The sequence below is a fragment of the Perognathus longimembris genome, chromosome 28 (genome assembly GCF_023159225.1).
Source record: "Perognathus longimembris pacificus isolate PPM17 chromosome 28, ASM2315922v1, whole genome shotgun sequence".
Taxonomy (NCBI): domain Eukaryota; kingdom Metazoa; phylum Chordata; class Mammalia; order Rodentia; family Heteromyidae; genus Perognathus; species Perognathus longimembris.
The window spans coordinates 12,969,327-13,113,505 of NC_063188.1; the positions used below are offsets into that span (position 1 = coordinate 12,969,327).

The 144,179-nt window shown below is 40.5% G+C and overlaps 2 protein-coding genes, 1 long non-coding RNA gene and 1 pseudogene across 4 annotated transcripts in view; 2 read left to right on the plus strand and 2 right to left on the minus strand.

The window, feature by feature from the left end:
- The window catches only part of LOC125343572, a 1,119-nt gene extending 24 nt beyond the window's left edge, over positions 1-1,095 (minus strand). The window contains exons 1-3 of the long non-coding RNA XR_007209349.1: positions 956-1,095; positions 694-771; positions 1-104 (exon numbers count right to left, since the gene is read on the minus strand). The exon at positions 1-104 is cut by the window's left edge and continues 24 nt beyond it. This is a non-coding gene — a long non-coding RNA (uncharacterized LOC125343572). The remainder of the gene's footprint in view (positions 105-693; positions 772-955) is intronic.
- Positions 1,096-13,628: 12,533 nt separating this feature from the next.
- On the plus strand, positions 13,629-22,776 carry LOC125344028 (annotated as a pseudogene).
- Positions 22,777-35,942: 13,166 nt separating this feature from the next.
- Positions 35,943-99,322, minus strand: LOC125343570 (integrator complex subunit 6-like). Of its 2 annotated transcripts, XM_048336065.1 has the most exons (23): positions 98,943-99,322; positions 98,733-98,810; positions 79,112-79,261; positions 78,241-78,330; positions 77,624-77,807; positions 77,250-77,378; positions 74,886-75,049; positions 71,561-71,713; positions 68,419-68,551; positions 62,826-62,920; positions 61,275-61,385; positions 58,868-59,086; positions 57,586-57,709; positions 54,768-54,910; positions 52,918-53,134; positions 49,833-50,198; positions 49,480-49,573; positions 49,064-49,100; positions 39,626-39,803; positions 37,804-37,848; positions 37,004-37,069; positions 36,567-36,660; positions 35,943-36,182 (listed from the first exon to the last, which is right to left on the minus strand). In XM_048336065.1, exons 1-23 carry the CDS (start codon positions 99,051-99,053, stop codon positions 36,089-36,091), a joined length of 3,075 nt encoding a protein of 1,024 aa, XP_048192022.1. In that variant the 5' UTR covers positions 99,054-99,322; the 3' UTR covers positions 35,943-36,088. The 2 variants fall into 2 exon arrangements, 1 of the variants encoding a protein (XP_048192022.1); XR_007209348.1 differs by lacking the exons at positions 35,943-36,182; positions 36,567-36,660; positions 37,004-37,069; ... (7 more) ...; positions 57,586-57,709; positions 58,868-59,086 and adding exons at positions 49,320-49,330; positions 59,862-60,433 and having other exon boundaries at positions 60,467-61,385.
- Positions 99,323-144,156: 44,834 nt separating this feature from the next.
- LOC125344135 (cancer/testis antigen 55-like) overlaps positions 144,157-144,179 on the plus strand; it is a 5,912-nt gene continuing 5,889 nt past the window's right edge. The window contains exon 1 of the mRNA XM_048336743.1: positions 144,157-144,179. This exon is cut by the window's right edge and continues 99 nt beyond it. The gene's annotated coding sequence lies outside the window, so the exon portion shown is untranslated.

Genomic DNA, 144,179 nt, shown 5'->3' on the forward strand with positions numbered 1-144,179 from the left:
TTGATTTTTTTCAGTCTTCTCAAGGTGACAAATTATTCCCTGGTGGTCTAGTGGGTAAGGCTGGATGCTCTCTCAAGGTGCCAAATCAAATTGCAATTTTCATTCTGAAAAAGAAAACAATGATTAACCAGATAACCAAGGAAACAATGACGAGCTACTGTGGGAGATGGAGAAAGGATACCATCATTTTCATAGATGTAGTAAGGTTAGCTACATAGTAAAATTCATTCAAGCAAGGGCAAAGTCTATCAACTGAGAATCAGTGCCGGGCTTGGTTCAAAGGACAGTGAGCGGGCTGGGAATGTGGCTTAGCAGTAGATTGCTCGCCTAGCATGCACAAATCCCTAGGTTCCATTCCTCAGCACCACATAAACAGAAGGGCTGGAAGTGATGTTGTGGCTTAAGTGGTAGAGTGCTAGCCTTGAGCAAAAGAAGCCAGGGACAGTGCTCAGACCCTGAGTCCAAGCCCCAGGACTGGCCAAAAAAATCAAAGGACTGTGAGGTAAAAGGGTTGCATATGCCTGAAAAGCTGAGTCAGGCTCAGAAGACAGTAACATAAACATCAGTGGAATCAGAACTTAACTGTGAGGATCAGGAATTGAGAAGCTTGTGGTAGGGACTGTTTACCTCTCAATCCCAGACTTTCATGAGCCTGATGGATAAAGAACACTGATAAATTCTTACACCACACACCTTTAGTGTTTCCTTATTCTCTTTTGGTTTCCAGAATCTCTTCCAATTTGTCAAGTGACTGGAAGATCCTTTCATATCCTGCAAAAGCAAAAATCCTTCAAAGGTTAAGACCAGTAAAGAGAAACCTTTGTAAATTATGCACTATAATAAAATTCTGCAAAAAAAACCCCACTCCCTCTCGTGATGCACTTGTGAGTATTCAATGTGCTAAAATGACAGTCACCCATTGCTTTTTATCATTAGCCATTTTCCCTCTACTTACTCTGTTTCAACAACTTAATTTCCTCCCAGAGCTCACATTCTATGTCAGCATAGACATCCTCAGACATTGCTGGCAATAAACCAGCTACCTCGGGAGGTGCAAGCACTGCTTCAACTTTGAAATCATTGTTAGGGAGGCAGTCGTTCACATCTTCACGCTCAACGGTGTTCCCATCAGGTGTGAGAAGCAGCTCAGCTCCACAGCTAGCAGTCCCATCTTCGTACACAGAATCCAGTGGGCTTGGAGAAGTACTGCCTCCTGCCACCTGCATAACCTTTGAGGGAGCACATTTTGACAAGGAGCCGTCATGTGAACCCTGACCTTTCTCCACAATGTGTGCTTCAGAGTCTTGGCTCACAGCAGCATCTGCAAACCAAATTGAGACGATAAGCTATGAGGTGGGAGAGTTTCCTCATTTCCTCATGCTGCATGGACATATGGGGGCTTCATACATGTTAAAGTAATTTATTTCAGAACAGGAAGGTTCGCCAGAGACAAATCAAGCTTGATAAGCTGACCACAGGACATGGCAAAATAACACCCCCCCACACACACACACATAAAAATCAAACAAGGTTATAGATGATTCTTCTCATGTTTCCCTTCTATGTCATAGTAGGGTACTTTTTTTGTGAATCATGGGGCTTGAACTCAGGACCTGGACACTGTCCCTAAGCTCTTTTACTCAAGACTATTGCTCTACCACTTTGAGCTACAGCTCTACTACTGGTTTTTGAATGGTTAATTGGAGATAAGCGTCTCATGGGTACTTTCCTATCCAGGATGGCTTCAAAAGGTGATCCTCAGATCTCAACCTTCTGAGTAGCTGGGAATTCAGGCATAAGCAACTGGCGCCAGCCTAGGAGGGTGCTTTTTGCTTACATATGACACCACTGTGTCATTTAGACCTAGTCTGTTGGTCCATGCACAGGATCAGAACCTGGGGATTAGCAATGAGCAAGAAAGGAAGACATCACTGCCTGCCCTCATTCAGTTTACACAGTCATGGGAGGTGATCCCACAGTAAATGCACACTGGCACACATAACTGGATTCACGCTCGTGAAACGTAAGCTGGGATGTGAAAGAGAGCAGTAGAAGGCATGTACAAAGTGGCCATGTAGTCCTGAGCCATACAGGAAGGTGTCCTCAAAGAAAACGAGGAGACAGATCAGGTTTGAACACAATCAGATGAAGAGTGGTTGTATGCGATGAGGATAGGAGCAGCAGTGAGAGTGGGCAGAATCAGGGATTACAGAGTACAGATCAGAATCAAGGAGAGGGATAAAGAATATTCAAGCACTTAGTGTGGACAGCACGGTACATACAGCAGATACCCAGCCTGTAGACCACAGTGAAAATAGGGATTCAGTTGATGTTGATGTCATCATTCTGGCAGCAAAGTGAGAGAGTAGAGTTGGGGGAGGGGCAGGAATTGAAATCAAATTTATTAGAGAACAACTGTTCCAGCTTTCTGGTGATATGTCATGCCTGAGTGGACAGAAAATAAGAGAACAGTATGTCATCCAGGAATTATTAAAATCATGTCCGAGGAGAAGAGGAAGGGAAAGTAGAAAAAGTCTGATACCTACATTTCTCAATAAGAAGAAACAGGAGAATGGAAATCTTAGAGAGCTACCACCGAGTAAGAAGTGGACAACTGACCCAAACACTGCTGAGAAATGAATGGCCATGTCAGGTCAAACTGTGGGCCTTGTCTCTAACAGAGGATGTGGAAAGGAAGAGACAGGATAAAGGATCCCCTGTGTTATACCAAGAAGGAAAGGTAAGGATGGGAGATGGTGAAACATGAGGAATGAGATTGTACTAGCATTTAGTGTGAAAGCTTCTCCGGGTCCATCTGAAGGAAGCTCTTGAGGCTTGCAGTAACTCACAACACTTTCATCACTTCCCAGAGTGTTCCTTTCCTCACCAAACACTTGATTATCTTCTTCCTTTTTCTCAGATGAAGTGTCAACACCGAATTCTCCTCCTTCTGTTTTCTTCTTGGATGACAGGACCTCATACTGCCTCTTCTTAGCTGGTGGTGAATGATCCATGACTTTTTCATCTGAGTTCACTTTTCTTTTCAGCTTGTCAGAATTCTTACCCGCCTCATCAGCCATCATTTTCTGGAAAACAGCGATGAACATTTTCCAATCATGACTAAATTCAACCAGCATAGAAATGCAAGTGAACTGAATTTTTCCATAGCAAGCCAGTGAATGAAGTTTCCTCTGTGTGGCTGCGTTATTGAGCAGTCAGGAATCTATAGAACCACACAATATGTTGCAGAGCAAGGAAAAGTCAATTGTTTGAAAGTCTGTAATTTCTATTAAGAGAATGCAGATAGATGGTCTAGAAAACATAGTGAATACACAAAGGAGTTTTACTTAGCCATAAAAAAGAAAACATTATGTCATTGGCAAGAAAATACACAGAGCTGGAGATCATCAGCTTAAGTGAAAAAAGCCAGTTTTACCAAGAAAATTCTGAATATTTGCTCACGTATTCAGGAAATGAGTGAAGAAAAAAACATGAAACTAAAATGGGAATTATCTGACTTGTAGAAAGAAAAAAGGAACAGGAGCATGGTGATATGCCTATGTGGAAATGACATCATTTAGCCTATTGTAATGTAAAATTAATGTACACGGATTAATAAGAGTATATATTATGTGTTCGCTAGTAATAGGAAAATAGTCTGAACAATTTAATATGCTCTGTAGCCTTAAGAATGCTGAATAAGAACCCAGCAAATCAAAATCCAAAGGAAATACAAGGATAGAAATTCAATTTATTTTTGTAGTGCCTGGGATCAGAGTCACAGATTGCAGCTTGTAGGTTGGTGTTTTATCCCTGGTCTATAATTTCATTCGAGTTTCTAATGTGATGTTAAACTAATGAGGTGATAGGAGCGATAAGGACAAAGTTGGTAAGTGTGTGTGTGTGTGTGTGTGTGTGTGTGTATCTGTGTGTGTGTGTGTGTATCTGTGTGTGTGCTGGTCCTGGGGCTTGAACTCAAGGTCCAGGTGCTGTCCCTGAGGTTTTTGCTCAAGGCTCGAACTCTATCACTCAAGCCACAGCTCAACTTCTGGCTTTTTGAGGATTAATTGGATTAGAGTTTCATGTACTTTCCTGCCTAGTCTGGCTTTGAACCACAATCCCGAGAGCTCAGCCTCTTGAGTAGCTCGGATTATATGTGTGAGCCACCAGTGCCTGACAAAAGCTGGTCTTTTGAAATCTGAATTACTGTGCTCAAAATTTTGGCAGAATAATCAAGGAAATTATGATCTGAAAATTAATAATATTAAGAAGGAAAAAGGGGGGCTGGGAATATGGCCTAGTGGCAAGAGTGCTTGCCTCATATACATGAGGCCCTGGGTTCGATTCCTCAGCACCACATATACAGAAAATGGCCAGAAGTGGCACTGTGGCTCAAGTGGCAGAGTGCTAGCCTTGAGCAAAAAAGAAGCCAGGGACGGTGCTCAGGCCCTGAGTTCACGGCCTAGGACTGGCCAAAAAAAAAAAAAAAAAAAAGGAAAAAGGGAGACATGTAAGGAATCAGAGATGCATAAATAAGGAAAAAAAGGTCTTAGGAAAAAGGATTTTTTTCTTTTTTTTGGCTAGTCCTAGGCCTTGGACTCAGGGCCTGAGCACTGTCCCTGGCTCCTTTTTTTGCTCAATCTAGCACTTGAGCCACAGGACTACTTCCAGCCTTTTCTGTGTATGTGGTAGTAAGGAATGGAACCCAGGTCTTCATGCATGCTAGGCAAGCACTCTACCACTAAGCCACATTCCCAGTCCCGGGGGTGGGGTAGGGGTTCTCACAGTTAAAAGTGTCCTAAGATATGGAGCAACAGTGATTCATGGGTATAATCCCAGATACTCAGAGGGCTGATAAATGAGAATGGAAGTTCAAAGTCATACCATGGAGCAAATCTGAGAGATTTTTTTTTCTTTTTTTGCCAGTCCTGGGCCTTGTACTCAGGGCTTTAGCACAGTCCCTGGCTTCTTTTGCTCAAGGCTAGCACTCTGCCACTTGAGCCACAGCACCACTTCTGGCCTTTTCTGTTTATATGGTGCTGAGGAATCAAACCCAGGGCTTCATGTATACGAGGCAAGCACTCTTGCCACTAGGCCATATTCCCAGTCCTGAGAGATTTTTTTTAAATCACTATTTAACCAAATAAAACCCAGAAATGGAGGCATGGCTCAAGTAGTAGAGCATAAGCAGGAAGTATAAAAAGCTCAGATAGAGGCCAAGGCCCAAAGTTCAATATCTATGACTAGCACAAAATAAAAGAAAAATAGCATAAATTAAAATATGTGTAGAGAATTAAAATATGAAATTTGTGGAAATGAAACAGAAAATCTGAATGTTCTTGCATCTGATCAAATATTTTAAACCCAAATTAACCATGAAATTTTCTGAATCTCAAAGAAACTTGTTGATGAACAGCAGGTTGGAAGGCAGGAAAAAAAGATAGGTATACTTTTTTTTGTTGGCCATGGGGCTTGAGCTCTGAGTCTGAATGTTGTCCCTGAGCTCTTCAGATCAAGGCTAGCACTCTTCCATGTAAGTCACAACACCACTTCTGGTTTTCTGCTGGTTTATTAGAGATAAGAGTCTCATGGACTTTCCTGCCCAGGCTGGCTTTTGAACTGTGATCCTCAGATCTCAGCTCCCTCAGTAGCTAGGATTACAGGCTTGAGCCACCAATGCCCAGAATCAGTATACTTTATAAAGATAAAATATATGCATGTGTGAAAGACTAAGTGGAAATAGAAATGATCCTTTCTTGAATACTTCCACTGAGGAGCTCTGGAAATATTCAAGTCTTGCATAAATTCCACCAGAGGCTATATATGTACTGAAAATAGAGACAAACACAATGCAAAAAAAACCCAAAACTATCAAGCAGAAATCAAAGGGGAAACCTGAGGGGAAAAAGTTGGCTGAGGTATAGCTCAGGTCTATAATTCTCAGGAGGCTGAGTTTGGGAAGATAGAATTTTGATGCAGATTTATGCAAAAAGTTTCCAACCCAACCAATAAAATCTGGGCATAGTGTGCCATAGTTAAGCTCCCAGGTAAAGTGGAATGACTAAATATGAGGGCTGAAATCCAGCCTAGGGAATACAGGTAACCCCAAGGCTGAAAGTGGTAGGAAACCTGCCTAGGCTTTGAGTCCAAACCACAGTATGACATAAAACAAATGAATAAATAAAAACATAAGTAAACTATACACATGACCTTATGGTGGAGTTCAATGTAGGAGGGCAAGGTTAGTTTAACATTTGCAAGTCAGTCAGTCCTAGTTAATCATATCCATAACAAAAGAAAGGAAAAAAACATCATTCTTTAGAAAACAGTGGCATTAGCATACACATTAGTTATACAGGAAGGTGGTTTACTTGAGAAATTTCCACTTGGTGTCTAGTATTCCAATCACTTTTATCATCTCTCTGCCTCTTACAACATCCTTTTTGAAGATGGATCATAGTTTAACACCTATTCATGCTTTAAATAGTACTGCAGCTTGAATAACTGCAAACTGCCTCAACTGCGTAGAAATAAATTTGGGAGGCATTTTTTTTTTTGGTTTTCCAGTATTGGGATTTGCACTCAGTACCTCATAGTTGCTGGTCTCCTGGCTCATACCTGGCAATCTACCACTTGAGCCAAAGCTTGTACTGCTTATTTCAGTGATAGAGTCTCCCAGACCTTTCCTGCTTCTCAACAAAATCGTCCCAATGTCAGTCTTCAGAGTAACTATGACTATAGGCATAAAGCAGGATGGTCTGGACAAAAGGGGGAGGGGGGAGTTGAAAAAAAAACTATGAGAAATGTAAAACACGTAAAAAAATACTGAGCAAGCCTTTCCCCAAATTTATGTAGTAAATGACATAGCAATAATATTTTCCCTTTGCTGATCCAGAAAGGCATTAGCCACTAGCAACTGGCTGAATTTTCATAACAACATGGCAAAAACGTGTGCACAATATCTGGCAAAATAGGCCTTGCAGTATGTCACATCTGTGATCCCAGCTAGTACAGAGGGACAGTTTGAAAGAATCACTGCTGAGACAGATAAGACAAAAATTGAGCCAGACTTCATCACAACAAAGAATCCTGTTGACACTCACATTGCTTATCTGAGAGAAATGGTTATGAGAGCCTTGACCTCAAATTGGCTCCAGGAAAAAAGCCAAAACCTCTCTGACAAAGCAACCATAAAGTGGGCTGGGAATATGGCCTTGTGGTAAAGTGTTTACCTTGCATACATGAAGCCGTGGGTTTGATTTCTCAGCACCACATATAGAAAAAAAGCCAGAAGTGGTGCTGTGGCTCAAGTGGCAGAGTGCTAGTCTTGACCAAAAAGAAGCCAGGGACAGTGCTCAGGCCCTGAGTCCAAGGCCCAGGACTGGCAAAAAAAGCTCAACAACTATGAAGTAAAGAAGAAATAAGGGGGGAAGAGGATGGGTAAAGTGTTAAGAGCACCTGCACTGCAATATGCAGGCCCTGAGATGAAGCACTCCACCCACATAATCAGAAAAGCATTCAATAATTTACAGTCTTAAAGTGAAGAGAAAAATGGAGGCTCTTGTGTAGTGACAGTGACCCCTATCCAACAGTCCCTTGTGAGTCAGGTAAGAATCTAGGAGTTTCCAGTGTGGCTGCTCCCATTCAAACATTGGTCCCAGTATCCTCGCAGAAGTGTTGGATATACCCTCAAGGAAGTGCTCTAGGGATGAGGCCAAGCGAACCAAGAAATGTCTACACCCATGGCTGAGGTAGACCTCACCCCCAAGTGAGCCAATGTATCCCCAGGCTGCAGGACTACACTCACCTAAAACTTCCCTCTAAGATGAACAATGTATTTTTTTTTAAGATGTACACCCTAGGGGTTGGGGATATAGCCTAGTGGCAAGAGTGCCTGCCTCGGATACACGAGGCCCTAGGTTCGATTCCCCAGCACCACATATACAGAAAACGGCCAGAAGCGGCGCTGTGGCTCAAGTGGCAGAGTGCTAGCCTTGAGCGAGAAGAAGCCAGGGACAGTGCTCAGGCCCTGAGTCCAAGCCCCAGGACTGGCCAAAAAAAAAAAAAAAAAGATGTACACCCTAAAAACCTAATCTTTAACCGGTGTGGCTGTGGTAGAAGACACATGTGAGTCTTCTCCAACGTAGCTGCCCCTTGAGAGAACGCTCCTTTCTTCCTCCATCTCCAAGGAGGCATGGCCAGGCGATTTCCTTGACATGATCAGAGAAAGGGGGCTCAATCCCAAAGGACCCCTTCAGTGCCGAATAGCTCTAATAGAATAACAGCCCACAAGACCAGGAGACAGCAGCTTCCCCCAAACTGCCTGAAAGCTGGTCAGGTGAGGGGTGAAGAACAAGCAAATAGGAGCCGTGACAATGCCACACCAGGACACTGGGTGCCCTCCAGAATGTGCTAAACCCCCACAGAACGTGCCCTCCAAGCAACCAAGGCATAACTGGGGAAAGATGCGCCGATCGGCGCACAACCCCCTTCCTTGCAACCACAGCCCCACAGCACAAACAATAGTCATGGCGGACGGAAAGTGTTCCTCTCAGCTGAGTGCGGCCATCACAACATCTCCAGGGGGTGGGGACCCTTACACTGACTATGAATACCTGAGATAGACATACCTAACAGCAGGAACCAGGTTGTACCCCCACCTCTCTAGGTCTCAAATACCTACCTGGAATATGGAGCCCATGATCACTTCCAAAATGGCTGTACAACTGTGTGAGTCATCTACACGGAGATTTCTAGAACCGCCCCAGGGTGGAAGCTGAGGGCGCACATGTGCGACCTCTTGTGGTACAGAGTGGAAGTGCAGGTCTAGTGTCTCCAGAGCTCTTTGAATCATTTATTGCCCGAGGATGGAGGGGTCATGAAATCTAGGCACTGACCAATAGCACCTGAATGGCCCCAGCTAACCAGGAAAAGGTTCATGTTGAGTGTACTGAGATCCTGATGTTCAAGAGGCTAATGACCACCAACAGCTGTACCATGGCATTGTATACATCTATTAATATAGTCCTTATATTAATACTAAAGGGTTTATGCCAGGTTGTGGCCTTTTCCGCTTGTGCAGCAATGTGACTACTCTGCTCTTCCAGATCTGGAGTTGGTGAGGGGAGTTGTTTTCCTTTTGTGTGTCTAAGCTGTAGATCTTCATGATTAAGAAATCTAGAAGTAATGTCTCATGCATTTTTTTCACAGTTCCTTTGATCAGAGTTGGTTGTTTAACATGGGGAAGTCATAAAATTCTGTGTTGAGACAGTTCTAAAAGCCTGGAAAAATGGCTTCCTTTCTATACCTTTTTGACAGAGGTTGGTTGTTTAACCAGTACTATTAGGTCAGACCAAAGCTCCTATGAACAGTGTTCAGTTTTTTACAAGTAAGTTTAACATAAGCACAATTTTAGGTTTTTGATCTCTCGCACACATATCCAGCACATCTTAATGCATTGAATGCTGTAGATAAGAATTGTTCTATTCTCAAGTTCTGCTTGATGGATAGTTGAATCATGAATTCATCGTGTCAACACGAAGAAAAATGGTTTATTTTGGTTCTTGCAGCCTGTTAGGATACTTTCCAGACACATGTAGGAACTGCCACCTTACATGATAAAAAGTTTGTTTCCTCTTTCCTTTATGCTATTAACTTGAGTAATTATATTGAAAATTTGCAACTACTGGTGGTACTGTACTCAAAGGAAACTTCCTATGATGCAATGACAAGGAAAATAAGACAGACATGCATTATAGCTGGGTAAGCAAAATAGACATCACTTGTATTTCTTGTATTGCTGAATAATAATTACAACAAATGTAGTGACTTAAAATAACTAAAAAGCCAGAGAATGCAACTGATCTCTGCTGGGTGTGTTACAAAGCCAAAGTGTCACGCAGATACGGGGTTGATCTAGAGTGTGTAGGATAATCTACTTTAAAGCTCATCTTCAAACTAGAATTTTAATCAGACAGGGGCTATTCTAAACTCCCACAGCCATGCCTGTGGCTGCTCAGAAACACTGCTTTACCCTCAGAAAGACCTGCTGTGTATCTCCCTTCTTGCAATCTGACTCTTCTGTCTGCTTGAGGGAAAGCAGTCTGCTTTGTAGGGATTCTACTGAGAAGGGCCAATCTTATCCACACCATCTCCATGGTTTTGAGCTCACTGATTTATTTAGTAGCCACAATCCTGGGTACTCTGAGGTTGACATGTGAGGATCATAGTTTTCCAAGAGCTGGGCAGGAAAGTCCATGAGACTCCTATCTCCAACTAGCCAGCAAAAAGTTGGAAGTAGAGCTGTGACTGAAGTGATAGAGCACCAGCTTTGAGCAAAGAACTAAGGGATGGCACCCAAGACCTGGGTTCAAGCCCCCATACTGACACACACACACACACACACACACACACACACACACACACACACACACAAAATAAATGAACTGAAAAATTCATTAAAGGATTTAAACATCAGACTTGATTTACCAGGAAAAAGAATGAGTAAACATGAAAGAAAGACTTGAAATTATCAGGCTGAAGAATAAAGAAAAGAAAGTAGTAGTAACAGAGCCTATGGTTTTTATTATAAGGGATACTGCCAAGGAGAACCAGATATCTAGTATGTATGTTTCAGATTATGGGAGAAAAAGAGCGAGTGAAATGGGCAGGAATTATTTATGGATTAAAGAGCCAAAAAAGTTCATTGTGAGGGTTGGGAATATGGCCTAGTGGTAGAGTGCTTGCCCCATATACATGAAGCCCTGGGTTCAGCACCGTACACATAGAAAAAGCCAAAGTGGCCTTGTGGCGCAAGTGGTAGGGTGCTAGCCTTGAGCACTGAGAGGCTCAGGGACAGAGCCCAGGCCCTGAGTTCAAGCCCCAGGACTGGAACAAAATAACATAAATTTTTAAAAAGTTAATTGTGAGGTGAAAAATGCATACACAATTTAAAGTGCAAACAAGTCCAGCAATGGTGGCTCATGCCTGTCATCCTAGCTATTCAGGAGGCTGAAATCTGAGGATCACAGTTGGAAGTCAGCCAGAGCAGGAAATAAGGTGAGATTCTTATCTCCAATTAACCACTGAAAAGCCAGAAGCGAGGCTGTGGGTCAAGTGGTAGATTGCTCAGGGACAGCGTTCAGACCTTGAGTTTAAGACCAAGTATTGGTACACACACACACACACACACACACACAAGTTAAATCACAAAGAATTCAAGCCAAATAAATCTAAAGATATAACGTAAAGTTTCAAAAGTCGCACACACAAAGAAAGGCAAGAGAATAACAGCTTAACTGGGTGCCTGTGGCTCAGGCCTGTGATCCTAGCTACTCAGGAGCTGAGATCTGGAGCAACCAGATTCAAAGGCACCTAGAGTAGAAAATTCCAAGACTCCATGCAAAATAACCAGAAAGTAAGATGGGGTAGAGGCATTGCTCAAGTGATAGAGGGTCAGCAAACTAGTGAGGTAACCCATGACCTTGGGCCCTTGATATATGACTGAGTCATATGGATATGCCTGACTCTGAGACCTCAGGCATGAGCTGAGACATGCTGCTGGGGTTCGTAGGTCTGAAGCTTGTATATGGCCTCCTGTGGGACTCTTCACCCCCAGAATCATGAGTGGATTCCTTTAATAAATGTCTATTTATATCTCTGCAGATTAGTCTATGTGATTGTGTCTCTAGAGAACCCTGAATAAAACAGAATGAATCTTTTTTTTCTTTTTTAGTTAGGACTAATTGCCTATGCCAATATTTCTATGATTCACAGACACAGGAGACTGAGAGTTCAAGGATACCTGGATCATGAACACAAAAGAAGGGAGAAGGGAAGAGGAGGGGACAAGAGGGGAGACAAGGGCTTAAAACTAGAAAAGAAAAAATGCAAAGGAAAAGAAGGGAGGGACTAGGAATGTGGCTTAGTGGTTGAGTGCTTGCCTAGCATGTGTGAAGCCCAGGGTTCAATTCCTCAGTACCACATACACAGAAAAGGCCAGAAGTGGCACTGTGGCTCAAGTGGTAAAGCAAACAAAAAAGCCAAGGACAGTGCCCAGGCCCTGACTTTAAGCCCCAAGAATGGCATAAAAAAAAAGGAAATGAAAAAGAAAGGAAAGGCAAAGGGGAACAAGAAGAAGAGGAGTAAAAGCTAGCACTTTCCATAAAAACACACTGCTTGGCAGGTCTAGTTCCTTAAGGTCATAGGCTTAACTTTCTGTTTCATCATAGACTAAGCTCCTAGGAACCTTACACATCCCTAGATACACCACTTCTAAGAAGTAATGGCAAGCTGGGAATATGTCCTAGTGGTAGAGTGCTTGCCTGGCATACATGAAGCCCTGGGTTCGATTCCCCAGCACCACATATATAGAAAATGGCCAGAAGTGGCGCTGTGACTCAAGTGATAGAGTGCTAGCCTTGAGCAAAAAGAAGCCAGGGACAGTGCTCAGGCCCTGAGTCCAAGCCCCAGGACTGGCAAAAAAGAAAAAAAAATCAGTCAAGAGAGACAAAAAGGCTGCTTCATATTAATAAAGTGACTCATTCATGAAGAGTGAAAGCATGAGGCCCTGATTCAAGCCCAAATATCAGCACAAACTACATACACACACAAATATAAAACAATGAGAATATATTTAATTGATTAATGGCACAAAGATTATCATCCATGGGACAGATGCATACAGAATTTAAAACACAGATCAGAGAAGAAACACCTGTAAACACATTATAGTTACTCTTGGGGATTCACGCTGCCTTTCCCCCAGCCCTGGGTCAGTGTGGGAGGGAGCCCCTCCCACCTTCTGGCCTCAACCGAAGAGAAGCAAGCGGTGCCCGCCTCTCTGCTCGGCTGCGTGTCTAATGGCGGAGGCCTGGCTCTTGGGGGATTGTAATCTCCGCCCATAGAGGAAGTTCGTGACATCACAGTGACGGACACGGTCTTTAGCCTTTGACTGACCCTTTGGCCAGTCCCCCTCCTTTCCCGCCATTACCATTATATAACACCCCCCCCCACCATTTAAATCATGTGAGACTCATGGACCATCGAATACGTCTCCTGGATGCCTCTCTCTCCGCTGTCGTTCCTGACACGTGAGGGGACGGGGGGGGGGGGGGGAGGAAAGGGGGTCTCGGCAACCTTTCCTCAGCTTAGCATAATCCATAAGAACACACTTTGTTCCTTCTGCCGGCAGGAGGAATAAAAGCCGAGTGTTCTTTCATAGTTTGGAATTTGGGCATCTCCTCTGGAGAAGTTGGGAGTGGGGTAGCGAACCCCAACATATGGCGCCCAATGTGGGGCGGGAATGCATGGATGGGAATTTCGGGGTCCAGTGACCCCACAGATTACTCTGAGTAAGTGGGTTTTCAGAGGAGGGTCGTGCCCATCTGGATGGGGCAGAAGCATAGAGAGAGAAGCGGATTTTCTGCCGCCCTCGGGGGAATGGGCTCGTGCAGCTTTGCTCGTCCTGCGGAGACGCGGCAGGGGAGCGCTGGGGATGGTGGCGGAAGCCCTTGCCCATCTGGCGTTTCCAGGTCCCAATCTGTAAACGGGTCGCGGGGCTTGCGCTGAGAGCGATTGGGCTCCGTGTGGCCTGGGCTGGCACCCCTCTTGGGTTTGCAAGCAACGGCATGCGCTGGGTGCCCAAGGTGGCGGCTACATGCTTGGGGGCCCGGGGCAGATGGCTCAGGTTCCACAGTGGTGCTTGGGAAATGGCGGGCGGAGATTACAATCCCCCAAGGGCCAGGCCTCCACCATGGAAAATGAGGATGGAGAATGCTAAAATCCTATCTTAAAGGTTTTGTCTTAAAATTTGCATGTTGCAGGAGTAAGATTGGCAAAAATATCTCTTGCCACTGTAAAATGTACGGCCCATGCTTATTCTGCACACTTTAAGATCTTTTAAATATGTATGTGTGTGTGCATGTGTGAGTGTGAACATGTTCAAGACTGTCAGTATGATGTAAAATTGAGTGAGTTTAGGTTTAAATTCAAATGGTCATCAAGTTTGGGCATTAACAAATGCTTTAAAGGATTATTGCATTGTTTTAAAAAGGAACTATAGTTAAAAAAATGCTTAATCGGACCTAAGTGTCAGAAATTTGGATTTAAAAGGATATATATTAAACTAATGGGGATAGAAGTAAACTCTCATTAACTCCATGTATGTAGGAAGAAATGGCAAAATGGGCCAATATTTCTCACTAATATATTGGAAAGCTGAATGGATAAGTATTTCTAATTGTAATTCTTGCATTAGGAAAAATTGTCATTTGAGTTCAAAGGTCTTCATGCCATGCAGTAACTGGGACTGAAGAAAAAAAAGAGGCTCTTGAAACAAGCAGCCCGTAGGCAAAGGGCAGCACCTGGTTTCAAAATGCCTGTGAGCTTCAGTTTTTCCAATGCAGATAAAAGCTAAAGTGTTGGGTTAGTAAAAAGGCTTTGGAAATCAAGAATACATTTCTAGAAAAGAAATTTGGAAGTAAAATTGTCCTAAATAATTATTGCAAAGTGAGAAAAGGAGAATTATGGCTACCAAAATGTTTAATTGCGGCTGGGGATATGGCCTAGTGGCAAGAGCGCTTGCCTCGTATACATGAGGCCCTGGGTTCAATTCCCCAGCACCACATATACAGAAAATGGCCAGAAGTGGCGCTGTGGCTCAAGCGGCAGAGTGCTAGCCTTGAGCAAAACGAAGCCTGGGACAGTGTTCAGGCCCTGAGTCCAAGCCCCAGGACTGGCCAAAAAAAAAAAAAAAGTTTAATTGCCATTCCAGCCTCTTTGTAGGTTTTTTGTAACAGTTTCTAGCAGGCCCACAGAAAAGCACAGGTGATACCTACAAGTTTGTCAAGATCTAATACTGGCCCTTAATAAATTCCAGGTAAGAGCATGCTTAGAAACTACTTCTGTGTGGACCACCTTGTTGCTTTAATTGGAGTAAAGTGGCCTCTTGTAAGACTCACTGATCTGAAATCTGCAGTTCGAAGCCAGCCCAGGCAGAGAAAGGTCCCTGTGAGAGACTTGTCTCTAATCAGCCAGCAGAGTGCTGGGAACAGAGTTGTGTAGAGCTCAAAGTGGTAGGGTGCTAGTCTTGAGCTGGAGAGCTGGGGGACAGTGCTCAGGCCCTGAGTCCAAGTCCAGTGGAAAGTCACTCCTCCTGGGACAAAAGTGATAGAGCATCCAGAGGCAGTAAGCCACTGCTTGGATGGCAGAGATGGTGTCAGATCCTAGAGTCACTACTGTTTGGCCTTTCAAAAGTTAATCAAAGCCAGGAAGTCCTAGAAGAATAGTTCATAAGCATGCCTTACTAATGCCCATGTCTGTCTACAGAAATTAAACCTGGAAAAATTTGGATACAAATATTTGCTAGTTTTTGTAGACACCTTTTCAGGATGGGTTGAAGCCTATTCAACAAAGCATAAGACCACGAATGTAGTGGCTAAGAAGATCCTAGAAGAAATCCTACCCAGGTATGGCTTCCCATCCACCACTGGGTCAGACAATGGACTGGCCTTCATCTCAAAAGTAAGTCAGGGAATAGCCGCTGCACTGGGGACGGATTAGAAATTGCATTGTGTGTTTATAGACCCCAGAGTTCAGGACAGGTAGAGAGAATGAATCGGACTCTAAAAGAGACCCTAACTAAATTGGCCTTAGAGACTGGCGCAGACTGGGTGTCACTCCTTCCTTTTGCTCTGCTTAGAGTAAGAAATTCTCCCTATCAGCTTGGCTTTACTCCTTTTGAAATAATGTACGGGTACCCCCCGCCCATTATCCCTAGCCTTCAGACTGAATTGCTTGCTGATTTGGATGATGCTGAATTTTTGTGTAAACTCGATTATTTGCAGCTCGTGCACAAGAATATGTGACCCCAACTTAAGGCATTATATAATTCTGCTTCTGTCCCTGCCCCCCATTTATTCAGACCAGGGGACTGGGTGTTCGTCTGGAGGCATAACCCCAAATCCTTACAACCACGGTGGAAGGGACTCTACATAGTGCTACTGACTAAGGTAGATGGCATCGCCACGGGTCCATTGCTCCCACGCCAGGCCAGCTGACCCCTTTGCCCTGGATGACAACTACCGTGGTGGAACATGGGAGGTCTCCAAGCACCCGACTCAACCGCTTCGCCTTCTCCTCAAGAAAAGAAAGTTAGACTGAATATTGTTATAATTTTCTTTTTGCCTTCTTTCCTTGCTACCCTGGCTAGTGTTGACGTTAACCCTCACCAGCCTTTCCAATTATTTTGGCAGCTCACTCCAAAGTGGAGTGACCCCCTTATTTTAGCAACTAAGGAAGCCCCCTTAGGAACCTGGTGGCCAGACTTAGTAGTAGACTTATGTGATCTGGCCACAGGCAACTAGGATGTGCCAGATCACTTGGACCCAAACCTGACTAAGCAACTTCCCGAGTGTGATGAGAGGAGTCCTGTCAGTTTGACGTGTGCAGTCCCTTGGTAAAGTAGAGTAAGGTTATAGGTTCCTGGCTAGGTAAGGTCAACACCCCTGAGTCAGCCTGAAGAAGTTACAGAAGATGGATGATCTTCACCCATCAGCCCCCCTTTAAAACCGAGGGACCAGAGTTGTTTTAGGTTACTACTTTGGGCCCTATTGGCCCATGCCTTATCTCTATGTCATCCCCTAGACATGCAAGCCATTGAAATGGACAGAATGGAGCCATGATTGGCTCCCAAGGTACCAAAGAGAAAAGGGGGAAATGAAGTGCCAGACTTTGAAGTCAGGCCCCACTTTACCACGTGAACCCCACTTTACCACGTGAACCTGAGATAAGCAGGCCCTGTGAGCAGACCCAGGACAAGCTTATTAGGGCCCAGTCGGTCAAGAACTCTAACGACTGGGAATGCTTAACTCTAACTGCCCCTAGAATGCCTCGAGCCCTGAGCCAATCAGATTTGTACCTGTGTCCTAATCTTGCTTGCTTGAACACCTGATTGTTGTAACTTTGTTTTTTGCCTTTATAAGCCCTGTGTAATCACAGCTCAGGGCTCCCTCCTAACCTCCGCTGTGTCGGTGGGTAGGACAAGGCCTGAGTTGCAGCTCGCTTGAATAAAGCCTTGTCTTGCTTTTGCATTTCGGAACATCTGAGTCTCGGTGGCCTTCTTGGTGGTGGTCTCACGACTTGGCACAACATGATAACTGTGCCCATTGAAGTTATATGGAGAAATAAAAGCCTTCTATAATAAAGAAAAGCTAAGGAATTAATGACTAAAGGCTAGCACTGCAGAAAATACTACTGTGAGAATCCTACCCACGGAAAAGGGTAAAAACAGAAAGACACAGGAAAGACTAGATCCTTCTAGAGAGTAGATTAAAGCAGGAAAATGAAAGAACTAAGAATTACAAAAACAACAAAATGACAGCAAATAGACACCTCTCAATATTAATGTTAAAATTTTAAAAGGCTGAATTATTCAATCAAAAATCATAGAATAGCAAATAGGATCCAATAATTTGCTGCCTGCAAAAAACAGATCTCACTGACTGCTACACTTCAAATATACAAGAATAGAGTGAAAGAATGGAAAAAAATCTTCTAAGAAATGGACTCCCAAGCCAGGGAGAGTAGCCATGCTTATATCTGATAAACAACTTAAAGCTAAAAATCAGTCAAGAGGGGCTGGGAATATGGCCTAGTGGCAAGAGTGCTTGCCTCATATACATGAAGCCCTGGGTTCGAATCCCCAGCACCACATATATAGAAAATGGCCAGAAGTGGCGCTGTGGCTCAAGTGGCAGAGTGCTAGCCTTGAGCAAAAAGAAGCCAGGGACAGTGCTCAGGCCCTGAGTCCAAGCCCCAGGACTGGCAAAAAAGAAAAAAAAATCAATCAAGAGAGACAAAAAGGCTGCTTCATATTAATAAAGTGACTCATTCATGAAGAGTAAATTATACTTGTAACCATATACACACCTAATAACAGCATATTCATTAAACAGATATTGGATTTATAAACACTGATAGACTTCTAATATCATAACAGGACCCTCACACATCAATGAGACAGGTCATCTGAAACAAAAAATTTCAAGAAGCTAGAATTAAATCACACCATAGATCAAATGGACATCTGCAGAGTATTTCACCCAGTAACTACATACTATACATTATTATGACCAGGCTATGAACGTCCTCCAAAACAAAACATATCCTAGAACATATGGCAAGTCTCAGTAAATACAAAAGAATTCTACCAACTCCTTGTATTGTATCAAGCCATAATGTAATCAGACAAGAGCTCAATGGCAAAAGATACTAGAAAATATTTAAGTACATGGAAACTGAACAACACACTGTTGAATGACATATAGGTCACTGAAAAAGAGGTCAGCAAGTTCCTGGAAACTGACATGAAGAGCCATCCAATAGAATGTCTGGGATACAGTAAAGGCAATGTTGAGAAGAAAAATCATATCCCCGAGTGCCTTCATCAAAAGAAAGAACTAATTAGAATGTTATTCAATAATAATGGTATGTATTGCAACTCAAATCTGTAGAGAAACAGAAATAATCAAACCCCAAACTAGGATTATGGAAAGTTTTTTTTTTTTAATAAGGCAGATACTAATGAAATACAGAGGAAATAGGTTACAAAAACAAGCAATGAAATACAAAGATGGATTTTTGAAAATATAAAGAAGTTTGATAAACCCCTAGGCTAATTCAATAAAAAGAAGAGACTCAAAAATTAGAGATGAAAAGTGGAAGATTGCAATGAATACCAAGGAAATACAAAGATCATAAGGGGATGCTTTGAATGACAATACACAAATAAGGTGGAGAATTTAAAAAAGAAATAGATACAATTGACCCACTAGAATGAAAGAAAAGGATCTAAACCACTTAGAATGAGAACAATCAATGAGACTGAAATAATAATAGTCTTCTACAGAGTCAGATGGATTTACAGTCAAGCTCTACAAGGCTTTCAAAGAACTAATATCAATACTTCGCAAACTCTCCCATGAAATAAAAAAAGAACACTACTGAACTCTTTCTATGAAGCAAGTATTACACACATTCCAAAAGAAGACAGAGAAACAACAAAGAAACATAATCATAGACCTATCATTAATGCGCATTGATGCAAAAATTCTTAATAAAATCCTTGGAAATAGGATTCAGCAATACATTTTTTAAGTACAAGCACTTTCAAGCATCAGTGGCCCACATCTATAATCCAAGCCATTCAGTAGGCCGATATCTAAGTATCACAGTTTGAAGCCAGCCTGGGAAAAAAGTTGATGAGACTTTTATTTCCAATTAATCACTAAAAACGAAGCCAGAAGTGGAGCTTTGGATCCAGTGATAGAGTATTAGCTTTGAGCACAAAAGCTCAGGAAAAAAATAGCACAGGCCCTAAATTTAAGTCCTAGGACCAGTGCGCGCATGTTCATGCGTGCGCGCGTGCACACACACACACACACACACACACATAACAACAACAAAAAGTACCACAATCAGGTCTGTGTTATCCTGCAAGGATAATGCAAGGATGGTTCACGATAGACAAATCAATAAATAAACAAATGAACAAAATGCACATGAGCATCTCAGTTGATGCAGAAATATCCTTTGACAAAATTCAACATCTCAGACACCGCTTTAGCAGGGCCTACCTCACTATCATCATCTCTGGGAAGTTGGAGTGACACTGTGTCAATATTAGTTACATAGCCAAAGAAGATTCAAAGAAATTGAATTTGGAGGTGATTATAAAGAAGACTCAGTGAAACTAAGAACAAGAACATCCTCTAGTGAAATTGAAGAGGAACAAAAAAACCAGAAAAGATGCCTTTAATCATACAGCTACAAGGATCCAAAACACAGTGTGGAAATGATGAAAAAAGACACTGAAGCTAAAGAGTATTGTAGAACATTATTTGCTTATGAAGGTACTAATGAAGATGAGCTTTAAGAGGGGAAGATAATCCATTTGATGATAAAGAGATTGGTGAACCTGGATGGTGGAAGGGAGAACATATGAGAAAGAAGGGGTATTTCCAGACAAGATAACTGAGCTGGATAAAGACTTTCCAAAATGAAAGAAACCACCACCTCCTAAGGGTCCAGCTCAAAAGCCTGACCTGTTAGCTGAAGAGAAGTCTTTTCCACTTACGCCTGAAGAAAATGATGAAAAATCACTACTGGATCAGAAGCTTTCCAAATCAACTGCTACATAAGTCCCACCCCCAAAGCTGTCTCCACCAATAATTTATTGAAATCTCCTGCAGCAGTGCATCCAAAGTAACCAGAAAAACCGGTTCCTCCACAACCACCCACAGCCAAAATTAATGGAGAAGTTAATATTTCATCAAAATTTGAAATGGAGACAGTGTTAAAACCAAAGCTAGATTCTGTACAGTTATTATTTAGACCCAACTCAGTAGACTGATTCATTTATAGAAAGGAGCTCTAGAGAAACAGATGTTGTAAATTTTGATAACATAGCTTCAGAAAATTTGCCACGTCGCACTGCAAATCCATGGCAGAAGCTGGGGAGAAGGTTGCTGGCCATTTACCAACTCAGAGCCCAGAAAAATCCTTGAAGTTGCCCAAAGGGGAGGCAACTTAAAACCATCTGAGTTTAAAAAGGATACACGCTATTCCACAAAGCCATCTCTCCCAACACTTTCAATTGCATCTAAGGCAAATAAACTGCTTTCCTAACTCCATTAGAAATCAAAGCAAAAATAGAAACAGATGATAGGAATTAAAATTCCTTGGATGAACTTAGAGCCCAGATTACTGAATTGCTCTCTTCTGGAAACTCTGAAAAAAGGATCTAGTGGAAACATTGGGAAAGAACTGGAAAAACTAGAAGAGTTAGAAGAAGAGAAGACAATGAGGAGTAATGTAGAGGTGGAAATAGAGAAGCTGAGAAAGGATGAATACAGTGTTCTTAGTACTCCAAGGAGTCAGAAACAACACTTGCCTGACTCCTTCCTTGAGTGTATGAACTCTAATATCTATTGAAAAATTAGGGAGATGATTAAAATACACACACACACACACACACACACACACACACTCAAACACACACACACGACAATATTAAAAAGAGGCCTTATTTCCTACTGTGCTGGAACTGCAAACATTTTGTTTTCCTGAAAATACTACTAAATCTGTATAAAAGGAAAGTTTACAGTTGTTTTTGTGTTTGTTTTTGTTTTGCCAGTCCTGGGGCTTGAACTAAAGGCTTGAGCACTGTCCCTGGCTTCTTTTTGCTCAAGGCTAGCACTCTACCACTTGAGCCACAGTGCCACTTCTGGCTTTTTCTATATATGTGGTGCTGGGGAATCTAAACCAGGGCTCAAGTATATGAGGCAAGCATTCTACCACTAGGCTATATTTCCAGCCCTACGGTTGTTTTTTAAACTGAAATTATAGTAGTATTTTTTGAGATCTCCTATAAATATAGTAGCATCTTTATAAGCAATCTTTGAGAGGGACAAATTAGCTTTGTAGTAAGCATACTCACTACATTCCCCCTAATACACAAGGGATATAAGCTTTGTGTATCATATATATATATATAAAGTTTGAGCTTCTTATCCAGGATTACTTGTTTGTCTGCAGTGCTGTTTATATTTAAGGTGATAAAGTAAAAGCTTCCCAGATAGAAAACAGAGTACTCACCCATGCATTTAGTAATAATGGAATAATAAAAATCCTTCAACTTCTATAATGTTTTATATTGCTTGCAATAAAGGGTTCATAAGAGGAATTTACTTTAAATGCATTGGATTATTAAGCATTTGGGAAAATATAAGCTTTCTTTTAAATTCATGAGATCTAAAGAAATTGTCAGTTCTTTACTTGTGCCTAGAAACTACAGCACATAGGAACTATGCAAATATCAGCCATATCACTGTGCCTTTTGGGTTCACAACCTGAAATATTACTTATTTTATTATTTAGTGGTTTTATTTTCCATGGTCCTTCCTCTATTTTTATGATATTAGGAAAAGAAAATCCAAATCTTTTCACAAATTCAATATGAGGTTTCATACTCAAATTACTGTAAAAACTCAGATTTTTCAGTGAATAAATTAGACTTACAAAGATAATTTGTACTGTTATTTTGGTAAAAAAAAAAAAAAGTAAGAGTCTTACTATCTCATAAAATATACTATTACAGCTTTATTGGAACCAAATCTAGTTGACCGTACTATAGTACATTTTCACAGAATGGATATGTTAGTCGATTTTTCAGTCAAGCTAAACAATTGCACATGTTGAGATATACGTAATTTGTCTCAAAGGGCATGTGAGTTTTTGATATGTTAAAAAAAAGTTATGTTTTTATTTGTAAAATTAGGCTTTAAGCTTTACTCTAGCAAATGAGTTAAAGATATTGAGTACCAGTTATCATGTTCCTTCATTTGTCTTAAATGACCAAACTAGTATTTTTCCTTTATTTTTTTTTTTTTTAAGAAATCCTGACCAGGCGCTTGTAGTTCCCACCTGTAATTTAACTACTCAGAAGGCTGAGATCCAATTAACTACCACAAAAAGCTGGAAATGGGGCTGTAGCTGAAGTGGTAGAGTGATAACCTTGAGCAAATAAGCTCAGGTACAGTACCCAGGCCATGAGTCCAAGCCCCAGGACCAGTACCACAAAACACATACACACAAGAAAGCTTGTGAAAAATGAAATTTTGTCGTGTATTTTCAGTTAAAGGAGAACTCGAGTACAAATGCCAGTATAAAGATGTTGCTTCATTCATAACTTTTGGTGTGTACATGGTGGTCATTTGAGGTCTTTGGGGTCTTGTATTAAGGTCATTATTGAACAAAATTGTTTTCTCCTGTTTTGTCTTTAAAAAGCCTGTCAAATTATTTTTCTCACTAAATTAGATCTTTGAATGACAGTCTTTCGATAAAACTATGAACATTTCATCTAGAAACCATCTTCCAGTTTTTCCTAAGAATTGGGATGAAAAGGTTTCAACAGATTCCAAGCTATTCTCAAAAGTTCTTTTGAGCTGTGAGTGGTGGAAGTCATGGTGCTGCGATTCCAGCACTTGCCAGGCTGGAGTATGGGTTGTGAGTTTCAGGTCAGACTGAACTACATGATGACATCCATAACATCAAGATTATAGTGAATACTGACATAAATGTTTTTTGGCCTCATTCAGAATAGAAAAATTATTGATGTTCTATGTGTCCATTCTTCTGACCTCAAAAAAAAAAAACCAGTAAAGAATACAAGTATTTTTGAATACTTGAATAATGGAAAATAATTCTTTAAATATGATTATTTGTCTGCATTTGCTCTTGGTATGGGAACTTTTCTGTTAACTACTATTCCTGAAGTTCATATCAGAAAATGATGTAATTCTAGTTTTTATTTACATGTGAACACAAGTAACAAAATAAAGCTGAACAGCAGGGAATCTGTCTTGCTAAATTTTTCATGAATTTATATTTCAAGTTTTCTCTTCTCTGAATTAACAATTAACAATTCTCTTCTCTGAATTATCAATTTCCTAAATGTAGTTCTATGTTGTATGTGTGTTTGTGACCACTGAGGTCTGTCATATTATCAAGCTGATGTTATCTCTAGAAGACTTCACAGAAAAAGTCTGAAATGCAGAGATGTGTGAAATGCAGAGAAAATGGGCATTATGTAATAGAAGACTCTCTTATGCTTCTTACGGTGATTACAGAAAAAAATACAAGTGCTTTGCTTTTTCTTGACATTTTATGCTTGCATTTAAGCTTGAAATGTCTGAGCAGAATGAGATGTTAAAATTAGAAATGAGAAGTTATAATTTAAAGGCTTTTTTTTGCCAGTTGTGGGGCTTGGACTTGGGGCGTGGGCCCTGGCACTAAGCTCTTTTGCTCAAGGCTAGCATTAACATTGAGCTATAGCACCACTTCCAGATTTCTAGTGGTTAATTGGAGATATATACAGAGAATGAGGTTCGTCTATAGCACCAGACCAAGCAACATGACCTGCTGAAGTCTGTCTTGGGACAATAGAGTTAAGGTATGTATAGTGAAGCCAGGCTGAGACAAGAGGGTCACATGTTGCATACAAGCCTCGTTTATCTAGTAGGTTTGATGTCACTTGGGATACACAGCGTTGGGTGAACATTTCTCAAATAAAAACAACAAGAAAAATAAATAAAATGCTATGAACAATACTGGGAAAAATACTACCTATGACTTCTACCTGCTCCAAATGTTATAAGGATTAATCTAATGATGTAATAATTCCCTCAACACAAGCAAGAAAAGAAATGAACACACTAACAAAAAAATTAGCAAGAGTCCAATTTTTATTAACAAAAATTCAAAACATTCAAAGGTTCCATTGTTTTTCCTAAACCTCTGGAAGGCTATTCACTTAACTAATACATGCTATAAGGCTTCTAAATTAGCCTGCCATACTCTCAAATATAACAGCTCTTGCTTCTTACTGATCAATGTCAAAAACAGAATTACATGTCTGGAGAGTCATTATCTTTGTTGAGACCACGGTTGAGTTTTGTCAGTGCACTCTCAAGGTGTACAGTTAAATCATGACAATTGAATCTGTAAAATTCAAAGAATGGTAATTAAGTAAATGACAAACAACAAATTACTTGGGACATGGGGAAGGGAGATCACCACCTATATGTAAGTAATGAGTATGTCCAAGCAGTGAAAATCACCCAAGCAAGGGCAAAGATCAACTGAAAATTAATGCTCAATTCATCTCAGACTGCAATAAGGCCAGAGAGCTTAATGGGTCTGGAAAGCTAAGTCTAGAAGACACCAACGTAAATAGCATTCAAGTCAGCCTCAACTCTGAGTGAGGGCCAGGGATTGAGAAGCTCAGAGTAAGAACTGATCTTATACTCCTCATGCCCAATACCGCATTACTCTACATGGGTAGCTGGACACCAATTGCTGAAGATCACAGTTCAAAGCTAACCTGGAAAGACAAACCCATGAATCTTTTATCTTTAGTTAAGCACCAAAAAGCCAGAAGTACAGCTATGGCTCAAGTGGTAGAGTACTTGCCTTGAGGAAAAAAAAAGCTTAGGGACAGTGCCCAGGTCCTGGACAGGTACAGAAAAACAACAAGAGAGGTATACAGCTCCTACGACCACCCACCTTGCTGCTTCTCTGATGGCATGTAGCACAATTTCTCTTTTCATTTCCAGAGGTCCCTGCACACCATCAAGCAACTGGAAGATATACTGATATCCTGCAGAAACATTAAGTCAATCTTGTTAAATAAAAGCCTGTCTCAAGAGCTATGAATCATTATGAGGAATATTACACTGTGAGTACACCCATGTGAATGTGTTTGTATGTATGTTTTGAATGCTTATATTAAGGAACTGACCCATAGCTAATCAACTAGTCTTATAAACAATAACCAAGTAAGCTCAGGCTGGAAAGAGTTACTGTCCATTGAAATATTTTAGTGATAATAAAGGAGAACATAATATTATATGAAAAATGTTAATTCTGGCAGACTCTCTCCTGAGGCAGTGGCAAACTATCCTACACAATAAAATGATGGAGTTTCCCTAAGTTTTTAATCATGAGCCCTTCTCCCCGCTACTTACCATATCCCAAGTTCTGAATTTCCTTCTTGAGCTCACGTTTTATACCAGCATTGATTTCCTCATGTTCTGCTGACAATGGATCAAGTACCACATCCAGTTCAGGCATTTCTCCAATTCGGAAGTCACCTGTGGAGAGGTCTACAGTCAAATATCCTCCCCCATATGTGTGTAACCTGGTGATACCAGGCTATAGAAGCAACACATTCCCACTGCTACTAGGGGAGTATCCACATAAAGAACCAGTGGACTGGGGGAGCAGTGCCTCCTGCCACCTGCTTAAGCTTTGATAGAATACTTAGTCACAAAGAGCCTTCATGTGGGCCCTCACCTCTCTCCATGGGCTGCTCAGGGGTGTCTAGGCTGCCAGCAGCACCTGCAAACCAAATGGAGAAGATGAGCTTTGAGGTGGGAGGGTTTCATGGCAAAGGGCACCCCAGGGTGTTCCTCATGGGATATACTAATTGCTTTCAGATGACAAGGGTTTGACTTCAGCACAGAGACTAAAAGAAATCCTCCTGATGCCCTTTGGCTCCATGAATACATGCAAAAATCTAGGTGGACAGGACAAGTAAGAAATTAACCCCTCAAAGATCTCTGGAATCCATAACTAACTGTTGTCTTGACACAATTTGCACGCAATAAAGCTTAGATCTCACATGATATCCAAGTATCAGATATTTGCACCCTATTACCCCAAATTCTATGGTATAGATTATTCTGCTCAGGCTTCTCTTCTGTGCTAAAGTAGGGACTTTTTTTTTCAGTCCAAGTATGACATCTCTATGTCCTTTACATATGTCCTGCTGTTCCTGGGATCATGACAGAAGCTGGGTTCAACAGTGAGCAACAGAGGTAGGAAGGTACTCTGACCCCTACCTTAATGGTACATCTACTGGCATAGTACAGAAGTCATAAAGGAAGTGCACAGCAGCCAGCAGCACACTTGCAGCTGGACTCATGCTGGTGAAGAAGTGAGAATGGATGTGAATAGGGGAAGAGGGCCTGATGGGAGATATCCTCAAAGCAGAGTCACAGGATGAGACAGAGGTGGCTGGAGCACATACAAAGGAAGGAGGCCAGGAGGTGGTGCTGGCCAGGGCAGCAGCCATAGAGGAAAGAACCAGGGACCACAAAGTGTAAGTGAGAGGCAAACAAAAGAAGGAAGTTCCCTGGGCTGGGAATATGGCCTATTGGTAGAGTGCTTGCCATGCAACACATGAAACCCTAGGTTTGATTTGTCAGCATCACGTATATAGAAAAAGCCAGAAGTGGCGCTGTGGCTCAAGTGGTAGAGTGCCAGCCTTAAGCAAAAAGAAGCCAGGGACAGTGCTCAGGCCCTGAGTTCAAGCCCCAGGACTGGTAAAAAAATGAAGGAAATTTCCAGTATTCAGGAAAGAGCAGATGATAGGCCCATGAGTTTCATAAGTCTGTAGACCATAGTGAGGATTCAGCTCATGTTGTAAATGCTTAGAATCATAGAGGATGAATATTGGATATAATAGGATCTGGTATGGTCTCATCACATCCTTATTTCATCATTCTAGCAGAAGGATAAGAGAATACAAATGGGAACAAACTGGTCAGAAAACAACTGTTACAGCTAACTAGGGGAAAGTCATACTAGAGGGGAAGAAAATAGAGAAAAAAATGTGTCATTCATAAATCATTACCATTAAATTAGGGGTGAAGAAAAAGTGGAAAGCAGAAAAAGAATAAGACATATACAAATAACTTAAAGCAACATGGAGAAAGGAAGTCTTAGAAAGTTGTCACAGAGTGGGAGTGGACAATTGGGCCAAATACTGCAGATAAAAGAATAACAATGTCAGTTCAGACTGTGAGTCTTGTGCCCAATAGATGTTCCCTGTGAAGGAGGTGGATTCCCTATATTACATCAGGCAGGAGAGATGATGTTGCAGGGAGGTGAAGTATGAACAGAAGATGATCATAGGCTAAAGAGAATTCCACCGATTTCTTGTGTGAAAATAGACATGCAAGAGGGTGTTTGTCTTCCCACCCACCAAAGATATGATTACCTTCTCCTGTTTCCTCAGCTGAAGTCTTGGGCTGGCATTCTTCTCCTACTTCCTGTGTATTCTTGGATGCCAGCTCTTTGGTTTCCATCTCTTTAACAGGTGATAGAAGAGCCAAGACTTCTTCACTCAATGGGCCCAGTTCATTTTCAAATATGATAGAATTGTCACTTTCTTGATCATCCATCATTTCCTGGAAGACAGCAATGGACATATTCCATTCATGTTAACAGTAAACTACTACAATATTGGAAAGAAGTCAAATAGTCTACTTGGTAAGATGGTGAATCAGTTTTCTCCATGTAGATGCATCTGTAAACAATCAGGAAACCATAGAAACATGCGAACACATAATACATAATACACTCAAATGCATAAGCCATTACACAGAGAAACAAGCCGTGGTGGTAAAATGAGCAATATTCTTTCCGTGGGAGGAAAGAATCCTTACTAAACTCACTCTGGTCAGCTGTCCACCCTGCCCTAGAATGACTTTAGCAATCTTGTTTATAATCTCATCAAGTTGAATTTGTTTGAACATCAGCAACCTGAGAATCAAGACGACAGAAGTCCAAAGAGCTTAGGAAACAAATGATCTTAAAAAGAAAACATCAGTTAGAACATACATCATCATCTATGGGATTGAGTACAAAAGACCAAGTAATGTGATTTATATTACATGGCTTATGGCGCTGGAGCCTGGAGAAGTGAATATACAGGTACAATAGAACACAGACTCTGGAAACATATAGAAATACAAAACAGGTAGATTTGTGATCTATAGACCAGAAAAGTCATTGCAGGAAGGATGGTTCTTTGCCTCACCAATAGCATACACATCTTGACCCTTACTTTGTGTAAAACTAGATTATTAAAGATATTGCCTTCATATATTTAAGGAAAACAAAAAAATTAAAGAAAAGCTGTAATCACCAAGTATGTGTTCTTTAGTTAAACTACAGAACTTTAAGAGACTATTAAAGCAAAATATGTAATTGCAGGTCATGTGCAAAATCTGTTGCTTTTGTAGGTTTAAATGAATTATGGGAATCCAGAATACATGAACAACTACCAACCATTTTTATTTTACAGCACTGGAGTTTGTATTCAGAGCCTCGCAGTTGCTAGGCAGGTACTCTATAACTTAAGGGAAATCATCAGTAGTTTTTTAGATTTGCTTTTCAGATACAATCTTGGGGTTTCGCTTAGGGCTTCTGATTGCCATGAGTCTATCTAGGTCTTCCTCTTAAATACTTATACTCTGTCATATCCAATTTATGTGTTACCATAAAGTCTCCATCATATTATGCCTAGCAGGTCTGGAACTATAACCCTTCAAATCTCTGCCTCTGAAGTAGGTAGGATTATAGTCCTGTGCCACCCCACCCCTCCCAATACAAATACAATACAAAGTACAATGCAGCTCTCGGAACCTTAACCTCACTAAAGACACATTGCTAAGGGTGCGCCACCTTGTGGGCAGAACAGGAAGGGCAGAACCCGTTCGCGCCAAAATGTAATGGCGGAGGAGCCACGCCCACCGCGTGAGAGGAACCAGATGCCAGAAACCACATGACCGGAACTTGGGGCTTGAAGAGCCGCCAAGATGGAGGGAAGTCTCCTTGGCGGGAAACATTTACGAAATGGAAACCGTGTATTGCATCCTCCCCTTCCCCCTCCGCCCGCCGCTCCCAAGGCGCTGAAACCCCACAGAAGGTGTCCCCCACGCACACCAAGACATGACTCCTGATAAACCCTCAGGGAAGCGAGCACAGCGTCCTAGCACAGCCGCCGACTCCGGCCTCGGCCGCCACAGCACACACTAAGGGCTAGGGGAAAGACTTCCCCTCCACCAGGTCCACATTGCTTTATTAGTATGGCGGACACACTAAGCCGCCAGGAACCCCCGAAGACGTAAGGAACTCCCCTCCACCCACCCCAGCCCCACCCCACCCCACCCCCGCCCCACTCCAGCCCCGCCCAGCCTCACCCCATCCCAGCCCAGCCTCACCCCATCCCAGCCCCAGACCTACCCCAGCACAGCCCTACCCCACCCCAGCCTTACCCCACCGCACCCCAGCCCCACACCACCCCACCCCACCAACACCCCACTCCGCACATTGTCTATCAATAACTGAGGTAGACACACCATAGAACTGGACCAGAAACTCAAGGAACAGCTTCGAAGTCCTGCAACTCCCCAGCAATGAAATACTAACCGAAAGTTCGGAGCCGGCGAGCACCTCAAAAGTAGTCCGGCCGCTAAGCACTTCACCTCCAAAATGGCTGGAGAGCTGTGCGCGCCGCTTCCAGGTGGACTTTCTAGGACTCACCTGCAAGGTGCAGACGAGGCTGTGCATTCACACCCTCTAGGGGTGTGGGGTGGAAGTGCAGCGCCCTCTCCCAGAACTTATAAAAAGATTATATTGTAAAGATGTTGCACAAAGGGGCTGCGAATATGGCCTAGTGGTAGAGTATTCGCCTCGTATACATGAGGCCCCGAGTTCGATCCCTCAGTACCACGTATATAGAAGAACCCGGAAGTGGCACCGTGGCTCAAGCGGCAGAACAAAAAGAAGCCACGGACAGTGCTGCTCAGGCCCGGAGTTCAAGGTGCAGGACTGGCAAAAAAATAAATAAATAAACATGATGCACAGAGCAGTTATAAGTTACAAAAGCCAGGTAATAACTACATTTCTTTTCAATGTCACCCCTTCCCTCACTTTCTCCCAGTTTTTACCTTCCTGCCCCGCCCCCAAGCAAGTGGTATAGTTCATTTAGCCCATACTGTCTAGTGAGTTTCACTGGTGCATGTATTCACACTTTGTCCCACCATTTCTGTGCTCCCTCTGACATTCCCTCAAACAGACAAACTTACAAATAACACAAAAGGCACAGAAAAACAAAACAGCAACAAACGAGAAAAAAGTTTAACAAATAGTGATGACAGCATGGGATAGAGTTTTGATGGAAATTCCAACCAGGGCACCCACTCCCACTGACTGATAGGATGCTATGGTTAAGCCACCTTAGGGTGATGGCTTTGATTTCAAGATTAATTCAGAACAGAACACAAGGGTGAGAATAATGTAATTTGTAAGACTTTCATACGTGCAGATTTTCCTGTGACTCTCCTAATGTTATCGAGTAAACACTCTAGAATCTTTTCTACCATTATGTCTGTTTATGGACAGTTTCCTTCTTTTATTTTCTATCACATGACACTAGGATTGTCTACAAAGGAAAGAATAGCACAAACCAAGGGGAAAGATGATTATACCATTTTAGCCAAAGCCACAAGAGCTGCTTTCAACTCTAGGAAAACCCCCACCAAAAAATATCTCCAGAAGCAATTTCAATCTATTGTGAATGATAGAATGAAGATGTCTATTGCCAAGCAATATGATCATCTTTTTTTTTCTTTGCCAGTCCTGAGGCTTGGACTCAGGGCCTGAGCACTGTCCCTGGCTTCTTTTTGCTCAAGGCTAGCACTCTGCTACTTGAGCCACAGCACCACTTCTGGCCGTTTTCTGTATATGTGGTGCTGGGGAATTGAACCCAGGGCTTCATGTATATGAGGCAAGCACTCTTGCCACTAGGCCATATTCCCAGCCCCAATATGATTATCTTGTAGATACAGAGATAAACCTTGGTGCTGTGGGGGGGAGCAGAAGGTGTGAGGAGAGAACTGTGAAGAAGGGGAGGGACAGGCAAAGGGGGAAAAGAGGCAGAAAGATGGGGACAGGGGACTTGTATTTTTAAAGTTTTGATTAGATTATCTTCAGATTTCTCAAAGATTTCTTAACTAGAGGGAAGTAGCATGACAGGAAGAAAATAAAATCTGCCTATCCATCAACAGTGTTGTATTGAGGTAGCACTATTCCTCAGAATCAATGGAACAACTAAAAATGACTCAGCTAAACACAAACTGCAAGAGTTCTGTCACAATCTGCTATGACTGGGGACTATGCAGTAACATATGCTGGACCATGGAATTGAGTTTTGGAGTACCAGAGGCTTGAAGTCTTTCTCCAGCTTCAGGTTCCCAAGGTCCACCACAAGGTATTTATTGAGTAGGTTACAGGGGTATATCTGCAGAAAGTGAGGTATCAATGTTCTTGATGTCAGAAGCACAGATCATGTGATACAATCTTATTCAAGTGATAAATGACTTCCTTATCTTAGGAAGTACAGGTAAGCAGTAAATGACTTACAATTTGCATAGGCTTTTGTCTATCCCCAAGCTCCCAGAAAGTTTGGGGCGAAATTAGCCTACACCCAGGAGAGAAATGTGAATTCCTGTCAAGCCAGGACTGATGGACCTTTCCAGGAAACTCTCAACCTTCTGAGAGTTTATGCTGGGAGGAGGCATTCCAAACTCTCAATCCTTTTGGGTGTCAGCTCAGCTTTGCGGAGCTCTCACAGAGATCCTCTCCACTGGAACATGTTTATAAAACATTCTGAAAAGCTCTTCAAGTGGAGCAGCGTTCCTGGAGTATACCTAACACTCATCCAGTGAGATCCAGACTGTGATGACCTCCCCCCACCCCCCACCCCCGCCCCACAACAAGCCCCATTGGGGATGGGGAAATTCCAGAAATAGAGACTTAAAGTAAATTAGGGAGTTAAACACTGGATTACTGGAATTCAGTAAATAGCAAAAAAACTCAGGAGCCCGAAAATCTGGAATGTGGCCTGGTCAATATTGCCTTGTTTACTGGAATTATAATAACCTGTAATCACTAACTGTCACATATACCATTGCCTGCATACAGCAGTTGCCTTTAAAAACTCACCCCTACTGAAGCTCAGGGCTGATCTCCAGTATGGTGGGGGACAGATGCTGAACAGCTAATTAAAGACTCCTAGCCTGATAGTGTGCTGGTGAGTTTGTTGCTGTGGATTAGAGTCCCATTTGGGTAGTCAATATACTACAATCTATGCCTTTGTGTCCATGACCCTGGAGTGAGAGTTACATCATTGACTTCCCTGTCTCTGAAGTGTCAGATATGGTCCAAACTACTTTTCTTCATGAGTCTGCATCAAGCATAGGTCCTCTTAGGAGTGATTTCACATTTGAGTCAAGTGCATTACTTTCCTAAATAAATCCCTTTTTGTGACTCTGTTGCTATATATCCCATGTAGGACATGCCTGTGGAGACACGTGGCTAAAATAGAATTAGCTTTCAAACTGGGTCTCATTGCCATTGCTATAATTCCAGCAGTGAAGTGACTGGCTCCAGTACAACTTTGAACAGAAAGATAAAAACGAGAATGGAGGGGCTGGGGATATAGCCTAGTGGCAAGAGTGCCTGCCTCGGATACACGAGGCCCTAGGTTCGATTCCCCAGCACCACATATACAGAAAACGGCCAGAAGCGGCGCTGTGGCTCAAGTGGCGGAGTGCTAGCCTTGAGCGGGAAGAAGCCAGGGACAGTGCTCAGGCCCTGAGTCCAAGGCCCAGGACTGGCCAAAAAAAAAAAAAAAATTGGGGGCTGGGGATATAGCCTAGTGGCAAGAGTGCCTGCCTCGGATACACGAGGCCCTAGGTTCGATTCCCCAGCACCACATATACAGAAAACGGCCAGAAGCGGCGCTGTGGCTCAAGTGGCAGAGTGCTAGCCTTGAGCGGGAAGAAGCCAGGGACAGTGCTCAGGCCCTGAGTCCAAGGCCCAGGACTGGCCAAAAAAAAAAAAAACAAAACAAAAAAAAAACGAGAATGGAAGAAAATGAAATGTGTAACAAGTTGAACAAGAAATGTGCTCACTACCTTACGTATGAAACTGTAACCCCTCTGTACTTCACTTTGACAAAAAATAAAAAAAATAAAAATAAATGAAAACGAAATGAAAAGAGAGAGGAGAATGGAAGGAGGGGGAGAAAGGGGAGAAAGGATAAAGGGAGAAGAGGAAATCATGAAGGAGAAAGGCAAGGGAAGAAGAAAGGAATGAAAGAAGGGAAAAGGTCAGAAAAGAACAGGTAAAAGAAATGAAAACAGAAAGGTGATAAAAGAAGCCTTGAGAGGAGAAAAGAATAGGGAAGAGAAGAGAAGAAAGGAAAAGGTTGAAAAGGCAATTAAAGAAAGTGAAGAGGGGCTGGGAATATGGCCTAGTGGCAAGAGTGCTTGCCTCATATACATGAAGCCCTGAGTTTGATTCCCCAGCACCACATATATAGAAAATGGCCAGAAGTGGCGCTGTGGCTCAAGTGGCAGAGTGCTAGCCTTGAGCAAAAAGAAGCCAGGGACAGTGCTCAGACCCTGAGTCCAAGGCCCAGGACTGGCAAAAAAAAAAAAAAAAAGAAGAAGAAGAAGAAAGTGAAGAAGCCAGGTGCAGTGGTTCACATTTATAATCCTAGCTACTCAGGAGGCTGAGATCTGAGGACCATGGTTCAAAGCTAGTTTAATACCCAATTAACAACCAGGAAGAAAACCAGAAGTGGCACTTTGGCTCAAGTGGTAGCTGAAGAGCTCAGGGACCGCACCCAGGCTGGGAGTTCAAGCCCCACAAGTACCAAAAAAAATGTTAAGAAAATGATAAGAAAACAACTTTGCCTGTGTTAGTTTGGTACCATATCCTTAGAGTGTTTAACCAACTTCCAAGTAGCAGATTGGTTGTTTTGGTCTGCTTCTATCAGAGATAAGGCACTTTGGTATATTCTTGAATATTTATCGTGTATTTAAATTTTCATTGCCATTCATTATGCTTTGGGAGAATCATTTGTCATCTTAGGAAGGGCTATGCATGGCATTTGCTTCCAAGAAATGTACAGTGACTGACTCATGGAACTCTCTTACCAGCTTGTCACCCTCCCCACCATCCTGAAATGGCTGCCTCAAACACTAGCATGATTGTTTGAAGCCGCACTAATAGTCTTAGCTTTGTTAGTAATGGGGTTTGACTTTGGGGGCCATTTTCCTAGGCAGGTGCTCTACCTCTTAAGCTGCAACTCCAGAGAGTTCTAGCTTGTGGCATCAGCTCTCTGGACTTCCTGAAAGAGGGTAAAATCTCTTTTTCTTATTACGAGCCATGTGGAACTGCTTCTTCCATAGATAAGTTCACAGCTTCAGCATAGAAGGGATAATGTGGGGGATTCCTTTCCATATCCACTCACAAAACCATCATTCTCAGCAACTTTTGGCTGTGGGCTCACAGGTTTTTCTTTTGATGTAGGGAAGGATCTGTCCTAAAATTACTGAGTTATCAACAATTAGTGGCCAATAGGGGCAAAAAAATAAGCTCTGAATACCCCATCTCAATCAATGACTGGGCATGGTGGCATTCTTGTTTTCCCATTCAGTGGAAGGATAATGACTGAGCTAAAGTAGTATGTATTTGTAATGACAATTTCCACAGAAAAGCACAGTAGAAGGATCTCATCCCAGTAACACATGAAACCAGACCAAATGTTGAAAGTAACCAAAGCACAACTGGACTACAGGCATGGCTCAGGTAGTATAGCACCTTCCTAGCAAGAAAAAAGTCCTTAGTAAAATCTCCAGTATGGTCAAAAACAAACTACTGTTTGATGTGGCGTGTCTATGTATGCCCACATGTAGCATTCAGAGGCTGAGGTGGAAAGACGGTGAGTTCAGGGCTAGCACGGGTTCTATGATAGCTTTTATGTCAGCCTGACCTCCCTAGCAGAATGAAGTCACATACACAGAAGGAGAATTACTGCATCTATGTAGAAATTAAACTTCTTACCTGGGTACTTTGAGTCACTCACAGATAATCATGAACCAAATGGTTTACAATAGAGTCTGCATTAAAAATTCCTGGCTCAAAGGAAACTGACTCTGAACAAGGGCTGAGTAGCAACATGCCTGCAATGTTTAAAGTTCTGAGTTTTGTGACAGACTGAAGGGACATTTTTATCCAGGCAATTCAAATTTAATGGCCCAGACCCTTCAGTAAATCTGGTGTGAATGCCAGACACCATGACGTGTTGAGGTCTCTTAGGACAAAATGAATATGAAGTGGATAGCGAAGCCAGCCATGGTTACCCACACCTCTAATTCCAGTACTTTCAAGCCTCAGGAATTGGGGATTCACACTTGCTGGGACTACGTAGTGAGGTGAGTTTTAGGTCACTGGGGATACATAGGGAGAACTTGTCTCAAGACATACTAGCAAAACATTATCAAAACCAGAGGGACCGTTCTACAGAAGACTGTTATACATACTAGCCATGCCTTGAAAACCTGCTGCAGAGAGCAGGAGGCTAATAAGATTTCTTCAAGGAGGTAGTAACATGCCCAACACAGGCGAGAGAACAAAAGAACACAGCACAAGTTGTGTTTGCAAACCACTTTTATTAAAAGAAATTCACAACAGTTACAGGTTCTACTTCTTTTTCTTAGGCTCTGTAATACAATTCTCTTAGCATATGCGTAAGAGGCTTTAGTATTGGCCTGATACTTTCTCTAACACAGTTGCTTCTGACTTTTTATTGATCAGTTTCATAACAGAGTTATATATTTGAGTTGTCATTATCACCTTTGTACAGGTTGTTGATTATTTCCATAGCCTTTGCAAAGTTGCCAATCAAGTGTTGGCTTACGACTCTGAAAATGAAGAGAGAGGTCATCAGCCAAAAGACATGCAAAGAAAAATAGTCTGTAAACACTGTGGGACATGGGGTAGAAAAACCACCACAGACATGAAAGTAAGGAGTTTGTCGACACAATGAATGTCACAAAAGCAAATGACAAAGACTGTTATGTAAGGGTCAATGCCAAGCTCAGGTCAGCTCTGGCCCCCAGGGAAACTAGAGCGCTGAGTGGGCCTGGAAAGCTAAGGCAGACTAAGAAGACACTAACATAAATCGACTCCGTCTTAATTATTTGTGAGTGTCACAGACACAGCAGCTCAGTGAAAGGGCTATTCTATATCCTTCATACCTGGCCCAGTTGCAAAAAAGAATATGGACATTTCCTATTGCCACCCACCTCATTGCTTCATAAATGGCATATTCAACAACTTTCTCCCTGGCTCTCAGAGGTCCTTCCACTTCCTGAAGTAACTGGAAGATTCTTCTATAACCTGAAGAGAAAAAACAAACAAACAAAAAACTTCAGTGTTTTTCAAGTGAAGAACACAAGACAATCTTGATGGATGCCTGTCTAAATAGCATTTCATCATGGTGTACAATGTTAGTAAGGGGGATATGTCGGTGTTTTACAAACTTCACTTCATACTAGCCCATACTTAATCAGGGAAGCTGAATGTGATTCAGTAAGACTAAAATGAGAAAAGCAAGAAAGATCTCCTGGGATGCATTAGTCACAGTACAGAGGAACCAATGTAAATTATCTAAATATGCAAATCTGGCCTCCCTCTATATAGCCACATGACCATCTCCCAGTTTATCATTAGCCATTCTTACTTTTGCCCAGCTGCTCAATTGCCTTTGTGAGTTCAATTTTTATAGCAGCACTGATTTCTTCAAGTCCTGCTGGTAAGAAATTGAGAAATATAAGGGAAGGGGTAGGTAGAAGAGCAGTAAAGATGTTGAAGTGATGACCCAAATCAAGATGCACTGTACAGATTAAACTTCTTTTTTAAATGTCAAAAATTCAAAACATAACCTAAATTTAAGATAAGTAAGGGAAGGAGTGGGTTGGGAGGGGTGGGTAGGAATGCTGAAAGGGGCAGCATTGATCAAGATGCACTGTATTCATAACTGCTTTGGTGAGTGGAAACTCATTTGTACAACTACTTAAAGATAATCAAGGGGCTGGGAATCTGGCCTAGTGGTAGAGTGCTTGCCTCGTATACATGAGGCCCTGGGTTCTATTCCTCAGCACCACATATATAGAAAAGGCCAGAAGTGGCGCTGTGGCTCAAATGGCAGAGTGCTAGCCTTGAGCAAAAAGATGCCAGGGACAGTGCTCGGGCCCTGACTTCAGGCCTAGGACAAGCAAAAGAAAGATAAGATGTTTAAAACAATCAGACATCACAGCTGATGTGAACATTGCTTCAACTTCTGAGTCATCTGTGGTGAGGTTGCTATTCATTTCCCCTCCCCTAAATGTTACCACCATCTCTGAGAAGCAAACTTTCTCGGGCTGCCATGGGAGTATTCACACACAGGATCCAGTGGACTTGGAGGAACGCTGCCTCCTGCCACCTGCATAAGCTTTGATGGAAGACTATTCCACAAGGAGCCTTCACGTGGACTCTTACCTTTCTCCATGCACTGCTCATGGGTGTCCGGGCTGCCAGCAGCACCTGCAAACCAAATGGAGAAGATGAGCTGGGAAGTCTGAGGGTTTTGTGGCACATGAACCTCAAGGTGTTCCTCGTAGGAAAAACTAATTGCTTTCAGAAGATGCGTGTTTCCAAGAGAAAAAAAAACTTCATGCTTGAAAGTTGGACTCAACCCACAAATGAAAAATAAACCCTCCTGATAGTCTCTGGCTCTGTGAATGCATGCAGAAACCTAGGTAGACAGGTCAACCAAGAATCAACCCTTCACAGATCCCTACAATCCATACTTAACTGTTGCCCTGACACAGTTTGCATGCAGAAGAGCTTAAATCTCATATGCCTGAAATTAGCCCCCCATCACCCCAAATCCTATGGGGACAATTCTTCTCACACTTACTTCTGGGTCAAATGACACCTCTATGTCATTTACACATGTCTGCAGTTCCAGACACCCAGTGAGAAGGTGGAGATCAGCAGTGAGGAACACAGAGAGAAACTACCTCTTTATCCTAATGCAGCTTACACTGTCGTGGGAGGTAATGTCAAATGGGAAGTGCACAGTGGGAAGATGCATGCTCATAGCTGGTCTCATGTCTGTTAATAACACATTGTGGATATGAAAGGAGGCAGTAGAAGCAATGGCCACAGCTTCCTGGTGGTGGCAGTTCTTTTGAGGTATCCTTGAAGAGTCTAAGGAGGAGACAGCTGGCTTTATCACATGCAGTGATTGAGTAATAGAGTGTGGTGACGGTCACAGTCATAGCCACAAAACAAAGAAACAGAACACAGAGTGAAGCTGAGAGGCAAGGAGAGAACGGTGAGACAAGAATGGTGGTCCAGGAAGTACACAGCTTGTGGATCCTACTGTGATCTCAGATAGTGTTTAGAATGCTTAGGGCATGGAGGATTGCTTTCAGCATAGCCTGCAGTGGCATAGTATAACCACTTGTTTCATCACTGTTGGGGAAGTCTTGAGAGCGTATATCAAAGGCAGGATTTGAAAGCAGACCGAGCAGAAGAGAACTGCTGGAGCTAACTGGTGATATGCTAGAATGAGTTAGGAAACAGAGAACAGCATGTCGTATAGAAGTTATTATAAGCTAGGTGCTGGTGGCTCATACTTGTAATCCTAACTACCGAGGAGTGTGGGATATGAGGATCACAGTTCAAAGCCAGCCTGGGCAGGAAAGTCTTTGAGACTTATCTCCAATTAAATCACAGAAAAAGCCAGAAGTGGCTCAAGTGGTTGAGTGCTACTCTTGAGCAAAAGGAGTTTGGGGACAGTGCCCAGTCCCAGAGTTCAAGAATCAGGACCAGAAAAAAAGGTATTACAATTTCATTTGGAGAGAATGGAAAAGATCAAGATGGACATTTTGGCAAAGTTGCTCATCTTATCTTTGCTTATTTTCTAATAAGAAATGAAGCAAGGAGAATGGTAGTCCTAGAAAGCTGTCACAGAGGAGGGAGTAGAAAACTGGAAAAAATACTGCTGTGGAATGAAAGGCAACACCAGCTCAGATTCTAAGTCTTGTCCCCTATAGATTTTGTGTGATGAATAAAGTAGGATCCCTTGTATTACACCAGGCAGGAAAGCTAATAATGGAGGAAGGAAAAGTATGTGCAGAAGGTGACCATTGGCTGAAGAGAAATGCACTGGCTTCCTGTGTTAAAAACTGCCTTTTTCCTACCTGCAGGAGTTCTTTATACTCTTAGCAACTCCCAGGACTTTCATCATTTCAGAGATTCTTTCCCCTTACAGACATGCAGGTACCTGCCCATTCATCAAACATATAATTACCTTCTCCCTTTTCCTCGGCCAAGGTCTCAATATGGGATTCTCCCTCACTTGCTAGCTGCATTTTGAATGGTCCAGTGTACTTCTTAAGTGGGGGTGCAAGATCCATGATTTTATTCACTGGGTTCCCTTCAGTTTCAGGCTTTCCCAAATTCTCATATGCTTCATCAGCCATTGTTTCCTGGAAAATACCAAATGACAATATTCCATTCATGTTAATATTCCATTACCATAAAACCAGAAACATGACTAAAAACTTCCATGGCATGATGGTGAATGAAAAGAGCTGCATCACTAAGCAGTCAAAATGACTCCTCTGAACTGTAGCAGCTCCTAAATAAGATAATACAGAAAGACTGTCTATAAAAACTGGGCAAGTATTCACAGAGGTGTTTTATTTAGCCACAAAGAAGAATGTTATGTTCTTGACAGGAAAATAGATGGAACTGGACATCATCAGCTTAAGTGAAATAAGCCAGTTTTACAAAATAGGTATTGTTTCCTAACATATGCAGAATTTGGGGACAATAAAAATATGTACATAAAAGAGGAATTATCAAAGTTGTAGAAAGAGAAAAAAGGGGAGGGCAGGGTGAAATATCTATCTGATATTGTCATAATGACATCCATTATTATGTATAATTAAAACAGTCCAATAGAAATAGAGAAAACAAGAATGAGTAATGGTCTTAAAACCTGTGGCAATTGGGAGGAGGTAACAAACAGTACAAGAAATGTATCCAGTGCCTAACGTATGAAACTGTAACCTCTCTGTACATCACTTTGAAGTAGAAAAAAATAATTTAAAAAATTAAAAAACAAAAAAACCTATGGCAATTATCAAAATATAAATGCAATTAAAGCTTAAATGCAAAAATAAAACAAAAATAAAGCCTAAATGCAAAAACTGCCACATAATTAACTGTGGAATAATTTATTTTCATGGAGGCCATGTTCTCTATGTAGAATACAGTCAAACTGGCATAAATGCCACTAAAATACAGATATTACCATCTCTAAATACATTTCTAAATAAACACAACTGAGAGCCAACTGGACTGATGCACAGCAGAGTTTCTGCTTGTTGCAAAGGCTGAGGCAGGAGGACTGTTTGAGCCTAGGAGTTGGAGGCTAATTGGGGTGATATACATAAACATTGTCTAAAAATTAAAAAAAATAGTTCAATTGAAAAAGAGGAGCACATTACATCGTAGAACTTGCAGGATGCTGTTACAGTGGAAGCTAAAGGGCTTTTTATTGTTTCGGAAAGAAATCTGAACACTGATAAGCTTAGGAATGTAGAAGAGCAGATGGAGCCCAAATCCAAAAAAGGTGAATGAAGGGACTTCATTTTTTTTCTTGGCAATACGGAGGAATAAATCTCAAAGAAGTGATTATCTCAAAATAAATGATACTAAAAAAACATCCTGGGGCTGAGTGCCAGTGACCCATGCCTGTAATCCTCACTATTCAAGAGGCTGAGATCTGAGGATCATAATTCAAAGCCAGCCTGAGCAGGAAAGACTGAGATTTTTATCTCCAATTAACCACCAAAAAGCTAGAAGTGGAACTGTGGTTCAAGTGTTAGTGCGATAGCTTTAAGCTAAAAAGCTCTATGGCAATGCCAAGTTCCTGAGGTCATGCCTTGGGAGCACAGGAAATAAAAAAGAAAGGAAAAGAAAAAAAAAGAAAAGGAGGTGAGGGAAGAAGGGAAGGGAAGGTCTTGGTGCCAGTGGCAAGGGTGTAGAATCTTAGCTACTCCATAGCCTGAGATCCAGAGACTCAATTGAAGACAGCCTGTCTCCAAGGAACCAACTCAAAGCCGGGCTGTAGGCATGGCATAAGTTTGTAGCATGCCAGCTGAGCAAGCAAGCGAACCAATCAAGAGGCCCTAGATTCAAACCTCAGTGCCACTTATAAATACATGCAATGAATGGGGGCATGGCTCAAATCATAGCAAGAGTGAAGCTTTGAGTTCAAAAATTGTTCCACAGAAAAAATAAAATGCATTAAGTAAATAAATACCACACACACACACACACACACACACACATAATCATAGTAAAATTCAAGGCTGGTGGCACAGGCTGGTTTAATATTTGAAAATCAGTCCATGTTAAAAATGCAAGGAACAACAGCATCCTTTTTAAAGATACATTATAGTTGAACTCCTATTTGCACATAAAAAATGAACAAAAATTTTGAAAATAAGAAACTGCCTCGGGGCTGGGAATGTGGCATAGTGGTAGAGTGCTTGCCTAGCATGCATGAAGTCCTGGGTTCGATTCCACAGCACCACAAATACAGAAAAAGCTGGAAATGGTGCTGTGGCTCAAGTTGTAGAGTGCTAGCCTTGAGCATAAAGACGTTCAGGGACAGTGCTCAGGCCCTCAGCTCAAGTCCCAGGACTGGTAAAATAAAAAGAAAGAAACTGCCTCAGTTTTCTACTTACAATGTTGAAAGACAGTTTTTTTTTTTAATTGCATACAATAAGATTTGAGCTCAGAGCCTCATAATCGCTTGGCAAGGTAGCAGTTTGCTATTTCGGAGATGGAACCTTACAGACTTTTCTCTCCTACATGGCTTTGAATCTTGATCTTCCGAATCTCAGCTTCCTGAGTAGCTATGACAAACCCTGGGTCAAAAGAGAAATTCTTTAAAAATTTATGGTAAATATCAAACTCACAGATGAAAGATCAAGTTTTTGCCCCCAAATCTGTAAAGAAGACAAGTATAGCTGGGATCTAGTCAACAACATATTGGTATCCTGAAAGGGCAGCAGGACCAGAAAAATATAAGTGTCTGGGCTAAGGAGGAAAAAATGTTTCATTCCTCACAGATGGTATTTTCTAGGTAGATACATGACTCAAAAGGATATGAATGTGTTAAGGTTGGCATGTGACTACAGCCAAGTTTGTGGACCTAGGGATATTAATCATAACCCACCTATGTTTCTGGATAATAAAATCACTAAAACTTAAATTACCATTGAAAATATACCCCAAAATTGAAGCTGAAATAAATGGAATGAAATCTGTGGCTACAGCCCTCCATGAAAGGGACCAATTGGCATTCAGGGAAATGTAACTGCTATGTAATTGAAGTTGAATATTCTTTGCATGGATAGGAAAAGGCCTTACTGAACCTCATTATGATCATCCCTGAACCCACCCCAGAATGACTTCAGCAATCTAGTTTACAATCCCATTATGTTAAATTTGTTTGAACATTGATAAACTGACAAGACTACAGAAGTCAAAGGTCTTAGAAAACCCATTCTTCAACTCAAACAAGACAGTTAAAAGATGCTCACTAAGCCAGGAGCTGCTGGCTCACATCTATAGTCCTAGCTACTCAGGATGCTAAGATCTGAGTTTCATAGTTCAAAGCCAACCAGAGCAAGAAAGTCTGTGAGACTCTTTTCTCCAATCAACCACCAAAATGCTATTAGTGGAGCTGTGGCTCAAGTTGTAGAGCACTGGCCTTGAGCTAAAAAGCTCAGGGACAGCACCCAGGCCCTAAGTTCAAGTCCCAGGAAGGGCACAAAAAATTAAAAAGATATAAACTATCAGATACGGATTGAGTGTAAAAGGCAAATAATGAAAACCTTAGGGCAATGGAGAAGGGATAAGTGAGTATACCAATGCAACAAAACAGAGTCTGGAAACAAATAAGGAAACACAAAATAACCAGATTCGTGAGCTTGGCGCCAGAAACTTGTTGCAGGGCAGGTAGTAAGCCCATAGCATACACACCAGAAAAAATGCCACATTGACTCCTACTTTGTGGGAGAACTAGAATATTCAGGATATTATTTTTATGGATGAATATTCAGGATATTATCTTCATGGGTTTAGGATAGGAAAAGCCTTTTTTTGTGATTCAAGGCCAGCCTTGGCATGAAACTCTGAGAACTCCTATCTCCAGTTAACTAGCAAAAAGCTGGAAGCGGAGGTGTGGCTCAAGTGGTAGAGTGCTAGCCTTGAGCGAAAAAGCCAAAGTGAGAAGGAAAAGCCCCGAGTTCAAGGCCCAGTCCCGGTATAAAAGGCAAGGAAGCGAATAAAGCTCTAACTGCTAGCATAGATTCATTAAAGTGAGAATTTCTGTTCAACTAAGGGACATTGTTAAAACAGTGTGAAAGCAAACCAGCAAAAGATATTCAAAATTCTCTATTTCATATATGCGTTTCATATATGACAAGAATCCAGAGTAAACATCCAACTGCAAACTATATTTATCTGGCACTAGTGGGATTTGAACTTACAGCCTTGCATTTGCTATGCAGCACTCTTATCACTTAAGCCAAGTCTCCTGACCTTTATTGTTCCTTTGTTTTCCAAATAAAGTCTTTTTGTTTAAATTAAGGCCTGGCCTATCACTGCTATCTCCCAATCTTGTTTCTACTCCAAGATAAAAAGGTGCAATTGACCATATCGATTGTACTTGTTTAGATGGATTATGTTTATTTTTATTATTAAAGACAAAGGAGTTGCCATTTAACAAGGCAATTTAAGAATATATTGCATCTCCATCAATGTCACCTCTTTCAATATTCTGACTCATCCCTCCCAACTGGCCCCTTCCCTTACTCTTCTTAATGTTGTAGGATGTACATTGAATTCTTGACTGCATTCTCCCCCTTCCTACTTTTTACCTATCCTTCTCCCTTTAGCCCTCCCAAACCACCCCTTTGAAGTGTCTGATTCCTGGTGTTCACTTTGGTCTTTTTAAGTAATTACACTACTTAAATTCTCCCTTGAACCCACCATATTTCAGTTGACATATACGTACACAGTTGCACATCATGTAATGTATTTATTAGTGTGTATGTTAATTCTAGCACATATGAGGAACAACTTGTAACCTTTGTCTTCCCAGGCCTCACTTACTTCACTTAAGGTAATTTTTTACAAGTCTGTTTTTGCCTAAGCTGGTTTGAAATACAAATCTCTATCTCTTTCTGAAGTGGTTGAGTTACACTAGTGCACCGCACAATTTTTTTAAATATACCAACAAAATTTGTGCAAGTGATTTGAAAAAATAAGCATTGTAGAACTCCAAGAAATGGAAACAAGAGGTTCTTTTTATGTCCTGTATGCAGTTATTTTTATTTTTTTCTTTTGTTTTAGTTTTCTGTACCTTTTGTCTTATATATAAGCTTGTCTGATCCCTGGAAGGGAACAGGAATCACAGAAACAGCAGGACAAAGGATGAACTAATGCAACAATGATACTTGACACTATGTTGGGGAAAAAACTTTACAACTTGGGGGAAGGTGGATGGGGAGCAGAAAGTGGGAGACAATGAGGGAGGGGAAACTGTTTAAAAAGAAATGTACTCATTATCTTTTTTAACTGTAACCTCCTGTTCATCACATTTACAATAAATTAAAAAAAGAAAAAAGCATTGTACATGGATTCATGTGTGTATTCCCATCTACTTAGTACTGTCTATGCAAAGAAACATGGCTCCAAATCAGCTGAGTCAAATAGCAAGACCCCACTAAATACTAGGTACATAAGAGGTATAAAGTAGGCCGGGTGCCAGTGGCCTATGCCTATAATTGTCGCCACTCAGGAGGCTGAGTTTTGAGGATCATGGTTCAAAGCCAGCCCAGGCAGGAAAGTCTGTGAAACACTTTTTCTCCAATGAACCAGCAGAAAACTGAAAGTGGGTGGAGCTGTGGCTCAAAGTGGCAGAAAGCTATCCTCAAGTGAAAAAGCTCAGGGACAGCATCTAGGCTGAGTTCAGGAGATATGACCGACTCCCCCTCACCCCCGAGCAACTGGACACAACAAAAATGAAAAACCCAGCCTAAGATATGACTAAAGCAAGAAAAATAGGAGGGCAGGTTCTGGGGGTGTCTAAATTGGTAGGGCACCTGACTAGCAAGTTTCCGGGCCAGGAGTTCTACATACTCCCCTCAATGTGAAAACCTGAAAGAAAAAAAAAAGCCTTCAGTTTTCTATATTGGCAGAGAAATGTGCGTGCAGCTACTGTGATAGTAACTGCTAACTGGGCAGCTTTATGGGAGAACAGTTAGCTGGAAGTGTTCCATGTTACTCCCTCAAAATTCACACATAAGCGCCCAGCATCATTGCAAAAATGTTGGAAAGAGAACCCAGGGAATAGGTACCCGGAAGTGAGGCCAAGCAAGCCAGGAAAAGTCCCAATTTCGGGGCTAACACCTAGTCCTAGGTCACAAATGAGCCTCTCCCTCCAAAGCTGCACAACCACACTCACCTGAAACTTTTCTCTAGGAATCAGACATATACTAAAAATTCGGTCCCTGGCCCGAGTGGCTCTGGGAGAATACTTATACGGCCCTCCCTAGGCAGCTGTCTTCTAGAAAATGGCATCCCCGCCCACTGGTGCCAAGGAGACATGGGCAAGGATTCTGTCACTAGGTTAGCAAAAGTGAGCTCACCCACTGAAGACTCAATCCAGTGCTACAATGAAACCATGGATGAAGAGCCTCAATGCCCAAGAGGCAGCAGGATCTCAAATAACCCGAAGGAAGAGCAAACAAGAGGCCCATATTGGGCATTCCCATCGAAAGCCCCCACAGAAGGTGCTAACCCAGAAACCAGGATGTCACCCCTTAGAGACCCTCAAAAACTGGGCACAGCCAAGCAACCACAGCCCCACAACTCCCACTGCACAATAGGGTTCATGCGAAAGGCTCGCCCACTCGGAGAACTTCAGGGGATCGCCGACACAATGAGTGCCGTAAGGACCCCAAGAAAGACTCTATCCTGTTTAGCAAAACCAACAACCACCTTAGGGCTTGGGGAGAGAAGGTTTTGCCTCTTTATACTTGCCCAGGGCTGAAATTCCGACCTAAAGTTTGGAGTCCAGGAGCGCCACAAAACCGGAGGTTTAACAGCACACTTCACTTCCAAAATGGTGAGTAACAGAGTAACAGCTCACTTTCGATTCAAAATGGCGGGAAGGGGGGAGCCTTAAGTCATCGGGAACCTTCTAGGACCGCCCCCAGGGTACAGACAAGGGCGCACGTGAGCGCCCTCTGTGGCCTGTGGTGGAAGTGCGGGGGAGGTTTTTCGTCCACAGCTCTTCCATATATTACCCGAGGGAGGGATCATGGAGCCTAGGCACTGCCCACAGCACCCGCCCACAGCACCTGATTGGTCCCAGCCAGCCTGGAGGTTTTATATACCCAGAGCCTGTTGTGCAGGAGGCTGGTGACCAGCACAACTGCTGTGCCAGCTCAAAGGGACCTAGGAAGCCTGACCCATGCCACTTACTATCTCTGACACCCTACCCATAAGTTTTCCGTTGTTTCAACAACCGCAGTCAGGTTAACACTAGGATGTATAACCCCTCTGATGCAAACCCACAGTTGTCACTATTCCTACGTTTGCTGCAAATCAGTCTCCTGGGGTGGCCGTTTCAAATAAAGCTACACTGTAGGGTTTGCTGACTGACAGATGTTGGTAATGATGGGGCTGTTTATGGCCACAGGTTCTATGACAATTTCATCCTACTAGACCAGCCCCAAGATTATAGGTGTGAGTCACTGGCATCTGATAACAGCAGCTTTATAAAGACTTAGTAACTGTACTTCACAATCACCCAAGGCCAATCTTCTGTAATAGTTGTGGCAGTAATAACCTATCTTTTACTGTTTCTACTTAGTTGAACTCTGATTGCTATAGGAAAGAAGATGACTAAACCTTGTTAAGCCTAATAATATCACTTGCTATAAAGTTTATCAATTTTACTTTTTGGTGTTCTTTTAAAATTTCATTTTTGTTCAAGGCAACATTACTAAATGCTGAACAAATACCAATTATTGCTCATGCTTAGTGACTTCTTAAAGATGTCATTACTAGGGTGAAGGTGTGGATCAAGTGAAAGCATACATGTTTAGCAATCACAAGACCATGAGTTCAAACCCAAGTACTACCATAAAAGATACTACATTTCAGTTTTTCTCTATCTAGAATTTGAGTGAGGCACTACTAAACCATGTCTGTAAACCTAGCTACTCATTTCCTGCTGGTACTGAGTACACAGCTTAGACAGACATGAAAGATTATGGGCTGGGAATATGGCCTAATGGCAAGAGTGCTTGCCTCATATACATGGAACCTTGGGTTTGATTCCTTAGTGCCGCATATATAGAAAATGGCCAGAAGTGGCGCTGTGGCTCAAGTGGCAGAGGGCTAGCTTTGAGCAAAAAGAAGCCAGGGACAATGCTCAGGCCCTGAGTTCAAGCCCCAGGACTGGAAAACAAAAGAAAAGATTATGTTTTTTAGATTTCAGACTCCTGAATAGCTGAGATTGCAGTGTGAGCCACCAGCGCCTGGCTATGCTATATATATATGGACTTTTAGCATTTTTGTGATGGATTAACACCCACAGTGCCTGTCTACTAACATCATACAGCCCTACTAGTACTGTTCAGAAGTTTAACTCCTCACATTAACATCATGTGTTTTCTTCTGAAAGGAATAACAAATCACAAGACACACAACTAGGCATTTCTCTATCATAAATCAACTTATAAAAATCAACAAAATTATTTATTTCGTATATGTGAAGTCAAAATCTCTTTGAATGCTTACATTTTTACAAATTAACATAAACACAACAATACTGCTCTATATAAATTTTCATATAAACATGAAAGGAAATATACACAATTTTAGTGCTTCCAAAGCACAGAATATACAAGTCCACCTGAAAATTCCTGTTGTCATAAGCAAGAATGAATGTCAGAGGTTAGCATACCTCAGGTGCACTTTGTAATATCTCTAGACAAAGAGAGTTGGAGGTAGATTGTTTTGCGACTCTCCCTGCCTGTTCCCAGAGAGAAATAAATTACCTAAATAGCAGCTTTTTTATTTTTTGATTCAAACTGTCCTGAATATTGTATGGTTTAAAAGGCACAATAAGGAATCATTGAAATTTTTGTTCAGCATATGAGACTACCACTTTCTATATGTTTACTGTAAAGGACATAAAACCAAGTAGGCTCTACTTGCAGGTAGCCCCTAGATCACTATGAAAATGCCAAAATTGTAAGATTTGAATATGTGAACTCTTATTACTTATAGTAGGGGCAGCAATGTTTTATGGACTTAGCCTACTGAATTAAAACAATTATCACTTTTCTCAATTGGAAAAAGAAACAACAAAACCCAAAATTAATATTTTCAACAATTCTTAAGGCAGAAGCTCAACTTTTACTACTGGATAGCCATATTTAAAAAACCTCTAATGCTTTTCCCCAGTCTCTGGAAGGCCATTCCCATTTGCTTGATGCACATATTTTAGAAGCTCCGACAACATCCTTTTCCATCCTACAGTACAGAACACTTGTCATTTTTCTCACTGGTCTTTACATTCACATAATCATCTTCTGCTGATGTGATTCACACTGCTGATTAAGTTATAGGAATCTATTTCTTCCAGTACCTTCTCAAGATACTGAATTAAGACTCGTTTTTTAAATCTGAAAATAAAGAGAAATTTTATTAACCATAGATACTTAGAGCACTTAAATGGTAAAAGAAAAGTGGCCAGGATACAAAGCGGAGCTTACTATTTAAATGGAACTAGAAGTTTGTCCTCCTGGGTAGAAATGGCTTAGTAAATACTATGAGTGCCAGATGAGGTCCAAGGTCACATTAGTCTAGGATTGATACTATTTGAATTCAACGCCTCTATTCTTTTTATCTAAAGCTCTCTAGAAACAGACTTAAATATGAGAGTGAGGACCAGAGCTTGAGAACATAAAGGCAGAGCTTAGCCTTCTCTTTCTCTTGTGTTGGGCCCTACTGCTGAAACGAAATACAACCAACAAATCTTGAGGAATTCTGGTAAACACCCACCTTGAAGCTTCCTTGATGGCAAGTTCAACAAACTGTCTCTTCAACTCCAGAGGTCCTTGTACTTGTTCAAGTAAGCTGAAAATTCTTTCATATTCTGAGGATATTTTTAAATAGTAAATTAGTGTTTCAAACTACAAATATTGTGATAATCTCTTGTAACAACAAAAGAATACTGCAGCACAAAGGAAGGGAAAATGTGATTTTATCACTTTAGCTTAAGGCAAAAGACCTGCTTTCAACTATAGATATAAAAATATTGCTAAAAATACATGAGACAGCTTAAATCTATTCTGAATCATAGAATAAGAGTGACTTCCTATAATATTACTGGTAGATGTACTTGTACTACTTACTTCGTCCAAACTTTCGAACTTCCTTCATTAACTGATGTTTGATATCAGCGTTGATTCCTTCTACCATCGCAGGGGTGATCTCCGATGAAGTTGACGCCATTTCCGAAGTAGATGCTATGGGTTTTTGGTTGTCTATGACACTGCCATTCTCGGTTCCTTCTACAGGTACATCATTACTGGGTTTGGGAATTAGCTCATTTTTCCCAAGACCAGTCAAATCATCAGACAGAGAATCCAAATGATTTGATAAAATACCATCCTGTGCAAAATTCTTAAGCTCTAGTGGAGCAGACTTTGACAAGCCATGCAATGGGCTTTGCCCATTTTCCATTTGCTGTTCCCACACATCAGGACTGACAGTGGCATCTGAAAAGCAAATTAAGAGGCAGTTGTGAGACAAGTACACTATATCCACCCCACCGTTATATACAGTGATCCTCAAGTCTTGAAGAAATTACTTATTTCATAATACAGGAAAATGAACCAGACATAAATGAGACCCCCTCAAACTGAACTAGGACGATAATACAAGACCACCTTCTACAAGACCACCACTATAAATACATATAGAAGCCAAGATGACAGTACAAATAAGAAACATTTACAAGTCCCTGGTACTCATAGTTTACTGTCACCCTGTTTTGCTTAGCAAGTTTCACTTGATGTCATGATTTCTTAAAGTCACATACAAACACTACCATGCTTTACTGAGCTTGAAGTCTGACAGCTTTTGTATACCATATTCAACTTCTTGTCTACACCAAGTATTTGGAGAAAACACAGGAGCCAACTGGGACTGAAAACTCTGCAATCTCCACATCATCACCAAATATCACTATGTATGATATTCTGTTTATCCTTCTTTTCTATCTCAAAGTGGAACGCTTTTCACTCCAAGTCTGAAACTTCTACATCATTTATTTATGCCTTGCTCTGCCAGGCACTAGTCCAGAGGCTAGCAATTGGAAGTGAGCAAGACAAACAGGAGCCACTACTGCAGCTTACATAGACATGGGAGGGAGATCACACTGGAAGTGCAGAATGGGCAGCAGCACACTCACAACTGGACTTGTGTTGGTGAAGAGGCAAGCAGGTATGTAAGAAGGAGTGGTAGAATGTCCAATTTGCCAGCTGGTGATAGGCCCTTCTGGGAGGAATCCTCTCAGCAGAGTCGGAGGAGGAGACAGAGCTGGCTTGAGTGCATGCAGCGGGAGAGTGCCAGGATGTGCTGAGGGCCAGGGTAGCAGCCATAGTGGGAAGAACCAGGGACCACACAATAAAGGTCAGAGGCAAAGAGAGAAAAGGCGTGTCCAGGGTTTAGTGTAGAGACCATGATGTGTGTCCAGAAGGTACCTAGCTGGTGGACCACCATGGGGATGCAGGTGATGTTCTGAGTTCTTAGGAGCATGATGGATGGTTTTCAGCAGGACAATGACCTGGTATGATCTCAGTTACCTATTTACCTCATCACTGGTCACAGAGCAAAAACTGAGTTAGGAGCAAGGAGTGATCAGAAAGAAGCTCTCGTGGTTTGTACATGAGAGATCATGGCAGCATGGAGTGAAAGGATGGAGAGAAGTAGTGAAATAGAGGGATTATACTAAATGTTAAATTTCTTAGACTTGTGAAATGGATGTAAGGAAGAAAAGAATTTTAAAAAATCATACTGACTTGAAGTTGGTCAACTGTGCAAGAACTAATATACTTCTAATGTGGTAGTGTAGTCGCAGGAACTACTATACTACTGGCTCTGGAGAATAGGTTTGCCTAATTCTCACTGTGATTCGGGAATCTCAGATAGCTTGGTGTCAGTAACATTAGCATTATTTACACTATGGAAATCTGCAAACATTGCATCTAGAGTTCTTCTACCTTAGCCATGTACCTACTGCTATGGCTTTCCCAGTACATCATGGGTGATGTTATTATTAATGAACTGCAGAAGGATGTGAACAGAGTGTTTTTCAGAGGTGCAAGGATGGAATTTTGTTGAAGGACACAAACCATAGAGTTTTATAAAGGTATTAGATACCTAAGTGGAGATACTATGCAGTCTGGATTTGAGGAGCAAGTTATAGTCTAGAGGTGTAAACATGGGAGTCGTTGAAACCAATCGAATTAGGAATCACCTAGGGAGGAGTGGATGTCGTGATATTGAGCTTTGGACGCCTACAATATTAAAGGTGAAAAAGAAAAGGGAGAAAACATGAAGGAGTGATTAAAGGGAAAAAGAAACTAAGTGTATGAGAATCTGAGATTTCCACAGAGGAAGGAGCAAATAAGTCTGCCAAGTACTGTTAAGAAGGATTGTCCATGCACAGCACACAATGATGATATTGAGAATGGTTTGGATGAGATTAAGAAGACAGACATCAGCCTAGACTGTGTTAGAATAGAAGGCACAGTGATTAAGAATTGATCAAGCCTGTTAGTGAACACAGCTAGTCTTATCACCTCAGAGTCCTTCTTTATCTTCCTAACTCCAACTCCTCCAAATGACTGCAATGAACACACTCACAAGTGTTCATTTCTCTATCACTTATTGTGTTATTTACGTACATCATGTATCATTACTAATTACTATGTTATTATAATGTGCTAATTACTGTGTAATTATGAGTCCTTTTCCCCTTCATACAAACTGAGATTCTTTTATATTTTTTTGCTAGTCCTGGGACTTGAACTCAGGACCTGGGTGCTGTCCCTGAGCCTCTTTGTGCTCAAGAATAGTACTCTGCTACTTGAGCCACAGCATCACTTCCAGCTTCTTCTGAGTAGTTTATTGGAGATAAGAGTTTCACAGACTTTCCTGCCTGGGCTGGCTTCAAACCATGATCCTCAAATCTCAACCTCCTGAGTAGCTATGATTACAGGTATGAGTCACCAGCATGTGGCTTAAACTGAAATTCTTGAAGCAGGATCTCTGTCCTCAATGGAGCCTGTTGTACCAATCACCTAGACCGTTTCATAATGGTCTACTTAATGAGCAAAAAACGAAAGACAAAAAGAATACAAAGAAGAATAAAACTGTTTCAAATCTTAGTCCTCTGGGAACCATAAGGAAATTTCAACTACTACTCTATACCTTTTTGGGGGTTTGGATAAGATGAAAACCCCAAGGCTGAGAGTGGTTCCTTTCCGCCATCATAGTTAGTTACAATAGGTGGTGTAGGTGGTCTCTTCCACATCAGGGACATATTTCGCTTTCTCTTAGGTGACCCAGGATTGCTAAATTCTCCAAGCCGTTTCACTTTATTTTGTGGGCCTGCTACAAATTCATCTGTTTCATCAACCATCATTCCCTAAAAAATATGAATTAACACATTCCAGTAAACACAAATTCAATTATACACTTTTTATATACATCAATATCCAATCATACAGTATATCACTAAGATATGACCTAATCCTTAGCAAATGCTCTCATATGAGCTCTGCTATCAGAAAATGCAGTGTAATTTTAAACCAGTCTGAAGGAAGAAGAGAGAAATTAGCCAAAACAAAGTTTGACCTGTCCAAAGCCAATTGTACTAATAATGATCAATCAGAAGCCCAAGGAATGAGAAGCACTACTCAGCCAAAATGGGATAAACCTACAGTCTCACTTGTGGAGAACTTCAAGCTACTTTGCATTAGCCCTTGGTAAAGGAAAGACATTCTCCTTGTGGTGCTTTCATGCTTTAACTCGATAATCCACAAAGCTCTGTCAGGTATAATTATTTATTGCTACATATGAAGAAATAAAGCTCACAAAGATAAAAAAAAAACCCTCAAATTACTGAGGACTAGAGTGAGTTGGTTTATGTTTGAGCTTTTTTTGTTATAAAAGAGATATTGCATGGTCTATGACTTTTCATGCTTAAATGGTGGTCAGGATAAAACACACACACATGCACCACAATTAGATCTCTGGCAGGATAGTTGAAATAAAGTGAGATTAGCCTGTATTTCACATTTTAAGGGGCACACCCATCACTATATTAACAGAGCACTAGAGACCTGACTCATGGAAACAGGAAATAACTTGCAATCTACATATTAAAGGAATTAGTGTATAATGGAGGAAATGAACATAGATTGTGGAACCAGCAAGATGTGGGTTCAAGTCTTGGCTGTTATCAGTTATGTCAAAGTGTTCTGACATTTAACACTTTAAGCTTTGCAGAAACTATTGCAAACAAAAAATATAATCACTGAAAACACAAGCTCCATCAGATCCAAGTTACTAAGGAAGTAGAGATTAGGAGGATTACAGTTCAAAACTAGTCCAGGCAAAAATAACCAATGACACCTCATCTTAACCAAAAAGCAAAGGTTTTCATCTGGAGTAAAAATGCAAGACTCAGCTGGGTGCTAGTGGCTTATGCCTGTAATCCTAGCTACTGAGGGGGCTGAGATCTGAGGACCATGGGTCAAATCCATCCTGGATAAGAAAGTGAGACTCTTATCTCCAATAAACCACCAGAAAACCAGAAGTAGCACTGTGGTTCAAAGTTCAAGAGCACTCTCCTTGAACACAAACAAGCTCAAAAACAGTGCCCAGGCCTTGAGTTCAAGCCCCAGGACCAGCAAAAAAATGCAAGACTCTACCTGATAAATTAAAGAGGGCTGGGGTGTGGCTCAAGGGATAAAACACTTGCCGGCCAAGTGTGAAGCCCTGAATTCAAATCCCAGCACAAAAATAAAACCAAATCTAAAACACAAAAAGAAACAAAAACAACAACCCAAAAAACCCTAACACTAGCTCCTATTAAGCATTCAATAAATGACAGTTATTATTTTATTCAACCAACAGTCTTGTATCAGGAGTCTCTCACTTCCCATCCACAATGAGACCTAGTGTTATATTTACTTCTGATTTGTATTAATCCTCACAAATGAGAAATTATAGCAAGAACATCACTATTTATGAAGACATAAAAATAAGTATCCTACCTTCTTATCTTGTTTAAATGGATTGCCAAAAGTATGCTGTCTTTTCGGTTGATCGGAATCAATCTCTCGTAGTGGAGAAGCCAATGTCTTTAGATATTCCTGATAGTTACCCATTTGTGCAACTGGAACACTATGAAGGGAATCTGTAAAATCACCAGCAAAGAAATTGATGCCATGCAATCGCAGTATTTGGTCCTCTTGAGAGAACATGATCATCATCTGGTTATCAATGTATATCATGGCAACAAATACTCTTAAAATTTCAAATCCAGGGGCTGGGAATATGGCCTAGTGGAAAGAGAGCTCGCCTCGTATACATGAAGCCCTGGGTTCGATTCCCCAGCACCACATATATAGAAAACGGCCAGAGGTGGCACTATGGCTCAAGTGGCAGAGCAAAAGTGGCCTTGAGCAAAAGAAGCCAGGGACAGTGCTCAGGCCCTAAGTCCAAGCCCCAGGACTGGCCAAAAAAAAAAAATTCAAATCCAATATTTAGAATTGATTACCAATCAAAGCCTAGGTTCCATAGTGTTTTTTTTGTCACGAAGAGAGGGAACCTTGGTCGGTGGGTCTTCAAATCTGGGAATTTGACTAAGTAGGATCTGTTCCTTTAAAGCTCAACTATACATAAAGTTGTTCTAATTTAAGACAACCAGCCAGGCAAAAATTTTCTAATTTTAGGAGGAAGGTGAGCCCATTAAAAATTACCAAAATTTAGTAAGGGCAAACTGTAGTTAAAATTCTCCTGGATACTATCTGGTTTATCTAACTTTCATATAAATGAAATATTCACTTTTAAATTTCCACAGTAGTCTGGGTGGTATAGTGTCTGGTTCAGAAATCAAAGTCCTAGTCTCTGTCATTTTCCAATTGGCTGAATGTGGGTAAACTAATAAAATGGTCACTCATAGTTTCAGTGGGTCTAAAATGAATATAGAAACAGTATCTCCTGGGGCTGTTTGAGGCTTATTAGAACTAAAGTACAAGGATGAATACGGTATAAACATGTATAACGATATAACAATGAAGTCATCTCCTCACTCTCTATCATCTCCCTACCCTTGGTACAACTAATATAAGCCAATTTTAAAAAGAACTAAAGTACAGGCTGTGGTGGCACTCCTGTAACCCGAGGAATCAGGTGTCTTGACACAGGAAAATAAAGGGTTCAAGGCCATTCTGGGTTACACATTGAGTTCCAAAACAATCTGGAATACACAGAGAAAATGACTCCAAGACAACAGACAGACCCTGGGGTTAAACTCTGCAATGCAGTACCAATACACACTGTATCCTTTCTTCTATATCCAACCCCAGATCTGCTAATCAGATGACCCTCCAAATTCCCTACTGATAACCTGAAGGGGTTAGAAAATCAGGAAGTAGTGAGTCCCTTTAAGAGAACAGTGACATCACCTTCTGATATTTCTGGGTTTCTTAGAAGACCTTCTAGACTGAAACTACTGTCATTTGTCCAAATGTAAGAAACACATAAGTATCCTTAAAGCCAAATCACCTGCTCTTTAAAGCCAAATCACCTGCTCTCTGGACCTTTTGGCAGAAGGTCCTTGTTTTTCTTTCCTTGCTTTGGGCTAAGTTTCCCATCACTGGCACCAAAAAACAGTTTAATGGGTACAGAATATAAACTGGTACAGCTTTTATTAGGTAATAGGTGTCCGAAAAAGTTTTCACCCAGGTGCCAGGGGCTCATGCCTGTAATCCTAGCCAATAGGAAGGCTGAGATCTGAGAATTGCTATCTGAAGCCAGCCTAGGCAGCAAAAAAAGCCAGAAGTGGAGGCATGGCTCAAGCAGGAAAAATTCAAGCCTCAATACTGATACACACACACAGTTTTCATGCACACAGTTTTTGTTCTAGAAATTCTACTTCAAGAATTGTATTTCTGAGCTGGGCACTAGTTGCTCACACCTGTAAACCTAGCTAGTCAGGAGGCTGAGGTTTGAGGATCTTGGTTCAAAGACAGCCAGAGTAAGACAAAGAAAGTCTTTGACATTATCTCTGATTAACCACCATAGGAGGCCAGAAGTGGAGCTGTGACTCAAGTGGTGGAGTGCTAGCCTTGAATAAAAAAAAAACCTTCAGGAACATCACACAACCCCTGAGTTCAAGCCACAAGACCAACACAGAAAAAAAACTTTTATTTCTCAGAAATACTCTCACTGTAGATAGATAGTAGATAGATAGATAGATAGATAGATAGATAGATAGATAGATAGATAGTTAGACAGGTAGATGGATGGATGATAGATAAGTAGATAGTGTGATACAATAAAGAAATTGATTAAAACTTTGTTAAAACAACAACATAAAAGCCAGCCACCAGTGTCTTCTGCCTGAAGGAGACTGAGATCTGAGGATCTGGAGCGGAAGTCAGCCAGGGCAGGGACGTCTGTGTGACTTATCTCCAATTAACCACCAAAAAGCTGGAAATAGAGTTGTGGCTCAAGTAGTAGAGGACTAGTCTAGAGCAAAATGGTTCAAGAACAGTGTCCAGTCCCTGAGTTCAAGCCTTAGGACCAACAGGCGCGCACACACGCACACACACAAATCCATAAAAAGGTATTTTAAAAATGAACTAAAACTACAGCTATCTGGTGAGTGTGTTATATTAGCAGATTCATGCACATTTGACTTAAAACTTGAGAAAAAGAAGTGACTGAGAAGACACAGGAATCCAATGAAAACAGGCATCCTAACATTAGAATATTACAAAACAATCAATTCATTACACAATGAGCACTTTCTTGTATGTCATGCTTATCATTTTCCTAATGAAAAGTACTCCATTGTTCATTTACCTTCATCTTGTCCAACAAAAGACTTGTGTGTTTTCAGCAGATTGGCTCTCATTCTGGTTAACTGGTCTAAGAGACAGCTACGTGGAATATCATATGCATTTCTGTATGCCTGGGGTTTTGAATCCTATTTGAAATGAAAGAAACCATTTCAGTTACTCTCAAGACTTCTTAAAATAGTAACTAAAGAGAGTGCTGTTTTTCTTTCTTTTGTTTATTTTGGAGTTTCATTCTATTTTCATATATATATATATATATTTTATAATATACTTTGATCAAAGGATCAATACTGGGCTGGGAATGTGGCCTAGTGGTAAAGTGCTCGCCTCGTATACATGAAGCCCTGGTTTTGATTCCCTAGCACCACATATACAGAAAATGGCCAGAAGTGGTGCTGTGGCTCAAGTGGTAGAGTGCTAGCCTTGAGCAAAAAGAAGCCAGGGACAGTGCTCAGGCCCAGCGTCCACGCCCCAGGACTGGCAACAAAGACAAAACAAATAAACAAAGGAGCAATACTTAAACTAATACAAGTAAGTAGTACAACTAACAATCGCAGGATTTTCCAAAAGTTAAATTTCTATTCATTGCTCTGAATTCTAATACACATGTACAAGTTGTTAAAGGCACTGGGGGCACTGGGTTTCTCATATGGCATTTGCAACTCGGAATCCTGAGCTTTATCCCTGTGGTGGTCTTGCAGGACCAGTGCTTGTAGCCTAGATTTATTCTTCCGGCAGCCATGGCGGTGGGCTGCCATGAGATGGCTCTACAGGACAGGATGAGGACCCTTCGCAGAGAGCAGTAAGCTGAGTCTGGCCAGTGCCTGAGGGATGTAGCTCTGACTTGGGACCAGCATCCTCCCTGGCGGGACTGAGAAGAGCAGGTGGCAGGGCCCAGCCCGCAAGGCCTATGTGGATGTGTCTCCTCCAGGAGGAAGCTTGGTGCTAGAGGTTCCCATAGGCCTGGCCTCAGCTTGCTCCAAGCTGCACCAGTGTGTGAGCATCGGCCTCCCTGGCTCTCCTCCTCTCATGTGTGCTAGGGGAGCACAGGAGCCTACAGGTTCTCCCTTACCACGCAGCTCCTTTTGCCATTCATGGATGTCACCCCCAAACATAACTTATACATGGAATTACATGTTGTCATGCTGGCAGCACAATTCCAAAATGGCTCCTTTAATAGCTAACTCCACAATAGGTCTATCATTATGTCAAAACTAAACAACAGAAATAATACAAACTTATCAGCTAAGTTCAAACAAATACGGCCTCTTTATGAGAGAATTTACCTTGCTTGTGGGCCCTAAATGAACACCAGCCAATTCTTTGGGATTCAGTTCTGTCGGTTTCAGCATAGTTTCCCCTGGGATTTCTTTCACTAGCCTTCTAAAATGTGAACCGTGATCCAAGGGCACAGCAACTGCAGGTTGCATTTTTACGCTGATAGCAATTTCCTGGGGAGGTTTCTTCCCCACTGATGCTAGAATTCGTTCTGACTCTAGTTTGGTCTAAAACGAAAGCATACGGTATGTTATGAAAGTATTTATCACATTGTTATCACTTTCTTATTTAAGAAAACTAACATCTTAAGAACTCTATAGAGACATTTTCACTTGTGAATCACAGAAAAACACAATTATGCATTTTCCTAGAATTCTCTGTACTACCAGAGCAAACATAAAGGGGGCTGGACAGACAAGTAAATTTTACACAAATTTCTCTTGTCCAATATTAAAATTGTGATTAACACATGAAGAGAATTGAAAATGTCGATAAGAATTTCATTCATAGATATTTAAAAGCACATTTTGTTACTGTAAAAATCTACCTTAAATCAACATATTCATTTGGGACACAGACATAAATGTTTAAAACTTTCTATGTATAGATGTAGTGTTAAAATTCAGATTATATACACTGACATTCTATCTGAAGTATTAAACTGTTAATTTTGACTATTGAACTATATAATCTTATAAAATAAAGCTTAATTTTATGATTACTATCATGTAAATATTTTGTGATGTGTGCTCTATAAGTTTCTCACTTTGAAAAATCCTCTTAATAGACCTTCTTATAACATTAATTAATTTTGTCTGAGTATATTATAGCAGGGTAGTTGGCAAATTTTGTATTTTAGAAACATCTGAGATAGTTCAAGGAATGACTAATGGCATGGCTATCAAATTAGTTAATAAATTACTCATTAGAGAAATTATAAGATTACAATGATTCATGGCTAGGCCCCACATAATTGGTTTATTTCTTATGGTTTGGCTCTACATATTTATTTCCCCTAATTATTAAAAAAATATATATGCATATGTGTGTGCATGCATGTGTACATGCTAAGAAATTATTAAGCCATGAAATATGACACAAGAGCAAACAAAGGGTTTCTTTAAATGACCTTGAAAGCTCATTGATAAAGAAGTATACAAGTTATGTGCCCCTGAAGGTCACAGAACTTGCATTTGTTTCATCTACCCATTTTTCTTCCTAGGGCCACACTCTGCTTACAGAGCCTTAAAGGCCTGAGGTCAATATCAAAGAAAAATCATAAATGAATAGACAAATAAACAACCAAATCAAAGCTTTTACCAAAACAAAAACCTTACTAATAGAGTGGAATAGGGATTCATGAGATCTCTGGTTCATCAGAAATCTGGATTTGACTTTACTTTTTTGCCCATTTCTGAGCATAACAGGCGAATGGGAGCTAGGAAGCTCCAGACCTTATTTAAGTTTTCACCTAGTAATATAGGTCAGTGTTCCAAGTGTGGAGCCCTTTAGGTCTGTCCTTTAGCAATCAATATCTGACTTTTACTACCCTTGGCTTCCTAAAGGCCAAATTTCTAAACATATCCAACTTGAAATATCATAGTCACAAAAAAGCTACTATTGTTTCCTACCTATGAATACATTTGTGCATAAAAGAATAAAGTTGGTGCATTAATTTGTCACACAGTACAATTGTATGGAAGTAGATATTTAATTCAGTAGTTTCTGAAACATTTGTGTCCTATAAGAATGGGCTAGGTAGAGGTGACAAGTATGATAAGGATGGGTGAGTGGAGAATGAGGTACTAATAGAGAGGGGCGGGCAAGGGACAAGGTGAATAATGGTGAATGAAGTGGGGTATAAAAGAACAGATGAGGGCAAGAAGAGAGGAGGCTGAACCTCGCTCTCCTGGTCCCTTTTGGGGCTTAATGTGCTCTAAGTTGAGGAAACACTGGTCTCATGTTCCCCCCTCCCATGGAAAAGCAATTATCTATTTATCCAAGGGCTAGTGTAGGAGTGCATGAAAATAAGTTTCACACAAGCTCTTTAATCATACCAGGCCAGTAGGTCAGTTTGCTGACCTACAAAAGGGATTTGAAGAGAAACTAAGTTGAGGATAGACAAAATGTGACCCATGAGAGAATTCTATTTAGCCTCTGCCCCTCTGAAGCCAGCTGTGGGGAGGACAGACTGCAGGCAGAAGGAGAGATGACACAGCATCAGGTGATACTGACAGACCCTTAACTGCAATTTAAAGGTAAAGCTAGAAGCCATAGAGAATCACATTATTACTAATCCATAAAGTGTAGAGATTAATACACATTTAATTTGAAATATTACAATTACACTAAAGAATAAGGAAATGCACTTCTGAGGGCAAAGGAGTTTTGTTTGTTTGTTTTTACCAATACTACCTGTTGGCTGAGTTTTTTAAGGTAAGAGATAACACTGTAACTAAGTCCACAATCTAAATTATCTGATATCAGATTTGGAGCTCCCATCATCCTTAGTGCTTTCTTTAATGGCTATAAGGAAACAAAATACACAACAGTAAGCATAGAATAAATCTTAAAATACTCAAAGTTCAGTTATAAGGGGCAAAGGGATATGATTCATTTCTTAGAAGTCAAGGTGTTGCACATAAAACCAAACATGGAACATTAAAAAGTGGCAATGAAAATAGCAGAACGAAAAAAAAAATCAGAAGAGAGTGGAAACGAAGAGCAAGTAACAGCAAATTCAAACAAGTAAATTGCTTTCAGTCTTAATCCCCAATTCATAAAATCATTTCAAATTGCATTTTGTTGTGTATCCCATTCCCGCCATGGTAAAATACAAACACACCCCAATTTCTCCTTAAGTAACATCAGTGAGCTCATGGAAGATTCTGCCTTTTTGCTTTGTGAAACTTGGCTTTAAATTACAACTTCAATCTCTGAAAGGACTGATAATCTTGGCTCCAATTCTATTACTAATTAGGAATTATCATAAATACTTTCCTCAAACTATTAAAACTAAAATGAATCCAAGTAACATTTTAGTCTTTTTGGATTCTCCCCAGTACCAATACCTCCACATCACGATGTAATTTAGGACATATTTTGCAGGTGATTAAGAACTACAGCAGGGCTGGGAATATGGCCTAGTGGCAAGAGTGCTTGCTTCATATACATGAAGCCCTGGGTTCAAATCCTCAGCACCACATATATAGAAAAAAAGCCAGAAGTGGTACTGTGGCACAAGTGGCAGAGTGCTAGCCTTGAGCAAAAAGAAGCCAGGGACAGTGCTCAGGCCCTGAGGTCAAGCCCCAGGTTTGGCAAAAAAAAAAAACAAAAAGAACTACAACATCATCAGAATTTTGTTTACAGGGGGAAATCTATTGATGATGTCTAGAGTTAAAAAGGGAAGTTGGTATAACACACAAACTGAGACCTATTTATTCTTAAATTCTCAACTTACAATTTCATAAGGTTAATTTTAATAAGAGAAACAGACGAGTTTTGTAAAAAAAAAAAAAAAAGACCATGGCAGCTTTGAAAAAAAGAAAATTGAGAAAACTGATCCTTTGTGCCATCGTGATATCCATAAACTCTTAAACATCGCTTGAGAAAACAGTGACAACAAAAAATGTCTGTACGGGGCTGGGGATATAGCCTAGTGGCAAGAGTGCCTGCCTCGGATACACAAGGCCCTAGGTTCGATTCCCCAGCACCACATATACAGAAAACGGCCAGAAGCGGCGCTGTGGCTCAAGTGGCAGAGTGCTAGCCTTGAGCGGGAAGAAGCCAGGGACAGTGCTCGGGCCCTGAGTCCAAGGCCCAGGACTGGCAAAAAAAAAAAAAAAAAAAAAAATGTCTGTAAAATAAATATATAAGTACCTTGTTGCAAGAGAAAAGCTTTTGATTCATTTTTCTTAAAACAAGAATAATCATTGACACAGTACATATATACACATAAATACATACTAATAAGTAGTATGGAGGCACGGTTTTTAAGTAGCTGTCAAAAGCCTGTCGCCACTTCAGATTTGGTTTAAGTTTGTGAACTTTAAACAACTCATCTGTAATAGAAAATCAAATAAATAATTATGTTATTTTATCTGTAAATTCCAAAATCTAAATCAAACTACCCACATCTATAAATCTGAGATTTTATTTACATTACATCCTTTTATTGTTTATCTTTCTTGGTGGCTGTAATTACCAAAATTACAAAATTATGTTCAGATGGTATTTGGCTCACAATAGTTCAACTTAATATTTTTCAGTTTTCTGATTGCAAGAAAGTGATGTTCAGTTTTCTGATTGCAAGAAAGTGATGTACATTCAGCCTAAACCAAACTTCAAATTCTGAAGTGCTTCCTTTTCCCAATCTAGTCATATGCAGTAGTGTATTCTCCCCCAACGCTAGGTGGCAGTAATGAGGTGCATGCCCAGTCAACCCTGCCATGGTAAACGGGGAAGAAGCCATTCTCTTGGCAGGAAGCTATGTTCCTAAGCTGTGATGTTAGGCGTTAAAGGGTGCGTTTTACTCATAATAGGCTTATCAGACTTAATCTGATATGTCAGCTATGTTGTACTTTTCTAGAAAATCAAGTAAAAATTTTAGTTACACATTCTTCCATCTACATAAGCTACATAAAACATAGTAATAAAATAAAATGCTAGTTGTGATCCACTTGAAATATTTTCCTGATCTGTTATGTATTAGCAATGCTTTTGTAGTACTTTTCATGTCAACAGACACCCATAGTCACTGATACTGCTATATTTCTTACACTTAAACCTAGGGAAAGTTATAATATCTGCTGAAAGGTTAAGGCAAAGGGACACTATAAAGTTATGACATTTTAAAAAAGCCAAGCCTCTAATTTCTAGGCAATGAAGGGCAAGCTCTAATTATATTTGGATTCTCCTTAATTAGTTAATACTTTGTTTAGCCAAAATTCCTGTCTATTTCATTTCCTTGATTTTGTGTTTGAGCAATCTGAGCTAGATTTTGTGTAACTCCAACCTAAGTTATTAGGTATTGGGTGATAGTAAAAGCATGTTTAAAATTCTGTATAGCTAAACATGTTTCTTCAATAGGTGGTTCATCAATATACATGAAGATATTTACCTTAAATAGGGAGACTGTTTCCTATCTTTTCATATTTAAATTTTAATTAATTTAGCAATCTAAATACATTAAATAGGAAATGGAGCTCAGGGGTGCAGCACTAGCCATGAGCAAAGATGCTCAGGGACAGCACCCAGACGCTGAGTTCAAGCCCCACAGCTGGCACAAAAGAAAAGAAATTCCAGAAAAATGTTTAATTCTATATATACATTAAATATACTTCACAAAAATTTCCAAAAGAACTCATTTTTTTCATCTTATTATGCTCTTCCAAGTGCAAGAAAATATATATAACCTAATTCCAAATTGTTATACCCAGCCATTATGAGGGATCTGCCACAAGGCTTATTACTAAATTGGAGGTTATTATTTCTGGCTTAAAGGTTAAGTAGGTTGGATGAAAGAACAGAATGTATAAATACCAAAGATGGCATAAATTCATCCTCTATTTGGTTCTTTAAGTTTCATAAATTAATGTTTACTTCTAGAGATGAAGCCATACATAATTACTCTGTAAATAGGGCTATTCTTCGAAATTTTGAATTAGTTAACCAAAGAAACGATGCATTTTCCTTCTTTTACTGCAATCATAAATTATTCCGTTTTATTAAAATAAAATTAGATGAATTACAGTCATAAAATACACGTTCTTGGTTCTTTAGGGTTTTTTTTCTTCTAAGGATGAAATGAAAGAGATCTGATGTGATCTCCAGTTCATTGCATCATGCGGGTCCTTTATCGACCATTTGAATCTTGAGAAGAAATGAAACACCTGGGAAGTATCTTGCTCTACTGCGCCTATGTGGATTTTTGGAAACTATGAAATGTAAATACTGAAAACACTGTAGATGTAAACAAATTAGTAACCACACTTAATAATATTTCTAATATTTCTAACTATGGCAAGTGCAGGGATTTTTATTATGAGCTTGCTTGCTCATTATAAGAGAAACTTAAATAGAGTTGGTTGTCAGTGGCTCATGCCTATAATGTTAGCTACTCAGGATGCTGACATCTAAGGAAGGTGGTTCAAAGCCACCTTAGGAACACAAATCTGAGAGACTCCTCTCCAGCTAACCAGTAAAAACTTGAAAGTGGAAGCATCGCTGACATTGTGGTGAGCAAAATAACAGGGCAAGAGTGCAGGGCAGTATGTCAAAGATATCTTCACTCCCAGTGTCCCACCAACTGATGAAGGCATAGAGAAAGTGTATGATGTTCAGTAAAATACACCAGAGGCACAGTAAGCCAAGCACTGTATAGTTTTGTTCATAAGTGAAAGCTACAGGGCTGGGAATATGGCCTAGTGGCAAGAGTGCTTGCCTCATATACATGAAGCCCTGGGTTCAATTCCTCAGCACCCTATAGAAAAAAAAAGCCAGAGGTGGCGCTGTGGCTCAAGTGGTAGAGTGCTAGCCTTGAGCAAAAAGAAGCCAGGCACAGTGCTCAGGCCCTGAGCTCAAGTCCCAGGACTGGCAAAAAAAAAAAAAAAAAAAAAGTGAAAGCTACCAAAGTTGATCTCATAGAAGTTGAGATGAAGAATGATGGTTACCATAAACTAGGGAGAGTAGAAGGGAGGGAGCAATGGGGGAGGGCTAATAAATGATTATTAACTTATAGACAAATAGGATTAAGAAATTCTGGGGCTGGGGATACAGCCTAGTGCCAAGAGCGCTTGCCTCGTATACTTGAAGCCCTGGGTTCGATTCCCCAGCACCACATATACAGAAAATGGCCAGAAGTGGAGCTGTGACTCAAGTGGCAGAGTGCTAGCCTTGAGCAAAAACGAAGCCAGGGACAGTGCTCAGGCCCTGAGTCCAAGGCCCAGGACTGGCAAAAAAAAAAAAAAAGAAAGAAATTCTGGTATGCTATTATACTATACTATGACTTGGATAACTACAATGTATTATGTATTGTGAAAAACCAGAAAAACGTATTTTGAATGATTTTTCTATAAAGAAATGATAAATATTCAAGGAGATGGATATAATTATCCTGATTTAAACATTAGACAATATGTACATGAACAGTAATATCACAATATCCAATGTCTGTATGTATATATATGTATATATAATGCTTTATATGTATATATATGTATAAATGTATATATACATAATTTTATAGGGCTGGGATTATGGCCTAGTGGCAAGAGTGCTTGCCTCATACACATGAAGCCCCGGGTTCAATTCCCCAGCAGCACATATACGGAAAATGGCCAAAAGTTGCGCTGTGGCTCAAGTGGTAGAGTGCTAGCCTTGAGCGGGAAGAAGCCAGGGACAGTGCTCAGGCCCTGAGTTCAAGCCCCAGGACTGGCCAAAAAAGAAAATAATAATAATAAATAAGACAAATAAATAAGACCTAATTTTATGTATTAGTTTAAAACACACTAAAAAATAAAAACAAGGGCCAGGCACTAGTGGCTCATGCCTGTAATTCTAGTTACTCAGGAGACTGAGATCTGAGGATCATGATTCAAAGCCACTCAAGGCAAGAAAGTTGGTCAGATTCTTGTCTGGACAGTGTCCAGGCATTGAGTTCAAGTCCTAGGACCAGCACACTAAAACAAAATAAAAAATAGTGTGAATGAAAGAGCTGTATAGATGATGTGCAAATGATATTTCATATTAATAAGCATGTCTAGATCTTAGTATGGGGATTACTGGAAGCAATTCCTCATGGACACTGAAGGATAATTTTATTACTCTGATGCAAAGGGGAAACAATCCAAAAAAAGAAAACTATAGACTAATATCTTTCATGAATACAGAAATAACATTTAACCAAACGTTACCAAATAAAGGTAAACAAATTCATCAAAGCTTTATATACCAGGACCATGTAACATATATTTCAAGGGTACAAAGCTGGTCTAACAACCGAAAATTTAATCAATATAATCAATACATCAACAGGCTAAGGAATGAAAACCATGTGGTCTATTAACTGGTGCAGGTAAAGCATTGAATGCATTTTCAACACCTATTCATGATTTTTTAACTCTCAAAAAATATGACTGGAGGTGGGCATGGTGACTCATGCCAATAATCCTCACTTTGTGGGAGGCAGAGGTTGGTATAATCATAGTTTGAGGCCAGCCAGGCAAAAACTTGGTGAGATTCCATCTCAACCAATAGCTGGGCACGGTAACACATGCCTGTCATCCCAGCTACACAGGAAGCTGGCATGGTTTCAAGCCAGTCCTAGCCAAAAACAAACAAACAAAAAAAAAACGTTCACAAGATCCCAATCTCAACAGAAAAGGTTAGGCATGGTAGCATGTTCCTGTCATCTCAGTAGGAAGTCTAAGTGGAAAGATCATAGTCCAGGCCAGAGTAGGCATAAAGTAACCAGAGAAAAAAGGATCAGAGGTGTGGCTCAAGCAGTAGAGCACCTGCCTAGCACACCAGAGACCCTGAATTCAAGCCCTTGTACTGCAAAAAAATGAAAAAAAAAAGGCTAGACAAGATGGCTTATGCCTGTGATCCCAGCTATTCTGAAAGTTTAAGTAGGATAGATGATCACAATTCAGGTCAGCTTGGTCAAAAAGCCTGAATTTTTTTTGTTGTGATCGCTTGTGGTACTTGAACTCGGGGCCTGGTTGCTGTCTCTGAGCTCTTTTGCTCAAGGCTAGTGCTCTACTATGTTGAGCCAAAGTGCCACTTCTGGTTTTTGAGTGGGTAATTTGAGATAAGAGCCTCTCAGATTTTCCTGCCCTGCCTGGCTTTGAACCACTCTCCTTACATCTCAGCCTCCTGAGTAGCTAGGATTATAGGTGTGAGCCACTGATATCTAACAAAGCTGAAAAATATTTAAAAACCAACATCCTGGATGAATCTCTAGAAATTATTCTGGGCAAAATAAGCAAGTCTTGAATGGTTACATAGTGATTCTATTTATATAACAATCTTGATATGATAATATATATACATACACACACACACACACACACACACACACACACACACACACACACACAGAGAAATGTAAACCAGATGTCTTAAGAACATTTTAAAATTCTGGGGACAAAGGGCAACATGACCATAAAGTTCTAATTACCGAAGGAAGGCATTAAATTACAAGAAAGTTAACTCAACCAAACCTCTATAGTGAAGGGCCAAATTAGTCTATAAAAAAGCTAAGTATACTGCAGAAAATGTGAGATGGGGTAAGCCAACTGCAGAAAACTTGAGAGGGGGTAAGCCAACAACCTAAAAAACAAGAGGAGGATCACAAACCAGAGATCAAGAGTGTCTTCTGCTTGATGTACAAACAATAAATATAAATTAAAAAAGAAAATAGGTAAAGCCTGTAGTTCCCAATCAGTCTTTATACCTTTATATATTCTATTATCTATTATCTTTCTACTATATTTGAAATGCTACATCCGTTATCTACTTTTTGTTTTTGTTATAATCAAATGGCACACATATTACTCACCTAAAAGCGGAAGTAACACTGGGTAGTTGTAAGGCATCACAAAAAGGTTTACACAAGTTAAAGTTGTACTGGCTTTTAAATAACCAAATGGATATCCAAGTTCATTGTGTTTTCCACTACTAGCAACAAATACCTAGAAAGCCAGGAAGTAATGTGTAGTTACAGAAATGATTTTATGTGACATCGATTCACACTACCATTCCATAACAACATTTTTGGTACAATTTAATTGTAATTTAAAAACTAGGAACAGTGGTTATTCCTTAAATGACAGTACATCACAGTAAATACTATTCCTTATATTTTAATTTTTCCGTAAGCTATATTAAAAAGGAAATTATATAAGTCACAGGTCAAGTCAACAGTACTAAAATATGTAGTTGGCTAGTACAATGGAAAGTAAGTTTATAATGCCATTAAATGATGCCAACCATTAAAACAAATTAACTTCTCAAAAAAACAAGGGGTTGCTGGGCATTGGCGGCTCATTCCTGTAACCTAGCTACTCAAGAGGCTGAGATCCGAGGATGACAGTGCAAACTAGCCTAGGCAGGAAAGTCTGTGAGACTCTTATCTCCAATGAACATCCAGAAAACCAGAAGTGGTACTGTGGCTCAAAGTGGTAGAGTGCTAGCTTTGAGCAAAAGAGATCAGGGACAGTGCCCAGGCCCTGGGTTCAAGCCCCACAACCTACAGAAAAAAAACAACAAAACAAAACAAGGGCTCATCAGCATAGTCTTAAGAAAATGGCACAGCTTACAGAAGCACTGTGTACTTATATCTCATTAGATTTCCCTTTGTTTTCCTATTCTCCTTCCCATTTATTACTTTTCCACTAAATAAATATTTACTAAATAATGTATATGACAAAAATTACAGTAAATTATTTTTTAATTGTTTTGTGCAGTACAAGGGTTTAAATTCAGGACTTCATGCTTGGCAGCCAAGTTCTCTACCACTTGAGCCATACCTCTAGCTCAACAAACTACTCTTTTTTTTGTCGGTTGTGAGGCTTGAACTTGAGGCCTGGGCACTGTCCCTGATCTCTTTTGCTCGATGCTAGTGATCTACCACTTTGAGCCACAGCTCCACTTCTGGTTTTTGAGTGTTTAATTGGTGATAAGTCTCATGGGGACTTTTCTGTCCAGGCTGGCTTCAAACCATGATCCTCAGGTCTTAGCGTCCTGAGTAGCTAGGATTACAGGTGTGAGCCACCCGTGCTCCATTTCCAACAAATGATTCTGAAGTAGCAAGTAGATGCTTTGGTTCAATTTGGACTATATATTTTTTGTAAGGCATGTTGATACAGCAAAGATGATTTTCTTAGTCCTTATTGACATTCCTAAATTTATATACATGTGTGAATATACGTCTGTGTGAAAACACTTTATATGTACATTTGGGAGTGTATACAAATAACCCTACCCACTACACGTACATATAATATTGTTGGTACTATATAGTGATGCACTCTGCTTGAGTTGTCACCATGTTTTCTTTCTTTTTCATATTGACACTCTTTGGTCCAAATCAGGACACCAGTATATTTTTGGAGACCTAGATTTTTATTGTTCCGAAGTCCTTTGGCAGGATTACTTAAAATAAAAGTCAAATTCAGTGTTTAATGACATTTGTTTACTTTGCTAGTTCTTGGTCTCCGCAATATCACAAAATGCTTGTTATATTTAGTTATTATTAAAAACAAAACTGTACATGTAATTTTTTACTCTATAAAACGTGCTAAAACATGATTCTACTAGATTTGGAGCTGCAATTTGAATCTTCTTTAGCAGTATCTGGATTTGAACTCAGAGCCCTGGGTTTGCTAAAGTAGGAACTCTACTGTTTGAGCTAGTTCATGGGCCTTTCTCCTTTAGTATACTTGAACAGTTAAAGTATATTACAAACAGCTAGTAATAATAATCTGTGAATTTTAGGATGGCTAAGTATCAAAGTGTTCCTTGTATTCATAGATTTTACCAATTACTAACAGCTATTTTGATCTTAGGAGTTTAGAAACAGAATAAACATTCTTATAGTGTTGGACTTTTCTATTGTATCAAAATAAAAAAGGCTTGGACTGCCATGTCTGGATTTTTGTAACTCAAACTCCACAGATGACTCTATTAGTAATTCCTCTAAGCGGAATCCTATGACATCTCTGTGTCTGCCTCCCCCAAGTAAAATCCCACTACATATATCAGTGGTTTGTACTACAGAAAGAAAAGTTTTACTGCATTACACTAATAGAGAAGTTTGTTTGAGGGATTAGGGTTCCTTGCCCAACATTTCTTCAAATTCTAATGTGTCAAGTGTACCTCCTGAGAACATTTCTTCATCTGCAGAAGCCATACCTAAATAAAATTATATCCTTTGGTTAAGGATTCATTTTTTGTTGGTCATGAGGCTTGAACTCAGGGGGGCTGGATGCTGTCCCTGAGCTCTTTCACTCAAGGCTAGCACTCTACCATTCTGAGCCACAGCTCCACTTCTGGTTTTCTGATGGTTAATTGGAGATAAGGGTCTAACAGACTTTCCAAGTCCAAGCTGGCTTTGAATCATGATTCTCAGATCTCAGCCTCTTCAGTAGCTAGGATTACAGGTGTGAGCCACCAGCAAGGATTCTTAACCTGTGGTCCATAGATAGGTTTTAGGTAGTCCCTCTAAATCCTCTAAGGCAATTTAGCGTTGGTTAGTTATTCATACAAATCTAACTTACCTGTTGCTTATTTGATAGCATTTATAAGAACAAAACACGATCTAACCTTTGTAGGTTAACCTTTGAAAGTTCTTAAAAACAATTCCAGATCCCAAAGTAGTTACAAACATTTGGTTAATAAATAGGGAAGGGGCTGGGGATATGGCCTAGTGGCAAGAGTGCTTAACTCGTATACATGAGGCCCTGGGTTCAATTCCCCAGCACCACATATACAGAAAATGGCCAGAAGTGGTGCTGTGGCTCAAGTGGCAGAGTGCTAGCCTTGAGCAAAAAGAAGCCAGGGACAGTGCTCAGGCCCTGAGTCCAAGCCACAGGACTGGCATGCATAAATAAATAAATAAATAAATAAATAAATAAATAAATAAATAAATAAAGAAAGAAAGAAGGAAGGAAGGAAGGAAGGAAGGAAGGAAGGATAAGTACCTGCCAACAAGTATGAGGAGACTTTCTTTCCAGAATGTACTGAGTTAAGGGAGAAGGTTCAAGTTCGTATTTGTCGAAGGGCAATTTGTCTATTACCAGTGGTTCACAATCCACACAGGAGAACTTCACAATTGGATGAGAGGTTCGTGGAGGCTAAAAAAGAAAAGAGAATATGATTGAGTGTCAAGCAGGCTTATATTCTGACAACTCCTTTAGCCCTTGTATATACTGCCCAACCATCTCTAAGATACAGACAAGTGCTTTGGATTACTTGAGCTCTAGGAAGCACCAATGAGATTGTTTGGTAAGTTCAGGTTCTTCATCTCTACCATCTACTTAGCATTGGGAAGAGGAATGGAAAATTATGACACTCATAACTAGAACTTCAATGAATAAAAGAACTGCTCTGAACATGTTGATGAAGCCACGTGATGAAGATCAACTTGATGATCCACATGATGAACTCTGGATTTCATAACCTCTTTGCAATCTCCAAGCACTGCCTGCCCTTCCTTTCTATGTATCACAAAGTTGGATAATTGAGGTACTGCTGGGGAAGAATTTGAAACTTTCTAATGTGCTAACAATATAGCTTGAGCCACTAATAAGCAAGATGAAAACAATTAAAAGTATGAAAAGGGCAAGATACAGACTGATAATGAACCAGTCATAACCCCATGGCCGAAATAGAGTTTGATAACATTGCATATACCCACATGCTTGGCCTGAATGGTGGTAAGTAGGCTTTGGTGAGGCTGCAATGGTTTGTATGCCTGAGACACCACCGCAGGTTAATAGAAAAGCCACTACATTACATTGTTAGCTTTGTGACTGGAAAGCGCCAGAAAAAGTCAGTCAGCAAAGGATGACAGATCTAGGAGAGGAAGAATGATTACCACAAAACGTCTTTGCCTTGTTTTTCCAGTGCTGGGAATGGAAACTAGGGCCTTGCAGATACTAGGCAAGAATTCTTACCACAGAGCTACATCCCATCCCTTTTTGCATCCTTTATTAAAGGAAAAACACATCTATTTGTCTTTATCATTTAAAAACCTACAAGATTGTTTTTAGTGATACCATGCTTTAAACTCAGGGTTTAAAGTTTGCTAGGTATGAGCTCTACCTCTTGAGGTACAACACCGGAAAAACTTACATGACGTTTGAGAGTTGAGAAAATTAGCTCTCAAATGAGTTTTGTGTGTTGGGGGTGTTGGTTTTGTTTTCATTTTATTTTATTATTTTACTTCATCATTATAAGCTTTTAAAGAAGAAATGGGGTCACATATGGTGGTTCATGCCTGTAATCTCAGCCACTTGAAAGACAGAGATCAAGAGAATTATGATTCTAAGCTAGTCCAGGCAGAAAGTTTTGACATCCTCATCTCAACAGACAAGCTGGGTGTGATGGTATATGTCTGTAATTCCCAATTAGGTGGGAATCATAAGCAATAGGATGCCTGTCCTACATAAAAAAAACAAGACCGCTTCTAATAAAATAAAAACAAAGAAACCGAAAGCAAAAAGGGCAGAAAATGTGGCTCAAATGGCAGAGCTCTTGCCCAGAAAGTACAAGGCCCAGAGTTCAAATTCCAGTACCACCAAAAGATGACAGAATTGTAGCACAAAGTATATATGATTACTTGATATCTCCTTGGGTCTAGTTTTTTCCCCCTAATTTTGGTTATAATTACTCTTGTGAAGTACTTCTGCATGTAAAAAAGAGAAGACAATGAATGAAGAAGCCCCACCACTAGCAAAAATGAAATAAATCTATCACTGAAGCATTTGCTTTGGGCTTTAAAAGGGCAGAGATCTGGGGCTGGGGATATAGCCTAGTGGCAAGAGTGCCTGCCTCGGATACACGAGGCCCTAGGTTCGATTCCCCAGCACCACATATACAGAAAACGGCCAGAAGCGGCGCTGTGGCTCAAGTGGCAGAGTGCTAGCCTTGAGCGGGAAGAAGCCAGGGACAGTGCTCAGGCCCTGAGTCCAAGGCCCAGGACTGGCCAAAAAAAAAAAAAAAAGGGCAGAGATCTGACATGCATGCCATCTTAGAGTCTTGGGAGAAGGGCAGTTAGAGGGATCTTTGCCCTCGCCTGCAGCACAGGGTTAGAACAGCTCTTTGGTTCTTATATTCTAGACATCTAAGGACATCCATGCAAAAAAAATTCAAGACCCTAAAAACTCGGGAAAATATGGTGTTTAGTGTAGAAATTTCTAGAACTTAAAATATAGATTAATAGAAAAAAGTGATGAACTAGAGGAACAGGGATAATGTTTGTGACCCCAACCCCTGCACCAGCCCACACATAAGGGATTAGTTAGGTCTTCTTACATTGGGGTATATTTTATACTTGTTAGACACTAGGCCCTAAAAATCCAATTCATCTGGTACCAGGAGTAATGGTAATACCAATCCTTCTTCTACCAAATGTAGTGACCATGGATGTGAAGCTGTGGACCAAAGTGGCAGAGTGCTAGATACCCTTGAGCAGAAAAGCTCAGGGACCATGCCTAGGCCCTGAAGTCAAGCCCTATGACCAACAAAGAAAAATGCAATGACCAAAAAAACAGGTCTTTAGTTAGAGTTTATATTTTGAATATTTCTTTGGTTTTTTTATTTTTATTTATTTATTTTTTTGCCAGTCCTGGGCATTGGACTCAGGGCCTGAGCACTGTCCTAGGCTTCTTTTTGCTCAAGGCTAGCACTCTGCCACTTGAGCCACAGCGCCACTTCTGGCCGTCTTCTATATATGTGGTGCTGAGGAATCGAATCCAGGGCTTCATGTATATGAGGCAAGCACTCTTGCCACAAGGCCATATTCCCAGCCCTTTGAATATTTCTTAGTTAACTATACTGGACAAGTGAATTGCTACAGGAGGTTATTGATTAAAACAGATGCAAAGTATATCCACCAGGTTCCATGGGGTGTCTAAGGACTCCATAGGAAGGAAAATATTTTGAATCTGTTTCTAGAATCTACACAAGCTTTAAACTAGGCTCAAATTCAAATGAAAATCAATGCTGGTACTTTTTAGACAATGTATTTACTAAACAGAACAAGTCAGAACTCTGAAATGAAAACCAAACCACAGACTGTGACCCATGCTTGAACATCCAACTGGTAAAAGCAACTGAAAGAATAAAGTGCCAAAACATAAAGGCAGTTTTCCTCCCTTACTTCAAGGCACAAACAAATGAAAGGCACAGAAGGAAAGATCGATAAACTTGTCTATGGGCCATCATAAAAGCCTAAAAAGATTCACTATAATCAGCAAATTTAAAAGAAGCACAATATTCATTTCTGGATTTTATGACACTTACTAGTGAAGATAAATTCTGTTCTGGCCAAAAAGATTCTGGAATTGGCCAATGTCCAACAGGAACACCAGTTTTAGAGTTAGGCCGTACATAAATGAGTTTATGACAACTATGCCACTGTTGAGGGGTAAATAAACTGAATGACCTAGATGAATCCACAAATCCATCTAAAAATAAAACAAAAGACAAAGGTATCAGTTTCTTCTTACAGGTGCTTAGACAAATTTCCAGCTAAAGCAAATTACAAAACAAAATTAACTGGTTCGTGAAAAAGTGAAAGAAGTAACAACACTCAGATTGCTAAATGTTCTCCCTCATGACTCTTTTTATCTAATCCATCCCCTCTAATTCAACACCTCCACCATCCCTAACCTACCAAGAGGATACACAGTTAGGTGGGAAACTATTGGAAAACTAGTTTTCAACTTTATGAGACACATATTAGTTAAACATACCAAAACATTACAGTAATCTTTCAAGAATTCAAATACCAAAGCAGACAGATGAAATAATTTTGTCCTTGGTATAGTTTTTAGACTTTTAGAATTGGACAAACTACATCATAAATTCCATTTGTGTATACTTTCTGTGCAAATTAGATCTTAAAGATGTATTTTTTACTCAACAGAGCCAATAATCACAAGATGAAATAAAAACTATCCAAGTTCACTCAAAGGTATAAAGCCTACTAATGACGAGATACATTTATGTAGTGGGGGGTGAGGAACATGAAACAAATACACTAAGGTTCTTATGGGCTAACTCATTCTAGTTTCCCCATTTACCAATAAAACTTCATTAAAATGGGCATTGTATAATGCTCAATAATGTACCATGAATACATTTTAATTATTTAAATTACCTTACTTAAAAAAGTAGAATGATGTTGCTTTATGTCATGATTTGTTAGTGTAAATTCTATTTGTAAAAGATAACTTAGTGTTTTGAACGTCACTTTTCTTAAATTACAGTTATTTGCTTTACTTATTTCAGCATTATTTCAAACAAGTAATTACTTTGGAATAAGAGAATTACTGAGGTTCACTGGGCTCCAGAGAAAACAGAAAATAGATTTTGAGGCTCACTCTGAAGTTGAGCTTACAATGCTTGGATGTGTATTTTTCTGAGGAAAGTGTTCTTTGTTTTCATCAGAATCTGAATGGTTAAGAACAGTAGACAAAGGGGAGGGAACTGGAGCTAGAAAGAAAATCTGAGCTATTTACATGACATCAAATCCCACTACAATTGTACTCAGTTCACATTAAGTAGGAAACACAAAATTATGGACTAGGCATTCACTGCTAGTAATATAGCATGCCCTTCTTTTTTCTGAATAATTACTTATTTATTGTCACAGTGATGTACACACAGAGGGGTTACAGTTTCATATGTAAGGCAGTGGGTACATTTCTTCAGCATGCCCTTCTTATAACTCTTCTAAACTATGCTGTGAACTTTCAGTCTTCTATACTAGGTGTTCTTTTAGGTTAGTACTAGGATTTGAATTCAGGGCCTCACATTTGCTAGGCTAGCATTTTACTTCTCAGCTATATTTCCAGCTCTGCTTGTTGCTGGCTATTTTACAGATAGTTTTGCTTTAGGGCTAGCCATGCTTTTGGGTCACAATCTGCCTACTGTAGGCTTCCTGAAGTTTCTGGGGATCATGAAAATGTTATGATGAAATCCTTTATTATGGACAATTTTATATATATATATATATATATATATATATATATATATATATATATATCCATCAGACCAAAAAGCAAAGAAAACGCCAACTGCACCTGGGCATTTACTATGGTTTAACTTCCTCTATGTAAAAGTAGTTCCATCTTTGTTTATTTTTGGATGTCAAACTTTTTGTAAAGTTCATTTGGCTAGAAAAGTTTCTTCAGTTAAAAAGTAACCAGGAAAATACCAATATATTGTAAGTTCCTGAATGAACAGTCACAGTCTTGTGCTATGGGTGGTAATTAATACAGATTTTGTAAAGATAGCTTAGCATATTAGGTGCTCACAAGCCCCCAAACAGATCAGTACTCCAATGTCTCATCACAGTGGACATTTTGTGTACAAAGAGGTGATTCAATCTAGTGTAACCCAAATACTGGAACAAGGATACACAAAACGGGCCAGGGAAAGGAAGACTTTCCTTAAGAACATTCAACATGAAAATAAAGCTGTTAGGATTTTGACAAATATACATAGGCAATGATCCAATGGAACTGTTCCAAGAGATGTTTGTAACTACATGTTACATGGAGGGAAAGAACACTATGTCTATTATTACTTGTTTAATGTCTACCAAATTTAAGATAATCTTTCCATGTAACATTTTAGGACTGAAAAAGTTATCTACTGTACCTTCGCCAACAGGAAGTGGATCTGGTCCTGTTTTTTCAAAATTAATAACTACACCACTCTGAACTTTCTGGACTAGAGATTCTAAACATTGATTCAACATTCTTTGTGTTCTAACACAGTAGGAACGACCTATACCAAAGAGAAAAACAAAGAGCTGGATCAACAAACACTGTTTTATAATACAGGCAGCATTGGAAATCCAAAATATAATTTGGAATTATCCTAACTACAATGACAGAGATATAGTACTAAATATGAGCTTATAAATTAGAGGTAAAAGAATAAGTAAAACAAAGACTCGATATAGCATCTAGTAAAAACTACACTCTGTAGCCATAAATTCTTCTTTCAGAAGCATAAAACGTCATTAATACCGCCTGTGACTTCACACATCTGTGTGATGGCCGATTCATCAGTTGGTACACTCCCTAGTTGCTCTGGTTCTGTAGAAGTCACTCCAGGCAAACGCAACACCAGGGCAAATAATCTTTGATCCCAACGAAAAGGTTCTTTGGTTAGTTCACTTCCAGGCAGAGGAGAATTCAAAGGAAGATGAAGCTGACAAGGCAAAATTGGAAAAGGTTTATCATAACAACCCAATAAATATGAAGAAAGAGTTAAAGGACTAACTTTTCTTTTAGGAACTATAAAATTAAGCCATTTCTCAAAGATTACCAAGATGGGAAGTTAGTCCAACTTTATTGTGAATTGGAAATGCATGTCTCCCACAGAAATAGGCTTTTTTTTTTTTAACAAAAATTCTTTTTGCTAGTCCTAGGGCTTGAACTCAGGGCCTGAGCACCGTCCCTGGCTTCTTTTGGCTCAAGGCTAGCACTCTGCCACTTGAGCCACAGCGCCACTTCTGGCCATTTTCTGTATATGTGGTGCTGGGGAATTGAACCCAGGACTTCATGTATACAAGACAAGCACTCTTACCACTAGGCTATATTCCCAGACCCCAGAAAGCGTTTTTAAAAAAATTAAATCTCACCTCTTCTTGAACGCTAGTAGTACTTGTTAACTTGTTCCCATCTGTGATGGTAATTACAATAGACGGTTCTAAAAAAAATGGATTTCTCCCCTAAAATATATTTAAAAAGTATTAGAGCTGTATAAAGTAATAAAATTATACTTAAACTTTTGCATTGCCTTGTCAATTATCTCTTAAATAAGTGATCAAAGTTGCATGGATAAATGAAAAGAAAAAGATTACAGACTGAAATGTGTAGGAATCAAAATAATCCTCCAGGAGGTAGCATTTGTACAAACTGAGAGATTCCTCTAATTCAGGAACTCACACTATCAAAATAACAATGTCCTCTTGCTTTACAAGTAATCACAAATGGTAATAACATTAAAAGATAACAGAATGGCAATATCATCCACACTCATAAATCCATTCCCCTGAGTCACAATCCTGGCACAGATTGGGAACTACTAATGATATTTCTGAGCCATGTGGAGTGACTCTGGGAACTGGCAATTAAAGACAATGGTATGAACAACAAATAGTTTTCGGCCTTCCTCTTTTTCTATACACTTTTCATCAGATTGTGTGGAATAAGAAGAGTTAAGGGCATCTAATGTTTCTCTCCAATTATATTGTTTTATATTTCTCAACAATTTGCTTGTCCCATTCTTAGATATCTGACTGACCTGATGGTAGGTAGGCAACTTTAACACTTTCATAATCAAACTACAAAAGGGGGTGAGAGGGTTAAAGTATGAATTTTTAAAGTCTATTAATCTTTTAGAGGAGGCTGTGAAAAACAATTGAAATCTTGGTAACCATACCCAATTTTGAATTCTTGCCCCAAGTCACCAAAATAAATTATCTGTACTCACTCAAAGGGTTTTTTTACCTGTCCATAATTGTCTATTCCAGATATTAATCTATTGAGATTTAACAAATCAAATGAGGATCTTAGAGCCTGACCAACAGTAGTCAATCCAGAAGCCTGAAGATTTTTTAGCTCGCTCATGAATGTAGCGTGGCTTTCCTTCCAACCAGCCTGAAAACAAACATTTACAAAGAAAATCCTGATTATTCAATGACTACATGTAAAGTGCAAACAAGCACTGAAAAGTAATCATCAAACTGACAAATCAATCACTCTTTAACCTAATTCTATGCTGACCTTCATCGATGGAGTCAACCAAAGCAAGCAAGCAATATCAGAAAGATCTGCTGGCTTTAATGGTCAAGATAACTCAATCAAAGAAGTCAAGCAACTAGCACTTTTCGTTCATTATAGCAAGAGGGCTCTGTCACACAAGGTCCAGTTTTCTATTGCAGATCAACCAAAACTACAAAAATACTTCAATTACCTTAGCATGTCAATGACAACAACCATAGAGTAAAGTGAGGAGTAATTATTTGTTATATGTACTATCATGGACACAAATGATTGCCTATTGAGTGTCTGGTCTACATATATTGCTTGCATTCTTTCTCCCGAATAATATATTTTCACTTTAAATAAAAGTAAAGGTGGGGAGGCGTGGAGACATGGCTCAGTTGGTAGCTTGTCAACTGCTCAAGTTCTGGTCTTATAACAAAACAAAAAAAGAAAGGAAAAGAAAGGGGATAGAGCCATGTATTTGGAAACAACCCTTCTGGTACCATCAAGCATCCAGAAAGCCCCGAATCTAGAATAAAGAGAAAAAGAAAAGTATCAAAGCACACTGTCAAAGAAGCAACATCCTTTCGACATCCCCAGAAGCTATGAATAGCAGCAAAGAACCAAAGACATGATGTCAACTGGCAACATGTGACTGATTGGTTTGTAGACTAGAGGGAAGGAAAGCATGCTGCTTATGGCTATAAAAACTAAGCTGCACAAAATGCCAAGGAGAGAAGTCAAAAGAAGATGGCAGTAGGTCAGAGGAGTGGGCTGGCAAAAGTGAAGACAGATATCACTGCCTGGTAACATGGTAGATGGACAACCACTTGAGCCTCAGGACTATTAGTGATAGGTTAAATGTTGAAAGTATGATGCCACCTAGGCCACTACAGCTGAAATCAGAAAGCAAGAATAAACCAATACACAGAGAAACTAAATGATTTAAACTTCATGAAGGCATATTGAGCCATTATCCATACTACAGTGTTATATTCCCAAAGCACCATGAGAAATGGAGGCTGAAAGACATGATTAAAGAGTAAGGACATTTGAAGAAGTTTGAAGATGATGCCTCCCTGATTTGAAGGATGAAGTAGCGTTCAAGAACACAGAGATCATACAAGGAGAACCTTGGATAATCGGGTTATTATTGCTCTAGGTATATGGAAAGAGGCAGTGCTAAATAGATCATTTGGGCTCTGACTGTAAGGGCTCTGACTGTAAAGTACTTTGTACACCACACTCAGTAATTTAGGTTGTATCTGTTGGTCCTGGAAATAACTCAGTGTTTTGTTTTGTTTTACTTAGGGGAGTGGTGTGATCAGATCCATGTTTCTGCACGATCATTCTTCTGGGAGTTGGAGGCTAAATTGCAGGGTGGAGAGGAGGCTGTGACTTGAGGCAGGGAAACTGGTTTGGACACTGTCGCAATAACTTATGAGAAAAGTGATGAAAGCCTGGGCTAGCACAGTGAGGATGGAGAGGAGGATGCAAGGTAAAGAAGTGTTTCAAGAAGTAGAATTGTAAGAATTCTAATTAGAAGGATGGGTGAAGAAAAAAAGGGTCATGCCTTCAGTTACAGTTAGTGGCTTGGGGAAAATTGTCACTTGTGACTACAGGCCACTTTATACAGTTGATTATTTACTTGGTGTCACTTCATTTAGCAATCTTACTTCCAAATTATAATCTTGGTTATAGATGTATTTGAAGGGCCATGAGTTAGTAAAGAGTATAACTAAAAAAAGTGAGTAGAGTATTTGTTAAAGAGCTGGAGTGAGATTTGGGGATCAAATTCAAATTTATGAAGATGGACACCAGTGGCTCACACCTGTAATCCTAGCCACTCAAGAGGCTGAGATCTGAGGATCGCAGTTCAAAGCCAGCTTGAGCAGGAAAGTCTTTGAGACTCTTTTTCAATTAACCACCAAAAAGCTGTAAATGGAGCTATGCATGGCTCAAGTGGTAGAATTTGCAGGGGAAAGTACATAGTAATAGTCTCCATTTGTTGCTGAAGTGAGTTTTTCACAAATGTATTCAGAAAGCTAATGTGCCCTTTCTTAGCACTAAGGATTCAATCAAACCTATGGCCTCATACATGCCAAACACATGTACCATTGATTCGCATATATTCTTGCAGGACTACAGCTTACCAAAGCACTTTCACACCTCACAGTGGCTTAGAAAAACCTTATAGAGTAGGTACAACATCACCAACTTTATTTTGTTTAAACGAACAAGGAAGACATGAGCTTTAGCTAGCTCGTGTTTGTGGGGGTGATAATGGAGACAAGTTACACTCTAGAAATGCACTATCTGATCAGCAGTCCTCAACCACATAGAGCTATTGAGCCCTAGAAATGTAGCTAGTTGTAAATCAAGATGTGTAATATAGAAATCAAGTAATATAAATCAAGGGTGGAATATATGTGGAAATTTTATTTCATTGGACTGAGGATGTAAACTAGAGCCCTATGCATTCTAGGCAAGTGCTCAGACACTGAGCTAACTTCCAGCTCTACATACAGGGCTTTGAGGCCATAGATCTTTCAAAAATAATGTAAGCTATCTTATGATTCAGTTTATATGGACTACATATTGAAAAGATGCTGTTTTATATATTTTCAGCTAATGAAAATATCTATGTCTGTGCATACACAGTTAATTGGTCAAGTTTTTTAAGTCTCTTGAATAAGATGATGATATAAAAATGATAGATAATATTTCAGTGCCTATATACTAGGAATTCATTCAACGTATAGCATCTTATACACAACCTTCTCATCTGAGCCTCATAAGTACACAGCAGCAGATGCTATTATTATGTCCATTTTAAAGATGAAGACACATGTTCAGCAAGGGAAAGTAACTTGTTCGAGTTAAACCACCAGTAACTGACACAGCCAGGATTTGCACCCAAATAGCTTAGCTTTGAAGCATTTCTCATTTAAACCACTCTTCCACATACCCCATATATTCACCTATGGACATATCTTGTTAGATTAGCTTAAAAGTCTTAAGTTTAATGGAGCTTCCAAATTTTATTTTATTTAAACCTACTTTCCATGAGAGCTAAATACCGACTAGACTAGGGAGGAGAAAAATGATGGCAAGGCTGACGCTGATCAAGATGCTTTATATACACAAATGGACATGTTACATTGAAACCTCACTGGATAACTAACTGAAGATAATAAAAAGTAAAATACAGAACATTGGCTAGGGGGATGGCAGTGAATTCTGAATTAAAAGATCCATATCTATTCCGGGCTATCATACTAACTTGGCAAATGATCCAGAGTATCACTTAACCTTTCAGGCACTCTGTTTCCTCACTGAACAAATGAAAGGGCTGAAAAAACAACTCTATGGTCCCTTGCAGGTTTTATAACCTGTAATCCATACCTCATTCCAATCTTTTCTATAAATTGGATTTATGTACCCTATAATTCTTCTCCACCTTGTATTAACCCTTTAAATAAAACTGACTCTCACGTTGGGGGGTCCTATTTTAGGATATGTTTACTTGGAACTGGTTTAAATTTTCCTATTCCACTAAAAATATCTTTTCACACCAACAGAAGAACATGAGACTTTCAGGCTATCAAAGACCTAGGTTCTACTCTCAGCCCTGCATGGCTGGCCACTAGCTAGCTTCAGAAGAGTGCAGCCTAGAATATTTCCAACAATCACTTGCACCCACATCTCTACCTTGAAACCTGTCTGGCTGGTTTAGAAACTGAAAGCTAGCATGCTCTCTCTAGTCCTGTTACCTAAGCACGTTTTAAGTGTCTGGTATGTTCTCTGACATGTAATGCCTAAGATGTAGGTTCTGCTCCAATTGATCTCCAAGGGAGGCCTGTCGGTATGTAAACTACTAGGAAGTGTTTTGTGAAGACACATCTAGACTTTATTTTCAGATCTAGCTTTTATCAGAAATAAAGTTATTCAGAACTCTGGCTGGTGCTTGTGTCCTATTTCTTCATTATTCTCAGATGGAGTAGAGAAATAAGGAGGTATTATTTAGTGGCTCCCCCAAATCTCAGCACTTCAGTACTTATCCTTCTGACTTCATCCTATTTTGGCCTGATCATATCTCTGATTTTGAGTGTGTGTGTGTGTGTGTGTGTGTGTGTGTGTGTACTGGGGCTTGACCTCAGGGTGTGGGAACTGTCCCTTAGCTTTTGCACTAAAAGCTGGTGCTCTACCACCTAAGCCATAGCTTCACTTCCATCTTTTTGCTAGCTAATTGGAGATAAGAGTCTTGTGGACTTTCATGCATAGGCAGACTTCAAATCCTTATACTCAGATCTCAGTATCTGAAGTAGCTAGAATTACAGGTGTGAGCCACCTGTACAAGGCTGATTTATTGATTTTTATTTGCCTATAGTTTTTTTTAAAATAAAAGACCTCAGTATCTTGCCAGGAATTATAAACAAGTAAAAGAGATAAAAGCAGATCAACTGTCCTGGAAGGGGTGCAGGAGCTGCGTTAGAGCTTTTGCTCAAAGCTCCTGCTATCTCTCTAAAGGTCACTTGTCATCTTTTTGCAAGATATTAATGACTTTGCTTGACTTAGTGTAATATGCAAGTTTATTAAACACAATACTAATTTCCCTATTGAAGGTAACGGATAAAGACATATCATCTATACCTAACTTTCCACATAGAAGTGCCCCTTATAAAGTGTATGTAGATTAAATATTTGTAAATAAAAAACTACTCAACTTAGTAATATTATTTAGCGTGGTAGCTTTTTAAATCAATGAGCAGCAAGTCCTTTCAGAAAGCAAAATTAATTATATTACAGATTGTTACAAACCAGGCTCTCTCACACAGCACAAAACTCTTTATTGTAAAGCACCACTTCCTGTGTCCCAGCATCCTCAACTTGATGCTCAACCACTGCACTGACCTATTTGGGGCCCACTCAACCCTCAACTTATTGGTGCATTTTCCTGAACAGTACTGAAACCCAGACCAAGTCTTCCTAGTTTGCTAGTAGTAAGCCCCCCACAATGAATGAGACAATATATGTTGCTTTCCCTCCTCTGTAGCTCTTTTTATTAAAGGAAATGAAATCAGCCTGATAATATCTGTCCTCATAAGTTCATGTTAGAGGGCTATTCTGGACTTTAGGGTTCTTTGTAGATGTTACAAAGTAGATGATTAACGGATTTGAGTATTTTCCCAGATGTCCCAAGTTAAAGCCAGAGTCTAAATTTAGCAGGGCCATCAATTCTCTCCTTGAAAGATAAACTATTTTCTTTTTTTTCCATCTGCTCCCTATAAGTTTGAGGAAAACATGCTGCGCAACCACTCAGACAATTGGAATCAATCAATTTCAAACATATTTTTAGCCAGCTTACTTCTTCAATTTAGCATTCCTTCAATTTAGCATTCTATCTATCAGCTTTGTCTTCACCAACTTCCTGTGTTGGTAAATTGACTAATAAATTGGAATGATGAGAAAAACAAGCACTGCTTTTCCCATCAACTCTGTCTTCCTCACGGACAAATAAATGACTTTTCTCTTGGCCCATTGCCCTTATCCTTATACTGAGTATTAGGATTTACACAAGTTAAACCTTTTCAGTGTCAAGGATTTTCTTCTCACCATCGCAATGGACTTCAAATCTGAAAGATACATCTATCTATCAATTATTGAGCACTGTGACACTTGGATCACGTTAAAAGGCTAAAATATCTTTTCAAATCCTAGTTACAGCTAGAGGAGGTTGCTAAAATTAGGCAGATGCTATACCATTATAAGAATGCAAATGTCTTGCTTCTTGATCCTCCTTCTAAAACTCTTTCTACATTATATTTTTGGACCCTGATTGATACAATTATTTCCCTTAATATTGTCATAATTTGGTTTGGTTTCCTGTTTGTGGTTTTCTCACTTAACTCACTGTACTCATACACTTACCAGTTACACAGAAAGGATGCCTTTTTGTAATTTACATGTACTACCATAGCTTTTTCTTACAAAATACTTGTTCTAAGACTATGCAGTTCTCCTAGGCTCCTTTTTGTTAAAAAATTACTTCCCAAGGGCCCTTCTTAGTGGCCTAAAGTTGCTGCAACTTATGGAAGCCACTTTACTTCATTAAATAACTTCTTTCCTGAGAACTCTTAATGCTTCCTTCAGTCTACCAATTTCTTCTCACTTGATTCAGGAAATATTACCTTGTCAGGATCACATAAAGAAGCCTAGTTCATTTGAATTTCCTACTTTGAAACAAAGTTGTTAAGAAATTGTCTCCCTAATTAATATATTGCAATATATTGCCTCTGACCTGCTGCATAGTTCTTGAATAGACATTTAATGACTCACAGAGCCATATTTTAAGTGAACTGAGCAAAACAAAACAAAACATGTTTTGCTTCCACTGACATGTTCACCATTTAACATTATTAGCCTCTTTAAAATACTTCATATGGCTTTTTTAGCAAGCTAAACAATCATAAGGACGAATGCAGAAAATCTACAAAATACATTAATGAAGTTTTTAATTCTTACCCCAAGGAATTAAGATAAAATTAGGAAAGCAGTATACCTCTCAAGAGTTCACTTGAGAGCTGAAGGTGTCCTTAGTAGTAAAAAACTTTGCCTAGCACTTGATGTAAGGGAGGAAGCTGTTACAGCTCCAATGCCTTGTGCAAAAATAAAAAAAAAATCTTTGGGAAGTATGACAAAAATCAGAAGAAACCACTTTGTCCAAGTAGGCTGTAGCAATATCTAAAAATTCAGTCTAACTCTGTGATATCTAAATGTTAAAAGCTTCCTTGGTCCAGGGCTAGAGATGCACCTTAGTGACAGAACACTTGCCTAGCACACTGAAGGTCTGGGGTTAGATTTCCCAGAATAAGGGCTAGAAAAGTTTCCTTTCTCAGGCTTAGGTCTTTGCAAATGTAGTTATCAATCAATATTTGCAATCAGAGAAAAATGTTATTCAGTAGCTCACATGTGCCTTTGTTTAGCTTTTGCCTCTTTTTTGGATGCAGAATCTCATCATATAATCCAAGCTACATAGCCCAAGCTGACCTCAATCTCATGATCTTCTTGCCCCTGCCTCCCACATGCTGGGATTCCAGGCATGTGCTACCATGTCCGGTCCTAAGGAGACATATCATGGGCCCATACACAAAATAAAAAATAATGAAGATAGCCTAGGAAACAATACATGTGAACAGAAATGAGAGGAAGCCACTCAAATCATGCAAAAAAAGGAGTTGAACACATTTGTAGAATGGTCGTTTATGACTTTGTAAATATTATATAGCATCTACTTCCCATAGACTATTTTTCAATTATAAGCTGCTTTTGCATGATAAAAATAACATATTAACTGCTGAAAATCCCTGAAACTGCTGAAAATACAAAAACAGTTTATCTGTTTACCAAATTCTCACTGCTAGCATTCCCATGAAACCATTGAACGGATTCTTATGGACATTAGCCCCAAACAGAAATAACAGCAATAGGATGACATGACTTTTACCAATTAAGCCACGATGTGTTTTATGTGGCATGTTAAACACCCCTAGGAACTGTTTTCTAACTGTTAAAGGTAATTTTGAGATCACCCTGCATTTCAGTCTTCAGATTTTCCACTTCCTGCCTTTTAGTTATACACTTCTATCCTATACTTTTTCTGGAATGAACCCTGGAAATAGTTCAGTCTAATCCTTTCATTTTTAACAGATGAGGAAACTGACACCATAAAAGGTTAAGTAGCTTGCCCGATGTAATGTGCATAATTAGTAGCAGACTGGGAATGAAGAACATGGTCTGCAGCCTTCTAGTCTAGCACTTTCAGAGCTACTAAAGTGACACATCTTGCCATACGACACAGCAGGTGGTGGAAGGTGTGATCTAGCAAACAGGATGTAGTATGACCACTTTAAAAAAATCTTATTCTTATAAAAGTACCAACAGTTGTCCAAAGTTACTTCTAACACATAGCTCAAAAAACATCACTGTGTAATGGAGTTTACAATGTTTGTACACCTATGTAAGATTTTTAAGGCAACTGAAACTTTACCATCATCAGCACTGTTGTTCCAGAAATATATCAGGAGGGAGTCCGAGCTTCCCAATCCCACAGCCATATTAAAGGCTCCATATTCTCACAGAATCCTACAGTCCACTGCCTGTTTATGTGGGCTCTTTAGTGGAGACAGAAATGCTGAGAAGGAGGCTTCTCATTAAACAGCGTGCCTCTGGGCAACTTCAGGGCAATTTAAATCAAACTGCCTTGGTCTGGTTCAGGCTAATCAACTACTAAAGGTCATATTCCAGCTCTCCCCTACACACACACACACACACACACACACACACACACACACACACACACACACACACACCACAGTCCTGCAACTTCTCATCCGTTATAATAGCATTTTAAAGTACCTTCGGTCACTATCATTTCCCTCAAGTCACACCCTTAATGAATGGGATGCTTTCAGTTCACTTCCTTTCCTCCCCCTAGGCCTTCATCTGCCTGGCTCTGGAAATCTTCTTCCGTTGTTGAGGGATGTTCTAAGGGCTGTCATCAGGAGTGGGGAGACACAATCAGCAAATAGAAAGGCCAGAAATAATGGGGAGTACGTTTATTTGGAAAGTAGAGCAGGTCCCTGAGTGCTCTAAATGGCTAGCTGAGCAATTGAGACTTGACACCATAGTCATGGAAAGCCTTTGAAGGTTTGTGGGAAGGGTGATGTGATGAAACTAGCTTTTGAAGAAAGTGAACACTTGGTGTGAGTGCAGACCAGGAATTTGGGAGGTACTTGGGAAACCAATTAGAATGTTGGCACAATGGTCAAAGCATAAAAACCTTGAGGACCTAAATTGAAGTAATGGCAGTAGAAATTGACTTGAAGGTATTTCAAGGATGACAGATGGGCTTTAGAAAACTATGGAAGGAAAGAATAAAAGCTGAATAACAACTCATTTTCAATCTAGGTGACAAACAGATGGGGAGCACTGCACAGGTGACAGGTTTTAGAAACACTGAAAGTCTGACTGCAAACTGATGTTACAGTAGACAACAAGAGGAGTTGGTCCTGTAGTCAGCTGAAATGTCTACATGAAAAGCTAAAGGGGGGACTTGGAATGTGGCTTAGTGGTAGAGTACTTGCCTATAATGCATGAAGCTCTGGGTTCGATTCCTCAGCACCACATATATAGAAAATGGGCAGAAGTGGCACTGTGACTCCAGTGGTAGAGTACTAGCCTTGAGCAAAGAGAAGCCAGGGACAGTGCTCAGACCCTGAGTTCAAGCCCCAGGACTGGCAAAAAAAAAGCTAAAGGGGATAAAGTATCATGCGGACAGGTGGACTATTTGGGGCCACAAATGAGGTAGGAAAGAAATTGTTAGAAAATATGGCAAGAATTAGAAGAGAGAAGTTGGGATACAGAACAAAGGACAAGTTTCTGGAAGCAGGGGTAGTCATTTTCAAATCTAAAAGAACATTCACTAGTAAATTAATCTGAGTAGCTCTATAGTAACTCTTGAGAGTTTAATAAATCTTATCTAGTTTTCTAAATAGCACTGTTTTCCATTTGCACAAATGCAAATATTTCCAGTCTGTTGTATTCAAATCCAGCATAAGTATTCACTGAATTATCTGAACCATGGGGACAGGATATAAGTTAATGCAAGAGCAGTGAGCATTAATGAATAATATAATCAGATAAATATGGTTTAAGATATAGAGTTGTACAGGTCACAGAAGAACTCAAGGTTAAGCTAGCAGCATTTCCATTTCTTCTCACCTCTCCATTCCAGGCCATCTAACTAAACAGAAGAGTAGACTACTACCTAATCATAGCTTGAGGATAGGATAGAATGAACATAACATCAGCCTGAAGCACAAACTGATATACAAAATTCAAAAAGACAATATGGTACATCTAATCCCTTTGGATTAGAAGCGTGCCTCTGCTGTGGGTTGTGGATTAGAAGAAAACAAATAGCTACCAAAGAAGATATTGAATGCCTTTCTTTTCTCCACAGGACAAACATTTCTCAGGAGACTGGTAAAGGGAAGAGCACACAGCAATTTCTGGTGGCCATTAGGTAGACAAGGACTACTGTGCTGTTTTTATGAGCTTTGCCAGTTCCAACAGGGCCTCCTCAGCCTAACCACTAGGCTGCACCCTCCACTTCCCAACACATACCTTCTATCTAAAGCTCCATTAAGGGCTGGGGATATGGCCTAGTGGCAAGAGTGCTCACCTCGTATACATGAAGCCCTGGGTTCGATTCCCCAGCACCACATATACAGAAAATGGCCAGAAGTGGCACTGTGGCTCAAGTGGCAGAATGCTAGCCTTGAGCAAAAAGAAGCCAGGGACAGTGCTCAGACCCTGAGACCAAGCCCCAGGACTGGCCAAAAAAAAAAAAGCTCCATTAACTCACAATCTCAATTCCACATCTGGCCCCAGAAGAGGCCTCGTAGTAGGATATCAGTGCCAAAAGGGTTTTTGCAAACACATGCATAACAAGTTCACCCAGAAATAGCCATGGACATAGTCAAAATAACATTAGCAGGTATAATTTTCATTCATTGGATATGTTTGATTATATCAAACACTATTATATTAAAAAGCAGCTATAAGGGCTGGGAATATGGCCTAGTGGTAGGGTGCCTGCCTCATATATATGAAGCCCTGGGTTCGATCCTTCAGCACCACCCATATAGAAAAGGCCAGAGGTGGCGCTGTGGCTCAAGTGGTAAGAGTGCTAGCCTTGAGCAAAAAAGAAGCCAGGGACAGTGCTCAGGCCCTGAGTTCTACGCCCAGGACTGGCAAAACAAACAAACAAACAAAAAGTAGCTATAAATAGCATGATAATTCTGTCTGGAAAAGATGGTTCCAAACATATATCATAATGAGAAATTATCTGTGAGGAGTTATCAAAAGGAATGTTCTGCCTCAATTGATAAAAAAGGAACTTATAAACTTCATAAGATTCTGAAATAGCAACCTACCGGGGTTGCTATCAGTTCTGTTATTTAATCTCTCTGGGCCCCAGGTAAGGCACTATACTTATCTATTAAGTAGCAATAATAATAGTACCTATGACACAGGCTGACTGGAAAGATAAATGAAATAAATACATTATATTCATTGGCACACTTCCTTGTACATAAGCATTACAAACTAAATGTCAGTTGCTATTATTAGAAAGTGACTGTATGATTGTCCATTAGTATAAAGAAGCAAATATGTCAACTCCTATCTAAAATATAGGATACGGTATAAAAGCCAGATAACATCTTTGACTGTAAGATTGGATTTAGGAGGATCCAATACTAGAGCTATGAAACTGAATCACCCCTTGTATTCTAGTCCTAGCTTCTCTTATATATGCGATTAATAATTAGCCTATCTACTTCCATGCAGCTTCACAATTAGGTATTGGTATTTGTTCCTTCAATTGGACCCATTCTTACTACCAAAAACCACAGCTAGACACATCTGGAAACCCCAGGGAAAGTTGATGACAGCCAGCTGCAAGAGCCCTGTGAGCACTGTCACATGGACCCCCCTTCTTAATGATACTTGTGACTTCCCAGGATAAGACAGGGTCCTAGGAGAAGGAGGAGAGGGAGAAGAGGAGAAGGGGGGGAGGGCCAAGACAAGGAGGAGGAATACAAACTCTTCTTTGTTTCATAGTTTTTAACAAGCTAGATAATTTCTTCTTTATTCTACTTTTCCTAAAGGAAACTTGTCCTGGAAAACTCTGGGCAAAAGAGCCATATAAATATAAGGGGCATGATAAGTATTATTAATGATATTGTAAGCCTGCAACATTAACTGCCATAAATGGGCACATATTTAAAAGAAATACTGAATTCCTGCAGTTAGATTAGCTCTCATATATATTCTGTTGTACTTAATCCAGGAAAAACAAAATGACACCCCCCCCAAAAAAAAAAAAACCCTTCTAATCCAACCAGTTAGATTGGCAACTGCATCCAAAAGTCGAAGCAACCAAACTGGCTTTCAATATAAACAAGAATAGGATGCTTTCATATTTTGCTTGAGGGCCAAGGGTTATCAAGCCATCAATTCTGAATTGAATGATAACCTTTCATGAATAAATGAGTTCTTTATGATAGTGTTCATTTTAAACAGAACGTTGTCAGATTTCCTTCAGAAACAATTTCTAGAACATGAACAACTGAAAATATCTTTAGAAAGAATTTAGACCCACACTGCTAAAAGAAACACAGTGCAAGCTACATACGTACTTCTGTATTTCCAAGCAGTTACATTAAAAAAAAAAAGCCAAACGGGCACCAGTGTCTTATACCTATAATCCTAGCCAGTCAGGAGGCTGAGATCTGAGGACCTTGGTTCAAAGACAGCCCATGCAGGAAAATCCCTGAGAGTTTTATCTCCAATTAAGCACCTGAAAACCAGAAGTGGCGCTGTATCTCAAGTGGTAGAGCGCTAGCCTTGAGCTGAAGAGCTCAGAGACAGCACCCAGGAATAACAAAAAATAAAAATAAAAGCCAGTTATGGTAATGTGTACCCATAGGCTCAGCTACCAATAAGACAGTGGCAGGAGGATCATTTGAGTTCAGGAGCCTGAGGCCAATGTGGGCAATATAGGGAGACAGTAGCTTAAAAAATTAATATAATTTATTTAAACAAATATATCAAAAACATTTTATTTTGTACTGTTTGGTACACTTAATAGATCAGCCACAAGTAATTGCTGCAAGTGTTCAGTAACCATACATGGCTTACAGATGCTGGCTGAACCGTATATGGCCAATGTACAGATAGGAATAACTGGCATCTTGGAAGAGTCACACAACTTCCCTTGCCACCTCACTTTCGGTGCCCTCATCTCTCACTGGAAGTAGCAGGTCACTGGGAGTTGTAAGGAAGGAGAGGAAAGGATGTGTATTTTTAAACATCAAGTTGGAAACCCAAACCCATTTGCCAGTTCAGACAATAGTTTGTGGCTAAGTGACCATTCTGAGTTAGAAAGGCTTTCCTGGAAAGGAAGGTCTGGGGAGCTCATTATCATTCCCAACCTTCATCCAAGAGAACAGATTCCAAGCTCCCAATGAGCGCATGCGCACAAACACTCAAAGATGTGTGCACACACACGCACGCACACACATACACATTCTGATTGGACCTCTCATTTACACTCTTTTGGGAGGCCATGCTCTTTTGAGAATTTCTAACGTAAGGACTTAAACTAGAAAGTGCCTTTCTTTACTCTTCTACCCTGCACACACCATTGAGGGGTTGTCAGTCCAGCTCTTCTCAGAAAGCACATTTCTTCTCCCCACAATGCAGAGGAACCACCTTGTTTGGTCACTCTGAAACGGAGAACCTCATGTTCTAAATAGTTCAAATTATCTTCCCCAAGCAAAAGCAAACAAAAGCATTTGACCTCTCCTCGCCTGTACCCTGTGCCCCCTCCCTCATCCCAATACCAAAGCCAAGCACTTTCAAGAAGCCAGCACTAATGCAAAACTACACAACTTCACTACATCTTCTGGGTTGTCCTATCTTTCAAGTACCCTTTCCAGCAGCCCACATCAAGGAATGCAGTGTAATAATAACCAAATGAGCACACAGACAGCAATCCTTGTTTACCCTGTGTGTCTCCAGGTCCACCTCCCAGTTCTTCATGTCAGAAGAAACGTACAAAGGTCAGCTTAGTTTCAAAGCTCTGTGGTTGTCTGGTATGGATTACTTACAATCTTGACCACATGAACTGAATTCTCAGACTTCTGTGCACTCTTCCTCCCTTATCTTCAGGCCTTCAGTTGAGTTCTCTGCTCTTGACAACTCTCCTGCCTTCACCTACCTTCCCTAGCCATGTTATGATGGGACTGGGATTTCAACTCAAGGTCTAGCCCTTGTACTTGCTAGACAGGCATGCTACCATTTGAGCCACAACTCCAGCTTTCTAGTCATCTTTTCCAGAAACAATACGCAAGGCTCCTGATCACTTGTGCCATTATCTTTTTCTGTGAGGGCGGAGTGCTAGGGAACAAACCCAGACATACCCTAGGCCAGCATTCAACCACTGAGTGACAGCCCCACTACCTCTTAAGGGTGGTGTCTTTTGCTACTCAACTTCCTCCTTAAGCTAGGCACTTCTTAGTGACATTTCAGATCCCTGTAACAGTAGGTACACTGGAAGTACCCAATAAGCATATGGGGTAAATGAATGCTTAGAAGGCCACAGTAGCAATCCACTGGCAAACTACCCTTAGAAACCATCTTTTTTATTCTATCAGCACACTAGTAGTAAATGTAGGAGCAATCCACACACCCCCACCTCCACCCCACCCATAAGCAGGGGGAGGGGTGGATTACAGGAAGATGCAATAAGCATTTTCTAAATTGATGGAAATGTTTTCTACCTCAGCCTAGGGTAGTGATTATTTGAATGCATAAATATAAAAATGTATTAAGTCATCTGGATTCATGTATTCTACTATATATATAAAGCATACTGATTAGCAAAAGGATAAATGGGGAGGGGAACACATTTATCTTGTAAAAAACATAATCACGCTATATTATAAACAGGAACCTTTATCTATAGGAAAATGCTAGTTGTAATAAACATTAAGTACATTAAATTATTCATGGTAATCACTTTCTAGGGAATAGTCATGGCAATCAAGGTGCCAAGTAGCTTTGGAACTTACATAGTGTTTGACATATTTTTATTCCTGTTAGTAAATACATACTAAAATCTAGGCACTCCTTTAGGTACTAGAAGTACAAATATATAGATGTTAAAATATATACCCATAGCACTGGTGGCACAGCTCCAGTGGAAGATTGCCAGCCTTGAGCGAAAAGGACAAGCAAGAACTCAAGGCCCTAGGTTTAAGCTCCAGTTCTGGACAAAGAAAATGTCTTTGAAGCCTGATCCCATGAGAAGAGAAAAAAATGAGAGACACTATTGGAAAGTTAACCCAGGTCCAGATCATGAAGTACCTTGGAGGCTAGGCAAAGTAGCAGAGCAGTTTCCTAGCAAGTGCAAGGGATTGAGCTCACACCTCAGCACCACAAAGAAAAGTTGGAGCAAATAAGTAAAAATTTTAAGACAATTTCCTCAGCCTAAAAGCCCAAATCTGCCTTTTTTCTGTCTTTTTCTTTAAGGAAGGCAAGGAGATACCAGAAAGAAAATCTAGCCACAGAATGTGAAAAGGCAACATTCCCAAGGAGGTCATTCACTTGTTTCAAATGTATGTTTTCCAAATACTGGTTTAGGAAATTCCTTTGAGCTGCACTCTCCTCCTGTTTATAACAAAATAAAAATAAAAGTAAACTCCTGGCCACTATACATGTCTCAACTATTTCTAGGAAAAGTGCTTCTGTATTATACTAAAAAAGAATGATTTCTTAAAAAAGTAACTTTGAAGGTAAAAAATCATTTTGAATACCTCTTCTAGTGTATGTATCCTAGTCTACTGGCTAGCTTTCTTCCAGACTTGCTTTTTCCTAGTCACTGAATAAAAGGAAATTATGATTCATAACAAAACAAAACATAGGAGACACTAGAACCTTATCAGTCTTACAAGGGTACACTGGCGATTATAAATATAAATCAGAGTTTCATATTAGCTGTGTACAATAAAAATGGTTTGCATAGCCTACAAAACAACACTGAAAACAGATGTAACACACAAAACTTGCACTTCATAAACTTTTTATATGGTCCCCATATCAAGCTTAATTCTATCCATGCAGAACTAATTCTTTAAAAAGACTCAGTTATGTGCTAAGAGGTATGTAGTACAAAATTTACCAAGTCTTCAGTGAAATACTATATTTACATACATTACAGCATACATTAGTGAAAAACTACAATTACAATAACTTTTTACAAGATTTATTGTGAACACTTGTAAGTAGATATGCTGGGAAAAGCTGCATGCCTGTTAAGTAAAACCTTTCCAACCGAATGCATAACTCAACTCATGCCTGTTACAATAGCAAATAAAATCTTCGAGTAGAAAATAAAAAATCATTTTATAATATTTAGAGTTGGAAAAAAATTAAATGGCTACATGTGGAAATATTACAATGAAGCCCAACTTGATATAACTAATACAAACGAATTTTTTAAATGGTATGGGCCAGGAGTTTGGCCTAGTGGTAGAGTGCTTGCCTAGCATGCAGGAAGCCCTGGGTTTGATTTGAGTACCACATTCACAGAAAATGCCGGAAGCGGCGCTGTGGTTCAAGTGGTAGAGTGCTAGCCGTGAGCAAAAAGAGATCAAGGACAGTGCCCAGCCCCTGAGTTCAAGCCCCTAGACTGGCAAAAGAAAAAGTTATAAAGATTCTCCAACCTTAGAGAAATTACAAAACACACATTGTTCTGCAGAATAGCTACCAACAAAGCCATACTTAACATCACTTTGCTGAAAGGATCTCATGCTCCTAATGAAGAATAAAGTTTTAAGTAGGAACTGAAATGTCTGCTGACAATCAAAGAAAGATCTATTTGTAATAAGTGCAGAACCAGACTTTTATGGCTCCTAGCTATTAGCAAGTGAAAGACTACACTTAATTTTAAGAAATAAGTCACCAGATGCTCTAAAGTTTCCTGACCTTCTAAGCAGGCTAGATTCTGGAAGCAAAAGAATGAATAGTATCAAATTCTGAGAGGCTGCTTGCACACCAGTGGGAAGGAATGACCAAAACAGACTAAGAAAAGAAAGAAAAAAATACCAAAATATGCCTTATCATTAGAAATTCTGGTGTAGAGATAAAATGATATGGTCATTAGAACATCAAGCTTTCCCTCGATTATGGTGATATTATCCAAGAGTAAAGAAAAAAACCAGAGAAACTCTTTGGAAAAGCATAAAAGCCAAGAAGACAATCACTAATATTTAAACATATCACACCAAGAGTCTTCGTGTAATAAGTTTACATGTGCTTAATGTGTATATATCCAATGTACATAGGAAAAAAATCAAATGCAGAAGAATGGCTTTTGCTTTTTTAAAATGTAGTATAATGAGGAGAAAGGACAAAAAAAGCTAACATGAAATTTCTACTACAAATAAAATCCAGCATTTTTCTGTTTTCTAGAGATCTGGAGCTTTCCAAATAAATTTTGAGTAACTGTACTAAAAATGATGTTAAGATTTTATGGCAACCTAGAATAATTATTGAATAAAATGGAAAAGGAAAACAAGGTAGTGCATGCACAGGGGCTTTGGGGCTTTGTAACAGAACAAGGACAGCAAATGCCTAGTATGCTACCAGGCCTTGGTTGATTTCCAGTAATGCAAACAAAAATGAATGAAAGAAAGAAGGAAGGAAGGAAGGAAGAAAGGAAGGAAAAGTAATATGCTTTGTGAGATTACAATGCTAGGCTTAAAGATAAAATGATGATTGTTAAAAGTGAGGTAAAACAGTTTTTTAACCTTTCAAAGAGAAAGGATTATCATCATGTAAAATGATAATAATGCAAATATTATCATGTAATTCTTATAGATCAAAAACTGTTTTAATGCTATTATTCTTAGTATTTGAAAAACATGCTAAATAAAATTTATCTTTAAAGACAAGGATAGGCACGCTGCTTTGTAGGATAGACTTGTATTGAAATAACTATAGTACAAATAGTGGGTTATGGTTGTCAAAGGATAAGGACTTCTGTGTGTGTGTGTGTGTGTCACTGATGATGGAACTCAGGGCCTTGTGCATTGTAGACAAGGTTTATATCGGCGAACTATATCCCTAGCCTGAGGTTTTTTGAGATCTTGGATGTATAGCTCAGGCTTCCCTTGAAATCACCATCTTCTAGTGTTATACATGTGCAACGATATTATTTGGCCCAAAGATCTTTCCTATGTACTAAAAATAATGGTCAAACTTAGGCTCAAATTTTCTAAAGAGATATTTGCACTGAAAGCAATGCAACTAAAGTAGAACAACATTAAGGGGAACCAACTAATCAAACTGTTACTGGAAACAACAAGTTACCAAATTAAAGTCTCCTTTCAGTTTCCTTATGTCTGAGGAAATGTTTTGGCCAGCTATTCCTTTTGGTAGGTACCTTTCATTAAGATATTTCACTTGCAAAATGAGTTGCAGCATATTCAGACTGCTCCTCTCAAGCATCAATAAGAGATCATTTTAAGGAGAAAAGACTGGAAGATAATGGGCAATAACCTTGGTTAAAATTTTTGTAAATGCAAGCAAGCATGATTCTTAATGGCTATTGCAGGCAAAGCAATTCTTTATGTGTTCACTATGGGAATATAAATGAACTAGACACAGAGGCTATATTCTCTCTCCTGTGGGTGAGATGCTACAAGTGAAATTATGCAATTTGGGTCTTGTGTCCGCTCACAGTCGCATCTTTCCCAGTGTTAGGTTCTCATCTCTACACAATTAGGCCCAAGGGCTTAAGACGTGCCAAATTTAGACGAAGTCCCTAAAAATTGGTTCTGTGGGTCTCAGAATCCGCACTCTCCCCATCCATTTCTCCCCACCACTCCACGTGGTTCCAGATACACAGCAAGGATAGTAGAGATAGCTGAACCTGATCTCTAGGGGCAAGGGGGGGGATTAGGAGCCTCTAGGTAGGATGCACGGGTTTCCGATTAGTCGGGGCGGGTTCGAGGCCACCGTGTGCGAAAGCACTCTTGGCAGGAAGGGGAGTGGAAGGAGAAGAGGAGGGAAGTAGGAGAAGTGGAGAAGAAGTAGCTGAGGGGGGGGGCAGAGGGGGAGGAAAAGGAGGAGGGGAGAGGAGAAGGGGGAGGGGAGGGAAAACGGGGAGGGGAGGAGAAGGGGGAGGAAATTGGGTTTGGGGCGAAGGGGAGGAAGAAGGATTGGTGGTAAAAAAAAAAAAAAAAAGTCCTCGCATCCAGCCGTAAGCCCCTCCCAGTGGAGTTGCGGGCTCCGCCCACCCACGAGCCGCATCCACGCGCCGCGCACCCAGTAGGGGCGGCTGCTAACCGCCTCGGCCCGGGACTGGGCGCCTCCTTCCTTCTCCTCCCCCCCCCCCTTTTCCATCTCAGCAGCGCCCTCAGTCTCCCTCCGTAGCTCATACAAAAGCAAAATGTCCGCCATGTTCTAAGGCAGCTGCCCCCTTAGCGCCACGAGCGCGGCCTTTTGCACGCTTTGACCTTGCGTCCTCTCCGCCCACGTTTCCCTTCGCCGAATCCGCCGCGCGCCTGGCCCCCTAGGAAGACGCGGGCGTCCCGGACCCGCCCGCACCCCCCGCCCACACGCCCCGCCGCACGCCGCTGCGCCTCCATGGGAAGCCTATGGGGGACGAGCAGCCCCGCGGACGGGCGCCACGGACTCCCCCCCCCCACTCCTCCCACGGCCCACTTACCTTGATGCAGTATGGGGGTTCATCGTAGGTGACCAGCATGTATCTGTCTCCGCGGCTGGCTGGGTCCCTGGCACGCATCTGTAGCGCGACGCGTGACGGAGGGTTCACGGAGGGAAAAGGGGGAGCGGTACAGACGTTACAGAAGCACCCAAGTCCGCCTCCCAGCCCCCCCACCCCGAGCCCGCCCGTACCCCCTTCCCCTCCCTTTACCTTCAAGAATAACTCCACCGCGCCTTTGGCAATGTCCAAATAAGAAGTGCCTTGATCGGTGCGCTGGTTCATGGAGGCGGACGTGTCGACGAGGAACAGCAGGATAGGCATCTTCTCCTGCACCCCGGCTCTGCTTCCCACCGTCCGGGCCCTCTTCCCCTCGCTGCCACGTTCGGCTACTCGAACCCTTCGCTCTCAGAACCCCGGAGCCGAGTGCCAGAGTTGGGGGCGGGACGCGCAGGCGGGATCTCTCCCGGCGTCCTTCTTAACCAGCTCGAACTGCTTCGCTGCCAAGGCAACTTGAAAGAGTAACTGTAGCCCCCGGGGACCTCCCCACCCCCCGAGCCCTCTTCCAATCACCACTACCGCCCTGGGCGCCAGAACTACGGCCGCACCATCCTGGCCCGACGCGCGCTCACGGGAGCGCTTGTCTCACTGTGAGCCGCTGTACAGTTCCCTGACACACAACTTCACTTGGCTCACCTACAATTGGCAACACGTGACCAGAACCCACGCCATTGGCTACCAATTATGTACATTTGCATATTCGTTAGATGACAGTGCGAGAGGAGGACTTGAGCAAAGCCTGCAAGTTGAAGTTTGAACCCACGCAGGGAGTAAGGAGGAATGGTAAAGGGCTATCCCATGGCTTCGATTTTGGTGGGTTGTTTTTTTCTTCTCTTTTTATTATCGTGAAGTAGCTATACAAAGGAGTTGCCATTTAACAAAGCACTTTATGAAAACAGGAAGGGATTCAAATAACTCCTTTAGGTGCTTTGGGTATAGATTTTCTCCTACTTTTCAAAGAGGATAATTCCACAGGAAGAGTGAATTGGGCAATAATTGTACAGAAGTATAGAAGCAAATGCTTGGACAGGCTGCACAGAAAATACTTTCCTAACTGTAATCCATCAGTCCTGCCAGTGGATAAGACCAAAACATTTCAGAAGCAGGAAATTTCTTTCCTGGCCAGACTTACTTGCATTCCTTTAGATTCCTCCCTGCCCTGACCAGTATTTCCCTATGGTTTCTTCTCTTGTGTTCCACAAACTGTACACGTACTCAGAAGAGAAACTGAAATTTAAACAGTTACCTAAACTGGACTTCCACATTTCATTGAGCTCCTTGAAACATGGGCACTATGGGACAAATGGACTGCAGTTAGGTCTGTGCAGCCTTTACAAATGGGAAGTATGCCAACCTGTATCCTTCACCTCACATTTATTGAGCAGCCATAAAGTGCCAGATATCCATGGCAGACTCACTAAATCCTAGAAATAATTATGGTAGATGGTATTGTACTTGGTTTTGATAAGAAAATTCCTGCTACCCTGTGATGAGGATAGAAATGAACAATGTTACATATGGTTCCATGTAAGAGCTAAATGGTCAACCATGCTTGATGACTACTTCATATGACGCAGATTTTAAATGCACTCTATTTCTGGATTAAGGCTGTAGCTCGATGCTATAGTGTTTGCCTAGCCTACTAAAAACTGGATTCAATACTCAGCACCACAAAAATTAGTAATGATAATACACAATATTTCCAGCAATGTGCTGTATATAACTTAGAATCCTGGACTTTAATGAGTTTACAATTCCCATTAGAAATGATCACATACATGTTCATATTTGTATATATATATATATTTGATGTATGTGTTCTGTATGTATAGAGAATATATGCAGTTGATTCAAACAACAATTCAATATCATTTTCAGAGAAATAAAATTTCAAAAGAACTCACCTAGCCTATGAAATCAAGGATAAGTAATGCAAATAACTACAGTGCAAGCAATAATCCTTTTATCCTGAGAACCTTGCATGAACAAAGGACAAAATGAGAAGGAAGAGAATTTTGACTGGGAAAAATGCTGTGAACACAAATTTCACCTAGAGGCCAGGCTCTGGTAGCTCACATCTATAAGCCTAGCTACTTAGGAGGTTGAGATCAGAGCACAGAATCTGGAAGTGAGGCAGAAAAGTCTACGAGACTCCATCTCCAAAATAATGAGCAAAAAGCCAGGCTTGAAGGTGTGGCTCGAGTGGTAGAAACCAGCCCTGAGCAAACAAGGCAAATGAAAATGAGATCCTTGAGTTCAAGCCCTGATAACAATGAAAATCAATTATTTAGATCAAACAGATATTATTATCCATGATGCATTTCAGGACAATTTGATGGAACAGAATTAATGGGGAAGGATGAAAAAGACACTCAAAGCCCCCATTTTAATTTTGATATAAATACAATTGGAGAAAGATAATAGTGTACAAGCTAGGGTGCTGAAAGTTTAGGAGTGTATTTGTTTTCTATTGCTGTGTAGCAAATTGCCAAAAATCATTGCCACAGATTAAAACACACTCATTTAAGGCTGAAATGTAGCTCAGTGGCAAAGTGCTTGAGTACCAAGTGCCAAGTCCTGGGTTCAATTCCCAGCACCAAAAAAGAAAATAAAAACACTCATTTATTATGCCATTGTTTCCACGAGTCAGGAGTTTCGGTTTAGCTAGTTTTCTACTCAGTCTCATAAGAGTGCAGTCAGGGTATATGGGCCAGCCTGTGTTTTCATCTGAGGGCTCAACTGAGAGCAATCAACTTTGAAGCTCATACAGATTATTGTCACAATTCCTTTCTTTGTGCCTATATGTATGTAGGCTGTACGACCCAGAGTTCCAATGGCTATTGCATTTTCCTGTTTACAATATGACTGTTTGAAGGACAGCAGGAAGAACTCTCACTGTAAGTTCCTAACAGTGTGGCAAGTTACAAGTCTCTCCTATTCTTAAAGGAGAGAAGATTATACAGGATAAGTGCACTGTATATACCTAAAAACTTATTTTTTTGGTCAATAGTGGGGCTTGAACTCTAGGCCTGGGCATTGTCCCTGAGTTCTGCTCCAGGCTAGCACTCTAGCACTTTGAGCCACAGCTCCACTTCTGGTTTTCTGGTGGTTAATTGGAGATCAGAGTCTCACGGACTTTCCTACTTGGGCTGGCTTAGAACTGCGATCCTCAGATCTCAGCCCCCTGAGTAGCTAGGATTACAGGCATGAGCCACAGGTGCCTGGCTTACCCAAGAACTTTGACTAACATTAGCTGTGGAAGGGATTCTTATCTGGAAATAAACTGCCTTATTCATACATACAGGTGCATACAAATAAGGAATGCTGAGCTGTCATATGGCCTAGTTCATGAATATTTTCTTTGCCAATGTTTGCACTCAAGATCTTGCTGTTTGTCAGCTTAGGTTACTCAGGTAGTACTCTACCACTTCAGCCACACATTCAGACTGGGTTTTTCTTGCTGATTACTTTGGAGATGGAGTCTTATGACATTTTCTGCCTGGGCTGGCTGCTAACCTCCATCTTGTGGATCTCACCCTCCTGAGTAGCAAGGTTTATAAGTGGGAGCCCAAGGGCACCCAGCACATAAATGGTATTTTAAAGATAACTTACAAAATCTCATTTATACTTTCTTCCACCTGTTTTACAATGAATATTCTTTGCTTCTATAATCAAAAAAAGCTATGTTCAAAATTATGTATAAAATATCCAGAAAGTCCTTTCAAGGTGAATGGTACAAAAAGAGTTTTGTTTTGCCAGTCCTGGGGCTTGAACTCAGGGCCTGAGCACTGTCCATGTCTTCTTTTTGCGCAAGGCTAGCACTCTGCCACTTGAACCACAGCACCACTTCTGGCTTTTCCTTTATATGTGGTGCTGAGGATTTGAACCCAGGGCTTCATGTATACAAGGGCAAGCACTCTTGCCACTAGGCCATATTCCCAGCCCCCAAGAACAGTTTTCAAAAGTGATTTTTCAGCATTAGTGAAGCACAAATAGTTTTAATTCCACAGTTCTCTAGCGATTGAGGACATGCAGATCCCACAGGGTAGACCTCTCCCCTAGATGAGCAAATACCATCTAATATATTATGCTGGTTTTTTCCCTAACAACGCATGCTATTTAATTGTTTTGGCATAAACTCAAATGTAACTGAGATGTAAACATAGAATCTGGAAAATACCACATTTCATTATAAAATACAAAAGTGACAATATGCCAAAAACATAACAATTTGGTAGATTCATGTACTTATCCAGATCAACCAAACCCCAAGTGACTTCCTCACAATGAAACCACTCTTCTTCCTTTTCTGGAGCAAAACAAACTTTGTATTATATTTGTTTGGTACACATCAATAGTAAAACTCAAGAGTTCTTTCTACAAATCTCTCTGATTCAGAACACTACCTCCCTTGTCCTGCAAGTTGTGCCTTGAATGGACTTGTTTCTCTTACTAGAATATAAACTCCTTGAGAGTAGTCAGCCTGTAACCAATATTTGGTGCAAAGTACTTGCTCACTAAATGGTTGCTGAAAGAAATGATTGAAAATGCTGTAGTCTTCATTCTTTCATTGTCTTCTTCTGTGTTTGGATAATATTCTGGAAGGATACCCAGCCTCTCCTTTTGCCCCCTGCCTGCCATTCCTCACCTGAACGAGATAATAAACTCTCTGTCCTAGTGGATCTAGCACCTTTTAGATTTGCATTCCAGTAGGCCTTTTCAGACCAAGCTCTTGAATTAATTACCTCCCACAAGCCCTGGCAACTTCCCTTATGTTCTATTTGTGCTTCCTTATAAAGTATTTTCTGGGGAGAAACATTGATCAATATTTGTCTCCCTCAGTCAAGTCTTCCCATCTGTTCCTATATTTCAAGCTTGTTTTCACTGTCTGGCTTCTGGCCAGTAAATAGATTTTTTAACTTGTAGCTCTATTACCATTACCTTATCTTGTTTCTAGGCCTCTCAGAATGCTTGAACTTGTGAGCTGTTGAGAGCAGTTTTTATCTTTTCATTCTATCTACTTTTCATTTACTAATAGCCCCTAAATCAATTCATTTTTCTATCTCATCATATGATCTAGTTTACACCATTCTACCAGCTATGTCTGGGGCCATCACTTGCCTCTTAGGAAACTATTCCTACCAAGTACTTTCTGTCCTGGTCTTCATTAAATTCAAAGAATTATTAGTAGACTTTATTTTTATGTTTACATTTTATGTGTTTGATCATGGTGTTGCGTACTACCACATAAGAGTCACTTTTTATGAAAGGCAATTTGACTTCTTACTGTCCAAAGATTTGTTTCCTCTTGTATTTAAGCCAACTGTAATCACCACACCACATCTTGACAAAAAGGCCTTACTTAGCCTCCCCTCCCCAACACACACACATAAAAATCCCTCCTTTCACAACTCAGAGGGGAGTGAAATCTGCCTACTTACTTTCAACATCAACCTGACTCCCTCAAGCCTATGGAACCTTTCCCCAACTGTCTATGGAAACTGCTTAGACAACCCTAGTGCCCTGCTCCTGGCCAAAACCAGTGGTCTGCTCTCCATTTTCTTTCATTCACTGAAGAGGTACTTGTCATTTGACTTCTGAGATCCACCTGCCATCTGCCTCTTGCCATCTACTTACCTTGCCCTTTATCACTTGCCATTTCTTTCGAGTCTTTCTACCCCTTGGATCATGTGTTTTCACCTTCACTGACTCTTAATTGCTGTATTACTCTACGTTTTTCCATTTATTATTCCATCTGAGGATTGTGTTTTTTTATATAAGCTTTATTCATGTGGTCCTTCTGCCTTTGTTTTATTCAAATATTTCTTGAGTGGACCATTTGTACAGGAAATGAAGATACATTGGGAGGAAAAAGAGAAACAACATATTGTAGTGGTTAAGAGCTTAGGTTTACACTCACAAGTTTCAGCTCTTGCTGAGGGTGTGCATTAGTGTGGAATGTTTGAGTATCATGCAAAAGGCCCTGGATTCTATTCCTAGCACAATTAAAGAACCAATCAATAGAATTCCAACTTTGCCATTTACCAGCCTGTGCCCTTGTGAACATTGAACTCCCTCTACCCTAGCTTCAACATCTGAGCAATAGTAATAATACCGTCATAGGATTCTTATAAAAATTATGTAAATTAATATTCACAAAAAGCTTGTAGAAGTGTTTAACCCAGAATAAGCTAGTAATTGCTAGATAAAAGCAAGCAGTGATATAACCCATGCCCTCATGAAGTTTATATTTCTCATGGAGAAATAAGCAAAAAGGCAAATAAAATACCACTAAGTGCTAAGGGGGGAGATGATTTATGGAAACCGTGAACTAATGCCTATATTCTAGCTAGAGTGAAAAGGTTAAAGTATTACATATGGAGGTTTCTTGAAGAATCTGAGTTTGAAACTGTCATGTGCAGGAACTCATGAATACAACTTGTGAATAAAGTTTGGAGAAGGTGAAAGATGGAGCGAGGTAGGAAGGAGACTTCTAGGCAGGAAATGGTAAAATGAGTAAGACAGTGACAGCGACTGGAAAAGATACCTTAGAAAAGAGAACGTTGTTCTTGAATGTAGTGGCTCACACCTGTAATCCTAGCTAGTCTGGAGGCAGAGATCATGGAGAGAGATCAGGGAGCAGCTCCGGGAGCATGATGGGCTGCCTTCCCCAAAAGATTGACCTTGGGTGATGTAAGAAAAGTAAAAGAGCAGAAAAGCGAAATTGACAGTTCAACAGATCTTATTATGGAGCGAAACCTGGGAAGGGCAATGAAGTTTCCTTCAGCCCGGGTGAAGGGAAATTGGCCCACCCCCTCTTACAGCTAGCGTTCCTTTCAATATTAGACCGAAAAGCGAAGTCAGGGGGACACACGGAATTGAGGTGAGATGGAGGCAGGGTGGGAGAGCAATCTTATCTTGAATGGAGGTTTTCAAGGTTTCTTCTACATTATCTGTATCCACCAGGGTGTCAACATCAGATATAGCCTTGGTCTCAGGCTCTCTTCCAAGACCACTGGGTATGTTTATTCCGAGGGAAGGGGAGGAGAGATGATTCAGTGGGGCAGCAAGGACAGTTCTAGGATATGGCTGTCAGGGGGGGAAACGTGAGTGCTTTCAGTTTGTTTTCCATCAGGTGATCCATCTTGTTGGTCATTGTGGGACCTGGCTTTGCTGTGACCTTCTGACTGACACCTGTTGGTCTGCTTGTATTCAGGGAACTTTCTTTCTGAAACCTAACAGGAGAAGGCCTGGAGAAGGGCGATGATGGTGATGGGACACTGAGAAAACTGAAGTAAGTTCCAGACATCTGTTGATCAAGGACAGCCAAGTACTCAGCACAAAGCCTAACCCAATCCTTTTTTAGCTGCTCCCTTTGGGGCCCAGGCAGAGCAAGCTATGTGGACATTTATAGGCCTGGTTTCTCTGAGAGGTGGCATAAGCTAAAAATAAAAATAGCTGGTGATGAAACTTGGCCCCGCAGTAGCCCCAACACTAGCTCTTCAGTGGGTCTAGCCACTTGGGGCACTTCCTGTCACGAGTCAGGGTGCAGGAACCTCTGGACAGAAGCTCTGGAATCTCCGTCTTTCCCCATTCTATCTTCTGGGCTATTCTTCTCCTACCACTTCCCCATCCCATGTCCCCTGTGGGCTGGACTGGCAGGAGCTCACAAGGCAAGAGCAACATTATTCTTTGGATGGGGCCCAAGGGGGCAGGTGACACAGAAAGCAATTCTGAGTACAGTGCTGGGGGAAGCCAGTTACCCACAATTTCAGCCTGTCCTACCTTCAAAAATCTTGAACATTCTTCCAACCCTCCTCCGTATCGACCAAGCCATCCAGTCCTCAGGTTCTTACCTTTGAAGTATTTCTTAATGCACCTCTTTCCTACTTTTGCATGATAAAATACTTGAGAGAAGTCAACCTAAAAGAACAAAGGTTTATTTTGGTTCATGCTTTCAGAGTTTTCATTCCAGAGTCACTTGGAATGATTGCCTTTGGCCACCACGGTGAGACAGAACATTATATAGCAAGAGTTTGTGGTGGAAGGAATCTGCTCAGCCCTTGATGGCCAGGAAGCAAAGTGAGTAGACTTTTATAACAAAGCCCTGTTCCCTAAACCTGGTGTATCAGTGGATTAATCCATTCATGAAGGTAGAGCCTCTCTGATCCAAACACCTCTGAACATTACTTTATTGGACACCAAGCCTTTAACATATGACCTTTGAGGAACATTTGAGATCCAAACCATGACATTTGGTTTGAACCTTTTGCATTTTATTTGGCCTACTGTTGACACAGCTTTAGATTCCATTTTAACTTCTGGGAAAGATCAATGTTGTGACAAACTCTTAACCAACTTTTATACCATGCCATGTCCACTAATAAATAAAAGAGATGTATTTTAATTCCTGGTAAAGTATAGGTTTCATTGTTTTCCCCCTTTTCCTTTAAGGCTACTTAAAAATTGCCAACATTGAAACTATGGTAGAACGTGTCTTATAAATTAACAACAGTAGAATTTTTACTTAGGTCCAGTCAGAACCTCTGTCAGTTTGTCATAAATCACTTCCTTTATCCTGAATGTCTTGCTAGCCTTTCCATTTTCTCTCTTCCCCCATGCAGATGGAAGATCTCATCAGCGGAGCTTGCTAGCCTTTTGTGGCCACAGAGTTGCTCGCTTGATGTTCAGTTCATCAGCTATTTACTTAGGCTGGCTTTTCTTGGCATTTTCCTACATGCCTGAGGTTATAAAAAAAAAAGACAAACAGGACATGGTTCCTGTCTTGGTGAGCTTCTACTGTGCTGGGGAAGGTTGATACAGAGACACATGTTTTCAATATATTGTGGTAAATGGAGAAAGAGTGAAGGGGAGGGGAAAGAGAGAGGGAGGCGTGGAGGGAGAATGTTTGATGTGAGCACAAAAAGGTAGGGCATAATTGACCACTTAACAGGCACAGCTTCCTAGAACTGGAACCTGAACTTGACCTGAAATGAATATATTTATCTCAGAAAGGGAGACAGTCATTCAGGATAAAGAACTAACAGGAGTCAGGATTTGAGACTTGGAAGTTGATTCATATGTACATTGGCCCCTGCTGGTTGCCTGTGTAGGAACCCTTTACTGGCCAGGGCATCTACCTCCTGTCTTGTAGCTGCTCTGAGTGTGGGTTGCTTTCTCTTTTCTGGAAAATTGCTCTTGGGAATAGGAATAGGAGCCACATGGACAGCCTGTTCCCCTCCCCTCCCCCAAGTTGCAGACCCTTTACTTAGAGTGAAATCACCTCTTTCCCTGAAGCCCCATATCAGGGATTGAACTCAGGGCTTTTGACCCCTTCAGTCATGCCTCCACTCTGGTTTTTTGCTGGTTGATTGAAAACGGAGTCTCATGGACTTTACTGCCTGAACTGGCTTTTCAAAATGTGATCCTCCAAGGCTCAACCTCCCAGGTTGCTACAGGGATGAGCCACCTTTGTGGTGTTATTCTTGCTTCACAGCTTTGGGGATCCAGACTAAAGAATTCCAAGGAGCCCCCATCCTTGTTCAGCTCTGCTTCCCACCCTGTCACACTTCTTCCACTCATTTCTCTGGAAGTAATCATCCAAGGAGCTATTAATAGTGGAGTTCATTTTAACAGTTAATGACTTGTGATTAATTTCTTTTCCAAAATTGCTACACCTGTGCATTTCTCTAACACACACAATCTGACAATGTTACACTCTCAGCATTGGGAAGTAAGTTCTAGGTGTCTCACGACTGAATCTGGAGACAGGGACTTGTGACTTCCCTGGCTAGTGAATATAATAGAGGCAATGCTATGCAACAGCCAAGGCAAGGGCTTGAAAGGTAATGTGGCTTCCAACTTCCCCTCTCTCTGTCTCATTCTTGGGTCTCTGAGCAAAGCTTCCACCAGATGATTCCAGTCCCAAGCTTTTGGATCTTCCAGCAGAGAGCACAAAAATCACAGGGCAGAAACAAGTTTTCTTTCAGTGCCTAGGTGCCAATTCTTTTTCTTTTTGCCAGTCCTGGGGCTTGAACTCAGGACCTGAGCACTGTCCCTGGCTTCTTTTTGTTCAAGGCTAGCACTCTACCACTTGAGCCACAGTGCCACTTCTGGCTTTTTCTGTTTATGTGGTGCTGAGGAATCGAACCCAGGGCTTCATGTATATAAGGCAAGCACTCTACCACTAGGCCACATTCCCAGCCCTAGGTGCCAATTCTTTCTCCACCAAAACACAGTAGAAATAGTAAGTGATCATTTTAAGCCACTAACTTTGAGGGTATTTGTAGCAACTATAATTCATCAGCTAGACTCTGTAGTCAGGATTTTCTTTCCTCAAAAATCACTTCTATAACTTTCCTACATGGATTAAATCTATTTGTGAAGTTATTTTTCTCAGTGTCTGTGCTTGTTGTTGTTGAACTTGGGGCCTGACAAGCTTTACCACTTGAGCCACACCTCTAGCCTCTCCCCTTCTTTTTACTTTAGTTACTATTCTTTCAAGTAGGGTTTCCTTTCCTTTCCTTTTTTTTTGTTGCCTGAGTCCACTCTCAGTCCTCAGTCCTTCCAATCTCCACCATTCCAGTATCTAGAATTACAGATGTGAGCCACTACTCCTAGCCTGCCTAAGCTATTTTTAACTCACTCATATTTCCACTTACAATAATTAGCTATCAAGTCCATGGATTTTCCTTTCCACGGTGTCTTTGACATCTCTCCTTTTCTTTGATACTTGACTCTAGATTAATGCCTAGCCCTAATCATATTCCTATTCATGCTCTCAAAATGTCAAATTTCACAAAACATAATTCTCAGATGAAATTTTATGTGTTTTATGTATAAATTATACCCTAAATATATTACAAAAATAATGTAAATTTATATTTGTAACAATATGGAATATTTATAACAAGTAGGGAAAAAGTGAATGCCTGACTCACTAAGGTACCTGAGGTAGTTTCTGTTAATATTTGGTGTTATTGTGGAGACATCATCTTTCTAGGGAGGTGTGGGAGAGAGAGAGAGAGAGACAGACAGAGAGAGACAGAGACAGAGAGAGAGACAGAGACAGACACAGACACAGAAAGAAATTCATTCAGAGCTTACATATAGTAGTACATAAACAGTACACAGAGATAAGAAACATACACACACACACACACACACACACACACACACACACACATGCTGGGCACCAGTGGCTCATGCCTGTAATCCTAGCTATTCAGGAAGCTGAGATCTGAGGATTGCAGTTCAAAGCCAGCTCAGGCAAGAAAGTCTGCGAGACTCATATCCCAATTTACCCCCCCCCCCCAAAAAAAAGCCAGAAGTGGGGCTGTGGCTTAAGTGGCAGACTGCTAACCTTGAGCAAAAAAACTCGGGGAAAGTGCCCAGGACTAGTACACAAAACATAGGGTCTTAGACTATGCATTCCTTCATTGTAACTTAATAATACTTCCTGGATATCTTTTCATCATAACACATGTAGAACTGCTTTACTTGGTTTAAAAGCTGCATAATATTAAACCATTAATTATTTAACCATTTTCCTAGTGAAAAACATTTCATTGTTTATACACTTTGCTATCAAACATAGCTGTGAGAATTATTACCATGAGTGTTTTTATAGATTCATGTCATTTCTACAAGCTAGAACCCTAGAAATTCAACCACTGTATCAAAGTATGAATATTTTAAGTAGTTGCAGGGACTGTGCGCTAATGGCTCATGCCTGTAATCCTAGCTATTCAGGTGACTGAGATCTGAGGATCTGTTTGAAGCCAGCCCAGGCTGGAAAGTCTGTGAGACTCTTAATCTCCAATTAACCATCAGAAAACCAGAAGGGAGCTGTAGCTCAAAGTGCTAGCCTTGAGCAAAAGAGTTCAGGGAGAATGCCCAGGTCCCCAGTTCAAGCCTTACTACCTACCCCCCAAAATAGCTTCAGGGAATGAAAATTGTTCTTTTTAAAATGTGGTTGTGTCAGTTTTCTACCTCATAATAGTGAGTCCTCATTTTCCCACACTCAAGTCCAAAGTATGATTAATTAATTTTAATTTTCGCAATGCTAACTAGAAAAGGTATTATTGCATTGTTGTTTTCATTTGTATTTATTTAATTAGTGAAGCTGAACAGCATTTTATGGTTCATAAGCTGCTTGGATTTCATTTGCTACGAATTAACTCATATCCTTCATCCACTCTGCTACTGAAGTCTGAATTTTTCTTAATACTTTCCATGAGTTTGTTGTACAGTAATACTATTAACTCTCTCATACACTGTAGCTATTTAATCCAACCTATTAATACATACTTAATCCAATCTGTTAATACATATTTTAACTTTGTTAATGGAGTCAGCTAAAACTTTTAAACTTTCTACTATCAAGTATGATTGGCATATTATTTATGGGTTCTTGCTGTGGTTAAGAAGCACTCCTTAATCCATGGTCATAAATATGTTCTCATAAATATATTCATGATTTTATTTTTAATGTTTAAATCTTTATTCCAAAGGCTAAAGAACAGGACAGCAACATAATGAATTACAGCTTAAGTATTTCAAAAGAGTACTAATTACATAAACTACAACATATATACATATAATGAAATATCATACAGTAAAGATAGACAAAGTTGATTTTTGAAACATTGAAATAAAATGGTATTAATCATATTAAATGAAAATACAGAAGATATATCATAATTACATTTTTGTACATAGGTAGAAAGTATGCATATCCCACTGATAATAAAAGTTAATTCTGGGAAGAGAATCTATGTAGAACTTTGCCTTTTTTTCTTTATTATTTGAATTTTTAAAAGACTGTCAAAAGGAAAGAAATTTTCTGTCTTGAAAGATATTGCACAAATAATGTAAATGTTAGGAATGTGACGTGGGTGAAGAAAAGAAAAAAGGAATAAGATGGGGAAGACAACGAGAAAACATTTAGAAATAGCTGACACAAATTTCCATCTGTTAACTGTGGGAAACAACTACACAGACATAATTAGACTTAACATCAAATGGAGTTGACAGATACACAGATAATTTCCCATTGTTTAAAACAGCTCAAACATAAGCATACTTAATTGCACTTAGACAAACATGTGTGATAAATTCAGATTTGGATTAAATTAACCATATTCTAACAAGTCACCAAAACATTTCAGGAAATACAAGTTTCATTTACAAGACAAATAGCCTTTTATAGTTCCCTATCCCCTAAGGCTATTTCCTTAAACTTGCTCAGACATCAACATCACTCCAGGTAATATTAAAAGAACACATAATAGGCGCCATTCTACTGCCAGATATTAGAATATATTGAATATCACCTGATAAACAATTTTCACTGCTATAGAATTCATAACAAAATTCACCCTTTTGTGATGCTAGGGTTAAAACTCGGGGTCATGTGCGTGCTAGGCAACTACTCTGCACTGAGCTACATCCCCTCCTCTAAAGTTCATCTTTCTCCACAGTAAAATACAATGGTGTTCGGTATATATTCACAAAGTTATACAACTATGATAACTCTAGTTGCAGAACACTATAACTCCCAAAATGAAATCATATAGCTACTAGCCAGCATTCCTTTTCTCAGACTTTGCTAGATGAAACAACCACAAAGTTCTGGCTCTACACACTTTCCAATTCTAGACATCTTATACAAATAGCTTCTCTCACTTCACATAGTATTTTGAGGTTCATCCATATTGTAACATATCAATATTTCATTTTCTATGAATTGATATCCTTCCATTATATGGAGTCATAATATTTCACTCACCAGCTGATACATTTTTGAATTTTTCCCACTTTTAAGTCTATTAGGAACGATTCTGATAGCAATATTCATGTGGGGGGAACCACACTGGGATTTGACCATACTGGGATTTGAACTTAGAGTCTTGGTGCTTGCTGTGCTACACAGCTCCCCAAATAATCCTGGTATGCAACCATGGCATGGTCGGAAACCATTGTACAAACACAAAGGGCAATGACCTGATCAGAATTTTATCTATAATAGAGCGATTAGGCTAGGGTGGTACTTCTTGGTAGCTGCTGGACTTTTCGGTGATGGAGTGGAAATGAATAAGTAGACTCACTGATATAGACTGAGTCCTAGATTATCAATGCAGACTTGGTATTATATTACAGTACTTTGTTTTATTTGCTTATTTTCTCCATTAAAATATGAACTCCATGAGGGTAATGACTACATGGAATGTTCCCTACTGTCTCCTAACATCCTGTGCTAATTATGTACTTGCAGCATGAACCAAACAATGAAACCCATTTTGGAGCCATCTGCTTCAAAATCACCTGGGACATTCATTCGGGGAACATGGACCTTCTTTCTCCTGTCCAGTGTAGTAGTTTCAGTACTGCTTTCTCTTCTTCCTCATTAGACCAGTCTTCAAAGCATCCTCCTAAATATCCCACTTATAAAACAGTTTCAGGCTAGTTAGCAAGATGAGCCCATTCATTGCTAAATAGTTATTGGTGAATAAATTTTAGATCCTGGAGAAACAGCGTGTTCATAAGGAACAAAGACAATAATACGTATGTAACTAGAAACCATGGTATAGTCAATGAAAAAACATAATGATGTTCTATAAGAATAAATAACAGAGGAACCTAATAGACTGGAGAAGCTGGAAAGCTATCTCTAAGAAAAAAAGCATTCTAGCATATGTGCAGGATGAGTGAGTGTTAACCAATTGAAGAAGGGCATGAAAGTACCTTCCCAGTAGTCAGTGCCCAGCATCAGGAAGAGCTGTGATGGTTTTTGAACTGAAAGAAGGCCAGAGTAGCCACAGAATAGGAAAAAATGGCAGAGTGACTGTGGTGAGAAGAGCAGGAACTGGTCATGCAGAGCTTTGTAGGAAGAGGAAAGAAGCGCATTTTAAATGTGCTAGGAAAGCATTGGAAGGCCTAAGCCCAGAAATGCTGAGAAGTGCTTGACATTGCAGCAACGCAGACAGAGGACTGCAGCAGTGAAAAGACAGTGGGTTGCAGCAATGGGTGACTAGAAGTAGGGAGCCCACATGGGAAAATTTCGTGGCATAGGAGAGATGGAGAAGAGGGAGAGGATTCGGAATAGTTTTGCTCAAGAAATGAGGGTTATCCCCCACCATAGGTGGTGATAATTACCTTCACTTCCAACATTTTAGTTGTGAGTGTTTAAGTGTCTGTCCTTTGTGCTGACTTTGACTTGTTAGGTATATATCTGGGAATCAAATGGCTCCAATTTAGGATCCTAATAACCGCAAGAAATATAGGCCTTTACAATTAGATAAAAACAGTGAAATCTGTAATTTATAATTGAATGATACTATACCACTCTTACGTTTCAAGAAACTAATCTTGCTAATTGTATACCTCCTTACTTCTTCGACCTTCAGTGTCCTTATCTGTAAAATGTGTCCTACTAATAATATATAATGTACAATGCTGCTATAAGAAAAAAGTAAAAAATGAGAATATTGACTAAATCCTAGCAATTACAGCATAGGAGGAATATATCAATAAAATAGATTAGAAGATCTACAAATAAACCTGTGTAACTATAGCCACCAGATTTTTGACAAGGAAGCAAAACTATATGTTCAAGAAAAGAGTATCTACAAAAATAATGATGAGAAAATTTAATGTCCACATGTAGAACCCTATAACTAAATTGCTGTTTTCCCCTACTAAAATTAATTTATATGAATTTAAATTAAAGAGAATTTAGCCTGAAACATAGAAACTACTTCAAGACATAAAGAAAACACTGGAAGATATAGGCATAGGCAACAATTTCATGACTATAACTCCAATTACCCAAGACATAAGAACAAGAATTAACAAACAGGATGACATCAAATTACAAACTTCTGCATATCAAAAATAACAATTCCAGAATGAAGGGAAAATCTACAGAATGGGAGGGAAACGTGTGCGTGCTATTCAGAAAAAACATTAAAATCCAGAACCTACAAAGAGCTCAAATATTAAAGAGTAAAAGAACAAATAATGAGTGAATAAATTATTTGAACAGTTTCAAAAATAAGACCTTTATACAGCTAGTAGATACATAAAGAAATGTTTGATATCCTTATCCATAAAGGAAGTGAAAATCATAACTGCACTGAGTCTATCTCACTGCAGTCAAAATAGCTAAGAAGAGAAACAACAAATGCTTTCAAGGATGTGAGAAAAAAACGGAACCCTCATATACTGATGGTGGGAATGTAAATTAGTCCAGCCACTATGGAAATCAGTGAGTAGATTCCTCAGGAAACTAAGAACAGAACGACCATATGATCTTTCTGTACCACTCTTAGGCAAGATCCAAAGAAATATGAGTCAACATACAAGATACCTGCACAGCCAAGTTTATAGCAGCACTATTTACAATAGTCAAGCTATGGGACCAGCCTAGGTCTCCAACAACCAACGGATAAAGAAAATGTGGTGCATATATACAGTGGCGCCTTTTTCGAGTTTGAAAAAGAAATCATGTCATTTGCAAGAAAATGGATGGAATTGGAGATCATTCATATTAAGCAAGATACACTAAGCTCACAGAGACAAATATGGTGTGTTTTTGCTCATATGCAGATCCTAAACTATTTGGGTAGGGTCAATCAGGTGGAGAAAGAGGGAAAATTGAGGATGGCAAGGAATGAATACTACAGAAATATAGTACGTAGGTGTGTGTGTGTGTGTGTGTGTGTGTGTATGTGTGTGTGTGTGTGTGTGTGAAATTCACCAAACACTTGAAAAATGATGGAGAAGCCAGGCGCTGGTGGATCATGCCTGTAATTCTAGCTACTAAGGAGGCTGAGATCTGAGCATCTCGGTTCAAAACAAGCCTAGGCAGGAAAGTCCCTGAGACTTTTATGTCCAGTAAACTACCAAAAAAAGCCAAAACTGGAGCTGTGGCTCAACTGCTAGAATGCTAGCTTTGAGGGGAAAACCCCCACAACTCAGGGACAGCTCCCAGACTCAAGTAAAAAAAAAAAGATGGGGGAGATGGGAGAGTGAATAAGAAAGACTAATATAGATGGGATAAATTTGATCTAAGCACATTATTTGCATGTTATAATATTATAATGAATCCCTTTGCACAACTAACTTATGCTAATAAAAATTAAACTGTCAGCTATTATGACAACACTAATTCCTTTTATGGCTTCAATATATTCTGCAGTAGGAAATTATTGAAATTTGTTCTGGCCTTGCCATACATTCTACCAATTCAGACAAGATCTAGAAGATAGTATTCATGGGGTTGAAAATGCTACTTACTTTACAATCAGTGTGCCCCAGACTTCAACCAAGTCAGAGATGCTAAATCTTGCTTATATTGACATTCAGACTGTATGATTCTTTCCCTATTTTTGTTTCTGTTTCTCTTTCTCTTTTTTGTAAACTGTACAGTTCTTTTTTTTTTTTTGCCAGTCCTGAGGCTTGAATTCAGGGTTGGGACACTGTCCCTGGGCCTTTCTGTGCTCAAGGCTAGTATTCTACCACTTGAGCCGCAGCCCAACTTCTAGCTTTTTCTGTATATGTGGTACTGAGGAACCGAACCCAGGGTTTCATGCATGCTAGGCAAGCACTCTACCACTATGCCACATTCCTCCTATCCCTGTACAATTCTTTGATGTGTGTACACCATGCATTGTAGACTATTTAGTAGCATCCTTGGCTTTTCAACAGCAGATGTTAGTAGCACCTTCCTTCTGGGTTGTAGGAATCAAAAATGTTTCCAGATGTGGTCAAGTATTGCCTAGTGGGTAAAGTTACTCCAAGTTCAGGATCACTGAACCAGGCACTAAAGCAAAATCCTTCTTGCTAGACCAAACAACATAGGAACAGAGTTGTATAAGGAAGATGCTTTATAGATAAATTACTTAAATATTTTTGCTAGAAATAACCACAATAGTAGCTGTTGTTTGCTAAGTATTGTTGGTTCCTTGCAAGCCTCAATCCTTAGAGCAATACAATGAGCAAAACAATATTCATAAAGGTCACGTTGCATGCCCAAGAGAAGAGCAGTGTTAGTATTTGCATCTGACCTGATTGACTCCTAAGCTTATCCTCCAAATGACTGCCGAGTTTACTAGTTTTGTTGGAAATACAGTTTCCTCTATGGGATGTTAATATCTGGTACACACTGTGTGATCCTTTCTGCTGACTCCTTTGGGATAACTGAGTTGAGCTTTATTTTAGATAGTGGAATAGAGCATGACTTCTTGACCTAGTACCTAGGATAGCCTTGGGATACAGTTAATTGAAGTATTATTTTGATGGATTACAGAGACTTCTAAGGTAAGATCAAAGAGACATTTGTATAAGGCCTTGAGGGGACCAAATCATCCATCTCATGGGCTCTAGAAGCCATGGCAATAATTAGTCTAGCAGCCTTGGAAAGAAGTTCGTAGATGGTATATCTGATGATCTTTCTCAAGAGGGAAAACTACTACCTCAGATTGACCCCAAGCCTGGCTGGTTTATTGTGGAGACACATGTATAAGGGAATGTTAACCTTGCACTCTAACCTCTAAGGCAGTGCTCTTCCAACTGCCTGTCCCAACCCATTAGATGTCATGAAATCAATTCAGTGGATCATGAACATTTAAAAACAGATGACCACAGTAAAAAAAAATAAGTATCAGGAATCTCATACATTAGAAGCAGAATCAGATATAAAATTTGCAGGCCCTTGTGCAAAATGGAAATGGAAAAGGAAGAATTGTGAAACCATTAAATGTTTTCCTTTCTTCTGCAATGTTTTTCTTGACTTGAAATTTTTTTTTAATATTTTTATTTTTTTATTTTTTACTTTTTTTACTTTTTATTTTTTTGCCAGTCTTGGGCCTTGGACTCAGGGCCTGAGCACTGTCCCTGGCTTCTTTTTGCTCAAGGCTAGCACTCTGCCGCTTGAGCCATAGCGCCACTTCTGGCCATTTTCTATAAATGTGGTGCTGGGGAATCGAACCCAGGGCTTCATGTATACGAGGTGAACACTTTACCACTAGGTCATATTCCCAGCCGACTTGAAATTTTTTTATTTGCTATTTACTATCACATTAAGTGAAAAATTAAAACTTAATCTTCTTAACATGCATTTTACAACTTGTGTTTTTATGTTTTGCAAGGCCTGTTTTAAATGCAAATTTAAGTGCATTTAATTTCCATGTGGACTCCTCTAATGTGTGCAATTAGTATTTTGTGGCGCTTATCAGGACAGTGGAGAGAATGGTGAAAACTAATGCTAGTGCTTTATTTCACTTTTTGATAAGCAATCTATTAGTGTTTGATGTCTTCAGTTTACTGGTGAGTAAGGAAGGAGTGGAAGGGAAAAGATTGCTTTATCTTTCCCTTTCCTTCTAGAGCTTCATGCCTAGTACATAGAAGTCTCTCTTATCCTCAGGGGATATATTCCAAGATCCTCAGTGGATGCCTGAAACCAAAGCTAATACAGAATCCTACACAATACTGTTTTGTTTTTGACAGACACACATAACAAAGTTCAGTGTATAAATTAGGCACTGTATGGAATGAGTAACAATAAAATAGAGCAATTATAAAAATATATGGTAATAAAGCCAGTATCATTAATCTTGTGTTTGGGGAAAGTTATTAAGTAAAATGAGGGGTCCTTGAAAACAAACAGTATGGACATCATGAGATTTGTTCTGATAACCAAGAAGGCTGTTAAGTAATCCAGGTAGCTGGTAAAGGGATAGCATCCTTTTGCATCATAGTTGAAAGCTGGTAATTGAAGGAACCTTACTGTAACTTGGTTTGCATGTTTCTCAGAACTCTGCTGCATTCTTTCTCTGCTTTGGAAAGAGGTTCTGGGTCAAAAGGAAAGTGTGGTTTCTTTAGTGTATTACCAGCACCACTACCCTGACCACCACCTTCCTTCTCAGTAGTCCATAGGATTCACTAACACTGCTCCCTTTCAGTCTAGCTGAGCTCCAAGGTCCATTGGAGTTCTGCATACCTGCAACATCAAGATCACAAAATGGGGATTGCAAGAAACAACAACTCGTACATATTGTGCCTCCTCTGTTTCTGTGTATACTCAACTGCTGTATCTGATTTCACTTAAAACATATGAGTTCACAAATGAAATTATTATTTATGAACTCTGACCTCAGGACTATGTAACTTATGGGTGGCGTGGGAGGGGGAAACCTGGGAGAGAGTGAGGGAAGGGGGGGACATTATTCAAAAAGCAGTGGACTCTTTATGTGACTTATGTAACTATAACCTTTCTGTACATCACCTTTCTAAAAATAATTAAACTCTCACTAACATCAGGGCATTAAATCAAGCATGGGCTTTTTTGAGCATAATAAGCCCTGTGCTATCTACATACAGGCCACACACCTAGAAAGCAGGCTCTGATGTAAGCTGTTGTTTGTGGATGTGATGTTCGTTGTTTGATGTAAGCTGTTGCCTGTGGATGTGTACAGAAGTATTTGGTATGTTTGTCTGGGTTGTCATCAAAGTAGGAGAAATTCTGCCCTCAGGGAAGGCCAGACTTCTCTTCATACTATCTTCTACTGGAGGAGCAATTTCTCTGGGAAGAGCAAAGGGATGTGAGGTAAAACAGGACTTGACGCTAATATCTGTGGGGTGATGTGAGTTCTATGTTCTCCATTAAGCCCTGCCTCTCATATGGCTAAAGTAACAAGACAGCCCAGGGACCCTTGGTCTTTCCAAAAAGAGAACCAAGTTAATAAAAAAATAAAACAAGCTTATTTAAATGCCTGCTGAAGCTTATCTCTCTTCTAATTTTTTTAAGCTCCAGGGGCAAATAGTTCCTTTCATCCCACATACAGTGCAGTCTATTTATCTCTAATGCCTTAAAGATTCAGTAACAAGTAGCTTCTTTTCTGGAGCATTTTTGTAATTGTACCCTGCTCTTGGGAATCTCCAGATGGGCTAAAGAAGGAGAGGTGAGCTTCAAAGTTCCTGAGAAACTTAACTGTACCTATTTTTCATTATTAACTTCATAGGCCTTGACATTAGTTTTTCTTTTTACATTATAAAATTCTGTACATTCCACAGAAAGCTGGGAAGATAGAGTTATACAGAGGAAAATAAGTTTATTCCCTGTAATTCTGTCATAAATAGTGTGAATTGGTTCTGTATATTTTCTTTCATTTGTTTCTGCATATAGATTTCAAGTACTAGATCATGTCAATGTATAGAGAATAAATCTGGTTTACTAATGTAACATTATCATATCAGATTCACTTTCTTTCTCTCAATTCTATATAAGCACAAACAAGAATTTTTCTCTCTTTGTATATGTGTCTTACACAGACATGTACTTTAGAGGTATTAATATAATTAATTTATCTAAGGTGAAGTCCTTGTACAAAACATTTTCTCCCCCTATTAGTATTCCTCTTATAAAAGATTCCTATTTCAAGTTTCATTTTTTTATAACTTAAAGCTGATGATGTTACAAAATAGGGAAGAAGTGAAAGTGTTCCATTAATGAACCCTTTTGTTGTGTGTGCTGGTACTAGGGCTTGAAGTCATGGCCCAAGCACTGTCCTTTAACATTTTGGGCTCAAGGCTGGTTCTCTCTTTGGTTGAACCAAAGCTCTACTTCTGGCTTTCTGATGCTAAATTCAAGATGAGTGTCATGGACTTTCCTTCCTGTCTGGTTTCAAGCTGAGATCCTCTCAGCCTCCTGAATACCTAGGATTTATATGCATGAGCCATAGGCTCCTGGCCTATTATTGAACTCTTAATCAAAGTAATATCATGTCCAAGAGTAGTGGTGAATGCCTGTAGGCCCAGAATTTGGGATTCTGATATAAGAGGATCATGAGTTCTAGGCCAACCTGGTCTACATACCAAGTTGCAGGCCAACATGAGATACATAGTGAAGATCAGTGAGATCCTGTCTCAAAAACTCGAAAGAAATCTTTCAGACACTTAAATACCCCAATTGTAATATAATACACATTACATCTATAAGCAAATATAAATCCCTAGCTATGTACATTTTTTTCTAAGTAAGTTTTAACTTTTTGTCCTTTTTTGATTCTAAAAGTGGACATAAGAATTTCTCTTCTCATTATGCCTTGGTGTTTGGAAAAAATATTTGAAGAGCGTTTCTAAAACAATACCTCTGTCTATGTTATTATCACAAGTATACCTTGAAAAGATGAAAAACAATAGATGCAACCAGCCATGGATCTCATACATCTATTTATCTTGAGCTTGCAGAGTATGAAGTTTATATAATGCCTGGCTCTAGAAATCATCCCATCCAACTCTTCACTTTTCAGTCTGACGAATCTGGGGCAAAAAGCCTAGGTTATCTGACTCTGACTTCAGCACTTTCAACTCTACCAATGTTCCTTAAATTGTGAATTGCAGCATGACTTCAGGCTCTAAAGAGTATGCTGAGTAGTACAAGAGGCAAAGGAAACTACTGCCACTTGCTGGTGACATTTGTAAATTGGCAGAGCAGTTAATTCAAAGGAAAAAGAATTTGCTCACTTATGCATTCAATTCTATAAACGGGGCTGACAGTTTAGTAACAAGATCATGAAAGAAAAACAAGTTATTTAGAAAGAACAAGTGAGGGGCTGGGGATATGGCCTAGTGGCAAGAGTGCTTGCCTTGTATACATGAAGCCCTGGGTTTGATTCCCCAGCACCACATATATAGAAAACAGCCAGAAGTGGTGCTGTGGTTCAAGTGGCAGAGTGCTAGCCTTGAGCAAAAAGAAGCCAGGGACAGTGCTCAGGCCCTGAGTCCAAACCCCAGGACTGGCAAAAAAAAAAAAAAGAACAAGTGACACAATAGCAGCACAGATACTTGAGAGTTGAGAGGAAGGAATAGGAATAATAGGAATAAGGAGAAAGGAAAGCTAAATTTGACCTTGAGGACAAATATTTCAGGATTTGTTGAAATGCAGATGAAGCAGAGAACTTAATCTTAGGTTTAGTTAAGGAACTAAAGTTGGAATTCTGCTACATTAAATTGCACAAACCCTTTGAGTGCACTAGGATTTAGAGCTGAGAACGAGCATAAGGGTCTTGCATGCCATAATAAATTATTATTCTGTAGGCAAGTGGTTGGTCTTACAGAGAATGATCTGATGAGAACTATGCTCTCACCCCCAAATCACAGAGCACTTTGAATATTAGAGCTCAAGAGCAGAACAAAGATGGAATTGGAAGGGACAAGGCTCCATCAGGAGCTCTGATGGCTAGTAATTATTCTGTAGTTTTAATTACTCAGTCTTTTGCTAAGCCCTATTCTGTTACACTTGGATGGTCAAGTTAAGAGCTGTCAAATGTATTCCCTGAGCTATAGAATACACCAGAACCTTCTGAAAGTCAGCCTTTATGCAAAGGATCTCATTTCTAAGAGCCATATTTTACTTTTATCTTAATTTTAGTTTAGTTACTAATTTATTTTTATCCTAATTTAACAACACTTTTGCTCTGTACTTTTTTTAATATGACAGAAATGTCCTAGAGTCTGAATGTGTCCCTGAAAGTTTATACATTGGAAATTTAATTGCTTGTGTGATAGTTATTAACAGATAGGGACTTTAGGAGGTGGTTAAAGCTTCAGGGCAGAGCCCTGTTGAATGGCATAAGTGACCTCATAAAAGTGCCAAAGGGAACTAGTGAAGCAAGTTTTCATTCTTAGGCCTCTTCTGCCATGTGAGGACTCAGTAAGAAGATGAGAGACTTCATGAGACTCCCAACCTGCTGGTGCCTTGACCTTGGATTTCTAAGCCTCCAAAGAAACAAGTTCTATTGTTTGTAAATTCTCTAAGATAAATTGTTGGGGCTGGGATGTAGCTTAGTGGCAAAGTGCTTGCCTAGCAAGTGCCACGTCCTGAGTTCGATCCCCAGTCCCAAAATAAAAATAAAAATAAAAAAGATAAATTGTTATAGCCATCTGATTAGCTATAGCGATTATTACAGGCACATAATTCCATCTCTATTGAGAGAATTTCTGTTGAATTGTATTCTTTTTTTTTTTCTCAAATTTTTATTATCAAACTGACGTACAGAGAGGTTACAGTATTATACGTTGGGCATTGGATACATTTCTTGTACTGTTTGTTGCCTTGTCCCTCATGCCCCTCTCCCTCCCCCCCTTTCCCTCCCCCCTCCCAGTTGTTCAGTTCACTTACACCAAACAGTTTTGCAAGTATTGCTTTTGTAGTTATTTCTCTTTTTTTACCCTGTGTCTCTCGAATTTGGTATTCCCTTTGAATTTCCTACTTCCAATACCAGTAAACACGGTTTCCAATATACTCTGATAAGATTACAGAGATAGTGTAGGTGCAAACATAGGAAGGTGATACAAAACATCATCAATAATAGAAACTACACATACACATAAGACGTTGAAAGTAGTTATAACTGTGATATATCACTTGTTTCCATATCATGGAGTTCATTTCATTTGGCATCATCTTATGTGTTTCTAAGGGTATAGCTATTGGGCCTTGTGATGCTCTGCTATGGCTTGCCTAAACCTGTACTAATTATTCCCAATAAGGGAGGCCATAGAGTCCATGTTTCTTTGGGTCTGGCTCACTTCACTTAGTATAACTATTTCCAAGTCCTTCCATTTCCTTACAAATGGAACAATGTCATTCTTTCTGATAGAGGCATAAAATTCCATTGTGTAGATGTACCACATTTTCCTGATCCATTCATCTATGGAGGGGCATCTGGGTTGGTTCCAGATTCTCGCTATGACAAATTGTGCTGCGATGAACATTGTTGTGCTGGTGGCATTACTGTGATTTTGTTTGTGGGCTTTTGGATAGATACCCAACAGTGGGGCTGCTGGTATTGGCACCGGAACAGGCCTGAAGACCAATGGAACAGAATTGAAGACCCAGAATTAAACCCACAGAACTATGCCTACTTAATCTTTGATAAAGGAGCTAAAACAATAGTATGGAAGAAAGATAGCCTCTTTAACAAGTGGTGCTGGCAAAACTGGCTCAACACATGCAACAAACTAAAACTAGATCCTTATATATCACCCTGCACCAAAATCAATTCCAAATGGATTAAAGACCTTGAAATCAAAACAGGCACCCTGAAGACACTAAAGGAAGGAGTAGGAGAAACACTTGGGCTCCTTGGCACAGGACAGAACTTCCTTAACAAAGACCCGGAAAGGCTACAAATCAAAGAAAGGTTGGACAAATGGGATTGCATCAAACTGCAGAGCTTCTGCACGGCAAAGGACATAGCTCTCAAGATAAACAGAAAGCCCACAGACTGGGAGAAAATCTTTACCGAACATTGAACAGACAAAGGCCTCATCTCTAAAATATATGCAGAACTAAAAAAATTACCTTCTTCCAAAACAAAACTGCAAAGAACCAATAGCCCCCTCATCAAGTGGGCTAAAGACTTACAAAGAAACTTCTCTGATGAGGAAATGAGAATGGCCAATAGACATATGAAAAAATGCTCTACATCACTGGCCATAAAGGAAATGCAAATCAAAACAACATTGAGATTCCATCTCACCCCAGCAAGAATGTCATATATCAAGAAAACTAATAATAACAATTGTTGGAGGGGATGTGGCCAAAAGGGAACCCTACTTCATTGTTGGTGGGAATGTAAACTGGTTCAGCCACTCTGGCAAGCAGTATGGAGATTCCTCAGAAGGCTCAATATTGAATTGTATTCTTTTAGATATATATTCCATAATGTGTCAGATAGGACTTATTAATACAAAACAATTTTTAAAACCAACTACTCATGCTAATTATTTTTACTGAGTCTCACTATCTAATCCAAGCTCACCTCAGTCTCCTAAGTGCATGCTATCTTAAAACTTGCTTTCTTGGGGCTGGGGATATAGCCTAGTGGCAAGAGTGCCTGCCTCGGTATACCCGAGGCCCTGGGTTCGATTCCCCAGCACCACATATACAGAAAATGGCCAGAAGCGGCGCTGTGGCTCAAGTGGCAGAGTGCTAGCCTTGAGCGGGAAGAAGCCAGGGACAGTGCTCAGGCCCTGAGTCCAAGCCCCAGGACTGGCCAAAAAAAAACAAAAAAAACTTGCTTTCTTTACTGATCCATATGCCACAAGTCATGCCAGCCCATGCAGCTAGACTCACTTTTTTTTAATTTGTCTTTTAAAGGGGTTTATTGTTAAACACCACTGCTTTTTATTGATTGTTGCTTCTGGAATGAGCAAAGAATAAAGGGGGATCTGAGCTATTACAGCACGTCACACTAGAAAGGATATTGAAAATGATACTTGCAATAGAAAAATCACACTGGAACTAGGGCCAGAAAATCTGATAAAGGAAGAGAGCCAAACCGATTTGGGTGAATTCAAAACATGATGAGGTTACAGATTGAAGTTTAGGTATAGTTTTTTTTTTTTTTTTGGTCATGCTGGAGATTGACCCATAGCCTTCCATATGCTCTACCACTGAGCTTTGTCTCCAGCCAGGGAATGTTTTTTTTTTCTTCAAATTTTTATTATCAAACTGATGTACAGAGAGGTTACAGTTTATGCACCACATTGTATTTTCTCAGTGGCAAAACTATTCTATTGTTGCCATTTTTCTTGCCACAAACAGCATTGCAACAAATACTTTTGTATACAAATCTCTGCACATTTCTGAAGATATTACTACAGAATAAACTAGAAATATTGAACTATAGTGTCTGAAAAGTTAACTTTTAATAGAGACTGACAACCTGCCTGTTGTAAATCTTATATCCATTTAAACATAAAGGGAAAGTATGCTGACATCTGCATGTCCATTTAAACAATTTAAGCTATAATGAACAAAAACTATTTTACTGTTTCCACAAGTATATATTAACTATTCATATTTGGGGTATAATAACAGGAAGCTAATATTAACCGGTCTTTATCAGTCATTCCTATATCAGGCAAATGTCCTAAGAAAGAAACTGCCTGCTAGATAGCCAGACTGAGAACACAGATTAGGACATATGTCTGACATATACTTTCGTAGTTTGTATATAGGAAGTTAGGTAAAAACCTGAAATAGGAAAATCAGGGAAATAGACAAAATACCCATCCAAGAACACAGAGGAAGATCAGCTTAAACAGATCCACAGATGGTATTGGACCTGCTGTGGGATAAGCCACTTGGCTGTTGGGCTCATTTTATTCCCAACATGTATAAGCCACGTTTTCCAAATAGTGACAACAGCATTGCTAATCCAGTGGCTCTACTAGTGTAATCATCTTGTCAGATGATTTAGTATTCTTGGTTCAAACCCAAGAACAGATGATGGCATAGTTTCCTGTCACCAAAAGCAACAACTATCATACAACTATTTAAGCCATATGTCTCTGAGAACACAATAGCCAACAGATCAACTTAGAAAAAAAAATCAAACGTTGTCTCAGTCCATTTGAGTTGCCACAACAAAGTACTTTAAGAAGACTTTAAAAGGGCTGGGGATATGGCCTAGTGGCAAGAGAGCTTGCCTCGTATACGTGAGGCCCTGGGTTCGATTCCCCAGCACCACATATACAGAAAACGGCCAGAAGTGGGGCTGTGGTTCAAGTGGCAGAGTGCTAGCCTTGAGCAAAAAGAAGCCAGGGACAGTGCTCAGGCCATGAGTCCAAGGTCCAGGACTGGCAAAAAAAAAAAAGAAGACTTTAAAAAATTATGTATATATGTGTAGACACACCCCTCACACACCACAACACATGAAGTATTAGTGTTTGAACTCAGGGCCTTACACTTGCTAGGTAGACCACTACCACTTGAGTTACACACACAGTAGAGTATCTTTAAATCGTTGTATAAAGGGATTACAATTCAACATGTCAGTTCCTGAGTACATCTTGATGAATATCACCCTTTCATTATTCTCCCCTATACTTCCCAACTCCGCTCATCCCCTCAATTTTTCTAGTTTTGCAGTATATATGCTGAATATTGTGACTGCATTCACACATTTTTCTCTTCATTCTTTAGCCCCACCCTTGCCATTTTCCTTATTAGCACAGATGAGCATTCCATTTCTAATTCCCCTTTGCTATTGGGATAGGCTATATGACTTGTTCTGACCAATGAATTTTGAGAACAATGAAAGTGTATGGGTCGAGTTTCTTTTGTTTGTTTATATTTTTTGTACTGGAGATGAAAAATCCAGGGCATCATACATGCCAGGTAAACAGCCTACTACTGAGTTAAAGAAAAACAAACACTAAGAAATTAGCTTTGTTGCCCTGTTTTTTTCCTTGGTGTTGAAGATGGAACCCAGAGGCTCATGCATGATAAACAAGGTCTATATTGCTGAACTACATTCACAGCCCCTGTGATGATAGCATTTAATTGCCTGAGGCCCTCCACTCTGTCTTCCTGCTTCCTGTGGTGATTTATGGAAGCACATGGAGATGTAGGTACCACAAGAGCAGAGCAGTAGATATCACTGAACCACCACATAGGAGAAAATACCCTCGCCTGGACCTACAACGGGTTTTATGAGAAAGTTTAAGGGATTTCCATCAGTGTGTGTGTGTGTGTGTGTGTGTGTGTGTGTGTGTGTGTGTGTGTGTGTGCACCTAATTTGGAGCTTGAACTCAGGATCTGTATATTGTCCCTGAGCTTTTTTGCTCAAGGATAGCACTCCACCACTTGGGTCTACTTCTGGCTTTTGGCTGGTTAAGTCCAGATAAGAGCCTCATAGACTTTCCTGCCTGGGATGGCTGTGAAGCGTGAGCCTCAGATCTCAGCCTCCTGAGTAGCTAGGATTACAGGCATGAGCCCCCAGCACCCAGCTTCAATCATTTTTTAAAAAACTAATTTGAGGGCTGGGGATATGGCCTAGTGGCAAGAGTGCTTGCCTCATATACATGAGGCCCTGGGTTCAATTCCCCAGCACCACATATACAGAAAACGGCCAGAAGCGGCGCTGTGGCTCAAGTGGCAGAGTGCTAGCCTTGAGCAAAAAGAAGCCAGGGACAGTGCTCAGGCCCTGAGTCCAAGCCCCAGGCCTGGCCAAAAAAAAAAAACTAATTTGATTAGTATACATTAATTGTACAATGAAGGGTTCATTGTGGCATTTCCATACATATATACAATAAACTCTTATTAATTTCAATTGCTCATTTCTCTTCCTTATCCCTTTCATCCCCTTACCATTTTTCCCCCAATACTGGAATTGAATTCAAGGCCTCACTTTATGCCTGGGCTGGCCTAGGTTGCAATCCTCCTATTTGTACTTCCCTTTGTTCCTGAGGATCGCAGGCATGCGACTCTGGCCAGCTATTGTGAGTAGCTAGGATTACAGGTTTGAGCCACTGCATCTGACCCCTTCCCATTTCTTAAAACCATTTTTACAGATTTCACTGTTTTATTTTCATACATGTACATCAAACACATTGACCACATTCACAACTTGATGTGTTGTGTATAACACTCTATCTCAGCAATCTTATTTACAAATGCAAGACCATTGCAAGTACAATCCTGAGATATACTGAGCCAAATGATCACTTACTACATAATACACACATGGGTACATATGCACAGACACTAACCTGAATAGGCCTACACATGCATGTACACATATACATACACACATAAATAGGCAAAGAGTATAATTGAGTGAGTTAGCCTAAAATTAGACAAATGGTGCAATATAGAAATTGAGAAATTCTAGTTTTCTGCAGAAATTAATCACAGCAAATCCTACGGCAATGCCAGGGAAAATAAGCTAGAAGATGTATCCAGAATGGATGTATTAGAAATGTGAAAGAGCCTAGTGAATTTAAATTTTCTCATTCAGTATTATATAGAATTGATTCTATGGTGGTGTTTAACAGAACAAGCTCTATATATTCCTAGGTATATGATCATGGGTACTGTAACCTCTATATGCCTCAGTTTCCTCAGATGTCACATGTAAGTAAAATAATGATTGAGATAACAGAAAGAAGGTAGTGTGTATAATATTTCAAATTACATAATAATTGTTCTTTAAATGTATGCCCCTTCCTTACAATGTTTTCTCAATTAACCAGGTAGAGGAATACCAGAGCAGATTCAGGTGATGGTGGAGATGCTTAAGGCAAGAAGCCAGCAAGGGGGAGAACTATGGATGAAATAGGGAGTTTTAATAGTACATTGACACTGGCCAACCTTCTATAATAACCTTTGTAATTTGAGAAAACTATCCACATTATATAACCGTCTCAGACTGGCTGCGAAATTAGAGTTCTCTTTCAAATGTTCCTCCGCTTGTCATATTTCAAGGTTTGAAACATCTTGGAGGCTTCTTTTCAAATTCTTGTTCATTTGTAATTTTTTTTGCCAGTCCTGGGCCTTGAACCCAGGGCCTGAGCACTGTCCCTGGCTTCTTTTTGCTCAAGGCTAGCACTCTGCCACTTGAGCCACAGCGCCACTTCTGGCCATTTTCTGTATATGTGGTGCTGAGGAATTGAACCCAGGGCCTCTTGTGTACTAGGCAAGCACTCTTGCCACTAGGCCATATTCCCAGCCCCTCATTTGTAATTTTTTTATATTCTTACAATTGTGGCCTCTGGAACAGCTACCTAGAGCCAAATACTGGATGAACTGCTTTATAGCTGTGTTGCTTGGGCATTTTATTTAACGTTTCTGACTTGGTTTCCTCATATGGAAAATGACCATGAAATAGTACTTCATAAAAATCATTGGGAAAATTAAATGTGATCATCCTTATACTTTTACATGTACTGTCTACTCAACTAGACTGTAGTACAAACCTTTAAGGCAGGAACTGTGTCTTATTCATCTTTAGACCCAAAGTTCAATTGAATTGTATTGTTATAATAAATTAATATAAAGAAAATTAAAGGACTACTTTACTAATATGGGGGTTTTCATGTTGTTGCATGTACCGTTCCCTTGTATTTGTTTTGTTGCTTTTTTGTTGTTGTTGTTGTTGTTTTGCCAGTCATAGGGCTTGTCCCTGAGCTCTTTTGCTCAAGAATAGTGCAATACCTTTGAGCCACAGCGCCACTTCTGGTTTTCTAGTGGTTTATTGGAGATAAGAGTTTCATGAACTTTCCTGACTGGGCTGGTTTTGAACTTTAATTCCTAGCCTCCTGAGTAGCTACAACTATAGGCATGAGCCACCAATGCCTGGCTCCCTTATTATTTTCGAATGTCATTCCACTGCATAAATAATGATACAATACAGTACAATTTCTTCTCCCTTCCCATGTACTTCGGAGCCTGGGATCAAGTCCAATACCTGGCACATGATGGGCTTTTACTGAGATACACCCCTAACCCTAGGGAAAACAGTTTCTTCAGCTAGTTACCACCCGTCAGTGATCTAGGTTGTTTCTAGTTTGGGCTATTGAAAAAAAGTTACTGAGAAAAAGAAAACATATGAAGACTTTGACAGACACAATGTCATTTTTAGTTGACATCTTCTATGTATACTGGAAGTAGGTCAATAAAATGGGTTACCTGTGACTATAGCCTTATAAAAACAAAATCAGATATATCACAGACAACGAGTATCTTAACTTCACTTACAGCCCAATATGATGACATGAAATGTTGACCTTTATTTTGAAGAGCCCTCAAAAGGTGAATGTGTTTGTAGCAAAGTATAGAATTTCCACTGTGACTATGGCATTGTATAAGACTTTTAAGTTGGCTTCCTAAAGAAAGTTGTTTTCTAGAGAGCATGAAATTAACTACAGATGGATCCATCTTGATTTGTTGCCTAGTGACCACCAAAGGAAGTCACTCTATGGTGGACCACAAGTCTGTTTGCCATTATGGTTTCATACAAAACATCCTGTAGCAACATTTGGTGAGAGCAATATAGTGTTCATTTCATCTCCAAATGGTTGCCTAGGGGAAGTCTTATGTTCGAAACCTCTGGTTTTCTCTGCCGTTTCCTGGGACCAATGGGAAAGATTTGTGTTGAGATATGAAAAGTTCCAGTGGTTCCAACGAAATCTCTTAGTTGCTTAGCATCGACTTCTGCAGATCTACATTTTTCAGAAGCTCCAGGAAGACCTGCTTATTCTATACAGCCCTCAGGATTATCTAATCCTTTCAGAAGTCTGGATTCAATTAGTGTCTATTGTCTCATCAATTGCTATTTTGAGGGTATCTGACCACCTTATTCTCTATTTTCTCTGGTTTAGCTTTGTAGACCTACAAGAGCAAAGCACTACAAACTAGGTGACTTAAAATAGCAGCAATTCGTTGTATCACTATTCTGGGGGATAGAAGTCTAAAATTAAAGACTACTAAATAGTAGGACTCTTTTCCCTCTGAAACCTCAGGGAACTCTGTTGTGTTGACAATTTTGTGTGTCAGAAGTTTCTGACATTCCTTGGCTGAGACTAAACCAAGTGCTTAGACTAAAACCAAGATGTTTGGACCTGTGATGCCACTCAGTTCTCTATATTATGCTGTTGTCTTGTTCTAGCCTGTTTTATGCTAGGCTGAACTGGTCATCTCTTGGACCTATCTTGGCTGGGGTCCAGGGATAATTTCCCTGAATCCAATGAGGAAACAGTTACGGTGGTTTGTAGGATGACAGTTGATCAACACCTAGTCTTTACATCCAGAAGAAACTCCTTTGGGTTCTGTTCCTTTAGATTCTACAACATTGTTAAGAGCAGAGTTAACTGCCAAAATGGGGACAAATCCTTCCTCTTGAAGACCCTTTCGGAGATGAAAGCACCTTTCTGTTTTTCTGTCCCCAGACTTCCCATCAGGTGCTTCCACTTGCCTGTATACTGAGTCAAAGAAACTGCAGCTTCAGCATGGACTAAGTCTGGGAAGAGTGAGGAAGGTGAGAGGGAAAGCATGTATTTTACCAGTTAGTAATCCCCTGGTCTCAAACTGGGAAACCCTTTGATCAGTGGATCTTACATTCCTTGTGGCCAAAAAGCTACTCTAGGAGACTGCTGGCAGCCATGGATACTCAGAATTTCACATTCACACAAATTAGATCTATAATTTCTGATTCTTCAAATACCATCTGAATTCCAGCCGTTGTCTACCACCATGATGACAGCTCAGTATTGTACCTGGAGTGGCAGGTGGAGGAAATTTTTCCATGACAGGTTTCTTTCTAGACTCATTTATATCATAACGTCTAGGCTTCCTGAATAACCATAAGAATGTTATACTAGGCAGCTACCTAAATTCTTCCTGTTATTGTACTCTGGAGCACAGACTATATTTTTCTGCATATTCAGAAGCATTTCAGACTCCGGTTTGGCTAGAGTTTGTTAGGAACAAAACATTTATGATGGCTTCTAGTTAGCTTTGAAGATTATAGCTGAGTTAATTCACACTTATTTTTGCCAAAAGTAAGCTTGCCAATCAAAGCATTACTGTGTAGTCTTTCTTCATTCTCTATGGTTAAGTCCATCTGGGGAAAATCATTGTGGTAAGAGAATACATAGTTGATGAAATTGGAATGTTACAGACAAAAGTAGAATCAAGAACTAAAGGTCAAATTGTGAATTTATAAAAAAAAAAGTTCTTAGAAATTTCTTTGGGTTTCACTAAATCCCAATATGTGAAGATTGAATACCAGGGGGCTGGGAATGTGGCTTTGCGGTAGAATGCTTGCCTAGCATGCATGAAGCCCTGGGTTCGATTCTTCAGCACCACATAAACAGAAAAAGCCAGAAGTGGCTCTGTGGCTCAAGTGGCAGAGTTCTAGCCTTGAGCAAAAAGAAGCCAGGAACAGTGCTCAGGCCCTGAGTTCAAGCCCCAGGACTGGCAAAACAAACAAACAAAAAACCACAAAGACTGAATAGCAGATTAAAAGCCTTCTATACTTTATGGGTTTTTTATTACAACCAATCCAAAACAGTTTTGTACAAATTTCATCTGCCATTCCTTAGATGCTAAAGATCTTTCAGTTTATCTCTCTGTGTTCTTCTTTTATTAATGTTATTTATCTTCAAATAACACTGTTGTAATAATTTACTTGTATAGAAGTATAAAGTAAAAAGTAAAATCTCAAACTTTCTCCCCACCCAGAGGTAAGTGCTATTAGTGGAAAGATATATGGGCCTTTTTCATTTTGGTGGCTTAATTCAGGTGCCAGTGGCTCACACGTGTAATCCTAGCTAGTCAGGAGGATGAGACCTGAGGGATGGAAGTTCAAAGACAACTGGGCAGAAAAGTCCAATAGACTCCATCTTCAAAATAGCTAACAAAAAAAAGCCAGATTGGAAGTAATGTTCAAGTGGTAGAGTGCCAGGCGAGTATGAGGCCCTGAATTCAAATCCCCAGAACTACCAAAAGAAATAATTTCAAAACCAAGCAAAAATGTCTCTGCTCATAGGATGAGGTTTAGCCATTTCCATTACTGCAAGAGACAGTGTGAATGTGTTTACTGTGGCATCTCTTCTTCTTTGTGCAAAGCCACAAGGATTCAGTCATGAGTGCCCCATGCTGATAACCTTATCTAATCCGCTTACTTTCCAAAGGTCCCACCAGTTACATCTGGATTGAATTTTCACCTTCAATCCACTGTAGAGTGGGGAGTAACTCGAGCGTGGGTTTTTTTTTGAGAGAGACAAACCATAAGCAACTGATAGCTATCTATAAAACAAAGAAGTCGGGGCTGGGAATATAGCCTAGTGGTTAATTGCTTGCCTTGCAGACATGAAGCCCTGGGTTCGATTCCCAGCACCACATATACAGAAAACAGCCAGAAGTGGTGCTGTGGTTCAAGTGGTGGAGTAGTCAGGCCCTGAGTTCAAGCTCCAGGAATGACAAAATAAAATAAAACAAAACAAAATAAAGAAGTCAATGCATGTCATTGAGTTTCAGCCTCTAGGCTTCCAAGCTCCTACAGAGTCATACCTCTCAAATTCTAACCTGAACTTGAATCACTGGGGAATTTTGCCAAATGCAAATCCAGATTCAGTAAGTCCCAAGTGCTGAGCCTCACAGACTGCATTTCTCAACAGCTTCCAGATGCTTCTGTTGCTGCTGCTACCCCTGGCACATGTTGAGTACAAAATAAGCCTAGAAACTCCCAAATGTAGCCAGGATACCATAAAGACACGCACACATCCATATCAATTGCTCTACTATTCACAGTGCTAAGTTATGGAACCAGCCTAGATGCCGTACAATAGATGAGTGGATCCAAAAAATGTGATACCTACACACGATGGTATTTTACATAACTGCTAGAAAGAATTATAGTATGTCATTTGCAGGGAAATGGATGGACCTAGAACAAATTATGTTAAGTGAGGTAAGCCAGGCTCAGAGACACAACTGGCACATGTTTCAGAAGCTACATAAGGGGCTGGGAATATGGCCTAGTGGCAAGAGTGCTTGCCTCGCATACATGAAGCCGTATATAGAAAACGGCCAGAAGTGGCTCAAGTGGCAGAGTGCTAGCCTTGAGCAAAAAGAAGCCAGAGACAGTGCTCAGGCCCTGAGTTCAAGGCCCAGGACTGGCAAAAAATAAAAAAAATTATATAGGACTCTAGGCATTCACTTATTGTAAGACCAAAGGATGATACTCTTAGGGGAGGAACAAAAAGGTTCAATGCCTCTGTGCTTCTGGTCATATAAAATAACATTTATCAAAATGAACTCCAGGAAATGAAAACAAGAGTTTTTATTTCTTGTTGTTTTCTTTCTTTTCTTTTTGTCTAATTTGTTCATAGATCTGTCTTTGGAAGGGGAAGGGCGCCCAGAAATGGAGGGACAAAGGGTGAACAAATGTAGGTACTCAGTAGAAACGATGTTGAAAATGACTATACAACTTGTGCATGGAGATGGGAGGGGAAAACTGGGAGTGAAAGAAGGAGTAACATTGTCCAAAAAAAATGTATTCATTACCTGACTTATGAAATGGTAACCCCACAATACATCACCTTCATAATAACAATAAAAATTAATTTAAGAAAAGGAAAACTCCAGAAGTGGCTAAGGGATCTGTCTGCTGAAGTCACCAACTCCTCCTCAGCTTCAGCAGAAGGAACTTGCCTTTGATTTGTTGTATATTCTAGAATTCCACCTAAAATAGTTTTGAAAAATAGAGAACCTTGGTTTTTTTTGAGGGCATGAAAACTTGGAGGAGAATGATGAAAGGGGTGATGTTGATCAAGATGCATTGTAGTTGTAAATGATTTGTTGAATGGTAATCCATTTGTACAAGTACTTAAAGATAATGTAATTTTAAAAGAACTTTAAAACCATTGTATTACAGCCCTTTGCAATGTCCCTTTTAACCTTTTTATTATGGAAAAATTCAAACTCATACCATATTTAAGAGGAAGGTATAATAACTCCGATTTACACAATCTCTATCCAGCTTCAACAAGTACCACCAACTTGGTAAATCTCATTTCATTTCCAACTAATAAGAACACAAAGAAAATATCTGAGGATTCTTTCCGTTCTAAAATGCTGGGTTTGAAATTCTTTGTACTACAAGCCAGCCTGGCTCCAGAGCCTCACTGTCTGAGCTGAACATACAAGTATGGAATAATTGGGGTTCATTCAGGAGCTCTCAGGAAACCAGATCGGGAAAGAGCACAAAACATTATAAATTCTCACCCCTGGCAGGAGAAAGGTGAAGTCACAGGAAGGAAGTGAATCGGGGCACAAGTGTGGTCAAGCTCTTACTCCCACAAGACTTTGGAAGAGTCCTGCAACCATGATTTGCTCCCAGGTGATAGGATGCCAAAGGTTCAGGCCCAGGAGGAATGTAGAGGGTCTCAGTGGAGCTGGGGACCAGCCTGGTCCTTAGGGAGGCTTCCAGCACATTCAAACCTCAGTACAAACAAAGCTGTCTTCCAAAACCAGAAAGAACATTGATCGGGTGGATTTCACTGTATTCTATGTGTATGTTTCCCCCTTCTATTCTTTTTCTTAAATTTGAGTTGCTGCACCTGAATGGGGCAGATGAGCAGCACACTAACGAGGTGCAGAGGAGGTAGAATGAGTGGTAGTGATTTCCATGGAAAAAGCACTGAGTGGTGCTTTTGATTTGTGTATTACCATGGCAACACCTATTTATCCAGCCCTTCTAAATGCCAGGTGATTTTGTAAGAGAGAGCATTTAATCTCCATGGCAGCCTGCAGGAAGATGTCGAGCATTCTGATGACGTGAGTCATGAGTTCGAGGCTCCCAGAGATGGAGTAATGCTCTTATTAAGTGGCAGAGCCACTGCATTTACTGATAAAGTTTTGTTCTGGAATACGTGTTGGCACATTGCTGCCTTTTCATGCCACTCTGAGCCTGAATAGGCACAAATAAAGCTCATAGGTAGCCAGTTCCAGGACTTATGCCTGTAATCCTAACTACTCAGGATGGTCAGATTTGACAATCACAGTTCGAAGCCAGCCCAGACGGAAATAAGTCCATGAGACCCTTATCTGCAATTAACCACTCAAAAACTGGAAGTGGTGATATGGCTTAAATTGTTAGAGTGCTATCTTTGAGCACAAAGGCTCAGGAACAGCACCCAGACCCTGAGTTTAAGCTCCAGAATCGACAGAAAAAAAGCTGATAACTAATAAAGAACATCCATTTTCTGTCTACCTCTACATTCCAAACGCTGTACTGGGTGGAAGGACCCCTCTCCAGGTCTATGTCAATGTAGCTTTACAAAGAGAGGCTTTCTAAATGTAGTCATGTGAACATGAAGTCATGCAGGATCAGGATGGACCCTAAATCCAATATGACCCATGTGCTCAAAAAACAAAAGTCACAGAGACACAGAGACATGATGATGTGACAATCACTAGAAGCTGGAAGGAGTAAGGAGGGACCCCACCTAGAGGCTTGGAGGTTGGTGCCCCACAGGCACCTTGACTTCAGCTCTGTTCTCCAGAACTCAGAGCACGCACTGGCATTACTGTAAGTCACAGGGGGGGTTGCAGTCGTTCCTTACCTCAGCCCTAGGAAACCAGCACAGGCACGAGTAGGCAGAATGCTTCTTTATTTCTGTGCATTATGTCATTGGCTCCTCATGGAACCCTGTGACTATTAATCAAATTTCAAACGAGGAAGTTGAAGTGCAGAGAGTGAGGGACCTGACCAAACTCACCCAGCTCACAACCCAAAAAGCCAGGATTCGCGCTTCACCAAGCTCGATGCCTTCTTCCAGCACCTTCTCAGACTGCATTGCAGCTACACTAAAACATGGGCTGACCGTCTCCCAGCCCTTACTGGGCTTCTGAAAAGTCCTTTGAGGCTTCCTGGGATGTTAGCCCCCCAGCTGTATTTTCAAATTATTGTTACAGTGAGTATAGGAATCAAAAGCACCCAGTGCCTCTGGAGTTTGTAGTTGCTTATAGTCCTGGACCTTGTGTTAATTTTGAAACATATATATCTCATCCTGCTGGTTGAATTTTTTTACAGAGAAGTAATTATCCCAGAGCTGGTGGTGAACTGCTCCATGCCCCCCCCCTTCATCCTGTGCTAATGAGAATCATGACATCTGCTGGTGACTTCCTTGAATTACATCGGAAGCCTGGCGGGCGGAGGGGCGAGGGGGGGGGGGGGGACAGGGGCGGGGGGGGGGGGCAGTGCTGCCAGGATCTTCAACAAGAGGCAGAATCTTCTGGGCCACAGTTTTGGTGGAAGGATAAAAGGCCAGAGGTATAGACCTAGGGAGAGAGGGAGGGAGGAACCAACGTGACGCTGCAGAGCCTCCCGTCTAACCATTCCGCTGCAATTCCCAAGGTGGATGACACTGTATTCAATCTGCCATCAGGAAACTAGGGAAGCCAGCCGTGGGGCGGAACCTGACCAGCCTCTGAGCTCCCAGGGCACTGATCACCTGTGCGCTCCCAGGGGCCAAGGCCTGGAGCAGAGGGAAAGGGGAGACTGGACAAGGCTCGTCACACCTGTCTGAAGAGAGGATGTCATCACATGGCCATGATCCTCACCTGTGAAGAATCTGGAACTTTCTCTGGGCACACTTTCAGAACGTCCATGCCGCCCCCCCCCCCCCCAAGCACTGTGTGTACATCCTCTGGAGTCTCTGCCCTAGTGCCCAGTCACATCTTGCTTACATGTGGGATTTGAGAACAGAAACTTTGGGCACAGGTCTCTGGGAACTAGGTAGGCCATCTTGCAGCTCTGCAAGATGGTTCTTTCTGCAAGATGGTTCTCCATGGTTCTTTCTGAGTTAACTTCACCCTGAAGGCCCCCATTCTACCCATTTCCTTGGAGGCGTCATATGCTTATTGGCTGAGCCTTCTTACCATCCTTGACACCTTCTCTGCACCCATGTGTACTTTGCAAGTTTCTCTTCAGCAGGACCACTGAGAAATGTGTTTCTAGGACTTTCCTCAAGGTCACGTGCAGAAAGGCTCCCAGGAACAGGTCCTGAGCCCACTTTTAGGGCATCCTAAGCTGTCGGGGGTTTTAGCCCCCACACTTTCCTGACCTGCGGGAGAGATGGGGAAGCTCGCCCAAACTGAACAAGCCAAGAAAGGAAAGGGTCAACAGATCGCTGGCACCCAGCCCTCCCTCACCGGAGGTCAGTCAGATGCATCCGGGAGCTAAGTCAGTGCAAAGTCTTGTTTATTGAGGTAGATCCTTCTATTAAATAAGGCAGACGAGCTAATCGGGTCAAAGATCAGCAGGAAGGGGAGGGGTGTACATGCACCTATCTAGGGACTGTGAGGGGCGGCCTGAGCTGTCCGTCAAGGGTGGAGAGCCAAGGGACCAATCCGAAGAGGCGGCCTTATTTTACATCACAGCCCTCAGGACCGCCTCTGCGCTCACCATCAGGCGCCATCTTGGCCACACTGGTCTCAAGGCTGGGAGGCGGGGCCAGCTAGAACCACCTTTCCTGCATAATAGCCATGTGGCCCCATGGCTGGGAAACAGGCGGGGCCAGCTAATTGCCTCTCTCTAATGTAACATGCCCTAGCCTGCCCCACACTAAGCCCTGTTCTAGAGAATGGAACACTGCAGACTTTGAGAAGTTCCGGCCACGGGGAGAATGATTTGGCATGGTGTGGGAAGTGAATGGAAAGGTCCTAATGGTGAGAGGGATGGCACCTTTGTTTGCTGTGCAGGATGGTGGTGCGAATGAAAGGGCAGTCGCGGTTGCTACATCTGGACTGTGGTAGGAAGGAGAAAGGAATGCATAGTAGCCCTATTAGAAGCCTTTTGAAAAAGCTTGGAGGCAGAATCTGTGTCATCTGAGTCTCAGGGCCTCAGGAACTTTTCTTCAGACCTACGAACAAACTTGAGGTCCAACCTAGTTCTAGCAGCTGAATGGAAATGGATGACAGCAGTGACTGCTGTGTATGCCACTATCAATGTCCTAGGAGTAGGAAGACGAGTCAGGTGTAGCCTGCAGTGAAACTAACCCCTAGTCTCAAGACTTAGTTGCAAGCCATAGCCTTTGGTCCCCTTGAATATCTGACGCGGTGGTAACCTGCTCCACGGAGTTAATGTTTTCTCTCTAACAGGGTGATATGGAGCATCATTTTGGTGAGTGACCCCTGAGAGCCTATCGCTCTGTTCTTCCTGGGAATAACAAGAACAGACTGTTCAGAGGGTTGTGCACATGATATGATGTAGGATTCGGTCCTGATAGAGGAGGCATTTATATGTGAGCAGTGTTTAATGTTCTCAAAAGCCCAGGACTTCCTCTTTTGGAAGTCCCAGAATCAGAGTTCCCAGGACTGTTGGGGACAGTGAAGCACTTGTTCTTCCTCTAAAGCACAAAGACAGGGAAAGAATGGATAATTCCATACTGTTCTTCTCTAGACAGGCATATGGGGAACTTGACCAAATCAGTCCTAGATGGCACAATCATTCACCACAGAGCCCTGCTGTCTGTCTGAGCCTCCCAGAGAAGAAAGAGTGCATGATTGGGAGTGCTTGGGAATGGGTGCCATGGTGCTACTTCTGTGAGCTGTCAATCAGTCCCACAGAGGTGGGTGAGGGCCTTTAGGATCTAATGAAAAACCAGGAAAGAAGTTCCTCTCGAGAGGAATATATGAAGCAATATACATCAGCAAATACTAAAGAACAAGACAACTTGGCTCAGCTCCAAAACTCAAAATGCTAAAGATGTGGCTCGAGTAATATACGATCTCTCTATCACTTATGAGCCCTGAGTTCAAACCCCATTGCAGAAAACTGGTCATTGCCTAGGTTCCACTTCCAGAGATTCTGATTTTAGTTGGTTAAGAACCAAATCCCAAAGTCATGAATCAGGATAGATCTAGGAGTGTTTTGTTTGTGATCTAACAAGCGGGATTTAAAAGGAAGGGGACAGAGGCTGGGTCTGGGAGAGGTATTGAGACAAATCCAAATATGGATATTGGTACCTGCTCTAATTGTCCAAGTGAATAGCATATCGATCACAAGCATCAACTTTGTGCTTTCTATAAGCCTCTTATTCTCTGCTATGGTAGTTCTCATTGGAACCTGTGGCTGCCCTCAGCTGTGAGTTGACAAGAATTGCTATACAATTAGCCTTGACTGACAGGGAAAAGTACTATCTACTATTCTTTCCTGGAAGCCATGCTAGATGCTGCCCTCTATCTTATTCGTGGATACCCACTTGCACATCCCACTGCCATCGTGGATTGTTGTTGGTGGTGGTGATTGCACATTGTGTGCTCTCCAATCTACACGTTGACGAAAATGTGAGGATCCAGCTATCCACAGTAGGTTGGCTGAGAAGAACAAGAGGACAGTTGTACTTTTGCTGTGACATCATTGGTGATATTGAGTGCATGAGTACACTTTGTCCTCTCCCTAAGTCTGAATGTGGGTGGACTTTTGAAAAAGCTTGGATGCAGAATCTGTGTCATCTGAGTCTGAGGGCTTCAGGAACTTCTCTGAAGACCTAGGAGCCAACTTGAGGTGGGTGACTATGGGTGAACCATCCTCACAGGCCTATGGGTTCAAAGGCCACTTTCTTTACTCTAAAGGGGTGGAGGATCACTTCTCCATAAATAGGCTTCTCACAAAACATTGCATGTCACATGGGAGAGATTCTGCTTTTCTGTGAACACAGAACTACTAGAGTGCATATTGTCTCTTTCCTCCTACACCCCATGGTGGTCCCTCTGATGGGAGGGAGGGATGGGTACACTACCCACTGGAGGTGCTGGAATTTTGTTAGTATCATACCATCAGTTTCCTGTTCATATATTCTCTGTGCTAAAGGATCCATTCACTCCTTCATGGAAGCCTCATTTGGGTCATTTCCCCCTTCAGGACTCATGATTTGCAGGGCCTAAGTCATCTTCTACAGGGATTTTTTTTTTTTTGTAAAGGTGATGTACAGAGGGGTTACATAAATAAGGAAATGAGCACAGTTGTTGTTGAACTTTGTTACCTGCCTCCCTCCTTGGGTTTTCTCCTGATATTCCCCCTTGACTCCCCTCTTCCCCAAGTTGTAAAGTACATTTACAACGTAGTGTTTTGTGTGTATCACTGTGTCATTGCTTCACCCTTATGTCCTTTGTCTCATCATGGGACATTTTTAATTCACTCATCTGAATACAGTTACCAATGAATTGTCTGCAGTTTCTTAATAAAGAACTGTTAGGTGAAGCAATATTGAATAAGAACAAAGCTGGAGGTATCCCATATCCTTATTTGAAAAAAAAAACAACAAGGCCACAATGATCAGAATAGTATGGCATTGTCATAAAAAAAGAAAGAAGGTACAATGGTGGGGGAACCAGTCTCTTCACTGCACCACAGTGTTAATACACACACACACACACACACACACACACACACACACACACAACTAAGGAGAGATATGTGCTATACTCCTATTTGGGGGGGGGGCTCTGAGAAGACTGTAATAGGCTTTACTTCCTTCCACCCTCCCTCAGTGCAGCAACAAAAACATTATCATTTCTTCCTCTGAGCAAAGTTCCACTTGCCCCTGAAGTCCATGGCTCTACATATTTCTTCCTGCTCCCCCAAACTTGCTAGATATATAGGGATTAAGACCTGTTGGATGTGTGATCTATTTAATGGGCCTGAGTTTCTGAACCTATTGATAGGATTCCTAGGCTGTTTTGACTGGGAATATGGGAGAGGCATTGCTCAAGTATCATATCTCAAGTCAATCTTGCTATCACCGGTTTTAATCCTATTCTTCCCTGTGAGGGAATGGGGTATTGTTCTCTCCTTACAACCTCTCCAGTACTCTAGGTGAATTTGAATAGGCAGAAAGTGAAGGCCACCCCGATTTCCCTCTTTAGCCTATTCCAGAGACTTACTACTTTTCTCAACCCAGGGAGTGAATAAATTGAGGGATGCACATATTTTGTCTCTATTAATATGTAGACCAATTCCCAATTTTGTCATTACATTTCAATTGAATAAATTAGTGCTTCCCTTGGGACCAAAAGGAGCTGTAGTTTGGTATTTGGTATTTGGAAACATCTGTTTCTTGTAATATCTGAGCAGAGAAACCTTCTCCTTTCACTCCTAAGAGCAAGAGTCACTCAGGGAAAACATACTTCACCTTTGGGCAGGAAGTAGAGGGCTCCTGTGTGAATCAAAAAGGTTACAGTTTGCTATTGTGGTCCCACCTGTAAATTTATAAAGGACTCTGGATGGGATCCTCCTGAGTAAAAGAGCCCCTAACCCTGCTATTCCTTATCAAAGATCCAGAGGGGTATGGCTTCTCTGAGTTCTTTCTCCCATTCCAGGCACTGTCTTGAGAATACTCAGTCTTGCCACATTTAAAATATTTCTTTTCCCCTTTCTTTGCCCCCATTTTCCTAAATGTTTTCCCATAGACCTCTTTCTTCATATTTTTCAGTCTTTAATTTCTCACTTCCTCTTCTATATCTTCTTAGGTTCTCTTTAAACACTTGAGGCAACTCTATTTTATTTTTTGTGCTATTGTGGGGCTTGAACACAGGGATTGGGTAGTCTCTTTGAGTGCTTTTTGCTCCAAGGTAGCACTCCAGCACTTGAACCACAGCTCCACTTCTGGCTTTTGGTGGTTAATTGAAGATAAAAGTCTCCTAGACTTTCCTAACAAGGATGGTTTTGAACCACTATTCTAAGATTGCAGCCACATGAGTAGCCATGTTTATAGGTACCACGGTTTGGCTTCATGCCACATCAAGCAAGTTGCCTAAGGTTTCTTCACAGGTTAATTGTCTGCCTAAAGAGGTCCACTTCCAAGCAGGACCACCTTCAAGATTTTGCTCATGTGTTGTTTCCTAAAGATGCCTATCCTGCTCACCGTATTTGAAATTGCAGTCAAACTGCTAGGCAACTGTCATTGTGTTATATTTGTCAATATGTTCATTGCTGTTTAATATATTATGTATGTAACTATTGGTAATATTTTTTCTCCTTTGAGAGAAAGGTTATACTTCATACCCACCCCCATCTGGTGTGAGAAATTACCTTTATGGGGTCAAGCTGTTTGTTTTATTCACTAACTCCAGAGGTATTTGTTTGGTTCATAGGAGTCAAGAACATCCTCATGGGACTGACATAAGATTGTTGGTGAACAGTCCTTATGGTAAGCATCATGTTGGTTTCATTTTTTGTTTGCACAGCTTGTGGGAAGGTTTCTGCCATATCTTTTTTTTAATGTGTCTATGCTATCCTGGGGTTTGAATTCAGAGCCTGTGTGCTGTTTTGAACCGTTTGTAATCTACTACTTGAGCTATAGGTCCATTTCCGGGTTTTGGGTAGTTAATTGCAAGTAAGAGACTCCTGGGGTTTCGTGTTTGGAATTGCTTCAAACACAATCTCCAGATCTCAACCTCCTAAATCGGTAGGATTACAGGCATGAGCCACCAGTGCCCAGCTATACCATATCGTAAACTTTTTTTTTTTTTTTTTTTGCTTTGGAATCAGGGTCTGAGCACTGTCCCTGGCTTCTTTTTGCTCAAGGCTAGCACTCTGCCACTTGAGCCACAGCGCCACTTCTGGCCATTTTCTGTATATGTGGTGCTGGGGAATCGAATCCAGGGCTTCATGTATTGGAGGCAAGCACTCTTGCCACTAGGCCATATTCCCAGGTCCTATTGTAAACGTTTTGGTCCCAGAAGAATAGTCCCCTCAAAGCATTTTATTGAGATTTAAGTGTAGGTGCTGTCACATTAAATAGGAATGGCCTTACTTTCTTGCCCGCCACCTCTTATTGGCCACAGGAGTATACATTACTTCTGGTAACATCTTTGTTGGTCAGGTGGCGAAAATGGCGGACCTCTTAGGAGGTGGAGTTTGAAAGGCAGGTGCTAGCTCCTGTGAGGTGCAGCGCCCGTGTTCGTCACAGAGGCTGAGGGCGCGGCCTGGGGGCCCCACCCTAACTGAAATTTGTGACGTCAGAGCCTTCAGTCGGCAAAGTTCTGGTACCGGTGGTGTCTTTGAGGAGGAGCGGGAGTCGCCC

Coding starts and splice junctions, on each gene's coding strand:
- LOC125343570 (XM_048336065.1), bottom strand. CDS start 99,053: ATGCCTATCCTGCTGTTCCTCGTCGACACGTCCGCCTCCATGAACCAG. Junction 59,087..61,274: donor TTAAAAAACTCAGCCAACAG/GTAGTATTGGTA, acceptor CTTTCGTTTTAG/ACCAAACTAGAGTCAGAACG. Junction 39,804..49,063: donor TAATTCAGTATCTTGAGAAG/GTACTGGAAGAA, acceptor GGTATTTTCCAG/GAAACAATGGCTGATGAAGC.